The following is a 144,179-nucleotide window of genomic DNA, read 5'->3' as shown; positions in this document are numbered from 1 at the left end:
AAGCTTTCAAACATGCTTCATTCAAATGTGAAACACTGATGTAATTTTGCATGCTTAGATCATCCTTCAAGCCCAGTCATTCTGAAACCCTTTCAGAGAAACCGTAAAACTGCTCCTTTGATCAGGCAGTAGTATCGAGGCACAGTTGTAGGACAGGAAACAAAGAATAGTGTATCTAATTCAAACTACTGGGGAAATTTAGGTCAGCAGAATCTAATGACCCAAAGTGAAACCTGGCTAGGACGCTGGGGTTATCACCCTTTGCTTGCAAAGAGTGCTACAAGATCTCAGCCTCAGGGTATAAATTTCTTTGGAGAAGGATTAGCTGAACATTAGAAACAACAGTTACACAGGTCAAAAAGTCATCCTTTGAAACAACTGGACATTAATCAGTGGTGGGATGCAACCCCATCTCCCTATGGAATTATGTTCCACTCACATTCATTGCAAACGCTTCCAGCAGAATTCCAAGAATAACAGTCAGGAACTAAGCAGGAAGTTCAGTTTCTGGCTTATGCAGTTACTGTCCCCAAAGCTTATGGGCGAATCATACCTTGCCTACACGTTTTAGAATGTTTTAATTGTAATTGAATTTTATTGGTTTTTAAACTGGAAGTGTAAACTTCTGAACTGACTGTTAGCCACCCTGAGTCTGCTTGCGGAGAGGGCGGGATAGAAATTTAAGGTAAATAAATAAAATAAATAAATACATGTCTGTCCTTTTGATGGGTTAGCTCATGGGTCCCCAAGCTTTTAAATTCTGTAAGCACCTTTGAAATTCTGACACAGCATGGTGGGCACAGCCACAAAAGGGCTGCCACAGTAGGAGGAGCCAGCCACAAAATGGCTACCTCAACTTAACCTTCAGTCACGCAGTTAAGATCCTTGTGTTGTGGTGGTAGCGGCTATTAAAGCAATGCTTTTCAAGATTTACCCAGTCAATCAAATCTCTAATAGTCAATTAGAGACCTTGCTGGGCAAAAGTTCCACCTGGCCCCACTCACATTCTAAAAACACTTGGCAGGCACCAGGAAAGCTACTGGAGGGCACCATGGCACCCAAGGGTACCCACATTAGGAACTCCTGGGGAGGAGGAAGAGGAAGAAGAAGATGATGATATTGGATTTATATCCCGCCCTCCACTCCGAAGAGTCTCAGAGCGGCTCACAATCTCCTTTCCCTTCCTCCCCCACAACAGACACCCTGTGAGGTGGGTGGGGCTGGAGAGGGCTCTCACAGCAGCTGCCCTTTCAAGGACAACCCCTGCCAGAGCTATGGCTGACCCAAGGCCATGCCAGCAGGTGCAAGTGGAGGAGTGGGGAATCCAACCCGGTTCTCCCAGATAAGAGACCGCACACTTAATCACTACACCAAACTGGCTCTTCTTTAGCTGCCTTAACCACTACACCAAACTTAACCACTACACCAAACTGGCTCTCCGTTAGCTGCCTTTCCGCATTATACTAATTGTTTTGATTGGCTATGTTGCCCTTTCTTAGCTTTTAGAGTTATAGACAGTAGCTACAAAAATTCAGCACCACTATGATTATCGCCAATTGCGGGGCTAAGGGAATATTGCTTTGGAAGGTTATGGTTTAGGTTCTTCAAAGCACCCCGCTATGCTCCTGTTCTATTCCTCAATAAAGATTTTTGCTGTGTTTATGTTCCCATTCATTATTACTGAGCATTGATTTTGTTCACAGAAAACATGGGTGTGAGAGAACTATATGTGGTATGGACATTGGGTTGCCAATCCCCAGGTGAGGGCAGGGGATCCCCCGGTTTGGAGGCCCTCCTTCCGCTTCAGGGTCATCATAAAGCGGGGGGGAGGGGAGGGAAATGTCTGCTGGGAACTCTGTTATTCCCTATGGAGATTTATTCCCATAGAAAATCATGGAGAATTGATCCGCGGGTATCTGGGGCTCTGTTTTTTGAGGTAGAGGCACCAAATTTTCAGTACAGCATCTAGTGCCTCTCCCCAAAATATCCCCCAAGTTTCAAAACGATTGGACCAGGGGGTCCAATTCTATGAGCCCCAAAAGAAGGTGCCCCTATCCTTCATTGTATCAGGAGGTAGCAAAGCAACGACTTGTTTCAAGCCTTCTGATTGGCCATGATGGTTTGTTCAGCATATGCACCATCTAATGCTGGAACACTGGCATGTGATTTTTTTTTTTTAAAGGAATCACCACCCACTTTGCCATTTGGGGCAGGGGAACTGGGGAATAGAACAGACATTTCAGACTGCCACAATTATCACAATAACCACATGGAAAATGGTTATTGGGAAATCTTGGAAAGTAGCGCCTGGGAAAAGTCCGGGGAAAATGTCCCAGAACTGAAATGTCTACCAAAGAAAATTTTAAAGTAATAGTGTCCTGAAACACACACATATAATAAAATTATCTGTACATACATATCTATTTCTGCAGGGGTCTATGGTGGAGCCAGGGCTAAAGGTAAAATTGTAACAATTGAACAACTGAGAATTTCCCCATTCTAATGTTAGGGGAAATGGTAGTTTGCCACCTGGGGTGGGCTATATCACCTACACTATGGGAAATTTTTCATTTAAATCAGCAGAGATGAGCAGAAAACTTATGTTGTTTGAAGGCCTGTAATACATCAACCCTGAAGGAGTTAATTAGGTCTGGCTCAGACCATTACTTGGATGAATGTCTTCACAGAACACCATATATTTATTAATTTCATGGTGATGGGAAACAAACTATCCATTTTTATTGTAGTGCATGTTGTTATTTTAATACCATATTTTGGCTTTAGGATTATCAACTCTGGATTGGGAAATTCCAGGAGTTTTGTGGTTGGAGCCTGGGGAGGGTGAAATTTGGGGAGTGGAAGGAAGGAAGGAAGGAACTCAGCAGGGATGTGATACGATAAGAGTCCACCCTCCAAAGCTGCCATTTCCTCAAAGGAAAGAGACCTCTGTTGTCTGGAAATCAGTTGTAAATCCAGAACACCCCCCCCCCCCGGAGGTTGGCAATTCTAGGTGGGCTCCCAATGTTGCCTCCTATTTAGTAACAAAGCATACAATTATAAATATCCACTAAAAGAAACACCGGACACAATACCCTAAATATTTAAAATTAGATACAGTGATGTGACTTACTGAACTGCAGTCTTAATACAACCAAACCTATTTATCAAGTACATATTCCTTTTTCATATTAAAAAAAAATCACTGGGATTTCTGGGGGAGGGAAGGAAACACACCTGAAAAGTCAAGTAATGCCATCCTTAAGGATTCCAGCTCTTGGTTAGGAAATTCCTAGAGATTTGGGAGTGGTGCCAGAGGAGGATGGGGTCTGGGGAAGAAAGGCACCTCAGTGGGTTCTAATACCCTCTAAAACAGCCATTTTCTCCAGGATACTTGATCTCTGTTGTCTGGAGATCTCCAGGAAGTCTCCAGGGGCCATTTGGAAGCTGGCAACCCTAAATTTGGAGGGGGGGGTTGTTTGTATTTACTATCAGCAAACTGAATCTCTTAACCTCAAAAAAACCCATTATCTTCATTAATTGATTAATACATATGCAGACCAAACCTAAGCAAGTCACAGAGAAGATCGCTCTGAATAGTGGTACTTGTTCCCCAATAAACAAGTTAGGGTTGAATTTGCAGCCCAACAGCGCAATCCAAAACAGAGTTGCTCCCTTCTAAATCCACTGAAGTCAGTGCTCCTAGAACAATGTCAGCACTATATAATTTATTTCCCTCTCTCTCCCGGTACCTAATACTAATACCTAATAAACCCCAATGGAAGCTTTGAGTCGTGGTGAATAATTATAGTTGCCAGCTCTGGCTTGAAAAGTACTCGGAGATTGTGCTAGAGGAGCCTGGAGAGCACAGGGTTTGGGGAGGAACCTTAAAGGTAAAGATAATCCCCTGTGCAAGCACCAGTCGTTTTCGACTCTGGGGTTGCTTTCACCGCAGACTTTTTTGCCATTGCCTTCCCCAGTCAGGCTACAATGCCATAGGGTTGCCAATCCCCAGGTGGGGGCCGGGATTCCCCGGTTTGGAGGCCCTCCCCCCACTTCAGGGTCGTCAGAAAACGGGGGGGGGAGGGAAATGTCTGCTGGGAACTCTATTATTCCCTATGGAGATTTATTCCCATAAGAAACAATGGAGAATTGATCCGTGGGTATCTGGGGCTCTGGGAGAGCTGTTTTTTGGGGTAGAGGCACCAAATTTTTAGTATAGCATCTAGTGCCTCTCCCCAAAATACCCCCCAAGTTTCAACACGATTGGACCAGGGGGTCCAATTCTATGAGCCCCAAAAGAAGGTGCCCCTATCCTTCACTATTTCCTATGGAGGAAAGGAATTGAAAAGATGTGCTGTCCCTTTAAATGTGATGGCCAGAACTCCCTTTGGAGTTCAATTATGCTTGTCACAGCCTTGATCTTGGCTCCACCCCTAATGTCTCCTGGCTCCACCCCCAAAGTCCCCAGATATTTCTTGAATTGGACTTGGCAACCCTACTATGCCAGAGTCCACTTAATGTACTATTAATAGTAATAATACATTAGAATCCAATGTAAGCGTTGTACGTCGGTTAATGATAGAAATACCTCATATAAAACAAGTATACAATTATATAAAGAACAACAAAACAGAAAATAACACATTCAAGCACGCGCCGAGGCGCTTTGTTATGACGTCACGCCGTCACACCGGAAGCGATTCTCTTCTCCTCCTTCCGCACGTGGGAGCGGCCATGGCTCCGAGCCGCTCTCGCCAGACGGGCTCCCACAAGGCTCATTCTCTGGCCCGCCAGTGGAAGACGAAGCGGCGGCGTCGCGACCTGGACCAGATCCATCAAGACCTGCTGCCGGAGAAGGCGGCGAAACTGCTGCGCCAAGAGCCGGACCCGGACTTGCCCGGAAGCGCGCAGCACTATTGCCTTCACTGCGCGTGCGTAAAGAGGATGGGTTGCTGATGGGTGCCCTTTCTGCGTGTCCTTGTCGCGTTGAGCTCTCCCTTTTGCCCTGTTAGGGCGAGGCGCCGCGTGCATGCAGTTCAGCGCTGGCTTTGGCTCGATTCACGTTTGCTGCAGGCGTTTGTGGCAGTCTGTGTCCACGCGCATGGTTTAATAATATTTATCTGAACAAATAAAGGGGTCTTATAGTGCCAGTCTTAATAAATTCTGTGTATCTACCTAACAATAAGAACATGGCCATATTTGGACTGTGTTAGCTGCCCAGAATCCTTTGCAGTAGCCAGATATCTTCTGGGTATCTACCTAACAATAAGAACATGGGCATATTTGGACTGTGTTAGCTGCCCAGATTCCTTTGCAGCAGCCAGATATCTTCTGTGTATCTACCTAACAATAAGAACATGGGCGTATTGTCACAATGGAGATCTGGCTGTAATGTATTTTGCCAGCTGGAAGTGAAGATATTCCAGAAGCCCGTATTAACGAGAGATGTGTGTAACCTGCTATCAGTTGTCAAAAACTGTAATACCCAATCCCAGTCTACATAAGCTGCAAGGATGACAGAGCACTGTCTCAGCTCCAGCCTTAATTGCAGCATAATTTCTATGAACTACAGATGCATTCCCAAATTTGCCGAACTAGGGGAGGTAATATTTATCTAAATAAATAATATTTATCTAAACAAATAAAGGGGGTCTTATAGTGCCAGTCTTAAAGGCCCTTTCCTGGGAGTTAGTTAGCCCGACTGAGTAACATTTTCAGTAGACTTGTTTAGGATTGCTCCCATTGTGTGTTGATTGCTACAAAAGTCATCCTGAGTTAGTTTCATGGACTTTGTGAGAATTCAGTCAGACCTTATACTGAGTCAGGCTCGTGGCACTTTCGAGGTCTGTATTGTCTGCTCGGATTGCCAGCGGTTCTTCAGGGTTTTAGGCCTTTCAAAGCCTCTTCTGTCTAATGCTTTTAACTGGAGGTGCCGGAGACTGAACCTGGCATGGTCTGCATTCAAAGCAGATGTTCTGTCGTGGAGCCGTGGTTCCTCTCTGTAGGAAATCTCACACGAACCTGTCTTGTACTGAATCAGTGTTATCAGTTAGGACTGGCAGAATCTCAGGCAGAGATCCTTCACATCACCTACTACTGGATTCTTTTAACGGGAGATGCTGAATCCTGAGATTTTTACATGCAAAGCAGATACTCTGTTATGAACTATTACGTCTCCCCATACGTGTGTGGGATATCTGTTGCTGTATTATCTGGTTTGGACTGTGTTAGCTGCCCAGATTCCTTTGCAGTAGCCAGATATCTTCTGTACATCTACCTAACAATAAGAACATGGGCATATTTGGACTGTGTTAAGCTGCCCAGATTCCTTTGTAGTAGCCAGATATCTTCTGTGTATCTACCTAACAATAAGAACATGGGCATATTTGGACTGTGTTAGCTGCCCAGATTCCATTGTAGTAGCCAGATATCTCCTGTGTATCTACCTAACAATAAGAACATGGGCATATTTGGACTGTGTTAGCTGCCCAGATTCATTTGCAGTAGCCAGATATCTTCTGTACATCTACCTTACAATAAGAACATGGGCATATTTGGACTGTGTTAGCTGCCCAGATTCCATTGTAGTAGCCAGATATCTTCTGTGTATCTACCTAACAATAAGAACATGGGCATATTTGGACTGTGTTAGCTGCCCAGATTCCATTGTAGTAGCCAGATATCTTCTGTGTATCTACCTAACAATAAGAACATGGGCGTATTGTCACAATGGAGATCTGGCTGTAATGTATTTTGCCAGCTGGAAGTGAAGATATTCCAAAAGCCCGTATTAACGAGAGATGTGTGTAACCTGCTATCAGTTGTCAAAAACTGTAATACCCAATCCCAGTCTACATAAGCTGCAAGGATGACAGAGCACTGTCTCAGCTCCAGCCTTAATTGCAGCATAATTTCTATGAACCACAGATGCATTCCCAAGTTTGCCAAACTAGGGGAGGTAATATTTATCTAAATAAATAATATTTATCTAAACAACTAAAGGGGTCTTATAGTGTCAGTCTTAAAGGCCCTTTCCTGGGAGTTAGGCCAACTGAATAACATTTTCAGTAGACTTGTTTAGGATTGCTCCCATTGTGTGTGGATTGCTACAAAAGTCATCCTGAGTTAGACTCAGATCTCAGTTATTTGCTTTTGCACAGGTCTCTGCCTCCCACTACCATCCTTTCTTGTTTAGAAATTATCTTCAAGCTTTAGCTCAATCAGTCCCAAGTATCAGAGATCTCCTGTTCAAAGGTTGATTTTTTTCCAGGATATATATATTCTTATTTATCTTTGAATTTATTTCATTAGATATTTATGCCCTTCTTTTCTCCCCAAGTACCCAGCTTGCTGGGGGGGGGGGGGAAGTGTAGCCTGACTGGGGAAGGCAATGGCAAACCACCCCGTAAAAAAGTCTGCCGTGAAAACATTGTGAAAGCAACGTCACCCCAGAGTTGGAAACGACTGGTGCTTGCACAGGGAACCTTTCCTTTCCCTTTCTCCCCAAGAGGACCTAAAATTGTTTACAACATCAGCTCTGCCTCCTCTCTTCTCTTTTATACTCATAAGAACCAACCTATGTGATAGGTTAGGCAGAGAGATAGTGACTGTCCCAAGGACACCCAGTCGATATCTGTGGCAGATTGCATATTTGAACCTGAGTCTCCCAGATCCTAGTCCAACACTGAAATCATGATACAATGCTGGCTATATCTCTGCACTTGACTAAACAGAATTAACCCTTTTAAGAACATTTAAGGGTCGGTGGCTCAGTGGTAGAGCATCTGCTTGGGAAGCAGAAGGTCCCAGGTTCAATCCCTGGCATCTCCAAAAAAGGGTCCATGCAAATAGCTGTGAAAAACCTCAGCTTGAGACCCTGGAGAGCCGCTGCCAGTCTGAGAAGACAATACTGACTTTGATGGACTGAGGGTCTGATTCAGTATAAGGCAGCTTCATATGTTCAATATGTTCAATTTCTTCAACTGATTTACAAGGAAGAGTGTACCTCTGCTTAGGATCGGACTGTGAGTCTACCAATGAAGATCAGTGTGCAGGGCCTTGCCACTCAGCTTCGCTTAGAAAGAGGCTGTGGGATCCTGACTGATGTCTCTCCTTCCTGCAGTGAAGTCCCCCTTCCTGACTTAACTGAGGTTGAGAGAGATCCTTTTCAAGTATTTGTTTCAGATCCTGGCAGACAAGTTTGGATTAACAGGAGACTTTAGCATTAGAATTTGGTACCAAGGCAATCCAGTTTGGAGAGCCAGTTTGGTGTAGTGGTTAAGTGTGTGGACTCTTATCTGGGAGAACCGGGTTTGATTCCCCACTCCTCCACTTGCACCTGCTGGCATGGCCTTGGAATTGCCATAGTTCTGGCAGAGGTTGTCCTTGAAAGGGCAGCTGCTGTGAGAGCCCTCTCAGCCCCACCCACCTCACAGGGTGTCTGTTGTGGGGGGAGAAGACATGGGAGATTGTAAGCCGCTCTGAGTCTCTCAGAGAGAAGGGCGGGGTATAAATCTGCAATTTTTCTTTTTCCTTACTGACTCTCAGTCTCCTAATCATAGCAGTGGGATTGAGGCTCTTTTATCTGCACATGCCCTGCCAGCACGTACTTTGTTTGAGTTGTTGTGAGGTGAACTTACTGCTCAGTCTGTGGTGTTTGATCTGGAATGGCTGTCTTCACACATGTACTTCTTTGCATTAATCACAGTGAGCATGGAACACATGAACAAAGCATGTCCAGACTACAAGGGTAAACTTGGAATTTTCAGATCAGCGCCTGCCAGTTCAAAACTTTCTCTCTTTTTCTTTCTCTTCTCACAGGCGATACTTTGTTGATCTGAAAAGCATGAAGGATCACTTCAAATCTAAGGTCCACAAAAGAAGGTACTATTAATTCTTTGTATGGTTGAGCATGGTCACTGAGATCATCCCTTTAGGAAATCATGATTGTCTGTGCATTTGAAATGGAAATGAGGACATGGTCATAAGAACATAAGAGAAGCCATGTTGGATCACGCCAACGGCCCATCCAGTCCAGCACTCTGTGTCACACAGTGGCAAAAAAAATTATATATACACACACACTATGGCTAATAGCCACTGATGGACCTGTGTTCCATATTTTTATCTAAACCCCTCTTGAAGGTGGCCATGCTTGTGGCCGCCACCACCTCCTGTGGCAGTGAATTCCACATGTTAATCACCCTTTGGGTGAAGAAGTACTTCCTTTTATCCGTTTTAACCTGTCTGCTCAGCAATTTCATCGAATGCCCACGAGTTCTTGTATTGTGAGAAAGGGAGAAAAGTACTTCTTTCTCTACTTTCTCCATCCCATGCATTATCTTGTAAACCTCTATCATGTCACCCCGCAGTCGACGTTTCTCCAAGCTACAGAGTCCCAAGCATTTCAACCTTTCTTCATAGGGAAAGTGCTCCAGCCCCTTAATCATTCTAGTTGCCCTTTTCTGGACTTTCTCATCTTTTCTAGTGGGCCAGGGGATGGGGGTGTCCCAGGTTTTTACAAGGCACCCACTTTTGGAAGGTGGTTTCAGAACCCACCTGTTTGAGACTCACCCACTATGCATCTCCAATCTTCTGGGAGGTCCCAGCTCACCATTTGTGGATTATGAATAGCTTCCTTTATAGAACAAAGTAGGAGTCCAGCAGCACCTTTAAGACGAACAAAGTTTTATTCAGAATGTAAGCTTTCGTATGCAGGCATACTTCTTCAGACAATGGAACGGGGTACAGTGAACAGAGCTACATATAGCTGGTGGACAGTGGTTAAGAATGCAAAGTGGCATAAAGTTAGAATCCAATGGCAAAATAGTGAAATTAACAAATTGAAAGAACATTTGGTCTGGATAGCATTTGCATGGGGAACCAATAAAACAGTAATATGCTTTATAAACTTCCTTTATAATAAGCGGAGAAAATTATACAAGTATGAAAACAGTACCTTAGAGACTAAACCATATTTTTTCCTTTTTAATCCATCATAAGCTTCTATGAGTGAATAACAGAAAATAGGGAAGTTGTCACAAAGAGAGGCCAGGACTCCCCTTCCCTCCCATTGATTTTAGGCTTTAATATAAGTGGATCAGCCTAATGGATGGATTCTTCATGCATCTGATTAAGTGAGCTTTAATTCACCAAAGCTTATGCTGCAATAAAATGTAGTTTAGTTCCTATGGTGGCACTGAACCCCTGCTTTATTTTGCGGCTATCTGGAACTGTACAAATATTACTTGCACAAACCAGTTGTTAGAAGAACCCTATAGGGTAAACCATAGTCCCATTATAAAGGGAATGTAAAGCCACTCATGACTTGGTCCATGGGGGTCGCAAAGAGTCAGACTTGACTGTGCGACTGAACAACAACAACAAAAGCCACTCAAGAATTTTATGGCTGAGGTGAGATTTGAACAGAGGAGTTTGGAGTGGGCTGAAGCTAAATCCTACGAAGACAGAGGTCCTTTGCTTGGGTCGCCGCGGCCCGGGGGGGGGGGATCCCCCTGCCAGCTTTTGACGGTGCGCCGCTGATGGCGGCGGACAGAGTCAGGAGCTTGGGGGTGCTATTGGAGCCTTCCTTAAAGATGGAGGCTCAGATAGCAGCCGCTGCCAAGTCCGCATTTTTTCATCTTAGGCGGGCAAGGCAGCTGGCCCCCTTCCTGGAGCGCGACGACCTAGCAACAGTGATCCATGCTACGGTCACCTCGAGGTTGGACTACTGCAATGCCCTCTACATGGGGCTGCCCCTGTCCCGGACTCGAAAGCTGCAGCTGGTGCAGAATGCCGCGGCCCGGCTGTTATTGGGTCTCCCAAAGTGGGGACACGTTCGGCCGGGTCTTCGGACTCTGCACTGGCTTCCAGTGATGTATCGAGTCCGGTACAAGGTGCTGGTTATCACCTTTAAAGCCCTATATGGCCTGGGACCTGCCTACCTGAAGGACCGTCTCTCCCCATACGTTCCCCAGAGAGCACTGAGGTCGGGAACACAAAATCTCCTCTCTATCCCCGGGCCAAAAGAAGCCCGCCTGAAAGTCACTCGAGATAGGGCTTTCTCCGTTATGGCCCCCACTTGGTGGAATCAGCTGCCGGAAGAGGTGAGGGCCCTGCGGGACTTGGCTCAATTCCGCAGGGCCTGTAAGACGACCCTCTTCCGGCTAGCTTACACCTAGCCGGGATGGAACCTGACGTAACTGGCCTGCCATCTGTTTATATAAAATGACATGTTATTGGTTTTAAGCTGCATTGTTTTTATGAATTGAAATGTATTGGTTTTAATGTTTAAATGTGTAGTATTTAATTGTTTATATTTAAATTGTTAAATTGTTAACTGTTGGAAGCCGCCCTGAGCCACTCGTGGGAAGGGCGGGATACAAATCCCGAATAAATAAAATAAATAAATAAATAAATAAATAAATATCCGCCTCAAACCACAAGAGGGCATCAGCTTGGACATCTGCTTAAAGACTGTCCGTCTTGTCTCTGGCAGTGCCAAGCTGCGGCTCTTTTAGCTTGGGCAGAATCCAATTTAGCCTCCCCTTACCTGTTTCTTTGTTACTCAGCCCAGACCTCCTAATCTTACCTGTTGTAAATAACCATTCTTCTTAAGAGCTCTTACTTGTCTGCATCTCTTACCACATGGTTGGTGTCATGACTTAGGGCGTTTTCGCACAGGGCTTACCCCGGAGCGACGTCCCTCTTCACCGCGCAGCGTCTGCGCGGATTTCGCACCAACTGCTCCGCAGAACCCAGAAGAGCCGCAAAGTCCCGCGGCTTTTGCGTCGCAAATGTAAGCCACCAAAAACCAGTTTACATTTGCGACGCAAAAGCCGCGGGACTTTGCGGCTCTTCCGGGTTCTGCGGAGCAGCTGGTGAGAGATCCGCGCAGACGCTGCGCGGTGAAGAGGGACGTCGCTCCGGGGTAAACCCTGTGCGAAAACGCCCTTAGTTACAGGATCCTACAGACATTGCGGTGAGACCTAGTATGGTGCCTACCAATGTGTTTCATGATGCCCACTTATTTATTTGGACATTTTTTTTAATGCTACATAATAATAATAATTTATTTTTGTATCCCGCCCTCCCCCGCCAAAGGCGGGCTCAGGGCGGCTCACAGACATGGAATTCCATGATTCAAGTAAAACAATGTAAACAACAATTTAAATATAAACAATTACATAATAAATTATTTAAAATAGCTAAAATAGATAAGATAGGTGCTATAAATTACTATAAGTCATAATATCCACAAGATGGTTAAATGGCTAAACGTCAGATTAGTCAGGTTCTGTCTCAAAGGCAAGCTGGAAAAGAAATGTTTTGCAAGCCCTGAGGAATTGGTTCAGGTCCTGCAGGGCTCGTACCATCTCTGGAAGATGATTCCACCATCGAGGGGCCATTACTGAGAAGGCTTGCTCCCTGGTTGTCTTCAATCTAGCCTCTCTTGGCCCAGGGATTGTTAGAAGATTTTGAGAGCTAGATCTCAGTGCTCTCTGGGGAACATATGGGGAGAGGCGGTCCCTTAGGTAGGCAGGTCCTCGGCCATATACATCTCCACGGAGCCTGCCCAGCTTACGAAACATAACAACAACATTCAATGTTCAAAAGTTATTAATTAAAACCTGGCATAAAAAAACAGACCACCGAGCAACTTGAAATATTGGTTTCAGACTAAAAGATCACACCCTTAATTAAAAGCCCGGGTGAACAGAAATGTTTTGACCTGGCTTATGCTGAGTCTTGTGGATAAAGTCAAAAAGTTCTTGAATGGAGCAAGGGGGGGAAACACTCCTCTGTTGTTGGAAATGGACTCCAAACAGCATCTCACAAAGAGTCAGTCCCAGTTTTTCTTTGATTGTTTGGAGCAGGGGCTGCTTCAGAAGGCATCCCCGGTTCATCTGCAGAGGGCGTCCATTCAGAAATATCCGCCTCTGTTGTAGGAGGACCCATGGCCCCTTTCAGTGTTTTGTGGAACCTCCAACGCTTTGTTAATGGCTTTGCCTCCTATGGTAGCGGCAGCTGCCCTTTCTCAGAATTCCAGAAGTGCCTTCAAAGCGTTTTCCAAGGGACTCACAAACAGGTGACAATTACAAGCTCTTACATGCAGCTTCTCTTTTTATTTCTGCGTTAAGTGCTGACCTCCCTATTTGTGCATTTAGATGCCATGACAAGTGATAGTCAATGTTCCCTCTAAGCTGCAGAGGCTTGCGAGCAAAAATTGTGCTTTGTGAGCTACTGCATCAAGGAGTGTGCTCTGGGGCCATCCTTCCTGAGCTAAGACAAAAATGTGTGAGCCGGAGGCTAAAAATCTGTGAGCTAACTCAGCTTAGAGGGAACACTGGTGATAGTTAATGCTAGCAAGACATGGAAAGGGAGGTTATATGTAAGGGAGCCTGTGGTTCGTTTCCTGTCCTCCAAATCTGGATTGAGAAACTGAGTGGAGTGGTATAACGCAAAAGTCACAGCAGAGGTGGGGTTGTGTGACATATTCTTCAGGATAACCTCTCCTGGTATAGCCGGGTTCCCGGCCCAAGTGACATCCAGTTGTCTTTGAGCAGGGCCTTTTTCTGCCCTGCCCCCAACTTGGTGGAACTCTCTGCCAAATTCCGCTCAAGCCTTGCAGGATTTACTATCTTTCTGCAGGGCCTGTAAGGCAGAGATGTTCTTCGAGGCATTTGATTGAGGGCAGCAATGGTTCAACTTGGCACTCCCACTTCCAAACACCCCCCCCCCCCCCCCGCATGATATAGCAGCACCACTGGGGCTTAGATAGGGTCATGAGGTGGTGGCAGGTTTTTAACGCCATCTGCTTTTTAGGGAATTCAGTGTTTGACTGTCTTATGCTGGTTTAAACTGTTTTCTGTGTGCATTTTGATGTAACCCCCCCCCCCCAAGCTTGGTCACTGGGAAGGGTGGTCAAAAACGTTGTTACTGCGACTAATAATAATAATTATAATAAATGTTTAAGTAGCTCAATAGCTTTGACAGAGCTGACCGGGCTCTCTTCTTTACCTAGGCTGAAGCAACTGAGTGAGGAGCCATACACCCAGGAGGAAGCTGAGAGAGCTGCAGGAATGGGATGCTATATCCCTCCCAAAACAATTGACGTTCACACGCAGCCCCTCGATGAGGTAGAGGAATCCAGCTGAGGACGATAGTGGCATTAGCAGGACCAAATGAGTCTTGCCCACTTGGAGATCCTTCCGATAACTTAAAGGCAACGGGAGTGTTCGTGGCAATGGAAGCAAGGAGAGAGAGGATAGTGGCATTGAGACGTAAACTCCAGCAAAGAGGAGAGCTGCATCTCCTGTGGGAAAGACCGCAATTGGCTGGCAGTGCTCAGAGTTCAACAGGGGGTCTGAGAAAGGGCAAGCCAGTGCCCTACACTCTAAGGAACCTTATTATGTCACTAATTGCTTACAAAATTGGCTGTTACGAGTGGGCAACTGTGGATTTTCCTTTTAATAAAAGAGCCGTCGGTTGGTTGAACTTGGGCTTTGCTGATTTGATTGAGTGCGCTAAAGGACTCTTCCCAGGGTGAGAAAGTGAGTGGGTAACGCCATGCACACCCATCCTCTGTTTGGAATGGGTTTCTTAGCAGTAATTGTCCTAGTTGTGTGCTCAGAATAGCAAGTACTTGTTAAAACCCCCCACTTTATCCAATAAGCTTGCATGTTAAAAAATTACAGGGTGGGGGACTTCTAATAATCTCTAATAACTTTGATTGTGTGCCTACAGAGTGGGGTAAATTATGTGCATTAAACAAACTTCTGTTTGTGCCCCAAACCAGTCAGCTGAATTGGAGGGTGGGGACAAAGAGACTACCAAAGACATGTCATTTTTTGGGTGTAATTCCTTTCCATTTTGAGACTGAAATGTGGACTAATTTTCAGTTCACTAGGTCACATGGAAACACCCAACAATTACAATACACCTGTAAATCAGCCAGTTGGCCACTTTCAGTTAGATGGTGTCTCTTACTTGCCTGTTGAATGGGACAACTGTTGGGATAACATGGACTAACACGAATGGCACACTGGGAATGGAACACATTCTTTGATTGTGCTGGCCATATGTATCCCTCCATTTGGCTGTGAATGTCTGCTGAACAAAGCACATTGCTGCAATGATTCAGCAGAGGCTAAGTCTCTTCACAAAGGCCTTTGGAAGAAGGTAGATTAACAGCCCACTCCTGATCGTGGTTACTCGGAAGTAAATTCCAGTAATAATCAGCTTGGCTTCCTCCAACGTAAGTATGCATAGAATCATATTTTTTGTTTTGTCAAAGAGCCTAAAATTCTACTTGGCCAAGGAGTATGCCTCTGATCATGTTATCTGTTGCATGCCTCTAAACAGTCCCTTGTGCCTTAACTGTCTGTCATGGATATGGATAGTTTTCTTTCAAAGGGGAAGTGCAATTGCTGCTAATATGCACTCACATGAACTTTCTAGTGTCCAAAGAGTGAGAGCCCCCGGCTCTGAATGCAGGGGAGATTTGCCGTGTTGTACTGTCCCATTCTTCTTTTAAGAGCTGAACACAGATCATTTCAGGGGGAGGGTCAAATTTTACAGCCAAAGACTTTGCAATGCAGTAATTCCATACTAAATTGGGTCTATTCATAGCCCCTTTGTCTTACGCCAGTTTATATGCAGAATGGGTTCCCTTCGTTCTTTCTTGCTGCTGTTCTGCTTTCTAAAAATCTTGGGCACAATTGCCCAAAATCTAGCCTTTCTAAGTAGAAAAGTATTTAAACAGGGCTGTGAGATTCAGCTGATTTTAAACTCTCTTAACTTCAAAAGTGACTGAAATAGTTAAGAACATAAGAACATAAGAGGAGCCATGTTGGATCAGGCCAACGGCCCATCAAGTCCAACACTCTGTGTCACATAAGAACATAAGAGGAGCCATGTTGGATCAGGCCAACGGCCCATCAAGTCCAACACTCTGTGTCACACAGTGGCAAAAAATGTTATATACACACATACACTGTGTTAAGGCAACAATTTTTTTCTAAAGTAATGCAATGTCAGCAAACTTTCATTTTTTTATAAATAAGCACTGGCAAAAATGGAAGAAGTTTCATCAGAGACAAGGCAGGTTCTCTGCCATTCGGGTGAGAAAGCTTAAACTGAGATGAGCTTTTTTGCAACGTGAATAGATACTATTGGGGAAATTGTTTCTCTGCAGCACTGCTTATCCACAGGGAAATTTGTGCAGAGAAATTGATTAAAATACACAAATGAATTAATTTGAAAATCGTTTGAAGCAGCTCCACTGGGAAACGACGCTACCTGTGGCTGTGCCCCTCTCCCCACCCCCAAGGTATGTTGCAGAATCTTTCAATGACTGATCAGATGGTAGCCTCGATTCTGTAAGTGGTATTCATTTCGGTTTGCTCCTGGGGAATTGCAACATTCGACGTTTTTAATCTTCCTGGGTGACTTGTAGAAAACAGCCGAACAGTGACACAGGCATAGGTTTTTAAATCAGATTTATTCTATGCAATGCAACACAGTTCATTTTACCATTACTGGCATGAGTTGGGGTGAGAAGGATGGATGTTTGCCACTGGCACCTTGAACGTATGAAGCTGCCTTCTACTGAATCAGACCCTCGGTCCATCAAAGTCAGTATTGTCTTCTCAGACTGGCAGCGGCTCTCCAGGGTCTCAAGCTGAGGTTTTTCACACCTATTTGCCTGGACCCTTTTTTGGAGATGCCGGGGATTGAACCTGGGGCCTTCTGCTTCCCAAGCAGATGCTCTACCACTGAGCCACCGTCCCTCCCCAAACATATGAAGCTGCCTTCTACTGAATCAGACCCTCGGTCCATCAAAGTCAGTATTGTCTTCTCAGACTGGCAGCAGCTCTCCAGGGTCTCAAGCTGAGGTTTTTCACACCTATCTGCCTGGACCCTTTTAGTTGGAGATGCCAGGGATTGAACCTGGGGCCTTCTGCTTCCCAAGCAGATGCTCTACCACTGAGCCACTCCCTCACCTTCTTTAGCAGGTCTTTTTGCTTTGCAGGAGCCTCATCTGCCTCGGCTTTGGAGGTGAACTTCCTTTGAAGCCTTGACGAAATTGACTTAAAGCCCCTTAAAGAGGTTTTATTAACTTGCCTCCCCCCCCCCCACCTTAAGAGGATCATTCCATTCTTGCACTCTTTCCAACCACTAACCCATTTTTAAAATGGAACCAGCGTCATTTTTTTTTAAAAAAAACCCCTCCTTGCCTTTCTAATCGCAAGCTTAAAAGCAATGATTTAGGTCACAGCTGTCTTGCCACATGTGCCGTTATATAACATAGTCAGCGTCTTCCTTCCAGCCTCCCAGAATCCACTGCTTTTGGCTGAGCGGGAGGGAGGCGATGGTGAATAGACTCAGCCATCTGTAATAAAACCAATTACTATTGAGGCAGCACATTTTTGGCAGTCTTCCCTCACCCCATCTTCCGATTACCGCCCATATCTTATAAAAATGGACAGGAAAGAGATGGGCAAGGCTGTCTGAAACCCCTTCTCTTTGGGAGCCCTTTAAGGCAGTGACCTAAAGAAGATTGTGTGTAATTACTATGTTTAGATGCTCAGAGGGCCCTTGTGTGCTGTCTAGGAAGGTTCTGCCTCCACACATGGAGCAACCAGTTCATTCCCCGCTGGCTGAATTATTTTCCATTTACCTGTTCAATCCTGATCTCATAAAAGCACCGCTGAAGCCCTCTATCAAAACTCATTCTCTGTCCCTCCTTGTAAGGCGGAAATACCTTTGGGCATTTTTATTTTTTGAGCTCTGGGCTGATGGATACGAACCGGGCAGGGTCAGCTCTGTGAATGAATTTGCAAAAGATTACCAGCTTGCCTTCCTCCTCCTCCCCCTTGTGCATGTGGGTATCTCTTCCACATTGACCCGAAAAATGTTGTGTATCCACTTGCAGCATACAAAAAAGCTGCTCTACCCAGTCACCCATAGGGGATTCTTACCTGCCCAAGACAGGGTTACAAGGCAAACTGAAGTCCGTTCCTGTACTCTCTTCCTCTGAAGCCAGACTAGGGAGAGGTCGAGGAGGAGGTGTGAAACCCTGCAACTAGTGATCCTCATTGTACTACAGTGAAAGATGTCAGAAAAATGAATAGATTTATCCTTTCAGTGAAGACCTGGGAGAGGAGAGGGAGGCTGGCGCTGGAAGGGGAAGCCTGTGACCTGGTACAGAACAAGAAAGGACCACGGGAATCCCAGTGCGAGCCACCCAAACAAGCGCATGCTAAGTATACACAATGAGCATCTCCTGAACCCCACAGTGAATGTCAGGAGTCCCACCCTCGCCTCTCATCTGTCTGCCCTGTTGCCACCACCTTTGCCCCTGATGGCTCCTTGGAAGATGAGCGTCATGGCTCTGAAGGTGGTTTAACCTCTTCGCTCATTTGCCGGACACTGTAGTAGGACAGACTTAATCCCATAATGGCCAACAGCAGTGCCAGATGATTCACCAGCCGATCTTGAGGTTCTGATTTGGATCCACTGGCCAATTGCATCTGTGAAGTGGGAAAGGAAGGCAAATCCTTAGAACAGTGATCCCCAGGTCTTGCTCCCACCGGTGTGCGTCCTGGCTCCTGCTTTCCCCCCAAAGCAAACCACCAGTCCTAGGTTTATCCACCTGACTGGGGTAGAAAGCACTTCAGACGACACCACAGAGTATCACTTTTTATCAGCAGGGAGCCCCCATTCAGAAAGGACGATGCTTACTTAGAATCTCCCAATATTCCATGATTGACAAAAGCCCCTGTACAGCCATTTTGTGGTGAAGTGTGCGGACTCTTATCTGGGAGAACCGGGTTTGATTCCCCACTCCTCCACTTGCACCTGCTGGCATGGCCTTGGGTCAGCCAGAGCTCTGGCAGAGGTTGTCCTTGAAAGGGCAGCTGCTGGGAGAGCCCTCTCCAGCCCCACCCACCTCACAGGGTGTCTGTTGTGGGGGAGGAAGGGAAAGGAGATTGTGAGCCGCTCTGAGACTCTTCGGAGTGGAGGGCGGGATATAAATCCAATATCTTCATCTACCTCACAGGGTGTCTGTTGTGGGGGAGGAAGGGAAAGGAGATTGTGAGCCGCTCTGAGACTCTTTGGAGTGGAGGGCCGGATATAAATCCAATATCTTCATCTACCTCACAGGGTGTCTGTTGTGGAGGAGGAAGGGAAAGGAGATTGTGAGCCGCTCTGAGACTCTTCGGAGTGGAGGGCGGGATATAAATCCCATATCTTCATCTACCTCACAGGGTGTCTGTTGTGGGGGAGGAAGGTAAAGGAGATCGTGAGCCGCTCTGAGACTCTTCGGAGTGGAGGGCGGGATATAAATCCAATATCTTCATCTACCTCACAGGGTGTCTGTTGTGGGGGAGGAAGGTAAAGGAGATTGTGAACCACTTTGAGACTCTTCGGAGTGGAGGGCGGGATATAAATCCAATATCTTCATCTACCTCACAGGGTGTCTGTTGTGGAGGAGGAAGGGAAAGGAGATTGTGAGCCTCTCTGAGACTCTTCGGAGTGGAGGGCGGGATATAAATCCAATATCTTCATCTACCTCACAGGGTGTCTGTTGTGGGGGAGGAAGGTAAAGGAGATTGTGAACCGCTCTGAGACTCTTCGGAGTGGAGGGCGGGATATAAATCCAATATCTTCATCTACCTCACAGGGTGTCTGTTGTGGAGGAGGAAGGGAAAGGAGATTGTGAGCCGCTCTGAGACTCTTCGGAGTGGAGGGCGGGATATAAATCCAATATCTTCTTCTTCTTCATGCAGCAGCTTTGAGAGCAGCAGATACATTTGTTGTGATAAAGGATTGATTTTAATAAGACTGGACTGGAGTAACTACACAGGATTGCACAGCGACACCCTTTTAGTTCCACCGGAATTGATGGGCTTAGAATGGTTTACTCTGTTTAGAATTATACTGTAAATCTGCTGCTCTATTCACTAACACAAAATTTGTGTTAGTTTTTCGTTTTTTCCAGCTAGGCCGTAACAGCTCCTAAGATTATCTATTGTAATGGGGAAAGCAGGATGGTGGAGTGGATGCAGCTAGAGAATAAGAACGGAGAATTCTGTATTCAAATCCCCCCATAGGCTATGAAAATCACTGGGTGGTCTTGGGGAGGTTACTTTCAGACAAGCCTACTTCATAGAGGAGTTGACAGTAAAACAACTCCTGGGCAATGCCAATGTGATCCATATTGTTCAAGGCAAATAATTCCAGTGCCTAATTAACTCGAGATATATGTCAAGCACAAAAGATTGCCTTTCTACTTCCAAAAATGTATTGACAATTGCCAGAGAACAATGGACATAAGAAATTCCTTGATGACAACCAGATCTTTCTTGTTCTACCTAAACTCTTCTCTTCAGGTCCTTGCTGGCCCAGGAACTGAAATAATCCCTTAGGAGAAAAGGAGGCACCCTGTGTTTACTCTGTATTTCAGCTGTCAAACAAGCTAAGTGCCACACCTTGTGTCACACTGTTTAAAGTAATAAACATTGCCTGTGTGGAGGGTGGGAACACAGCTGCAGAATCTTCTGCATTCCTAGGCTTCTGCACACCCTTGCTTGGCATCCCAGCCAGTGGGAGAAATGCATAGTTCTTTTAGAATGTTCAACGTGCCATGAATAATGGCAGCATTCTTTACAACAGCCCTGTAAGGTAGGGCAATATCTTTCCATTTGGGTAGAAGGCTGACATAGCAGCTGTTAAAGCCATGGCTGTGGGGTTTGGGGCAGGGGCTTCCTGGTGTGCAGATAAGTGCCCCCCCCCCACTTTCAGCTTCCAGTTTCTCAGTTCAGATTTATTTCTAGGTTCAAATGTGAATCTACACAGCTGTAAGAGACTAGGGAAGTGTTACATGTGGTGGAATGATGACAAATGCTTTGAAGAAGAAGATGATGATGATATTGGATTTATATCCTGCCCTCCACTCCAAAGAGTCTCAGAGCGGCTCACAATCTCCTTTCCCTTTCTCCCCCACAACAGAGGTGGGTGGGGCTGGAGAGGGCTCTCCCAGCAGCTGCCCTTTCAAGGACAACTTCTGCCAGAGCTCTGGCTGACCCAAGGCCATGCTAGCAGGTGCAAGTGGAGGAGTGGGGAATCAAACCCGGTTCTCCCAGAGAAGAGTCCGCACACTTAACTACTACACCAAACTGGCTCTCCTGAGAACAGGAGACCTGGAATTCCATACTGAGCTAATTCCAAATTATGCAACAGAAATGAATTTGGAAAACTGGATTCTGTTGCCTTCTAATTATTCTAGATAAAGTGGAGGGGAGGGAGTTACAGTGAACAATTGGGGGGAGGTGTTTAAGACACAGGGTAAGGAGAGAAGCCAGAGAAGGGAAAGCTCAATCGAAGTCATGTCTCCCTGCCACAAGCAGTCACACAAGGGATGCCAGCCCTGCCAGTAGGCAAACTCGACGACTGCCTAGGGCACCATCCTTCTGGGGGTGAGGAACTGGGTGCCTCCCATTCGACCAGGTGACATTATCAGTGAGGGGGGGGGGGCACCAGAAGTTAGCCAGACAGTCCAGGGCTGGCCTTGCCTAGGAGGGTAAGAAAGCCTGGATGTAGACTCTCGTTCAGACTTCTACCCCTACCATTTATGTCTTCATAAGCTACTATAAAGAAAGGGGCCTAATCAGTCCCAAAGGAAGCAGTTTTAGGTGCCATGGATTTCACTGGGAAAGTTAACTACAAATAGGGTTGCCAATCCCCAGGTGGGGGCAGGGGATTCCCCGGTTTGGAGACCCTCCCCCCCCACTTCAGAAAGCAGGGGGAGGGAAGGGAAATGTCTGCTGGGAACTCTGTTATTCCCTATGGAGATTTATTCCCATAGAAAATCATGGAGAACTGATCCGCGGGTATCTGGGGCTCTGGGGGGGCTGTTTTTTGAGGTAGAGGCACCAAATTTTCAATATAGCATCTAGTGCCTCTCCCTAAAATACCCCCAAAGTTTCAAAACGATTGGACCAGGGGGTCCAATTCTATGAGCCCCAAAAGAAGGTGCCCCTATCCTTCCTTATTTCCTATGGAAGGAAGGCATTGAAAAGGTGTGCCGTCCCTTTCAATGTGATGGCCAGAACTCCCTTTGGAGTTCAATTATGCTTGTCACAGCCTTGATCTTGGCTCCACCCCTAATGTCTCCTGGCTCCACCCCCAAAGTCCCCAGATATTTCTAAATTCCCAGCAGACATTTCCCTCCCCTCCCCCCGCTTTCTGACGACCCTGAAGCGGGGGGAGGGCTTCCAAATCGGTGGATCCCCTGCCTGCCCCCACCTGGGGATTGGCAACCCTAAAGGAAAGAAGTGTGCTGGCGTTAGCTCGAAATGTGTAGGAATGCTCAAACATTCACCACAGTCAAGATGTATCTGGTCCCCACCCACATGAGATTTAAACTTCTAGAGATGGGGGGGCTCAGAAACGACATCCCATACCTTCTTCCCAAAAGCAACAGGAATAGTGATTCACACCAGGGACCACTGAGGGGACATGGGACTGGCAGGCGACTGGTGCCGAGATGTCTCTGTCTGGGTGCCCTGGTTTCCAGCCTGTGTACATGAGGACTTCAATATCACAGTGGAAACAAATCAGCATCTTTTCACGTGGCTTTCTATGCTGTGCCCTTTTCTCGCTACACAGCACTGGGACTGCAGTGCCAGACAGCTCGCTGCATACTCTATCAGGACACGTGGACAAGCTGGCTGGTGCTGTGCATGACCCCCGACCCCCCCCCCCCCCAATGTTGTTTGCAAAGTTAAGGAGACAGACAAGCAGTAGGGGTCTTATGTTTAAATGGGTGGGAAAGACAACAATTTGCCCGGTGACATTAGAATGAGGCCAGTTTCTTAACTGGGGCATGGGGGGGGGGGGTAGTAATGCAAGAGTCATTCTTCTTCCCCTATTTGGTGGCTATCTGATTCCCTGCAAAAATAGCTGTAAAGAAAGGGGAGAAATGGCTCTAGAGAGGGAGGATATTAATTCTTCCCCTCTGCTGCCTTCCCATTCAAATAACAGTCCTCCTGCTTCTTCAAGCATCGGTAGCAGTGGAAAAAACAAGCCAGCCTCCCTTCAGGCTTGTGGGAAATTATTCATTTCCTCTCCCACTAATACATCTTACTACACCATCTCCCAGAAGCAGCCCTACAACAAGGCAGTTCCCCAGAGTTGCCCATTTGGGGAGTGCCAGAAGGGACATTGGAATGGAAACCAGACACATCGGTTCATGGGAATTCGATTCCTCAGGAAGTTGGCTTATGCAGATTCCAATTTAGGGTCGCCAACTCTGGCTTGGGGAATTCCTGGAAATTTGGAGGCAGTGCCTTGAGAGAACAGGTGGTGGAAAGAAGGAGCTCAGCAGGGATATGATGTAGGGTTGCCAATCCCCAGGTGGGGGCAGGGGATCCCCCGGTTTGGAGGCCCTCCCCCCGCTTCAAGGTCATCAGAAAGCGGGGGGAAGGGAGGGAAATGTCTGCTGGGAACTCTGTTATTCCCTCTAGAAGCTCTAGATTCCATGCATTGCAGTCTGGCTTGGTCAGGAAAGCCTCTCACATTTCATTTGATGGTGGAGTGGATTTTGAATTTTCCACTCAAATTATTTTGGCTGGCCTTGCTCTTTGCATTGAAAAATTACGTCCATAATATTCTGCTAAAACAACGATTTTTTCTTTATTTACATTATAGTCCACCTTTCTCACTTGGACTCAGGGTGGATTCCATGGAATAAAAAATCAGTATGGAACTTTCAAAAGACAACGCAATAGACGTTTGACTTGTAAAGATCTGGATAATGCTTTTATAGACCGCTGGTTTTATTTTTATCTTGTTTTATCAATTGTGGTTTTAACTGTACTTGTAAATGTTTTAAATTGAACTATGTGAATTATTGTGTTGTGAGCCGCCCTGAGACACTTCGGTGAGAAGGGCGGGATATAAGTCCATTAAATAAATAAATAAATAACATATCAGATGTGAAACACTGCATAACATCGACGTGACACATTAAATGAAAGCCAAAATTATGTAGCAGGAGCCTACTTACAGCAACAAACAGTACAGACCTTTTTCTTTTCTTTTTTTGCCATACACAGTACTGGCAAACATAACAGTTTGGATACAGGATGAAAAGGTTTATGGGGCAGAGAGGGGAAATACACCTATTTCTTGTTCAACTTGATTCCCAAACTATTAATGAAGCACTGTTCTGTTTAAAAAGCTCACTGCTTATTTTCTGCCATGGGATCCAATGGTGTGATTAGGTCACAACGGTTAATAATATGTTGCACCATTCTGTGAGTGAGTCCAAGCCGAGGAGGGGGTTCCATGCATCCTACACTCCTTTCTCTCACAACCAAAATAAAAGCTTTTGTTGCAAATCTATGGTCGGATCCTGTGAGCCCATTCAACTGGTGGCAGCATCAAGAAGTCTTGCTCCAGCGGAACACAACTCTTGCTTCAGAGAAAGTCTCTGCGTTGGCAGAATGCATTAATAGCATCCAGAGCATTTTGCCATTACATATGACCCGTGCACTGTAGTCTTTGGTTCTGTCTTTAAGCTTCTGTTTGGAATCCTATGGCTTGACCAGATGGGTCGGGGCAGAGGACTGGGGATAAGTAAGCAGTGCAAACAATCCCTGGCTGATTGAGGCATGGTCGGTTGTGTCTGAGCCCCGTCAAGGGAATTGTGATCATGATAAATGCTCAGTACAGGCATGCCAACTGTAGTAGTGAAGAATTACATAGCTCTGCAGCTTGGTGTGACCAAGAAATTTGGCAACAGACATGATTATGTACATGTTCTAGGAACATGCTTCCTGCAACACAATACCCACTACTGAATACACCGCTTCGAATATGACATAAAGCAAGATTGCAGACTCCAGAACATATAAAGCATAATTGACCAGACAGGACCTCTTGGCCAGTCATATGCCCAACAGGGAAGGAAATATTCCTCTTACCTGCAGCAGGCGGAAGTACCCTGGAGTTAAACGCTTGAGACGGAAGATCATAGCACAGAATAGGAGAGCTGGAGAAGGTTTTCCTTGCCTTTTCCCCTTGTTCGGTCACTTTCCTCGGTACTTTATCCAGTTCTTAAGGCTGATTCAGGCTGTGAGGAGGAGGAGATGGCTGAAACACAGCGGCAGAAGATAACAACCAACAGCCCCTGTTCTCGGGCAATGAGAGTATCTCTGGACTTTGAGAAATTATTAATCCTTTTTGTGGAATGCACCCCACCCGATACCAGACCACAACTTTATGCGTTATTATTCTGGAATCAAATGGATGCAACTGATATTTCAGTTGCAACTCTCCATGTTGCAAAATAGCATTGACTTGGAGGACAATGCTCGCTCTAGCAGCATGCCTTGCTAAATCTGCCATTACTCTTTTCCATCTTGTGCATTCCACCCTCCTCTCCTCACCTTCCATTCACTTATTCCCCCAGGTGCTAGGTGGGTGAACAGAAGCACCCATCGTACTCACCAGATTCCGCACGTTGGTCCTCATGCGCGCATTCCAGCAAGACTGCCCAGTGATTGCTATGGCGCTCCTAAATATTGCCTTCCTCCCAGCCCAGTTGAATGACGATCCTCAGCACAGCCAGCCTCGGGAGCAGCTGTCACAAGAGATCAGGGCTCGCTGCTCTGCAGACCGCACACGAAACATGCGCTGGGAGGAAGTGGTGGTTGGGGGTGGCGGGTTTTTTTGTGTTTTTCTTCTCGAGGGGAAGAAATAGTTGGTCCATTTGGTGTGGTATACACCATCCCACCAGTTTCCTCTGAAAGACAAGCTGAGATTTTCAAGCCGACTTCCATGTGGAATTATACAACGACGGCATGTTCGGCAGGATAGCACCCAAACCAGATGTGTTGTAGGCCAGGGATGCAAAGATCAGTAAATGTGAAGTCAGGAAATTACATTCATTTATAGATTTCAGGAATTGTAAAAACATATCGTAAGTAAATAAGGAGTGCTGCAGCTTCTTGATGCTTTCCTTCACTATGGTAAAAGAATAAGCAAGACTTTGAGGTGCTCAGGTCTCTTTATAAGACAGAAATGCACGGTCCATATTTTTCGACATAGACCAGCTGGGAACATTTTCTTTACACAGGCGTCTTTAGTAATTGTGATGACTTCTACAGCTGTATCGATGGCTTACTGTGGTATTTATAATTGCACTACTGAATTCTCCTTGTTTCATTCTGCTGACTGATTATAATGGATGTGGTTTTGATACTGTGTTTTTATTCTAACGCTAATAGCTGCTTTGAATGTATTTTGCGACAGGCATTTTTGAGCTGCATTGTCCGAGTAAAAAAAATAATAATGCATAGATTTCCCCAACTGCAAGTGTCTACCTCCCAATCTTGTGTGAAGTTCTCAAACAGAGTTCAGCCTGTGGTTGCCAGGTCCCCCCTGGCCACTGTCGGGGATGGAGGAATTAGAATTTCCAGATCCAGGTTGGGAAATTCCTGGAGATTAGGAAATGGAGCCTGGGGAAGACAGAGACCTCAGTGGGATATGATGCCATAGAGCCCAAAATATCCATTTTCTCCAGAGGAACTGATTTCTGTAGGCTGGAGATGAGCTGTACTTACAGGGGATCCCTGGGTCTCACCTGGAGGCTGGCATCCCTGGAGCCTTTCACCTGCTATGAGATTTTGAGGTTGGAAGACTCACAAGGAACAGCCCTGCTGGAGTACACTGTAGAGAAACAACAGCAGTATGCTGTATTAAAGTTTCCCCTAGAGGTATTCAAAAGTTCTATATGAAAAGTTCTAAATAACAGTTCTATATGAAAAGGCACTATTTAGGAGTAAGATTTGGTAAAGCTTTGAGGTAAAAGTGATCAGCATTTGCCTCCAGAAGGGCTTTTTGAAGCTGTCAAGTAGGTAAGTCTCTGTAAGCAATCTGAAGCTGCTTCGCAGGGTCCAGCATCCTGTTTCGTAGTCAACCAGATGCTCCTCAAAGGCCCATAACCATGACCTGGTCACTCAATCCTCCACTGTCATACTCCAGCAACTCATATTCAAAGGTACTCCATCTCTGAACATGCAGGTTCCATACGATTTAGCCACCCTAATAGCTACTGCTAGAACTATTTTCCATGGATTTGTCTAATCCTTGTTTTCAACTATCAAACTAGTAAGCACTGGGGAATTCCACATAACAAAGAATTTGTGAGATCGAAAACACCTTCCTCTCGATCCAGGGGGATCACAAAAAAAGTGGTTGAAAGATGGTTTCACATTAAAGAGAAGAGAAATCCTCAGGCATAGATGTTCATGATGTTTAAACGTAATTTTATCTATTTGTATAGTTAAACTTGAATTATGTTGTTAGCCGCCCTGAGCCTGCTCCGGCGGGGAGGGCGGGATACAAATAAAATTTTGTTGTTGTTGTTGTTGTTGTTGTGATGTTCCACTCCTGTTGGTGTTCCTTCTTCTGTACAATACTGAAGATCCTAAATGCTTCCTCAGAGCCCATTCATTCCAAAGAGCAAGCGGGGGGGCGGGGGTGGGGTGGTATCAGCAGCAAGCCCCTTTAGTTCCTGATAAGCCCAGAAAATTTTAAATCACATCAGTCCAACTTTCCAGTCCTGCTGCAGATTACTTTAGAAGCAGCACCACTCACCAAGCGCAGTCTCAAGAAAATGATCTTGAATAGAGTCGCTGGGAAGCAACACTCAGAGTAGCCTGCCTCCAAACAGGGGACAGGGAAGAAATTCCTTCAGAGAAATTGGTCGAACCAGCCTCAGGAATCTAGAATTGGTTTTTCTCTTCCATTTAGCTCTTCTCATTCTCACAAGTGAAGAGAAATCCAGAGGAGCTTTACAGGATTTAACTTCCCTTTGGGTGAGAGGGGAAAACAGTGGGACTTTTGGTGTCAAAGTCATCATTTAGTTGGTGAACAAGAGCCTAACTCAGACAGTAAAGTCTTCAGCAGAACCCCAGAGAAAGTGTGAGAGATGCGGAACCCACACATCGTTATTACTATTATTATTATTTTTACCACAGTTGTGTTACAGCTTTGCTTGTATCTGGATTTTTCTGTACAGACGACAGTCCAGTTTCAAAGGAGGATATACAATGATACAGCATTATCAAAGAATACACAGGTGCAACATGAGAGAGACCCTTGCAACCTTCGGCTATTTGGTACTGAAAAGTGTCATCAAGTTGCAGCTGACTTATGACAACCCTGTAGGGTTTGCAAGGCAAGAAGAAGAAGAAGAAGATATTGGATTTATATCCCGCCCTCCACTCCGAAGAGTCTCAGAGTGGCTCACAATCTCCTTTACCTTCCCCCCCACAACAGACACCCTGTGAGGTAGATGAAGATATTGGATTTATATCCTGCCCTCCACTCCGAAGAGTCTCAGAGCGGCTCACAATCTCCTTTACCTTCCTCCCCCACAACAGACACCCTGTGAGGTAGATGAAGATATTGGATTTATATCCCGCCCTCCACTCCAAAGAGTCTCAGAGCGGCTCACAATCTCCTTTCCCTTCCTCCCCCACAACAGACACCCTGTGAGGTAGATGAAGATATTGGATTTATATCCCGCCCTCCACTCCGAAGAGTCTCAGAGCAGCTCACAATCTCCTTTACCTTCCCCCCCCCAAAAGACACCCTGTGAGGTAGATGAAGATATTGGAATTATATCCCGCCCTCCACTCCGAAGAGTCTCAAAACGGCTCACAATCTCTTTTCCCTTCCTCCCCCACAACAGACACCCTGTGAGGTAGATGAAGATATTGGATTTATATCCTGCTCTCCACTCCGAAGAGTCTCAGAGCGGCTCACAATCTCCTTTATCTCCCTCCCTGCCAACAGACACCCTGTGAGGTGGGTGGGGCTGGAGAGGGCTCTCCCAGCAGCTGCCCTTTCAAGGACAACCTCTGCCAGAGCTATGGCTGACCCAAGGCCATTCCAGCAGGTGCAAGTGGAGGAGTGGGGAATCAAACCCGGTTCTCCCAGATAAGAGTCCGCACACTTAACCACTACACCAAACTAGCAAGAGATGTTCAGAGGTGGTTTTCCATTGCCTGCCTCCATGTAGTGACCCTGGACATCCTTGGTGGTCTTCCATCCAAGCAGGTACCAGGGCTGACCCTGCTAAGCTTCTGAGATCTGCCGAGATGAGGCTAGCTTGGGCCACAGACTCTTAATCTTTGCCTAATTCAAAACTCTGTCACTGTGAAAGGGGCAAACTGATGAGAGAACCCACTTACCTGGGACCTGGAAGGTACACAGTCTAAGGTAAACTCCAGAGGTTTTGCTGGAAGCAAAAAAGGTGGACAAGCAGCTCTGAGAAGCCTGCTCTGGGAAAGCAGGGCATGCTCAGGTGGAGACTGTGTGGGCTTACGACCCTGGGCAATGATTAGCAGTGGGTGGAGCAGCAGGCCAGCTAAGCCTAGGTGCTTGCTAAGGCAAGCCTTAGAAGAAGCAGGCAGACTCTTGTTGGGGGAGTGGGGTGCTGATGGAGTAGCATGAGAAGTTAGGGAAAATGAGGCAGAAAGGGTGTTATTAGCCACCTCCTTGTCCAACTGTATAAAAACCAGAATAAACACCTCATGAAGAGTCTAGCATGGCCCTGGAGAAAACAAGACCACTGGACCCTAGATCTTTACCTATGTAGCTACAGGCCACAGTGGGTTGCCCATGGGACACCCCATTCTGTCACAGTATTGAAGATACTGAGGACATTTATAGAAAACTGCAAGAGGACAGCAGCAACTGGAGGGGTCAGAACTCCGAGCCCTGAAGCATATGCTTTGGGGAAGCACCTCCAACCTGGGTTTGGGGAAGACCTCCATCCTGGGGTGCCCTGGCAGAGAGAAGAAGAAGATATTGGATTTATATCCCGCCCTCCACTCCGAAGAGTCTCAGAGCGGCTCACAATCTCCTTTCCCTTCCTCCCCCACAACAGACACCCTGTGAGGTGGGTGGGGCTGTAGAGGGCTCTCACAGCAGCTGCCCTTTCAAGGACAACCTCTGCCAGAGCTATGGCTGACCCAAGGCCATTCCAGCAGGTGCAGATGGAGGAGTGGGGAATCAAACCTGGTTCTCCCAGATAAGAGTCCGCACACTTAACCACTACACCAAACTGGCTCTAAGCTTGCCAAAGGTCAGCTTCGAGGGTGAATGAGGGGATTGGGGGAGGGGGGGGAGCCAAACAAACTGCTGCCAAAGACTGACTCAGGAATCCCGGATGTCAACCCCGGATGGCTGGGCTTGGTATGCTGCAGCTGTGGGCAGTGGGGGCATATTTGTTGTGACTGCTTGCAAATGCTCTTCTGTTAGCAAAGATTTCAGGTTTTCACGGCGGGCATCATCATTAGGGTTTGTAGAATCTTTCGGGCTCAAGTGCCATGTTCTACTGGAGAAAGTTTTTCTTCCAGACGTTTTGTTCTCTTCTGTTACTCAGGCAGGGGCAACAGCCCAGGTGAAGAAAACAAACTGGAGCATGATAATGTGAGAACAGTCGTGGATACTGGCAGTGGGCAGATGACCATTAGAAAATCCTCATGGATGCAGGTCTGAGTGCAGTGTGCATGTAGGGCTATGCACGAATACCTCACAAGGTGGGTGACAGTGGAGGTGGAAGGATACAAGTAAAGGCTGGAGTTGGTGGTGAGTCTCCTGGTCTAAACTACCTTGCCGTTGTGAACCATGCAGTGGTTCCAGAGGACAAAAGACCCCAATTACTAGCTCACCCACTAGTACCTGCCTCTACAGCCTTATTTGTTTCAGGTGGAGCACAAGGAAAGGCAGAGCCCCTCTTAATGCTGACTTCTTTTCACAACAGGAGAAGGGAACATTTCCAGGTGCTGTTGCAGCCCTGGCAGCTGATCTGGGAGGGAGGGAGGGGTCCAAGATGCACAGACTAAGGAACCCACAGAGTTGCTGCTGGAAGCAAAAGAGTAGCCAAGAGCTCTGGGAAAACAGGGCATGCTAAGGTGGAGATGGTGTGGACTAATGACCCCTGGGCCAGGACAAGCCAGCCATGATTAGCAGCAGGTCAACTAAGCCTAAGTGATTATTATAAGCAGCAGGCAGATGCTTGTTGGGGAGTGATGATGGAATGGCACTCCAAGCCAAGCAAGCCAGCAGCTTGGAAAATGCATTTAAAGTTGCTTTCTTTTAACCTCTCCCTCTATTCCCCTGCCCCATCTTCCTTCCTTCCTTCCTTCCTTCCTGCGGCTTTCAAACATCTAACTTTTATTCTATGTGGCTCTTACGTTAAGCAAGTTTGGTCACCTGACACAGAGTTTTGTCCAAAAAGCAGAGCATCACCCCCAAGATCATTGACATGCTGATGTCACTTCCAAGTCCCTGTCCGCTCTAGGAACACCCCTCAGATCCCACTGCCAGCACGATGAAGGGACCTGGCAACCTTATTCTGAAAACTACCCTTCGGGTAGGACTAGAATGACGGCAAAATAGTGCCTCCTAATCCCAATCCAGAAAACTGGTACAGAAGAATACTATGAATGATGGTACCGAAAGCCACTGAGGGGCCCAGGAAAATCCACAGAACCATGCTCCCCCTGGAAATAATTCACTCACTTTGCTCAGGAATGAAACATCTGAAATTGGTCAACCATTATGTAAGTAAGTAAGTAAGTAAATTTATTTTTGTATCCCGCCCTCCCCCGCCAAAGGCAGGCTCAGGGCGGCTCACAGACATGGAACAACCATGATTTCAATAAGATACAATCAATACAATAAGACAAATTAAAATACAATTAAGTTACAGTTATAAATTAGGTTAAAATTAGATAAAACAGCTGTTATATGTTAATAATTAAGGTGCTACAATTCACAGTCATATATAAGATGGCTAGAAGTCAGTTTAGCCGGGTTCTATCTTGAAAGCGAGCTGAAAGAGGGTGGTTTTGCAAGCCCTGCGGAACTGATTCAGGTCCTGCAGGGCTCGCACCACCTCTGGAAGTTGATTCCACCATTGGGGGGCCATTGCTGAGAAGGCTTGCTCCCTCGTTGTTTTTCAATCTAGCCTCTCTTGGCCCCAGGATTTTTAAAAGGTTTTGGGAACTAGATCTCAGTGCTCTCTGGGGAACATATGGGGAGAGGCGGTCCCTAAGGTAGGCAGGTCCTCGGCCATATAGGAGGTCTTCAAGGTAGGCTTGTTTAGTAGAGGCTGTACCACAGCCTGGGGCGACCAGTCCCTCTCTCAAGCAGGTATTAACTACCTCTCAGACCTAGTCACTCACACATCCCCTGCAGATTTAGGCAGCCTGGAGGGGGGTCATAACAGCAAACGGTAGGTCTGAAACCTCCATGGATCCTGTCCACATCCTCAGACTGAATAAACTGAAGTCTTTCAAACAACTGAACAGGTCAAAGTCCAGTGGCACCTTTAAGACCAACACAATTTTATTCAAAGTATAAGCTTTTGTGTGCTCACACACTTCTTCAGATACACTGAAATGGAAGTTACCAGTCCATATATGTAGGAAGAGGGTGAGCAGCAAATTAGTATACTGCATAATAAAGGTGTTTTAACAGATGCAAGGACAAAACTGGAATAACAAGCTTAGTTTATATAGTCACCATTTGTGTGGGTTTAATTCCGGGGGGGGGGGGCGGAAACATAGTGAAGGAAATAAATATATCAAAATTGGAGATTGATGGGCAACTGAGACCCTGCCTTTACGCTCCATCTATCACCTCTCAAGTGTGGAGGCAACAGTACAGTACCTTCTTTAAGGTGGTGCAATTGGCTGTGCAGTATATCTCCTCTATCTCCAGACCAAGGAAATACATTCCGATCTACCATTCCAAAGTACATTACAGTCTACTATTCATTACATTACAATCTACTGTTCCAGTCTTCTGTTCCAAATAAGAAATAAAATAAGAAATAAAATGGATGTATAACCCTACCGGAGGACTGGTGAGAATACTCATGTAAGGGCTGAAAGACGTTAGCATATGTAGTGAGATAAGAAACTAAATATCCCTGTGAAGTCCTGGGGATTCCATTGTTCTGATTGTTGTGTTGTTGTTCAGTCGCACAGTCAAGTCCGACTCTTTGCGACCCCATGGACAAAGTCACGCAGGCCCTCCTGTCTTCCACCATCCTCAAAAGTCTGCTCAAATTCATGTTTGTTACATCAGTAACACTGTCCAGCCATCTCATCTTTTGCCGTCCCCTTCTTCTATTTGCCTTCTGTCTTTCCCAGCATCAGGATCTTCTCTAGTGAGTGCTCCCTTCTCATTTGGTGGCCAAAGTATTTGAGCTTCAGCTTCAGCCTCTGACCTTCCAGGGAACAGTCTGGGTTGATTTCCCTGAGGACTGACTGATTGGATCTTCTTGCAGTCCAAGGGACTCTAAAGAGTCTTCTCCAGCACCACATCTCAAAAACATCTATTCTTCTGTGTTTGGCCTTCCTTATGGTCCAGCTCTCACAGCCATACATTACTACTGGGAATGCCATCACTCTGACTATACGGACTTTTGTTGGCAGGGCGATGTCTCTACTTTTTATTATACTGCCCAGGTTCGCCATAGCTGTCCTCCCAAGGAGCAAACGTCTTTTAATTTCATGGCTACAGTCACCAACTGCAGTGACCTTGGATCCCAGAAATGTGAAATCTGTCACTACTTCTATGTCTTCCCCTTCTATTTGCCAAGGTGTGATGGGGCTAGATGCCATGATCTTAGGGGTTTTTTTTATGTTGAGTATCAAGCCTACTTTTGTGCTCTCCTCTTTCACCCTCAACAAGAGGTTCTTTAGGTCCTCCTCACTTTCTGCCATTAGTGTCATCTGCATATCTGAGGTTGTTGATGTTTCCCCCAGCAATCTTAATTCCGTCTTGTGCTTCATCCAGGCCAGCATTCGCATGATGTACTCTGCATATAAATTAAATAACCAGGATGACAATATACATCCTTGTCGAACTCCTTTTCCTATTCTAAACGGTTAAACCAATCAGTTGTTCCATATCCCGTTTTGACAGTTGCTTCTTGACCCTTATACAGGTTTCTCAGGAGACATGTGAGGTGGTCTGGAACTCCCATCTTTTTAAGGACTTGCCACAGTTTGTTGTGATCCACACAATCAAAGGCTTTAGCATAGTCAATGAAGCAGAAATAGACGTTTTTCTGATACTCCCGTGCTTTCTTCATAATTCATCAAATGTTGACAATTTGATCTCTAGTTCCTCTACCTCTCCGAAACCCAGCTTGAACTTTTGGTAGTTCCCGATCGACATACTGCTGAAGCCTAGCTTGTAAGATCTTTAACATGACCTTGCTGGCATGTGAAATGAGTACAATGGTGGGATAGTTTGAACATTCTGGCATTACCCTTCTTTGGGATTGGAATATAAATTTTCAAATCCTGTGGCCACCATTATGTTTTCCAAATTTGTTGACATAATGTGTGCATCACTTTAACAGCATCATCTTTTAGGACTTTGAATAGCTCAACTGGGATATCATCATCTCTGCTCGCTTTGTTGTTAGTAATGCTTTCTAAAGTCCATTTGACTTCACACTCCAGGATGTCTGGCTCAAGGTCATAATTTCACTGTCATGGTTGTCTGGGACATTGAGATCCTTCTTGTATAATTCTTCTATTCTTGCCACCACTTCCTGATCTCTTCTGCTTCTGTTAGGTCCCTACCATTTTTGTCCTTTATCATGGCCGTCTTTGCACAAAACATTCCCTTGATTTCTCCAATTTTCTTGAAGAGATCTCTTGTCCTTCCCCTTCTATTATTTCCCTCTATTGTTTTGCATTGCTCCTTCAGGAAGGCCTCCTTATCTCTCCTTGCTGTTCTCTGGAAATCTGCATTCAGTTAGGTGAATTTTTCCTTTTCACCTTTGCCTTTCGTTTTCCTTTTCTCAGCTATTTGTAAAACCTCATCAGACAGCCACTTTGCTTTCTTGCATTTCTTTTACTTTGGGATGGTGCTGATTGCTGGCTTCTGTAAAATGTCACGAACCTCCGTCCATAGTTCTTCCAGCACTCTGTCTATCAACTTTAGTTCCTTAAACCTATTCTTCACCTCCACTGTATATTCATAAGGGATGTGATCAAGGTCAAACCTGAATGGCCTAATGGTTTCCTCAGTTTTCTTTAGTTTAAGCCTGAATTTTGCAATGAGTAGCTCATGATCTGAGCCGCAGTCAGCTCCAGGTCTTGTTTTTGCTGACTGTAAGGAGCTTCTCCATCTTTGACTGCAGAGTATATAATCAATCTGATTTCTTTGTTGCCCATCAGGTGATGTCCACGTGTAGAGTAATCTTTTAGGTTGTTGGAAGAGGCTGTTCGCTATGACCAGTTTGTTCTCCTGGCAAAACTCTATTAGCCTTTGCCCGGCTTCATTTTGTTCTCCAAGGCCAAACTTGTCAGTTGTTCCGGTTACCTTTTGACTTCCTACTTTGGCATTCCAATCCCCTATGATGAGGAGGACATCTTTTTTTGGAGTTAATTCTAGAAGGTGTTGTAGATCTTCATAGAACTGATCCACTTCAGCTTCTTCTGCATCAGTGGTTGGGGCATAGACTTGGATTACTGTGATATTGAATGGTTTGCCTTGGATACGGACTGAGATCATTTTGTCATTTTTGAGATTGTATCCCGTTACTTCCTTCCTCACTCTCTTGTTAACTATAAAGGCCACACCATTTCTTCTACGGAACTCTTGACCACAATAATAGATGTAGTGATCTTCTGAGTTAAATTCACCCATTCGGTGATTTTAGTTCACTGATTCCCAAGATGTCGATGTTCATTCTTGCCATCTCTTGTTTGACCACATCTAGCTTACCTTGATTCATAGATCTTACATTCCACGTTCCAATGCAGTATTGTTCTTTGCAGCATTGGACTGTTCTTTCACCATCAGACACATCCACAGCTGAGCATCCTTTCAGCTTTGGCCCAGACGCTTCACTCTTTCTGTGGTTACTGAACGCTCTTCCCCAGTAGCATATTGGGCACCTTCTGACCTGAGGGGTTCATCTTCCAGCGCCATATCTTTTAGCCTTTTGTTACTGTACAAGGACTCCTTGAAGAAATCCCTTGGCACCTGTCGCATCAACCATCACCAGTGGTCTGACCTAGCCTCAGATCGCAAAGCATGGAGGCACACCATCCACCAGGCTGTCTCTTCCTTTGAGAACGCACGCATAGCTGGTCTTGAGGACAAAAGGAGATTGAGGAAGAATCGCACTGCTACAGCACCAACCCCAAATCAGACTTTTCCTGCAGCCACTGTGGCCGGATCTGCCTGTCCCGCATTGGTCTTGTCAGCCACCAGTGAGCCTCCAGCAGACGTGGACTACTGCACCCTTCTTAAATCTTCGTTCGCGAAGTCAAGCCGAGAGAGAGACTGTTCATGGGGTTTTCTTGGCAAGGATACTGGAGTGGTTTGCCATTTCCTTCTCCAGTGGATCACATTTTGTCTGGGTTCTCAGCTGTGGCCTGTCCATCTTGGGTGGCCCTGCATGGCATAGCCCACAGTTTCATTGAACTGCGCAAGCCCTCTCACCACGACAAGGCAGCAATCTATGAGAGGATTGTTGTAATAACTTGTAACAGCAATTTCACTTTCAAGTCTGTTCCTGAAGTTCCTTTGCAATAAAACAGCTACTTTGAGGTCACCGATTGTATGTCATAGAAGGCTGAAGTATTCTCCTGCAGGTTTATCAGTCTTATGATTCTTGATGTCAGATTTGTGTCCATTTATCCTTGATGTAAAGTTTGTCCTATTTGCCCTGTTTAGAGAACCAAAGGACATTGTTGGCATTTATTGGCATATACGATGTTAGAAGATGAACAGGTGAATGATCCTGAGATGGTGTAATTTATGTTGTTAGGTCCTGTGATCACATTGTCTGAGTGCATGTGGCAGCAGTTGGCATCTGAGTTTATTGTAAGCTCTGGTACCATTGCCATGTTGAAATTACATACTGTATTATTTTGGTTGAGGAGCTGTTTAAGATTTGGGAGCTGTCTGTGTGCAATAAATCTCTGCCCCCTAAGGTTGCCAATCCCCAGGTGGGGGCAGGGGATCCCCCGGTTTGGAGACCCTCCCCCCGCTTCAGGGTCCTCAGAAAGCAGGGGGAGGGGAGGGAAATGTCTGCTGGGAACTCTATTATTCCCTATAGAGATTTATTCCCATAGAAAATCATGGAGAATTGATCTGCGGGTATTTGGGGCTCTTGGGGGGGCTGTTTTTTGGGGTAGGGGCACCAAATTTTCAGTACAGCATCTAGCACCTCTCCCCAAAATACCCCCCAAGTTTTAAAAAGATTGGACCAGGGGGTCCGATTTTATGAGCCCCAAAAGAAGGTGCCCCTATCCTTCATTATTTCCTATGGAAGGAAGGCATTGAAAAGGTGTGCCGTCCCTTTAAATGTGACGGCCAGAACTCCCTTTGGAGTTCAATGATGCTTGTCACAGCCTTGATCTTGGCTCCACCCCTAACATATCCTGGCTCCACCCCCAAAGTCTCCTGGCTCCACCCCCAAAGTCCCCAGATATTTCTTGAATTGGACTTGGCAACCCTACTGCCCCCCCCCCCCCTCCAGTGCTTGTGAAAAATATCACTATTCAGTAGAGGTGTAAGTCACTGAGGATGTGTTGAACTGTTTTGAGTTGAGAGCTGTCTGTGACTACAAGTGGTATTCTGTTATTGTCTCTTTTGGGCCTTTGTCTTATTTGTCTTTGTTAATTTGTTTCTCGACTTGGATATTTTAGTTTCAAAACATTCTACTAGACAGGCTGGCACCTTGACACCATTTGACTAGGCTTCCCAATACCCAGGTCCAAGCAGGGGGTCTCTCAGTTTTACAGGTTTCCCCCCACCCCCAGCCAGCTGGCTGGCGGGGAAGCCCCACCCCCAGAGTCACCATGTACCTCTAGAGGTCCGGCAGGTTTAGAAACCTGAAAACAGGTCCGTTTTTAAAATGTGTGCCTTTAACGTTGAGCAGGAAACAGGACGCGCTTCATGGGGAAGGGTCAGCAGCAGTTTCATCATAGCACAGACCTTCCTTTTGTTTTGCTTTCGTTTTCAGAGCAAGTAAAGTTGTGGAGGAACCAGACCCAGTTAAGTGTGTGTGGGGGGGGGGGAAGGGATTCCCTGGTTTGGAAGCCCTCCCCCCGCTTTAGAAAGTGGGGGGGAGAGGGAAATGTCTACTGGGCACACTATTATTCCCTGTGGAGAACGATTCCCATAGGGAATAATGGGGAATTGATCCACGGGTATCTGGAGCTCTGGGGGGGGGCTATTTTTTGAGGTAGAGGCACCAAATTTTCAATATTGCATCTAGTGCCTCTCCCCAAAATACCCCCCAAGCTTCAAAACGATTGGACCAGGGGGTCCAATTCTATGAGCCCCAAATATGGTGCCCCTATCCTTCATTATTTCTAACAGAGGGAAGGCATTGAAAAGGTGTGCAGTCCCTTACAATGTGATGGCCAGAGCTCCCTTTGGAGTTCAATTGTACTTGTTCCAACCTTGCTCATGACTCCACCCCCAATGTCTCCTGGCCCCACCCCCAAAGTCTCCTGGCTCCATCCCCAAAGTCCTGTTATTTCTTGAACTGAACTTGGCAACCCTACATTTGGCCCTGTCACTGCGGATGTGGAATCCAAACTGGAATAGATGAGAGAGATTTTAACTGCCAAGTGCTCAGCAAAACAGTCACAGCAGGCTGCAAAGAAATCCACCTCCTCCTGCAGGCCAGAACCTCTGACCAGCCGGTATAGTTCTGCTAGCCAACACTGTGCAAATGCAAATGCGGTGGGGAAGGGTTGTTCCTGTGCCACCATCAGTGCTATGGAGTATATTTTAAAATAATCTTTCACCCATGTCTCACTGGATTTATCTTCAGTCTTTCTCCACTGTTGCTGTAGCCATTTCCCTTGCCTTTTCATTGCCCACAGCAATGGGGCCCTAACACTTGAGAGAAGAAGATAGAAGATATTGGATTTATATCCCGCCCTCCACTCCGAAGAGTCTCAGAGCGGCTCACAATCTCCTTTCCCTTCCTCCCCCACAACAGACACCCTGTGAGGTAGATGAAGATATTGGATTTATAGCCCGCCCTCCACTATGAAGAGTCTCAGAGCGGCTCACAATCTCCTTTACCTTCCTCCCCCACAACAGACACCCTGTGAGGTAGATGAAGATATTGGATTTATATCCCGCCCTCCACTCCGAAGAGTCTCAGAGTGGCTCACAATCTCCTTTACCTTCCTCCCCCACAACAGACACTCTGTGAGGTAGATGGAGATATTGGATTTATATCCCGCCCTCCACTCCGAAGAGTCTCAGAGCGGCTCACAATCTCCTTTACCTTCCTCCCCCACAACAGACACCCTGTGAGGTAGATGGAGATATTGGATTTATATCCCGCCCTCCACTCCGAAGAGTCTCAGAGCGGCTCACAATCTCCTTTACCTTCCTCCCCCACAACAGACACCCTGTGAGGTAGATGGAGATATTGGATTTATATCCCGCCCTCCACTCCGAAGAGTCTCAGAGCGGCTCACAATCTCCTTTACCTTCCTCCCCCACAACAGACACCCTGTGAGGTAGATGGAGATATTGGATTTATATCCCGCCCTCCACTCCGAAGAGTCTCAGAGCGGCTCACAATCTCCTTTACCTTCCTCCCCCACAACAGACACCCTGTGAGGTAGATGGAGATATTGGATTTATATCCCGCCCTCCACTCCGAAGAGTCTCAGAGCGGCTCACAATCTCCTTTACCTTCCTCCCCCACAACAGACACCCTGTGAGGTAGATGGAGATATTGGATTTATATCCCGCCCTCCACTCCGAAGAGTCTCAGAGCGGCTCACAATCTCCTTTACCTTCCTCCCCCACAACAGACACCCTGTGAGGTAGATGGAGATATTGGATTTATATCCCGCCCTCCACTCCGAAGAGTCTCAGAGCGGCTCACAATCTCCTTTACCTTCCTCCCCCACAACAGACACCCTGTGAGGTAGATGAAGATATTGGATTTATATCCCGCCCTCCACTCCGAAGAGTCTCAGAGCGGCTCACAATCTCCTTTACCTTCCTCCCCCACAACAGACACCCTGTGAGGTAGATGAAGATATTGGATTTATATCCCGCCCTCCACTCCGAAGAGTCTCAGAGCGGCTCACAGTCTCCTTTCCCTTCCTCCCCCACAACAGACACCCTGTGAGGTAGATGAAGATACTGGATTTATATCCCGCCCTCCACTCCGAAGAGTCTCAGAGCGGCTCACAATCTCCTTTACCTTCCTCCCTCACAACAGACACCCTGTGAGGTGGGTGGGGCTGGAGAGGGCTCTCCCAGCAGCTGCCCTTTCAAGGACAACCTCTGCCAGAGCTATGGCTGACCCAAGGCCATTCCAGCAGGTGCAAGTGGAGGAGGGGGGAATCAAACCCGGTTCTCCCAGATAAGAGTCCGCACACTTAACCACTACACCAAACCGGCTCTGATAGACACCTGATAGAACTGCCCGCTCCAGGTTGTGAAATTCCTGGAGATTTGCCGGTAGAGCCTAGTAAGGGAAGGGTTTGGGGAAGGGAAGGACTTCAGTGGGGTTTAATGCCAAAAAGACCACCCCCAAAGCAGCCGTTTTCTCCAAGGGAACTGATTTTTGTGGTTTGGAGATGAACGGTAATTAGGGCTGCCAGGTCTGGAGAATTTGGAGGCTGAGCCTGAAGAGGGCAGGGTTTGTGGAGGAGAGGGACTTCAACGGGGTATAATGCCCTACAGTTCAGCTTCCAAAGCAGCCATTTCCTCCAGATGAACTGATCTCCCTTGCCTGAACACCAGTTGTGATCCCAGGAGATCTCCAGCCGCTACCTGGAGATTGCCAAGCTCAGTTGTAATTCCAGGAGATCTCCAGCCGCTACCTGGATGTTGGCAATCCTAGCATATGGGAGTGATGATGTCAACTGCCCAGGTCATTTCCTCACTCCAGAGTAGGGTTGCCAATCCCCAGGTGGGGGCAGGGGATCCCCTGGTTTGGAGGCCCTCCTTCCGCTTCAGGGTCATCAGAAAGCGGGGGGGAGGGGAGGGAAATGTCTTCTGGGAACTCTATTATTCCCTCTAGAGATTTATTCCCATAGAAAATCACGGAGAATTGATCCACAGGTATTTGGGGTTCTGGGCGGGCTGTTTTTTGGGGTAGAGGCACCAAATTTTCAGTATAGCATCTAGTGCCTCTCCCCAAAATACCCTCCAAGTTTCAAAAAGATTGGACCAGGGGGTCCAATTCCATGAGCCCCAAAAGAAGGTGCCCCTATCCTTCATTATTTCCTACGGAAGGAAGGCATTGAAAAGGTGTGCCGTCCCTTTAAATGTGATGGCCGGAACTCCCTTGGAGTTCATTTATGCTTGTCACACCCTTGCTCCTGGCTCCGCCCCTAATGTCTCCTGGCTCCACCCCCAAAGTCCCCAGAAATTTCTTGAATTGGACTTGGCAACCCTACTCCAGAGGCCAACCAGGACATCAACAGGAGCGTCAGCCATATCAACAGGAAAATCCCTTAAACCTGAGCAAATAGAGCTGCCCATGTCATCCGTTCCTCCATCCTCAAGTTGCATTCCTCCTGCCCAGACAGGATTGCCAGCCCCCTGCTGGAGGCTGGAAATCCCTTGCCCCTGCCCCATTGCCCGTCAGTTGGTTGGCAGGGGAACTTACCGGAAGCAGGAGAGAGGCCCAGGCTATGTTGCCAGAGAAGTGGCAATGTCACTTCCGGCGTGTACTGGAATTCGACGTCATGTCAGCCATGTCACAGTGGCACTCTGGTATTTGGTCAAAAACTCTATAGTAGAAGTCACTTTTACCATAGAGTTTTTGCCCAGGTACCAGAAGTGACATCACCATGGGGCCAGCAACATAGCCTGGGCTCCTCCCACTCCTGATAAGTTCCCCCACATCTGCCACCAGTTGCCTGGAGGGATCTGGAATCCCTGCGCCCAGAACAAAATACCAGATCAAGAGTGTGACTTGAATATATGTAGGGCCAGTTATTACCTGAGGTAAGCCCACAGTTGTCATGGAAGGTATGAAATTCCAGGCTACTGCTGACAAGACAGCCTCAGCTTGAGTACTGAAGTCCCCCATGATAGCCAAGCTTGGGGTCCTCAACGCCATCCCCAAGACCATCTCTGTCAACTCTGAGATAGACAGGAATGAGGAGAAATGGCTCGCCCAGGTTTGAGCATGCTCCAGGAGGGACAGAAAGCTGAGAATAGCTGAGAGTGCCACTTAAAGGGACAGCAGAAGAGAATTCAGTCTGCTCAAACCACTGAGAGCTTAGGGAATCCTGGAGGGGGAGATTCAGTGGGAATGAGTGGGATTCTCAAATTGCTTCCCCCTACACCAGTTTGGTGTAGTGGTTAAGTCCACGGACTCTTATCTGGGAGAACCGGGTTTGATTCCCCACTCCTCCACTTGCAGCTGCTGGAATGGCCTTGGGTCAGCCATAGCTTTCGCAGAGGTTGTCCTTGAAAGGGCAGCTGCTGTGAAAGCTCTCTCAGCCCCACCCACCTCACATTTGTGGGGGGAGGGGAGGTAAAGGAGATTGTGACCGCTCTAAGATTCAGAGTGTAGGGCAGGATATAAATCCATTATCTTCTTCTTCTTCTTCTCCCACAGTTCCTCACAGGCCCCTAACTATTTTTTTCTTATTTTAAAAATGCTTATTTATTATTATTTGGTGCAGTGGTTAGCGTTTCAGACTAAGATCTGTGAGACCCAGGTTTGAATCCCACACTCTGCCATGGAAGGTCGCTGGGTGACCTTGGGCCACTCACACACTCACAACCTAACCCATCACATATGGTTGTTGTGAGGATAAAATGGAGGAGAATGCTGTAAGTAGCGCTGGGTCTCATTGGGGAGAAAGAAGGAAAACAAATGAAGTAAATAAGTATACAGACCATTGGCATACTTTAGCAGCTACTATGGTCCCCTCTAGTGGCCATTACTGGTAAAGTTCCTTTTCTTAGCCTATAACAGAGAATAATACATTGGTTAATTGACAATTTAAAGAGCCCCGTGGCGCAGAGTGTTAAAGCTGCAGTACTGCTCAGGATGTGAGTTCGATCCCCAGTGGAAGCTGGGTTTTCAGGTAGCCGGCTCGAGGTTGACTCAGCCTTCCATCCTCCCGAGGTCATCTAAGGATGGTTTCTTCAAGAGAGATATAACTGTAGCTGCCTTGAGACCCTATGGATAAACCCGTCACCAGGGACAAGTTGACAATATTAATCAATGGGCCCCATATCCTCTCATTGCCTGCCTTAATCAGCCACAAGGGGCACGAGTTAAGGAAGGACTTGGGGGGCCTGATAGCACTCAGAACTCTATCAACATCGGCAGAAGAAAGCATGTTGAAAGTCTCAAGGACTGAATCCAAAGACAGCCAAGGGGCCTCCAGTTCACTCCAGTTTAAAATTGGCTGGCAGGTCGTGGCAGAGCGACAGAATGACAGGGGTTTATCCAAAGGGTCTCAAGGAAGCTACAGTTATACCTCTCTTGAAGAAACCATCCTTAGTTCCTGCCAATGACAACAGGAACAAAATTAGTCTTGGCAACTGCAAACATGGATTTTCCAACACTACATCAAGTTATGAATCCTGCCAGGATAGGCCATAGATATATTTGGTTGGCAGATTCTGCTGTGACAGATAAAACCAAAATGACTGTGCATGAACAGATTCAACAGCAACGAAAATCAATAAACGCAATATTTATGAAAATATAAAAGGCTGTGATATTTAATTCATGTACATAAATTTCTTAGAAATTAATAATGGAAAAGATTGTGATAAGAGAAAATCTGTGTTTTACTGGAAATATCTCAAATATACATGTCCACAGAATGTAGCATTCAACAACTATTGTTGCTAATTAATTAAATAATACTTTAAAATCATTTAAGAATTGATATGGTCTAATTAAGAAGAATGTAGCATAATGTTAAGGTTATATATTTACTATTTGAATCTTATAAAACCACTAGTTTTAATTTAATACAGCATTTTAAATAAACAGGGGTATAGTGTACGGAAATACAAATTTTGTGATATCCAATGATAATAGAAAAAAGTAGAGAATCAATATTCTTGAATATGTTTATATTTGACATATATGCTTTATATATTATCTATACCTTTGAAAGTCCTTGATAACTCGGAATGTAAAATCTTTCTCAATTCCCCATTCCCTTTCTTTTTTTCTGTACCCCTTTTTTCTTTAATTTTTTTTTAATTAAGTTGAAAAAGAAATGGGAGGCTTTGAATTTGTGTTCCCTCAACGTGAATTTGTGTTCACTCAAAAACAGGTTCGCACACCATTTCACTTGTCTTACCAACAGCCTGCTTCTGGAACTCCAGGCATCCCCAAAGAACTCCAGGCATCCCCACCCCACCCAAAAGGCTTCCTCGCAGAACTCCTGGATGGGGAAACCTCGTCCCCTCCCCCGTGTGCAGCAACAGCTGGCTGGGGGAGGGGGGAAGCCCACATGCTGTGGATGCTCTCCAGACTTTGATGAGTGCCTTCCATGATAACCAAGAGGGCCAGCGTATGTTACCAGCTCAGCAACCAGGGCTGTGAAAATTGGATGAGAGCACTGAATGCTTGATCTTAGAAACTCTCCCTAACACCCCCACCTAAGGTTGCCAAGTCCAATTCAAGAAATATCTGGGGACTTTGGGGGTGGAGCCAGGAGACATTGGGGGCGGAGCCAAAAGCAAGGGTGTGACAAGCGTAATTGAACTGCAAGGGAGTTCTGGCCATCACATTTAAAGGGACTGCACATCTTTTGAAATGCCTTCCTTCCATAGGAAATAATGAAGGATAGGGGCACCTTCTTTTGGGGCTCATAGAATTGGACCCCCTGGTCCAATCTTTTTGAAACTTGGCAGGTATTTTGGGGAGAGGCACCAGATGCTACACTGAAAATTTGGTGCCTCTATCTAAAAAAAAACAGCCCCCACCAGAGCCCCCGATACCCGCGGATCAATTCCCTGTGGGAATCGTTCATGGAGGTGCATGATGGCTGAGGGGGTGGGGCTTTCCCCGCTGGCCAGCTGGCTGGGGGAGGGGGGAAGCCTGTAAAACCAGGAGATCCCCCTCTGGGACCTGGGGATTGGGAAGTCTACCCCCACCCCACCGCACCCAAAAGGCTTCCTCGCAGAACTCTTGGATGGGGACACCTCCCCCCCTCCCCTGCGTGCAGCAACAGCTGCCTTGACAAAGCGGGGGAGGGGAGAAGAACAGAGCCAGTTTTGCCTTTTGCAGGGAGGGGGCGTTCCTGCAAACTGACTCTCTGTCAGGGCCCAGTCAATGGCCCTGGGCATCAAACACCTATGAGAAGAACAAAAATAGCTAGAAAAAAGGGCAGGTGGAGGTGGGGGAAGAGGAGGCAAACCTTGTGATGAAAAGGCCTCTTTTGCCCTCCTTTGGCCTGCATTTGCAGGTGCCTCGGAAGGGAATCCCTTCCCGTTGCCCTAGGGGACTGGTCTGCAGGGCTGGATTAACAATTAGGCGAAGCAGGCACTGGCCTATGAGCCCCCACACCTTTAGGGGCCCCGGGCTAGCTCCCCCCCCCATTTCCCCCCTGCTTGCTGCCTTCCCATCCTCCACACGCAGCCAGCAACTGAGCTGCTCTTTGCCCAACTTGCCTAGTGCAGCTGCGTCATTGCCAAGTTTGCCTCTCTCTGCCTCCCCGCCACAATTTTGTCAAAGGGACTTCTGGGAAAGTGCCTGCAGCCTGCACAGGGGGCTACAGGTGGTGGGGCAGGCACTCCAACTTTGAGATAATTTGCAAGGGGGCCCCTGAGATTTTGACTGCCTAGGGGCCTCTATAGGGTTTAATCCGGCACTGCTGGTCCATGGGGTGCCCCTGGCTGGGACTGAGGCTTCCCTGCAGGGCTTGAGAGGGTGAGTTTGGGGGTTTCCAGCAGCAGCTCTCCCCCCCACCAAAGCATCCTGGAAAGGTTCTCCCAAAGACAAGGGAAATCGCTCATGGAAAATGGTAAGGAAGCAGAGGGCCGCAGCAGAGCAGATTTACATGCACCTGCCCATTTCCCGAATGAAAATGTTCCTCATCTTCCCCCACCCATCTTACTTGCGAGGGAGGGAATGGCAGAAATTCTCCAATTTCCCCAAAGAAGCTGAGTCAAAACAAGAAGTTCCAGTTTGGATGCGGGTCCGCTTCTCTGCCTTGCCCCTTGTTCCCTGCAAACCCAGATCTGGAGGCTAATTCCAGATCCACAGGAGACGGCAGAACAGGCTGTGCCACTGCAGACACTGACCAATTTCGCACTAGACCTTTAATCCTGGTTTAGCCGTGTCCCCAAATATTCTCAGCCATGTGCAAGCACCAGTCATTTTCGACTCTGGGGTTGCTTTCACAATGTTTTCACGGCAGACTTTTTTTACGGGGTGGTTTGCCATTGCCTTCCCCAGTCAGGCTACAATGCCATAGGGTTGCCAATCCCCAGGTGGGGGCAGGGGATTCCCCGGTTTGGAGACCCTCCCCCCCCGCTTCAGGGTCGTCAGAAAGCGGGGGGAGGGGAGGGAAATGTCTGCTGGGAACTCTATTATTCCCTATGGAGATTTATTCCCATAGAAAATCATGGAGAATTGATCCGCGGGTATCTGGGGCTCTGGGGGGGGCTGTTGTTTTGGGTAGAGGCACAAAATTTTCAGTATAGCATCTAGTGCCTCTCCCCAAAATACCTCCCAAGTTTCAAAAAGATTGGACCAGGGGGCCCAATTCTATGAGCCCCAAAAGAAGGTGCCCCTATCCTTCATTATTTCCTATGGGAGGAAGGCATTGAAAAGGTGTGCCGTCCCTTTAAATGTGATGGCCAGAACTCCATTGCAGTTCAATGATGCTTGTCACAGCCTTGATCTTGGCTCCACCCCTAAGGTCTCCTGGTTCCACCCCCAAAGTCTCCTGGCTCCGTCCCCAAAGTCCCCAGATATTTCTTGAATTGGACTTGGCAACCCTACATGCAGCTCACTGGGTGACCTCGGAGCAATCGCTCTTTCTCTCAGAGGCACCCAACAAAATTTGTTGAGAATTAACTGCAGGCTGATGGCCACCAGCACAGATAGCCTTCCAAGGGGACTAGACAGATTTATGGAGGAGGGGTCCATCCATCAGTAGCTACTACGGTAGACTCAGGGACTGAAGGGAGCCCCCATTTCCAAAGGCGGCAGACCTCTGAACATCAGTGCTAGGAGGTAGAAGCAGGGGAGAGCCTCAGTCTCTGTGCTCAGCTTGATTGTCTCTCCAGGACAACCGGTCGGCCACTACGTGAAACAGTATGCTATCTACTGTAGACTGACCACAGGTCTTACCCAGCAGGCTTTTCTTATGTTCTTAAGAGTGGGCAGATACATAAAGGAAGAAAACATGCCGCATGACTTTACTGTAACCAGATATGCTCATACTTCTGTTCCTTTTAATGATTTGCCACTGGGAAGGGGGCGAGACAGAAATTTTAGCTCAATAACATCACATGGCAATTGCTTATATCTCTCTCTCTCTCTCTCGGCTTGGCTTCACGAACGAAGATTTAAGAAGGGTGCAATAGTCCACGTCTGCTGCAGGCTCGCTGGTGGCTGACAAGACCAATGCGGGACAGGCAGGTCCGGCCACAGTGGCTGCAGGGAAAAGTCTGATTTGGGGTTGGTGCTGTAGCAGTGCGATTCTTCCTCAATCTCCTTTTGTCCTCAAGACCAGCTATGCGTGCGTTCTCAAAGGAAGAGACAGCCTGGTGGACGGTGTGCCTCCATGCTTTGCGATCTGAGGCTAGGTCAGACCACTGGTGATGGTTGATGCGACAGGTGCCAAGGGATTTCTTCAAGGAGTCCTTGTACCTCTTCTTTGGTGCCCCTCTATTTCGATGGCCGGTGGAGAGTTCGCCATACAGGGCAATCTTGGGAAGGCGGTGGTTTTCCATCCTAGAAATATGACCTGCCCAGCGCAGCTGCGTCTTCAGCAGCAGTGCCTCGATGCTGGTAACCTCCGCCCGCTTGAGGACTTCAGTGTTGGTCACAAAGTCACTCCAGTGGATGTTGAGGATGGTGCGAAGGCAGCGCTGATGAAAGTGCTCGAGGAGTCGCAGGTGATGACGGTATAAAACCCACGATTTGGAGCCGTAGATGAGGGTTGTCATCACAACCGCTTTGTAAACATTGATCTTTGTGCCTTTTTTCAGATGCTTGTTGCTCCACACTCTTTTGTGCAGTCGGCCAAATGCACGGTTTGCCTTTGCCAGCCTGTTGTCAATCTCCTTGTCGATCTTGGCATCTGAGGAGATGATGCACCCCAGGTAGCTGAACTGCTGGACTGTCTTCAGAACTGATTCACCCACAGTGATGCAGGGAGGGTGATAATCTTCCTGGGGTGCAGGCTGGTGGAGAACTTCTGTCTTCTTCAGACTAACTTCTAGGCCGAATAGCTTGGCAGCCTCTGCAAAGCAGGACGTCATATGCTGCAGAGCTGATACCGAGTGGGAGACGAGTGCAGCATCATCAGCAAACAGTAGCTCTCGGATGAGTTTTTCCATTGTCTTGGAGTGGGCCTTTAGTCGCCTCAGGTTGAACAGGCTGCCATCGGTGCGATAGCGGATGTAGACACCATCGTCATCATCTAGATCTACTGCGGCTCTTTGAAGCATCATGCTAAAGAAGATCGTAAAGAGAGTTGGCGCGAGAACGCAGCCTTGCTTTACACCTGTGCCTATTGGGAAGGGCTCCGAGAGGTCGTTGCAGTGTCTGACTTGGCCTCGCTGGTCTTCGTGTAGCTGGATGATCATGCTGAGGAACCTTGGGGGACATCCTAAACGTTCCAAGATTTGCCACAGGCCTTTCCTGCTAACGGTATCGAAAGCTTTGGTAAGGTCGACAAAAGTCACATACAGAGCCTTGTTCTGTTCCCTGCATTTCTCTTGGAGCTGCCTGAGAACAAATACCATGTCGGTGGTGCTCCTGTTAGCTCTGAAGCCGCACTGGCTCTCTGGGAGGAGTTATTCTGCAATGGTGGGCACCAGTCTGTTCAGGAGTATTCTGGCAAGGATTTTGCCTGCGATGGAGAGCAGGGTTATCCCCCGGTAGTTGGAGCAGTCTGACTTTTCCCCTTTGTTCTTGTATAGGGTGATGATGATTGCATCGCAAAAGTCCTGTGGTAATTTGCCTTGTTCCCAGCAGGTGACAAGTACTTTGTGAAGTGAGCTATGTAGTACTGTGCCCCCATGCTTCCAGATCTCTGGTGGAATTCCATCAACTCCTGCTGCCTTGCCACTTTTCAGTTGCTTGATGGCTTTAACAGTCTCTTCTAGGGTGGGGATCTCATCCAACTCTGTTTTCACTGGTTGAAGTGGGGTGAGGTGGATTGCTGAATCTTGAATTACGCGGTTGGCACTGAAGAGAACCTGAAAATACTCTGACCACCGGTTCAGTATGGATGTCTTGTCTGTGAGGAGCACTTGGCCGTCTGCACTACACAAGGGACTCTGAGCCTGATATGATGGACCATATACTGCCTTCAGGGCTTCGTAGAACCCTCTTAAATCACCAGTGTCTGCACACAGCTGGGTTCTCTCTGCAAGCTTGGTCCACCACTCGTTCTGAATGTCTCAAAGCTTGCGCTGGAGATTGCTACATGCAGCGCGAAAGGTTGCTTTTTTCCCAGGACAGGAGGGCTGAGCAAGATGTGCTTGGTAGGCAGATCTCTTTTTCGCCAGTAAATCTTGGATCTCTTGATTGTTCTCATCAAACCAGTCCGTGTTTTTCCTTGTGGAGAACCCGAGGACTTCTTCAGAGATCTGCAGGACGGTAGTTTTCAGGTGTTCCCAGAGTGCTTCTGGAGAAGGGTCTGTGGGGCAACTGGGGTCCTCAATTCTTGACTGGAGTTTTGCCTGGAAGGCAGCTTTAACTTCGGCTGACTGGAGACTGCCAACCTGAAACTTCCTTCGAGGGATACCTCCTCTCCTGGGTGTGGATTTAAAGTGAAGACGGAGATTGCAGCGTACAAGACGATGATCCGTATGACATTCTGCACTGGGCATTACTCGGGTGTGTAAGACATCTCGAAGGTCTCTCTGGCGCACCAGAATGTAGTCGATAAGGTGCCAGTGCTTGGACCGTGGGTGCATCCAGGTTGTCTTCAGACTGTTCTTCTGCTGGAAGATAGTGTTGGTGAGGGTGAGCTGGTGCTCCATGCAGAATCCTAGCAGGAGGCGCCCGTTGTCATTGCAGTTGCCAATGCCGTGTTTGCCAAGTACTCCTTTCCAGGCTTCCGAGTCTTTACCTACTCTGGCATTGAAGTCGCCAAGGATGATCACCTTGTCCTCTGTAGGGGTCTTCCATACGAGGTTGTGTAGATCAGCATAGAACTTGTTCTTTTCTGCAGGATCTGCTTGAAGGGTTGGGGCATACACACTGAAGAGTGTTGCATGCTGCTTGTTTTGAAGTGGGAGGCGCATGGACATGATGTGATCTGAGTGACCTGTTGGCAGGTTTTCGAGTTTGGAGGCAATGGAGTTCCTGACCATGAAGCCAACGCCAGAAAGGCGGCTCTCAGCCTTTGACTTACCTGACCAGTAGAGGGTATAGCCAGCACCATGTTCTTGAAGACTACCTTCCTCAGGGAAACGGACCTCACTGAGAGCCGCTATGTCGATATTCAACCTGAGAAGTTCGTGGGCAACTAGAGCAGAGCGTCATTGAGGGCGACCACTGTCTACTGTGTCAAGCATGGTTCTGATGTTCCAACACGCAAGCTTTAGTCTTTGCACACTTTGTGAGGCAGGTGCATGCCTTTTCTTTGTTGTTATTTTTTGACCGCAAGTAAGGATGCTCGTTGACCGCGGCTAGCCAACTGGGGGGGAGGAGACGAGCTTTGTTTAGGCCACCTTTTCTAGGCCCCTCTCCGTGTGGAGCAAGCAGTGCTGTCCCTAGATAAGGCTGCTTGGTCATTCAGGGTGCTGCCGAAAAATGCTTTCGTCTTATATACAACAAGAATTAAAAACAACAGCAAAGAAGAATTTTGCTACATCTACTATGCATTCTTTACACAAGACACTCTCAGAAACAATCTTAATTTCGAAGGAGGAGGAGATTAGATTTATACTCCACCCTTCTCTCAGAGTCTCAGAGCGGTGGTTTACAATCTCCTTACCTTCCTCTCCCCACAACAGACACCCTGTGAGGTAGGCAGGTCTGAGAGAGCTCTGAGAGAACTGCGCTTGAGACTCAGTTTGGTGTAGTGGTTAAGAGCATCTGGGAGAACCGAGTTTTATTCTCCATGTGAAGGAGTGGAGAATAAAACTCAGTTCTCCCAGGTTAGAGTTCATGCTCTTAACCACTACACCAAACTGGGTCTCTTTATGGGTATTAGAAGTGGCAGAATATTTTAACAACCATTTCACAATAAATTTCTCCCTGGCAACAGCGTGTTTGGAACAAGAAAACACGCAATAATGAATCAACCATTTACAAGGCATAATCACAAAAACGTTCCAAAGGAATCCCAGCAAGACACCCCTTCACCTTTGCTGTACGTAGCACATTACAGCATGCAAGCATAGATGACACTCTTGATTTGTCAACATATAACGATAACTATAAGATGGCAATTCAAATTCAGCTAAGCCTTTGACTCCCAGACAGAGTGCAAACATTTCTGTCCAGCTTCTTGAATTAATAGTTTCCAGTCTTGTTTAAAAGGCTTCTTAATAATTCACACTCTTTCCTTTTCCACCAAAGAGGTCAAAGACCCCATAAGAACAGCTGTGCATTTTTTAAACTATTATTTATTCTACCGGGACTGACAGGGCTCTCAAGCTGCCAATTTTATAGTAGCATAAGCTTTTGAGAAACACAGCTCTCTTCGTCAGATGCAGACATCTCCTCTGAGCCAGTTTGGTGTAGTGGTTAAGTGTGTGGACTCTTCTCTGGGAGAACCGGGTTTGATTCCCCACTCCTCCACTTGGACCTGCTGGAATGGCCTTGGGTCAGCCATAGCTCTGGCAGAAGTTGTCCTTGAAAGGGCAGCTGCTGGGAGAGCCCTCCCCAGCCCCACCCACCTCACAGGGTGTCTGTTGTGGGGGAGGAAGGTAAAGGAGATTATGAGCCGCTCTGAGACTCTTCGGAGTGGAGGGCAAGATATAAATCCAATATCTTCATCTACCTCACAGGGTGTCTGTTGTGCGGGAGGAAGGTAAAGGAGATTGTGAGCCGCTCTGAGACTCTTCGGAGTGGAGGGCGGGATATAAATCCAATATCTTCTTCTTCTTCTTCTTCTTCTTCTTCTCTGGATTTATAAAATATAGCAATTGTTCCCTTTCTCCTTTTCCAGTGATTTCCCAGCTCAGGGCTTGTTTTGAGCAGGAACCCACAGGAACACAGTTCCGGCTGGCTCGGCATCAGGGGTGTGTGGCTTAATATGCAAATGAGTTCCTAAAAAAATGCCCTGAGCCCAAGTAAGAAGTACGTGTCATTTTTATATTACATGAATTAATGTGAAAAGAGAATCAGAATAGGCAAAAAGGAGCTTTACTTTGCAATCAAATCCAATATTATTTTTCCACTTAGCCTTTTAATTCTTCGTCATAAAATCTTAACATAATGTTGTATTAAATGCTGATGTTAAGCACAGATCAATTTTTCAGATAGCCATACCCATGATGAGAACAGAAGAAAATGTAAGCAACAGATTTAAAAAGCTGTGTGCTGTTTTATACAAAGCTTTCATATACTGAGTCCAACCATTGGTGTGCAAAGGGCAATCTAAAGCAGATCTCCAGTGGTCTCCGGTAGAGGTGTTTTGCATCACCATACTACCAGTTAATTGATGCCATGTATCAACTCAGGGACCTTCTGCATGCAAAGCAGATTCTATTTCATGGAGCCACAGCAATGTAAGAGGTACTGTAGGACTATGACATATCACACGTACATGCGATGAGGTTAGTGTCCATTCACAACAGCAGTTATTATCAATAACAACCATCCTAGTACTACTATTCTAAGTTAATTGCTGTAGTGAGGGGGGGGAACCCTGCTTTTGGGTAAAGCCTCAGTTAACATAGTCAGATGTACCGGCAAATTCTAAATCGGTAACGTCATGCCAGAATCTCCCTTTGTAAATTTATGCTGCTAAAATGGAATAAATGTTAGCTCAGCAGCAGCCTCTCTGAAATGTTCTGTTTCCAAAATTCTCTTGTGTAGAAAGTGACTTGTTTGCCCTCTGCTGAAAGTGAAAGGGCATACTGGCGGGTGATGACATATTTCACATTTGGAGGACAAGCAGAGGAACGACTCCTTAATGGCATTTTTTTCTTTTAATCTCTTTTTTTGATTTCTCAACATGATATCAGCATATAGAGCAGGGGTGTCAAACAGGGCCGTGTTGGGCCAGGCTGGGCCATGTGTGTACCTATTTAAGATTAGGTAGAAGAGATATAAACTTTTTAAAGGACATAGGCTAACGGTTTTTTTTTTAAAAAAAAAGCTTAACATAAAACATGCTTAAAACATTAGCACTTGTTTGTCTTAAAGGTGCGTTCTTTGTATTTCTCCCATGGGATCCAGGGAACTGGGCAAAGGAAAGCCTGGCTCTTTAAAGGTGCTTTCTTTACATTCCTCCCATGGGATCCAGGGAACTGGGCAAAGGAAATTCTGGCTCTTTCCCTCCCTCCCCAGGGGACCAGGAGGGGGAGAAGCCTCAACCAATGGAGAAAATCATGGTTTTGCTCTGTAGCTCCTGTGCAATGGAGCAAGCCTTGCAAAGCAAGCTGAGGTGAAAAAGGAAATAAGAGAGAGGGAGAAGGAAGCAGAAAAGAGCCAGTTGCTTGGGGGCCTGATTCAGCCCCAGGGCAGCATGTTTGACACCCCTGATTTATACAACAATAAAATAATAAATAAATGCATGAGAAAGTAGGTACTTTTCTTACTTTTTCATACTTAATGGTACGACTGGTTTCATTATGTCCTGCAACAGCACTGATCGCTCAAGTCAATACGCGCACAGAGTAGGCAATGCACACTGGTAGAACAGCTGCCTCTTTTATAGGCTTATATTTATGGAGGACAGGAAAAAAGTGAGAGACCTTCAACCAGTCAGGGGTTGGCTGGCCCTTAAGTCACTGGGAAAGTTTTTGGAGACCACAAGCAACCAGGGCCCAGCAGAGCCAAGGGGTTCCTTCAGTGCTAGCTGTACTGCAGGGGCCCACGGAGCTTGGGTCAGGGCTTCCCAGCAAGGATCATAAGCCGAGAGACCCCATTAGCACCACCAAAGCTGCTTGGCTTGGCTTGGCCCAGGACTGTTCCAAGATCCCAGCCTGTGCTTCTTCAAAGGTGAAGTACCTTTGAAGGCAAATCAGTTGGGGAATATTTCAGTAGCTTGCAGTTTACCGTCTCACTAGAGAACTGAGATCGGGCTCTCAAAATCTGCTTGCTATCCGCGGGCCAAAGGAGGCCCGTCTGAAATCCACCAGGGACAGGGCCTTTTCCGTATCGGCTCCTTGCTGGTGGAACCAGCTGCCGGAAGAGGTGAGGGCCCTGCGGGACCTTGGCCAGCCCTCTTCCGGCTGGCCTATAATTAACTGGGATTAGAAATTCTATAGAAGGTTCAGTGTAGTATTTTGATAGATCGCTGCTTAAATGTTTTATTATTTTACTGTTTTAACTTTTGTAATTGATGTATTTTAAATTTAAAATTCTATGTTAGATTTTATATGTTGTGAGCCACCCTGAGCCACTTCGGTGGGAAGGGCGGGATATAAATTGAAATAAACTTAAACTTAGCCTTTGAGGGAGCAGTTAAGAGCATCACCAGTTAAAATGATCAGTAAGAGGCGAAAGACCTCAGCATTTATTTATTTATTATTTACTTATTCGATTTATATCCCGCCTTCCCCACTGAGGCGGGCTCAGGGCGGCTTACAACATAAAATTCAAAACAATAAGGTTAATAAATATAAAAATACATTGAATAATTTACAGCAGTTAAAACAAGAAAACGATCTAATAGTGCGGTGCTATTCTACAACCTTCCCTCGCAGTTTTTAGGTACCACTCAGTTATATGCCAACTGGAAGAGAACTGTCTTACAGGCCTTGTGGAACTGCCCATGGGAGCTGCTGCCAGTCAGAGGTGACAGGAAAGAGCCAACAGACTAAGCTCTGTCTCAGTAGACAGCAGCTTAATATGTACATGTGTGGAGAACCGTTAGTGTGCCAAACTGTCTTATACAACAGGGATAAATCCTACACGCACATCACGCCTCAAAGTCATGAAACGGGCTACAAATACATATATATTTTTAAGAAGACAGCAAAGTTGCAAAATAAAAGGCAATGGGACTGATTTCTCTGTAGTTTCCTTGCCTCAGTCTCCTGGCAGTGGCCAGCCGCCCTCCAAACCTTTTCAGTGTGTTTTTTTTTTGTTTAATGGCAAATTAATATTGTTTCATGGATATAATTCACATTATAACAATCTGTGAATCAGTTTCTCAGCTTTCATTTAAAAAAAAAAGTCTCTAGTTTCTTTCCTTGCAGAGATACAAAAAGGAAGGGTTCAAATAAAAGAGGTTAGAAACCTACTTTTTAAGCCTTGTTAGAACAACTACAACCAAGAAGCCCTCCATGATAGCAGTTGTGGTGGTATGGCTTCTGCAGAGACAGGGAAAATGGAAAATATGGGTGAGACTGGGAAAATCAAAACTTTCCTTCCCACACTGCAAGCATCCTTCACAGCAAAGCAGGTTTGGAAAGACCGGAGGGAAGCCAAAGGAAACACTGTGGAGGTGCATGAATGTTGTGGGGCAGTGATGGGGGGACCCTCTCCCTAATACCACCAGAAGGTGGAAAATGAAGTTAAATCACAACAGACTTATGGCGACCCCTTGGGGTTTTTAAGGCAAGAAAAGTTCAGAGGTGGCTTGCCATTGCCTGCCTATGTATGGTAAACCTAGACCTCGTTGGTGGTCACCAACCCAAATACCAGCCAGGGCCAACCATTTTAGCTTCTGAGATCAGACCAGATCAGGCTAGCCTAGGTTATCCAGGTCCGGACTACAACATCTAGTTCTCCCCACGCAAATAACCCCTGTAAGGCGTTGATCCTACATTTATTTCAATAGGAATCAGGCAAGAAGTCCTTTTCTCCCTTTCTCACAATACAAGAACTTGTGGGCATTCAATGAAATTGCTGAGCAGTCGGGTTACAATGGATAAAAGGAGGTACTTCTTCACCCAAAGGGTGATTAACACATGGAATTCACTGCCACAGGAGGTGGTGGCGGCTACAGGCATAGCCAGCTTCAAGAGAGGGTTAGATAAAAATATGGAGCAGAGGTCCATCAGTGGCTATTAGCCACAGTGTGTGTGTGTGTGTGTATAAATTGTTGGCCACTGTGTGATACAGAGTGTTGGACTGGATGGGCCGTTGGCCTGATCCAACATGGCTTCTCTTATGTTCTTATTTCAGGTCAGAGAACTGATTAGGTGGGCAAATGGGCCATACCACTCGAGCCAGCAGAGAAGGATTTGTCTTTGCTAATGCTCTTCCTCTACATGAAAAGCTCCCTGCACCTAGAAAACTAACACAGAGCTAGACTACGACCTTTCAATAGGATGGATTCATTTTTTAAAATCGTTGTTGGAAAGATTTTTTTTTTTTACTGGGTGGGTAACATGTTAAACGTGGGATTCCGCCAGGCTACTCCCTGAAGCCGTAGAACTCATCCCACAACTTGGGGAAATTTACCACCTCTCTTCTGCTAAGCGTAGAGACCAAACGGGATTCCCAGGGAAATCGCTGCTCGCTAGGGTTGCCAATCCCCAGGTGGGGGCAGGGGATCCCCCGGTTTGGAGGCCCTCCCCCTGCTTCAGGGTCGTCAGAAAGCGGGGGGGGGGGGGGAGGGGAGGGAAATGTCTGCTGGGAACTCTGTTATTCCCTATGGAGATTTATTCCCATAGAAATTCATGGAGAATTGATCCGCGGGTATCTGGGGCTCTGTTTTTTGAGGTAGAGGCACCAAATTTTCAGTACAGCATCTAGTGCCTCTCCCCAAAATATCCCCCAAGTTTCAAAACGATTGGACCAGGGGGTCCAATTCTATGAGCCCCCAAAGAAAGTGCCCCTATCCTTCATTATTTCCTATGGAAGGAAGGCACTGAAAAGGTGTGCCGTCCCTTTCAATGCGATGGCCAGAACTCCCTTTGGACTTCAATGATGCTTATGATCACAGCCTTGATCTTGGCTCCACCCCTAATGTCTCCTGGCTCCACCCCCAAAGTCTCCTGGCTCCACCCCCAAAGTCCCCAGCTATTTCTTAAATTGGACTTGGCAACCCTACTGCTCGCCTTTCGCCCTCCAAGCTGAGTTTGCTAGACGGCGGCCGCGCCTTTCAGGAAGTCGGGCGAGGCGGCGAGATGGAGTTGCGTGGTATCCCGTTGAAGCAGAGCTTAGAAAGCAAAGCTGGGGCGGCCCGGAGAAAGACAAAGAGCCATTGAAGGCGGCACTTATCCCCGGGAGAGCCCTGCTGCGGGGTGAGCGGGTCGCTTTTGGGGAACACCAGCCTTTGGGGGAGGGAGGGCGGGCTTCGGCGCTGAGTGACAAGAGGGCGGACGAACCAAGAGGCTTGCAGGGAGTTACCTGCGGGGAAGTTACGGGCGTGGTTTGAGTTTCACCTGTGATTGCTTTAGAAGAGGAATCTATTCGGAAGAGAGGAGTGGCCGAGCGGGAGCGAAGAGGATTTGGGTCATGGAGCCCATCTCGACGTGGACTCCTAAGATAGTGGTGGCTTGGTTGACAGGTGAGTTTGGGGGTGGCTTGGTTGACAGGTGAGTGGGTTTGAGGTCTCTGCCTCTGGGTGGGGGGGGGGGGTCGTCATGCTTCCGATCCAAGGCTCTGGAAAGAGCTAGCAGGCGCGACTGACGCTCTGAGCCATATTTGAAAAGGCAAGTCAAACAGAAAAAAAAGGAAAGTTTGCCTTGCTTTGTGTTCAGGAAGGAATGCATTCTTGGGCTGGGTAGGGAGGCACGACTGAGGTTCAGAGCCATATTTGAAAAGGCAAGAACATAAGAACATAAGAGAAGCCCTGTTGGATCAGGCCAATGGCCCATCCAGTCCAACACTCTGTGTCACACAGTGGCCAAGAAAAAATTATATACACACACACACACATATACACACTGTGGCTAATAGCCACTGATGGACCTCTGCTCCATATTTTTATCTAACCCCCTCTTGAAGGTGGCTATGCTTGTGGCCACCACCACCTCCTGTGGCAGTGAATTCCAAGTAAAACAGAAAAAGGAAAGTTTGCCTTGCTTTGTGTTCAGGAAGGAATGCATTCATGGGGCTTGCGTCTGGGCCAATGGGGTGGGACGCCGAGCCACTCCTTTCAACAAAGTTGTGTTGCCACAACACACCTGAGCTTTCTGAGCGTGGGATGTGACGGGTCACTTCATTGGAGAGAGGGAAAGCGTGACGGAGCCAGGAATGAATTTTGTGGCAGAGGAGTTTAGTAGTCTAATTGTTGCAGACAGTGGTGCCGTGAAATTGCACGCTGGTAAGAGAAGAGGTTAGGATTGCAAACTGTGTTGTCAGGAAAGTTAAAGCAAGTTCCCAAGATGTACGCCTGATTTATTAAAATAATGATTTAGGTTGCTTTTCAGTTAATTGTAAGTTTAATTATTGAACGGTAACAATCTGCTTGTGGAAAACTCTTCCAAGTACATAAATCATGTTTAAAAGTTTGCTGTAGTTAGCAAAGCACCCCCCCCCCTCCAAGGTGGCCTTTAATGCTGAAATCTCAGGCTCTAAAGTGTTGCCCAGTTAGATGCCTGTGCAAAATTCAGTGTCTACCTTAGAAAGGGAGGAAGAGTGGTTTGTGCTTGTACTTTGTGTTCATAGTTAAGGAAATGTACAACTTCAGGTTTTGAAAGTGTACCTGTGGAAAAACTTTATTCCACAGGTAGAATAACAGCATCAACATCAGAGGTGCGCTTTTGGATTGGACCAGTGGACCTTGAGTCCAGCACCCTAGTTCACACAGGATTCAGCACACAGGGAATAGAGTCTAAGGACTACCCTGATGCCGCTCACTAGCACTGAAGTTTCTGGATGTTGGGATTCCCATTAGTTACCTTGACTGAAGTTTCTGGATGTTGGGATTCCCATTAGTTACCTTGACTAATAGCCATTGATGGACCAAGAATTGGTCTGATCTCCTATTTAAAGCCATCTTTGCATGGCAGAAGTCTGTGTATTGATAACCTTTTCTTACAAATGCTCTCCTGCTTGTTTATTTTTTTAATTCAGGGAAGACCCTACCTGATGGTAGAAAGTGCTGCTGGCATGGTCAATGTATGGCCACCCCATAAGATTTTCTTTTTTGTGTGTAAAACAATTGTTATTATTCTGTACCATATTATATTAATGTTCAACTATTATTAAAAATTTGATACCAATACATCACATCACATTTTTCACCTCCCTCCCCCCTTTTTCGTGACCTCCACGGGTGCATTTCACTTAAAGTACTAAAAAGAAATAAAAGGTAGTTTTAGCATTTTAAGAATCTTCATAAAAAATCTTATAACTATAGTAAAATAAAAATAAGGAAAAAAACATTTACTATGATTATCATCTATCTTCATTATAATCCTTTAGTCTTCAGTCATCATAAAAATAAGATTAAAGAAATATATATCCCCATAGTCTCATTTTAACTATAATCCTTATCAAAATAGGTAGAAAAAAAAGAAAGAGTATAATCCCATAGTCACATTTTTAACTATAGTCCATTTACTATTCCCTTAGCATTCAACTATTGTCAAAAATTACCAAATGTCCTTTTCACCTTCCATTGTTTTCCAACATATTTCTGAAATTTTCCTCACTCATTTTTAAACTTTTCTATATCACGTTCTTTTAAGATTCTTGTAAACTTGCCCATTTCACTCCAATGCATAATTTTCATAATCCAGTCCCACTTTTCTGGTATTTTGTCTTGCTTCCACATTTGCGCATATAATGTCCGTGCAGCTGAAAGCATGTACCAAAGTATCGTTCTATCTTGTTTCAGAAAATTTTCCATTTGTAATCCCAACAAAAAGATTTCTGGTGCCTTCTTTATGTTGTAACCCAAAATATTTGAAATCTCTTGCTGAATCATTTGCCAAAATTGCTTTGCTATTTCACAAGTCCACCACATGTGGTAGAAAGATCCTTCATGTTTTTTACATTTCCAACATCTATCCGACACCTGATTGTTCATTTTCGACAGTTTCTTAGGTGTCATGTACCACCTATAAAGCATTTTAAAACAGTTTTCTTTAATATTATTACATGTCGATATCTTCATAGAGTTCTTCCATAAGTACTCCCATTGTTCCATCTGTATTTCTTTATATTTATCGCCCATTTTATCATTTGAGATTTAACTACTTCATCTTCTGTAGAACATTTCAATAGTAACTGATAAATTCTTGAAATCAATTTTTCATTATCACCAAACAGCATTCTCTCTGTTTGTTCTTGTCTTACTCCATCATTTCTAATATCCTTTTCAAGCAAACTTTTAATTTGTTGCAATTGAAACCAATTATACTTGTATTCCAATTCTTCTGCCGATTTTAATTCCACCTTACCGCCGTGTATTTTTAACAATTGTTTATATGATAACCATTTCTCTTCATTAATATCTGAGTATAACTTTATTACTTCTGTTGGCCCACTCCAAAGCGGTTTCCTCTCATCCCCATATCTCTTGTATTTTGACCAAGTTTTTAACAAATTACTTCTTATATAATGATGTAAGAAAAAGCCATCCATCTTACTTTTCCCATAACACAGATATGCATGCCAACCAAAAACATTTCCATGGCCTTCTAATGTTAGTAATTTTCTATTTAATAACGTCATCCATTCCTTGATCCACACCAAGCAAACTGCATCATGGTATAACTTTAAATCCGGCAACTGGAAGCCTCCCCTCTCTTTTGCATCGGTCAAAATTTTCATTTTAATTCTTGGTTTCTTGCCAGCCCCTATAAATTCTGAACGTTTCCTTTGCCATCTATTAAATTGTTTATCGGCCTTCACTATTGGAATTGTTTGAAACAAGAACGTAATTCTTGGTAACATGTTCATTTTAATTGCCGAAATTCTGCCCAGTATAGACAAGTTCAACTTATTCCAGGATCGCCACCCCATAAGATTTTCAAGGCAAGAGTTGTTCAAAGGTGGTTTGCCAATGCCGGCCTCTGCATAGCAACCTTGGATTTCCTTGGTGGCATTCCATCAAAATACTACCAAGGCTGACCCAATGTAACGTCCAATATATAACAAGATTGGGCTAGCCTAGGCTATGCAAATCAGGATGGTCCTGCCTGCTGTATTCATTTGCTCTGCAATGTCATACTGATGTAAAAAGTCAAGAAACTAATTGTTATTTTAATAAACACTAGATATATATTAATTTCAAATTGTTAGTAAGATCTTTTAGGACATTTTGGTAGTTCTAGTGCAGGTAGGGTTGCCAAGTCCAATTAAAGAAAAATCTGGGGACTTTGGGGGCGGAGCCAGGAGACTTTGGGGGTGGAGCCAGGAGACATTAGGGGTAGAGCCAGGAACAAGGATGTGACAAGCATAATTGAACTCCAAGGGAGTTCTGGCCATCACATTTAAAGGGACAGCTCACCTTTTTAAATGCCTTTCTTCCATAGGAAATAATTAAGGATAGGGGCACCATCTTTGGGGCTCATAGAATTGGACCCTCTGGTCCAATCGTTTTGAAACTTGGGGGGTATTTTGGGGAGAGGCACTAGATGCTATACTAAAAATTTGGTGCCTCTACCTCAAAAAATAGCCCCCCCAGAGCCCTCAATACCCACGGATCAATTCCCTATTATTCCCTATAGGAATTGTTCTCCATAGGGAATAATAGAGTGCCTAGTAGACATTTCCCTCCCCCCCACACTTTCTAAAGGGGGGGGAGGGCCTCCATACCAGGGAATCCCCCCTCCCTGCCCCCTCCCTCTCTCACACACACAAATACTTACCAGATCTTCTTCCGGAGAACTCTTGCTGTGAAAACGAAAGCAAAGAAAGGGAGGGGCCATTCTCCGAAGCCCTTCCTGTTTCCTCCTTCCTGCCCAGCCTTAAAGGGGCAGACGTTTCACACACTGCTCAGGAGCTCTACACCAACATGAACCCTACAGGTATGTTCTCCCCCCCCCCCTGCACCCCTCCACCCCCCCGCTTCCTGATTTCTGGAGACCGGGGGATGAAGCTGCGAACCCAGAAGTCTCCCAGCAAAGTGGGGGGGGTTGGGAAGCCTAAGTGCAGGGGTGGTCAAATTCGCTTAATATAAGAGCCACGTAGAATAAATGTTGGACATTTGAGAGCCGTGAGACATGAACATGAGATGTTTGAGAGCTTTGAGGAAGCAAGGAAGAAGGGGGGGGAGTGATAGGTGGAAAGAAAGCAACTTTAAATGCGTTCTCCAAACCTCTGGCTGGCTTGGAGAAGTGATTGAAAGAGAGAAATGCCAACAGGGCAATGGGGGCTTTGAGAGCCACACAATATGTATGAAAGAGCCATATACGGCTCCCGAGCCACAGTTTGGCCACTCCTGCTCTTGTGTTTGCAATAAATGGTGTCTTACTGCTTCTATCTGTATATACCTTCAGGTTCAGTTGAGACCAGATGCATTCATCCACAGAAATGGGATCCTCTTAACTAAGCTGACAAAAAAATTAACAATGTACCCCTGAAAGATTCAGTGATTTATGTAGGGGAAACTAGGACTGTGTCTGGTCAATAGGCCAACTGCAAATGATGGACCAACAGCTTACATTTTTATATTGTTGTTTGCTGCCAGTACTGCTGAATGTGTAGAAAATGAATTTCTTGTGTGAAGTGGTTTGTATAGTAATGGCATCAGGGAAGAGAGGAGGAGAATGTTTCTTGCAGAAGTGAAGCTTGTAGTTCCTTTATTTTAGTACAATTTTATTTCAGCCTCCTCCAAGAACTTCAGAGCAGTTTCTTTCATCCATCTATCCTTACAGCAACAATCCTTCAAGGTAGGTTAGCCAAAGAAAGAGAGAGACTGGTCCAAAGTCACCCAAAACAAAACAGAAATCTAGTGGCATCTTAGAAGTGAACTCTGACTCATGAAAGTTGTTACTGGAATACAGGTTGTTAGTCTTCAAGTGCCATTAGGTTTTGTTTTGCTTTGCCGCAGTGTACTAACAGAACTTCCCCTCTGAAGTTACCAGTTGTCCAGCCAGCTTCATGGTACCTGGGTCTTCCAGATCCTACTCTGCCTCTCATTATACCGCACTGGTTCCCTTTACCATGGATAGGGTACTGCACGCATGCTTTCAGCCAGGCACAGTCTTCACCCAGACTTCCAGCCCTGTCATTTTGGATATTTTTCTTCTTGGCATCTTTCACCCAGGCAGATTTCTGCCCCAGTTTGTTGTCCCTTGGTGCCCTATCATTTCCAGTTTCCAGCTTGTTTTTCTGTGTAGTTCACCACAAGGCCCTATCCTTAACGTCTAAAAGAAGAGCAATCTGATGCCTTTCCCCCTTCCCTTACAATTTAGGCTTGGATCCAGCATTGCAAGATTACCCATTGGAGATGTGGAACTTGAATGGAAAGCAGCTTCTTCGCCTGTCCTATCGGGACTTGGAGGATTTGGGCATGAGTTGCATTGGTCATCAGGAACTGCTTCTGGAAGCCGTGGAACAGCTCTGTGTGTTGGTGAGTGCGCAGCCTTAAACCCTGAGATCTTTGTCTGATGCTGTGTTCCACTTAGGCTTCCCAATCCCCAGGTCCCAGAGGGGGATCCCCCGGTTTTACAGGCTTCCCCCCTCCCCCAGCCAGCTGGCCGGCGGGGGAAGCCCCACCCCCACAGCCATCATGCACCTCCATGAACGATTCCCATAGGGAATGATGGGGAATTGATCTGCGGGTATCAGAGGCTCGGGGGGAGGGCTGTTTTTTGAGATAGAGTCACCAAATTTTCAGTACAGCATCTAGTGCCTCTCCCCAAAATACCTCCCAAGTTTCAAAAAGATTGGACCAGGGGGTCCAATTCTATGAGCCCCAAAAGAAGGTGCCCCTATCCTTCATTATTTCCTATGGAAGGAAGGCATTTAAAAAGATGTGCAGTCCCTTTAAATGCGATGGCCAGAACTCCCTTTGGAGTTCAATGATGCTTGTCACACCCTTGCTCTTGGCTCCGCCCCATTGTCTCCTGGCCCCACCCCCCAAAGTCTCCTGGCTCCACCCCCAAAGTCCCCAGATATTTCTTGAACGGGACTTGACAACCCTAGAGCCCCAAAAGAATGAAAGGCATTAAAAAGGTGTGCAGTCCCTTTAAATGTAATGACCAGAACTCCCTTCGGAGTTCAATGATGCTTGTCACACCCTTGCTCTTGGCTCCACCCCCAATGTCTCCTGGCTCCACCCCCCAACGTCTCCTGGCTCCACCCCCAAAGTCCCCAGATATTTCTTGAATGGGACTTGACAACCCTAGAGCCCCAAAAGAATGAAAGGCATTAAAAAGGTGTGCAGTCCCTTTAAATGTAATGACCAGAACTCCCTTTGGAGTTCAGTGATGCTTGTCACACCCTTGCTCTTGGCTCCGCCCCAATGCCTCCTGGCCCCACCCCCCAAAGTCTCCTGGCTCCACCCCCAAAGTCCCCAGATATTTCTTGCACGGGACTTGGCAACCCTAGAGCCCCAAAAGAATGAAAGGCATTAAAAAGGTGTGCAGTCCCTTTAAATGTAATGACCAGAACTCCCTTCGGAGTTCAATGATGCTTGTCACACCCTTGCTCTTGGCTCCGCCCCAATGCCTCCTGGCTCCACCCCCCAAAGTCTCCTGGCTCCACCCCCAAAGTCCCCAGATATTTCTTGAATGGGACTTGGCAACTCTAGTTCCGCTGGCAAGCAGTGTTTGAGAGTTTCATGTGTACATTATGCATCTATAGGCTGAGCTTCCCTTGACTAGAAGCACCAGCCTCCCTCATGTTGGGTACGATTGCCTTCGTTTTAGTAGAAGCCTTGCCTGGAGTGAACCAAGTGTGGGTAGAGCTGTTCCCTCCCCCCACTTTTGCTGTTGGATCAACCCCCCGTAGTGCAGAAGTGTAGCAGAGGAATTTTTTTCCTGGTATGGGAAGAGTTTTCTCAAGCTTTGTTTTAGTGTGTTGCAAAGGAACAAAGGCAAAAAAAAAAAAATAAGCCTCCAAATAAATCTTCCTTGATGGCTTCTTGTGTCAGAACCTGATTTGGAGAAAAAAAAGGGCTTTAAAGCAAAGCAAGGTGTCACGGGCTGGGGCCAGGTCAGGCGAAGTCCAGGGGCAGTCCAAGGTCTGTAGCTGGTAAGCAAGGAGGGTCCAAAGCACCAAAACCGAATCACAGTCCAGGTATCACAGGTCAGAGGTTCAGAAGCTGAAGTCAGGAGGTCCAGAAGTCAATGCCAAAGTCAGGGGGTCCAGAAGCCAAAGTCAGAAGCCGCCGTGGCTGCTAGGACGTCAGGTAAGTGACTAGTTGCTTCCACAAAGCCTCCTCCCAAAGCCCACAGTTATATAGCCCTCTGCTGTCTGCTGCTCATTTGGGCTAATTGCTGGCTCAGAGAGGCGGCCAGGATCCTGCTGAGACTCAAACATCCTCACTCCTAGAAGGGCCAGAATCCTTCTAAAACTCAGGGCTCAGGGAGCATCTTGCTCGTGAGCGTGCCGCCCTCCTCCGATCCCTGAAGTCCTGACGAAGGCGGTCACGCACACGAGCCACCCGAGAGGGCGAGGCAGGGGGGCTTGGATCTACTCCCGCAGAAGGCAGGGGCACTGGTGCAGGTGGCAGGGGCACAGTTTCTTCTGCAGGGTCCCCAGCACCCATGACACAAGGTAAGGCAAAAGGGAAGAGGGTTATATGTATTTATTTTTATTTATGGTATTTCTTAGCTGCATCTCTAATAATGATTGAATGGATAACAACTAAGTATAACTTTCAATAATTTTTTAAAAAATTATTTACGTCATTTATAGTCCGTCTTTCTTAAACAAAACCTGAGAAAAACCAATGGGAATAGTATGCCAAAAAAACAATGCAATAGAGTTTAGACTACAGAAATAAAAAAACAGAGCTGAAACTCAACAAGTATATGCATTAACGGAAATAGCGACAGACAGCATATTCTAGGCATAGTAGCGCAGTTCACGGTCCCTATCCTTTGACCACAGCATCTTGAAACGTTTCATTGTAGTATAGCCCTGTTAGCAGCAAAAAAAATAGCACCATAAAGCCTGTATTCAGCTGGTAGTAATTAATAACAGAACCTATTGAGGAAAAGCAGCCATTAAGGTTAATATGAATGCAGACAAGCAAAGAACAAAGCATGGTCAACAGAATGCCTGGGAAAAGAGAGAGGTTTCCTCCTGGTGCCTAAAACTTTAAAAAGCTAATGCCAGGTGAGTTGCTATGGGGAATGCTTCCCCCCTCCCTTCACAATTTAGGCTTGGATCCAGCATTGTAAGACCACCCATTGGAGATATGGAACTTGAATGGAAAGTACCTGTCCACAGAGAAGGCTGGGTCACTACAGAACCTGGAAAATTCAGGAAAAGGTAACTGAAATGCTTAGTTCCATTGATGGGCAGGTATCAATAATTGGTTGCTTCTGCAGCAATTCAGTGAGAAAGCATCTGTTTTGTGTGCAGAAGGTCCTGGGTTCACACACGCACACACAAACACACACACACACACCAGCATCAGACTAACTTTAGATCCTGGAGAGCTACTGCCATTCAAACTAGACATGGCTGATCTTGATAGACTGATGACTAGGGATAAGGCTGGCTCAAGCATTCCAAAAGGGCTTTTATAACTTCTCAGCATGCCAGAGTGGTAGTCCGCCCTTGCTACAGCATCATGGCGTGTACTGATTTGCCATGGTCATTGGGAGCATGCAGTGGCTCTTGTTTTCCTCTAAGTTTAAGCCCAGCCACTTCAACTTTCTCCTCTCCCTAGAACTATGAGCTGGAGACGTCCAACTTGCGAACACTCACTGAGAAGCTGCAAGGGGTCGTTCAGACCATCTGGGCTTTCATCCTGAGCCATAGGAAAGTGAGTACCTACAATGGGGATGCAGTGGAGAAGCCCTCTTTGGCGCTGCTGGCCTGTGTTGTGGAGCTGATCGGTGCAGCGAAGGGCCTGTTCTTGTGGCTCAACAGGTAAGGGGTGTATTTCTTACTGTCCTTTGCCAACTCTAAACCTATGGGAGTTGAAGGGGAGTCAGACTGTACTTTTAGGTAATGGGAGAGACTGAAGGGGGGGGAGTGAGGGAAGACAGGAAGAGGGAGGGCTGGATGAGAGCCTTGAATTACGTGAAAGGACATCATGGGGTGGTATGTATGGCCCAGAACCAACTGTGGCTTGGTATCAACCTGATAACCTCAAATATCAACTCAAATATCAACCTGATAACCTAACCCAATCTTGTCAGAGCTTGGAAGCTAAGTAGGATTGATCACTGTTAGTATCTGGGTGGGAGACCACCAAGGAAGACTGGGACTGCTATGCAGAAGAAGGCAATAACAAACCAACTCTGCTCATTTCTTGCCTTGCAAGCCCCATGGTCTTGGGGTTGTCATAAATCCATTGCAGCTTGATAGCATATTGTTACTCTTTTTTTTAGAAAGAAAATAAAAGCTATTGGAGGGATAGGTGGAATGCTAGAATAATCAGTATGTGAAAGGAATGACAAGTGGTGGTTCTGATGGTACTAAAGGGTTTTTGGGAGATACTTTACACTTCAGAAAGGTTAATGACAGATGTAAAACAGTTGCCAGGAATCCAGGTGTGAAACCTGTGCAGATTTATGCCAGTGCACTAAAACAATTGTGTGGAGTGCTCTAGTATGTGTTTATGACTTACTGGGATAACCTTGTGTGTGCACCTTCCTACTAGAGGACTAGCAATGACCAGTATTTGGACTTTGGTGACATGTCAAATATCAGTAATGTTAAGTTGTATAGAACAAAGCTTGTGTCAAGCATTGATATTTCGCAATAATCAAGCGTTTGTTCTTTAATCAAAGACTTGCCTTATTGTAAAACTCCATAGCTTGCTCCAAGAACGGGTTCCTTGGAAGTAATGGCATACATAGTACTGAATAGTATCTTATAGGCAAACTTCAAAAGGCAGGGTTACAGATAACTTCAAAAGAATAACATAAAGATGCAAATTGAGTTGAAGGTTCAAAGGCTACTCACTAGTATCTCTTTTATGACTAAGAAATGTTAGCTAACAACATCATCTCCATTTCTCACACATTCTCTGCGAGTTGATAAGGCATGGCTGTGTGAATCTGGGGGAGAGGCATTCTACACCATTAATACAAAGTTACACTAAACATCCTGGGTACAGATGGATTTATTATGCATCAAAGGGGGGGAAAGGAGAGGAGGGGGGAAGAAGAAGAAAGAGGAAAAGACAAAGGGGATGCTCTGCTTTAACTCTGGCCTGTTTACTCAGTTCAGTAATTAGAAATAGTATGCTTAACAGCTTGAGTCCAGTGGCATCTTTAAGACCAACAAAGTTTAATTCTGAGCATAAGCTTGCAGACATCACATGAACCACTTCTAAATTAGACTAGCGATGATTAGCATGATTGTTTGAACAGAAGCCACTCTAACAATGAGTAAATTGGATCCATTGAACCAGAACCATAAACCATGGTTTGAATGATTACTGTCTTCATTTATAGCCTGCCTTTATTATTGAGGCTCAAGGAGATGACAAAATATGATAATAAAATCAAAGGCAAAGCTCTCTAATGAACAAATCTATGCAGTGGAGTTAGAGCTGAAGAACTGCAAGCAAAAAAAAAAAAAAACAGTCTAAGGCTATCCTTGACTGAAATAGGTCTGAGAAGGTTATTACAGCATCTAACGACATACTGTAATGAGGGACGGTGGCTCAGTGGTAGAGCATCTGCTTGGGAAGCAGAAGGTCCCAGGTTCAATCCCTGGCATCTCCAAAAAAGGGTCCTGGCAAATAGGTGTGAAAAACCTCAGCTTGAGATCCTGGAGAGCCGCTGCCAGTCTGAGAAGACAATACTGACTTTGAGGGACCAAAGGTCTGATTCAGTATAAGCTTCATATGTTCATATAAGATCAACCATGCAAAGACTAATGTCATGGTCTTTAGAAAGAAGCCCAAAATCTCCTGCTGGAGTATAGCGGGCAATCCAGTCAACCGATGCAGTTCCATTAAAGGAGACCCTGAATTGAAATGCCCCCCTGGCATCAGTAAAATCCTTAGCACTGAGGATTGTTGGGTCAGTTCTCCACTTTTTCCATACAAAGGGTGGATGCTTGATAGATCCAGCACTAAAATTATTTAAAAGCAAGGTTCTACCACATCTTTTGTATGGTGTCGAAATAGGAGGGTGAAATGAGAATGCTTTATCCCGTCTGGAGGTAATCCAGAATCAATTCCAAAGATGAATTCTTGCTCTCCCTAGGGGCTCTCCTGCTGCCTTGATGAGGGCTGAAACAGGACTCCCTGCCATAAGAGCACGGGTACACCTAGCTATAATAAAACATTGGGGGGGAGTAAATCCTCTCATCATACTTCCCTTAATTACCATTCATTTAATTTTCTACTATCCAAAGATCACAGGCGTTCAACAACATTATCCAAAGTTATTCCATCCCTGATGTTCTCCTAGGGGCCCAAAATGACAATTCTCAATTTAGAGATTGGATATTTTTTTCAGATGCGTTGCTAGATCGCTCTCTAATCCTAAAATCTAAAGTAGCCCCCTGGTTCAGACTAATCAAAATCTGATCATCTGAGATCCCCATACCTGGTTAATATCTCCAGATTTAACATCAGAACATCCTTCACAGCTCTCTGCTTTCAGACTATGCAAACAACTCTGAACTGGTCGATATTCCCACATCCCAACAGAACAATGTTTTGGCATTTGTGGGTCACCTATGATAGAGGACCTCCCCCATTATATTCTATTCTGTCCACTCTACAATGCCCCCAGAATTAAATTTCTGTCTGAAGTACTAACCTCCTTAAAAGCACATTCAAAAACTGAAAATATTATATTTCTGTTATCTGATAATGATGCTCATGTGTCCTATAGAGTCTCTCTGTTTGCCCTTGCAGCTAAGAAGATAAGAGCAAGAGTAGTTTCAAATGCTGTAACTTCTTGAGGTTGGCCTTCCTGGGGAATTTTAAGGTGTTAATTTGAAACTTTGCTGTTCGGGTTCTATTTTGTTTTGTAATGGTCAATGGCTATATACAATAAATTCTTGGCTGACTGACTGACAGTCTAAGGCAGCAAAACAGTCATTGTAGACAAAAAGCAGTCTATGGCAACAGAACTATCTAAAGTTTGACATATCATACTGAAGAGACGGTAGAAGACATTGAATTACAGTAAAAAGGGAGAGATAAATTAACCTCAATAAGTCTTAACTTCAGTTTTGTACAATGTGAGAATGAAGACATACTGGCTTGATCTTTTTCATGGTCTCTGTGCAATTCCACACTTGGGTTCAGAGTCCTGCTCAAATCCAACCTCTTAGAACAACGTCAGCGGTTTTTTGGTGGGCTTTCTTCAGTTCTGGGGAGCAGGCAGCTACTGAGCATGCCTGGAACTGAGCTCTGCCCTCACTCAGTTTCTCTTTTAGTGCCGCCCTGATTGGACCTCATTATGCTCTCCCGCTTCTCACCTCAGCATTTTTCCTCAACGTTACTCATTCCATTCTTCAAATTTCTTTGTTTTTTTCTTCAGTTCTTCATCTTTCTTCTGGGAAAAAAAGGACCCTTGTGAGGGACTGTTGAACTTTTTCTTTCCTCCCCCCCCCCACCCCAACCGTGGCAGAGCAAAAGGGAAAGACTACCTTTTTAAAAAGGTGTGTGCGGTGTCGCGCCAAACTGCCCTCCATAGCCAGCCATGCTTATTGTCTTCTTTGTTTGGGTGAGGGCCACAAAGTAGATTCTTGCGCTCACTACAGGGGCTTTGGGGAAAAAAAACAAGGGAAAATTGGGCTGCTCGCTTTTGAAGTTACCTGCTTGAATCTTCCCCCATGCCCCATTCTGAGGCTTCAAGAACCTCGCCACCTTCCCCCCACCACCACACACACAGCGGGAGGAACAGTGGCTCAGTGGTAGAGCATCTGCTTGGGAAGCAGAAGGTCCCAGGTTCAATCCCTGGCATCTCCAAAAAAGGGTCCAGGCAAATAGGTGTGAAAAACCTCAGCTTGAGACCCTGGAGAGCTGCTGCCAGTCTGAGAAGACAATACTGACTTTGATGGACCAAGGGTCTGTCAGAACTGGCAGAACTTCAAGAAAAGCCCCAGACTTAGTTGCAAGTATAGGCATTTATTAGAGAACTCCAGAGCTTGAGGTGCAGAATAACACTGATAACAACAGCCAGTATTCGATACACTTTATGTGATTCTGTTGACAACAATAAAACGATCGTTCACACGGGTGGAGACAACAGTCTGTTTCTCAGGGTTTGTTATCAGGCAGGGAGGATGGAATCCCGCTGGGAAAGTGCGGGCCGGCCTGGCTTCAAAGGCCATCTGCAGATGTTGACCCTGGGCTATCTGTTACACTTCAGTGATCACAGTTTGTTTGAAATGCACAGGCACACACAACATGGGGACTGGTTAGTGTCTTGGGCGAGCTGCTTGGGTTAGTATTTGTTTTCAATATGGAGTCGGTTAGGCTAACAGCGTATAGGAAAGTTACAAGTTCTGACAGGGTCTGATTCAGTGTAAGGCAGCTTCATATATTAATATATTCACAGCACGGAGACTCAGCCTCATCAGCAGCTTCTCACAAAAAGCTGCATAAGACCGACATAAAAGACAAGCACCAAACCACCATGCTGTCAAGCTGTTCCTATTACATACCTGTTGATGGACTTGCTGGTGGGAGTGGAGCTTTCGCCTCAGTTCTAGGCATGTTCCGTAGCTGCCTGCTCCCCAGAACTGAGAAGAAAACCCGCCAAAAAAAACACTGACACTGCTCTTGGAGTCTCCGAGGTTGGATTTGAGCAGGGCTCTGAACCCAGCTGTGTGACTGGCTGCACAGGTGACCGCTTGAAGATCTCTCAATTACAGGTAAGCAACCTGTTTTCCCTTGCATTGCTCTCCCTGCCTGCAGAAAAAAGCTAGCTAAAGGATCTGACTGATGGTTTGCAAGCTGAATCTTGGCTTTGCAAGCTGAATCTTGGCTTTGCACACTAACTAAAAAATAAAACAGGGTTTTGATTATTAGGGTTTGTAGAATCTTTCGGGCTCAAGTGCCGTGTTCTACTGGAGAAAGTTTTTCTTCCAGACGTTTCGTTTTCAGCTGCGGAGAACATCCTCAGTGGCGTTGCAGCCGGAGCAGGCGCTCTGACCTTCTTCGCTGCTGTGCATTGAGTGAGTCAATGCACAGCAGCCAATAAGCTTACTCAATGCACAGCTCACTCAATGCACAGCAGCCAAGAAGCTCACTCAATGCACAGCTCACTCAATGCACAGCAGCCAAGAAGCTCACTCAATGCACAGCAGCCAAGAAGGTCAGAGCGCCTGCTCCGGCTGCAACGCCACTGAGGATGTTCTCCGCAGCTGAGAACGAAACGTCTGGAAGAAAAACTTTCTCCAGTAGAACATGGCACTTGAGCCCGAAAGATTCTACAAACCCTAATGATGATGCCAGCTGTGAAGACCTGAAATCTTTGATAAGGGTTTTGATTGAAGGCTGAATGAACTAAGCGATTGGATAAGCATGCAGAAAAGCCCTTCAAGTAGTGATTAGAATGTTGAACTAGGATCTTGTAGACCCAGATTTGAATCCTTGCTCTTTCATGGAAGCTGGCTGGGTTACCTTGGGTCAGTCACACGCTCTCCACCTAACCTGCCTCACAGGGTTGTTATAAAGATACATCGGAGGAGGGAGAATGTTGTAAGCCACTTTGGATCACCATTGGGTACTGGTCTGCAAATTTTGAATTGCTGCCGGTGAACTCTTTTTCAATATAAAATTGTGTATAATAATCCTGATATGGGAACACAGGTACCTTGACAGGAAAGAAGGAGTCTGTTCTTGAAATGAAATCTAATTTTTGTCGCCCAAAGCAAGTAACAAGTACATCATGTGGTTGTTAGGCAACCCACAGTTTCCTCTCTCACCCTTCCTAGTGAAAGAATGTTGAAACAGAAATGGGGGTGTTGGAGAGGGGAGCTCACAACAGCCCTAAACTGGCATATAGCTTGGCCTGTCCAATGGCCAGGCAAAGTTCTGGGGCTCTGAAAACTTGTTTAGAGTGAGCGAGTTTTCCCTTGACGCTGGGAAATTCTGATATGCAGAGGAGAAGAAATCTTTTTTAACAACATTTTTTTCCTATTCTGTGCAGCCACTGAGGCTTTTAATACAAAGGCACTTCTACAAATTTTATTTTAACTCAATGTATAACTTAATGAATTTTGTTGTGAGCCGCCTTGAGCCTGCTCCGGCGGGGAGGGCGGGATATAAATAAAACGTGTAAATGTGTGTGTAAATTCTATACCCGGAGTGTCGAACTCATTTATTATGTGGGCTGGATCTGATATAAGTGAGACCTTGTTAGGCCGGGCCATGTCAGGTTGGGCCAAGCCATGTAATTACACTGGAAAGTCGTATGGTGCTGCCATGTGTATACCTATTTAAGATTAGGTAGCAGAGGTATAAACTTTGTGACAAACACAAATATATATTTTTAAAAACCTTAAAACATGCTTAAAACATTAGCACTTGTTGGTATTAAATGTGCTTTCTTTGTATCTCTGCCATGGGATCCAGGCAACTGGACAAAGTTCCACTCTTTCTGTATCTGTCAAATAGATTAATTACCATCTTGTATTGCTGAAACTATAGTAAGAATGGGATTTGCTCAATGCTCACTGGAATTTGGGCTTGGCTTTGTGCTTTTAGTTTGAGATTGAAGTCCATTTCTTCAGTATCAAACTCCTGTGGAGGTCTTTTACATCTTCTGAGGGAAGATACTTAACAGAAGTGCCTGAGTGAAGTTAGTGGATAGCAAATCTGGTTAGTCAGGGGTGTGGCCTAATATGCTAATGAGTTCCTGCTGGGCTTTTTCTACAAAAAAAGTTCTGATCCTTAGCATCTCCCCTCCTCCCTGCAAGTCTCCCTCCATATTTAAAATATCTTACTGTTCCTAACAACTGCTGTGCATTTGTGCTCGTTAGACCGCATGCTTTGCCTACAGCCACATTGAAGGGGCAATCTGCAAATACTTCATTCTCTAGATGCCTGTGGCATGACGGAAACCATTGATCACATTTTGTATTTCTGTGACCAATGGTCTTCATTGTGAGAACTTCAGATTTCCCCCAGTTTGATCAAGTGCCAACTTGTTGAACCTCGGGTACGTTCCTTTTTGTTGACTGATGTAGGTCCAGCAATTATGTGATCTGTGGCCAAATTCCGGTCTATTATAACATTTTTGAGACTCTTTTGCTAAGTATTCATGTGACAATTCTGCAATTTTACTAGTGGCATAATTTTCTTCTGTCATCATTCTGTAATTGTTATTGATATTTGTACTGCAATGTTATTTATGGCTCAGGATTTCTGGTCAAAGGATCCTGTTGCTAATAAAATAATAGCAAAGAGCAGCTACTAGGCTAACTGTGCTGCTTTGATGTAGTGGTTGGACTAGGATCTAGGAGAGCCAGATTTGAATCTCTGCTCTGCCATGCAACTCTTTTGTGCCATGGTGATCTTGGACCAGTCATTCTCCCTCACCTAGCCTACCTCACAGGGTAGCTGCTGTGAACTACTTTGCGTCTCCATTGGGGAGAGATGCCTTGGGTTTCTCCATTGGGGAGAACAGCATGGTATTCATATCTAAGTAGTAAAGTAAGTAAGTTTATTTTTATATCCCGCCTTCCTCTGCCAAGGCAGGCTCAGGGCGGCTCACAGACATGGAAACCATGATTTAGATAAAATACAATGTAAACAAGAATTTTAAAATACAATTCAATTACATAAATTAATTAAAATAGATAAAACAAGTACTATAAGGTGCTATAGGTCACAATCATACATAAGATGGCTAGATGGTTACAGGTCAGTTCCAATTTCAATTTAGCCAGGTTCTATCTTAAAAGCAAGCTGGAAGAGAAAAGTTTTGCAAGCCCTGCGGAATTGATTCAGGTCCCGCAGGGCTCGCATCGTCTCTGGAAGTTGATTCCACCATCGAGGGGCCATTGCTGAAAAAGCTTGCTCCCTAGTTGTCTTCAGTTTAGCTTCTCTTGGCCCAGGGATTTTTAAAAGATTTTGAGAGCTAGATCTCAGTGCTCTCTGGGGGACATATGGGGAGAGGCGGTCCCTAAGGTAGGCAGGTCCTCGGCCATATAGGGCTTTAAAGGTAATAACCAGCACCTTATAGCGAACACGGTACATAACCGGCAGCCAGTGCAGGTCCCGCAGCCCAGGCTGCACGTGTTCCCACCGGGGTAGTCCCACCAGCAGCCTGGCCGCCGCATTCTGCACTACCTGGAGTTTCCGTGTTCGGTATAAGGGCAGCCCCATGTAAATAAGTAAAGCTGCAATCACGCACGCTAAATGACACACTTTCAATCCACTTTTGGTGTACTTTCCAACTGGATTTTACAGTGTGAACTGGCAAAATCCAGCTGTAAAGTACACTGAAAATGGATTGAAAGTGCATCATTTAGTGTGTGATCAGCACCCTAAGTGTCAGGACAACTGGAATCAGTTCTTGTGAGGCTCCTTGACACTCACTGATTTAGATTATGTGCCATCACCATGTTTTGGACTTGGCTTCTCTCTGTTGCACACACTTGTGCATAGGGTGGACCAATGAGGTGTGGTAGTTAGAATATCAAAATAAGGCTGGGAGGACATGGTTGCCTTCAAATCATTGCTGAGCCATGAGATTTACTGGTGTTTTTGTGCCAGTATCCTCTTTCATCCTACGATTTCATAAGGTGGTTGTTAGAATAAATGAGAACAACCATGCACGCTGCCACTGAACTTCATGTTGAAAGGATGAGATAAGAGACTTTCGATTTTGAGTCATGGAGGATTAAGGTGCTTCTCAGTAGAGGATCAGACCAGAGCCTCTGTTCTGGGCAGAGAAGGCGATCCTAACTCCTTCTTCTCCCAGGCAGGGAGAAGCCCAAGACATGCATGTTAAATTCTGAGGGGATTTACTTTGGCTGACAAGGAATTCCAGTGGGGTTCCTTTTTGGCTTTGAAGGGTCCCCAGAGAAGGATTGCATTTCAATGTCTACAGAGGACTTCTGAGGTCATTAAATTGACTTAAATTCACGAGGATTCAAAGCTTCTTTGAAGCTTCTGAATAATGTCTACTTTTGAAGAGAATGGTGTTTAAAAGGATCGCAATTCTAAAGGTAAAAGATCTTTATCTATCACTCTGGGACTAACATAAGACTTATTTGAGATAAAGATAAAGGTCTGGATCCAACTATGTTATGTTAAAGTAAGGAAGATAAAGGAGGGGGTAAATTTGGGACTAATGAACTTGGAGAAATAAGGTTAAAAGAAGGAAAACAACTGTTGTTTTGAATACCTGTGGTCGGTCTCAACAACCCCCTCCAAAAACAGATCTGCTGACTTGTGGGATGTCACAGGAAATGACGTTATAGAACTAACGCGAGATTTCTCAACCATCGAAAACGAGACTTCGTGGCAAGAAAGGAAGGAAGTGGCCATTAAGAGAAGGGAAAACTGCAAGCCTCCTAGCCCTCTCTGGGACAATAAATCATAGAGAAGTACTGGCGGCCATTAAAAGGTCAAAAGTTTAAAAATTTTTAAAAAGTAAACGGGACTTTAAAAAATAGTGGAGCTGGCAGATATCATCATTAAAAGGTGAGATCTATTGGACTATATGTTTTGATTCAATTTTGGAGCACCCCAGGAGAAAAAGGGAAAAAAAATTAAAAGGAAAACAGAAAAACTGCGGACGCCATTTTGAAGAAAATAAAACTTAAAAAAAATAATATCTCGACTTAGGAGCCTCTGAGAATGGCGATTTTAGGCTCATCTAAAAAGGCATGCCTTAATCTATAAGACTGTGATATTGAAAATTAATTTGATGAGGTCAACTTCTGAGCCTATTTCAGCAATGGGCAGACAGTGATGTCTGTGAATAAATCAGGAGCAAAGCAGTTTCGTACGAGGGCTAGGACACTTAAAGAAGCAAAAATGTCTAAATGGCAGGAGGCAATAGAGGCCATGGAGGCAAGATTGGTAAAAGTAATAAAGGATTCAATAACAGAGAGTAAGAAAGAATTTTAAAAAGTCATTGAATCCAGTGCAGAGGTGATTAAAAAAGAAAATGAAGATCTCAGAAAGACTCCCAAGCAGCGTTAAAGAAAGTGCAGGAGGTTGAAGAAAAGGTGAAAGACCAAGACTCAAGAATTGACACACTGGATACCACTATAAAAAAATGCAGGAGAAAGCAGTGCTACAAGACTGTAAACTAATGGAAAATCAGATTTGTTTGAGAGGGGTGCCTGAATCTATTGAGACTGATTTAAGGACATACATAATAAAAATCATTGCTGAGTTTTTGGGGGATGACCCTGATGAAACTAGTTATTTTTATGGCTATATTTACAGGGTTAATTCAGAGTATGCCAGAAAAAACAAACTACCAAGAGATGTGGTTGTAAGATTTGTGACAAGAGATATGGTGGGAAAGATTCTAAGTAAACAATTTGAAAATGCATTGGAGGTGGATGGCGGTAGTGTAAGAATCATGAAAGAATTGCCGTGGAACGTTATAAATGACAGAAGATTATACAAAAAACTGACTGAAAAGCTGAGAGAAAATGAAATGAGATACAGATGGATACTTCTAGAGGGTTTAAGTTTTGAACATAAAGGAAAGAGATTTACAATTACAAGCACCCAAGAAATGACAAAGTTTTTGGATGAACATAAGGAGTTTGGGGGTACAGACTAAAAATAGGAAATCATGATGGATTACAAATTAATATCTTGGAATGTAAATGGACTTAATTCACTACAAAAAAGAAAGGCAACGTTTCATTGGATTGGGAAACAAAAATGTAATATAATTTGCCTACAAGAAGTACACATTAAAAAAATGGATTATAAATTTTTATGGAATAAACAGCTGGGTGTGGAATTCTGTTCATTGGCTAAGGAGAAAAAAGGGGAGTTTTTTTCTGTGTTAAACTAGAATTGGACCAAAAAATGATTTTTAAGGATGATGATGGCAGATATATTGTGGTGGAAGTGACGTTGAACTATAAAAGAACTTTGTTATTGGGATTGTATGCCCCAAATGGAGCAAAAGACTCTTTCTTTAAAGGCATTATGCAACAATTAGACCAAGTGACGTATGAGCAAATTATGCTAATGGGGGATTTTAATGGAACAGTTAAAAACATTTTGGACAGATCTGGGAAAAAAAATAATGAAGGAAAATTACCAAAGTCATTTTTTGAGTTAGTAGAACAAGAAAGTCTGGAAGATATATGGAGGGAATTTAACCCTAAAGAATGTGATTCTACTTTCTTTTCAGCAAGGCATAATTCTTTCTCAAGAATTGATATGTTATGGAGTACAAAAAATCTTGGACATAAACGAAAAAAATAGCGATTCTTCCTAAAGTAGGAACAGATCACAATCTATTAATGTGGTCTACAAAATCCGTGAAAAAGACTCTAAGATGGCGGATAAATGAAGATTTGCTACAGAAAAAGAAAGTAGTGGTGTCTCTGGAAAAGGAGACCAAGTCTTTCTTTCAAATAAATGAAAAAGAGGACATTCAATTTCAAACTGTGTGGCATGCATAGCGGTAATGAGGGGTATTTTAATTACATTGAACAATAAAGATAAAAGAGCCAAAGACAAGCTAATGGTGGATATTCAGAAAGAGACTGTAAAAAAGGAGCAGGAGCTTAAAAAGAGACCTGGGAAAAAGAAAATTATAAGGGAGATTACAATATTACAAAGTCAGTTGAGACATTTGTTAAACAAAGAAGTGGAATGGAATTTAAAAAGACTTCAACAGAAATCTTTTGAAGGAGTGAATAAACCTGGAAAATATTTGGCCTGGCAAATGAAGAAAAAAAGGGAGAATAAAATTATTAACAAAATAGTATCGGGAGGTAAGGATATTGTTGTCCAGGAAGGAATTAAAAGAGAATTTTACAAATATTACGCCAAGTTGTTTAAAGGTCAAAAGATAGACAAAGGAAAAATTTAAGTATATTTACAGAAAATCAAAGTAAACCCCTTAACAGAAAATATGGAGAAGGTATTAAATCACCCAATTGAAAGAGAAGTAGAGGTGGCAATTCAATGAAATTAGGGAAAGCACCCAGTCCAGATGGTTTTACGGCATTTTATGAAGTGCTTGTGGAGGCACTATCACCAAAACGTCAGAAATTGGTGGATATTATAAGAACAGATGGGAAAATACCTAACACATGGAAAGAAGCAGTAATTTTGTTGATACCGAAAGAAGACAGAGATGCCACAAACGTAATAAACTATAGACCAATTTCACTACTTAACAGTGACTATAAAATATATGCTAGAATTTTAGCAGAACGCCTTAAACAGCATTTGAACAATGTTGTTAAAGAAGAGCAATCAGGATTTCTTCCCAAGAGGCAAATTAGAGATAACATCAGAACAGTGGTAGATATTATTGAATATTATGAGGAACACCCGGAAAAAGAAGTAGCATTATTTTTTGCAGATGCAGAGAAAGCATTTGATAATGTTCAATGGGATTTTATGTGATGGAAAAAATGAGACTGGGAGAAGATTTTATAAGAATGGTGAAGATGATATATACTGAACAACAAGCAAGACTCTGTATAAATGCAGACTTGATGGAAAAGATGACAATTAGTAAAGGAACAAGACAAGGTTGCCCTCTATCTCCATTGGTATTTATAATGACTTTAGAGGTTTTGCTTATGCAAATTCAAGAAGATAAGGCGATAAAGGGTTTGAAACTGAGAGGTTTTTCTTATAAATACAGAGCGTTTGCAGATGATGTAATGTTTATAAATGAAAATTCTGCTCAAGTAACACCATTGCTGCTTCGTAAGATACAAGAGTATGGAGAACTGGCAGGTTTTTACATAAACAAAGAAAAATTGAAAATATTATGTAAAAATATGTCAAAAGAGTAAACAGAAAGAACTACAAAATTTAACAGAATGTGAAGTTACTTCTAAAGTAAAATATTTAGGTGTGGAAATCACAACAAAAAATATTGATTTGTACAAAATAATTATGAGAAGTTTTGGCGTAAGATTGATGGAGATTTGATAAAATGAAACAAGTTGAATTTGTCTTTACCGGGCAGAATATCCGCAATTAAAATGAATGTCTTACCAAGAATTATGTTCCTGTTTCAAACAATTCCAATAATGAAAGATAATAAACAATTTAGCAGATGGCAAAGGAAAATCTCAGAATTTGTATAGGTTGGAAAAAAACCAAGAATTAAAATGAAAATTTTGATTGATGCAAAAGAAAGGGTTGGTTTCCAACTACCTGATTTAAAGCTGTATCATGATGCAGCATGCCTGCTGTAGATTAAGGAATGGATGACGTTATTAAATAGAAAACTACTAGTACTAGGTGGTCATGGAAATGTTTTTGGTTGGCATGCATATATGTGTTATGCGAAAAGTAAGATGGATGAAAGGCATTTAAAAAGGCGTGCTGTCCCTTTAAATGTGATGGCCAGAACTCCCTTGGAGTTCAATTATGCTTGTCACATCCTTGTTCCTGGCTCCACCCCCAAAGTCTCCTGGCTCCGCCCCCAAAGTCCTCAGATTTTTCTTTAATTGGACTTGGCAACCCTACAATGAAGAGAAATGGCTATCATACAAACAATTGTTAAAAATACATGGAGGGAAGGTGGAATTAAAATCAGCTGAAGAATTCCAATATAAATATAACTGGTTTCAATTGCAACTGATTAAGAGTCTGCTTGAACAGGACATTAAAAATGATGGAATAAGACAAGAACAAACAGAAATGGAGAGAATGCTGTTTGGTGATAACGAAAAATTGATTTCAAGAATTTATAAACTATTGTTGAAATGGTCTACAGAAGATGAAGTAGTCAAATCTCAAATGATAAAATGGGCAATAAATATAAACAAGGAAATACAGAAGGAGTCATGGGAGTACTTATGGAAGAACTCTATGAAGATATCGACATGTTATAACATTAAAGAAAACTGTTTCAAAATGTTATATAGGTGGTATATGACACCTAAGAAACTGGCAAAAATGAATAATCAGGTGTTGGACAGATGATGGAAATGTAAAAAACATGAAGGATCTTTCTACCATGTGTGGTGGAGTTGTGAAAAGGCAAAACAATTTTGGCAAATGATTCAGCAAGAGATCTCAAAAATTTTGGGTTATAATATTAAGAAGGCACCAGACATCTTTTTGTTGGGATTACAAATGGAAAAATTTCCAAAACAAGATAGAACGACAATTTGGTACATGCTTTCAGCTGCAAGGACACTATATGCGCAGATGTGGAAGGAGGATAAAATACCAGAAAAGTGGGACTGGATTTTAAAAGTTATGCATTGGAGTGAAATGGACAAGCTTACAAGAATCTTAAAAGAAAATTATCTAGAGAAGTTTAAAAATGAATGGAGAAATTTTCAAATATATGTTGAAAAACAATGGAAGGTCAAAGGATACTTGGCGATTTTTGACAATAGTTGAACTTTGGAGGAGGTATACATAGACTATAGTAAAAAAGCGGGAATATGGGAATATACTTTCTCTTTCATTTTCTTTTGATAAGGACTAACGGATTATAATGAAGATGGATTATAATTATAACATATCGTTTTTTCTTTCCTTTTTATCTTCTTGTTGTAAGATTTTTTTTAATGAAGATTCTTTATTTGAAAAAATTACCTTTTAAGCAATTTACTTAAAATGCATGGTCGGAGGTCATAAAAAGGGGGGGAGGGAGGAGAAAAATGTAATGTTTTTGTATGAACTTTTAATAATAGATGATGAGTATTATTGCAATATCTTACAGAATAATAAAAATTGTTTTTTTAAAAAAGAAAGGATGAGATAAGAGAGGGTGTGTATGCATGCACTCATGCACACCTACCATACGTAGTTAGGGGCAAGCTAGATGTGACTGTGGCAATTCTGGGTTCTTGAAAGTACAGCTTGTACAGGGGTAGCTTGGTATAATGGCTAGAGACTTTAGGTAGGACCTTAGAGATCAGGTTCAAATCTTCATAGCCTCAAAACTCATCAGATGATCTTGGACCAGTTGCGTGCTTCTTAGATTTTAACCTGTCCCACAGGATTGTTCTTAGAATCAACTGGAGCTGGTGGGAGACAACTTAAACCATCCTGAATTCCTTGTAGAAGGATGGGATTAAAAATAATGTATGATTGGGACTTTGTAAACACTGGTAGCTCTTTGGAAGGCTGGTTGATTTGCCTGTTTTGTGTGAGCATAGGTATATTCAAGTAATGTGCTATTGCTGCATTTTGTGAGGTAGCAGTTTCTTAATATAATGAGAGTGTTGGCCTTATAATCTGATGGTGACTTCAAACAGGGATTTTCTTTAGAGATCCTGCTGGATTAACTTGAATTCAAGCATTACTCTATTTCCATTTAAGTTAAGATGTTGACTGTATACTTGGTGGCATTCTGCTTTATTGTTGCCCATTTAACTATAGCATGCTAGTAACTCTGCTAGTCAAAAGCATCTCTGTGAAAGGATTCTCTGCAATGGAAGTGGTTTTTGTTTTTATATAAATATGAAAGAAGCGTCAAATAGAGACTATAAAAAGAAAGAAATCCATATGTTTGTAATTACAATCAAAGGAGAAAACAAAGAAAAATTGTTTCGAACATATTCCAGTTATCCATAGACTGTATATGAAAAAAGAAAAATCCACAATTGTGATAAGTTAAAGTGAATTCTCAACCAAACTTCAAATGATATTACTTAAATGATGATTTCATAATACTGAATACTTAATAGTAACATAAGTCATACTCTATATAATGCCCTGCAATGGAAGATACTGATTTATTCTTGCAGGTACCTTTTCTCCCACCTGAATGATTATTCAGCCAGCCGAGACATCATCTGGCTCTGTGGAGATCTAGCAGAGATCATTCAGAAGGTGAGCTACAAGGAGTTGTTCAGAGGGGAAGCCTGTCCTGCTAATCTCTCCACTGTGTTTCAGTGCTCTAGCTATTTGGAGGATTTTAGTTGTCTCTCTGGTTTTAAGAAATGGCTGTCAGCAGGAGAATTCTAGTAGACTTTTATGGCAAACTGCGGATCCTCTCTAAATTCACAGGATTTCCTTTAACGTAATGAGGAGATTAACATAATGTTCATGGAGTGGAATCCTGCCACTTTCCATTTCCAGGGTGTCATTGGGTTCTTGGGAACAGTGAACTCTGATACCCAGAGTATACTGTGCCTTTTCTGGTTTTTTGCAGTCCTGGAGTTAACCCTAGTTTGCAGAAACATGTATCTTATTCCTAAATGTGTACTGACCCCTTGAGGATTTTTTCATCTACATGAGTGGACTGCTTTTGGAATTAATTATGGTGATAGGCCCACCATCCTGGAGTACTAGCAAAATCCAGCCCACTCAAACCCTCATGGTGTGATAGTGTTGGTGTAACACTGAATAGTGGTATTAATAGTAGGCACTTCCACATATCTGTAGGAATTGTGCCATCTGTGGAACACACTGGCGTTGAAATGTTGCTTTATTCACTACTGAAGACATCTTTTTTGTTTAATGGAAACTGTAAATCAGCTTAAACTTAAAATGTGGTTAGGAGGCACTTCCTATCTCCAATCTATGACCACAGTTATTTTCCATGAGCAGGCAAGCATAGAAATCTTAAACTGCATTCAAGCGTTGTAATTTTGGTCATCTGACCTTTCACACTGGGAGAGCAAGTTACACCTGATCCTCTCAATATAGGGTTGACAATCCCCAGGTGGGGGCAGGGGATCCCCTGGTTTGGAGGCCCTCCCCCCGCTTCAGGGTCGTCAGAAAGCTGGGGGAGGGGAGGGAAATGTCTTCTGGGAACTCTATTATTCCCTGTGGAGATTTATTCCCATAGAAAATCACGGAGAATTGATCCGCGGGTATCCGGGGCTCTGGAGGGGCTGTTTTTTGGGGTAGATGCACCAAATTTTCAGTACAGCATCTAGTGCCTCTCCCCAAAATACCCCCCCAAGTTTCAAAAAGATTGGACCAGGGGGCTCAATTCTATGAGCCCCAAAAGAAGGTATCCCTACCCATTATTTCCTATGGAAGGAAGGCATTGAAAAGGTGTGCTGTCCCTTTCAATGTGATGGCCAGAACTCCCTTTGGAGTTCAATTATGCTTGTCACAGCCTTGATCTTGGCTCCACCCCTAATGTCTCCTGGCTCCACCCCCAAAGTCCCCAGATATTTCTTGAATTGGACTTGGCAACCCTATCTCAATACATATGGAAACCCTTCTGTGTGGCTAGGCCATTTTCCCAGCTTTTGTATGCATGAACATGTCCCTACAATGTTGGCTCATATTGTGTACATCAAAGCAGATAAACATGTGCATTGGTCAGCTTACATAAAATGTCAGCCACGTGTGTTGAGAGTGTTTGGGTGCTGTGCTCTTCCAGTGAGTGAGATAGACGTGCCAAAGAACTTTAGAAGATATTTGAGTTTGCTGAGGCCCTTGAGATTTCAGCCTGCTGCTCTGAGAGTGCCCCCCAGCCAAGCTTCTCAGGTTCTGGGGACCTGGTTGCCCATTTCACATCTGTCCTGTTGCTCCGTGTTGATTGACAAGACAAGCGAGATCAGATTCTGAACTCAAATGAACTGAGGGAAATGGCAGCTGACCAGGGAGGGGAGGGAATGAGAGGGAGGTAAACAGAAGTGGGAAGGGAGAGTAAGCCAGATTTCTCTTATAGAAAGAATCCTATGAGTCACACTTTGGGGTCAGGGCTGAGTGCGTAGGATTTGGAGGGAATCTCCATTTTAAGTCAGATGCAGCTCGGCAAAAGAAGGGACAGAAACAGTGAGTCTGCTCAGAAGAGTGTCTCTTTTTTTTCCCAGCTCGGGTTGTCAGTTGCCTCTGGGTGAAATGTTCTGTCTGTCTCATGTGCGTGTGTGTGTGCGTCCCCTGTTCTCCAAAGGTGGAATCTGCAGAGCGAACGACGAGGGCTTGATAATAAATAACCCTGTTGAAAAGCCATGGGAGGGAATTCAGGGGAAAGAATGTTGGGGATCACAGTATGAAGGAAAAAGCCAGCTTAAGTGTTTCGTGTTGCAGAAATGGCAGTGAGTGATAGGTTTGTCTTTGCAAAGGACGGTGGACGGAAATTCGAGTATTCTTTTTTGAGTTGGGTGGCGTAGTGGTTAAAGGAGTGAGCTGTGAATCAAGACATTCATCTCAGTCACAAGTTCACTAGGTAGCCTGGGGCAAACCACATTCAGCTTCAGCCCCTGGCCTACCTTGCAGAACTGTTTTCAGGTTGGTTATATCTAATTCATTTGTCTTGTAAATTGCTTAAAATGGCAAAAGCGGAATTATTCTTGACTAGGGTTGCCAACTCCAATTCAAGAAATATCTGGGAACTTTGGGGGTGGAGCCAGGAGCAAGGGTATGACAAGCAGAACTGAACTCCAAATGGAGTTCTGGCCATCACATTTAAAGGGACAGCACACCTTTTCAATGCCTTCCTTCCATAGGAAATAATGAAGGACAGGGGCACCTTCTTTTGGGGCTCATAGAATTGGACCCCCTGGTCCAATCGTTTTGAAACTTGGAGAGTATTTTGAGGAGAGGCACTAGATGCTATACTGAAAATTTGGTGCCTCTACCCCAAAAAACAGCTCCCCCGGAACCCCAGATACCCGCGGATCAATTCTCCATGATTTTCTATGGGAATAAATCTCCATAGGGAATAATAGTTCCCAGCAGACATTTCCCTCCCCCCCCCCCCCCCACTTTCTGACGACCCTGAAGCGGGGGGAGGGCCTCCAAACCGGGGGATCCCCTGCCCCCACCTGGGGATTGGCAACCCTATTCTTGACCATTAGTGCAAGTAGAAATGTTAGCAGCATGAAGCATACTGGGTTGGATCTGGACTAAATTTTCCAGAGGCAGACTAGAACTTTCCTGTCTACTCTTCTCACTATAACCCATGAAATATGCTTTGGGGGAATAAGGGCCCCATGAAATGATGTGGGGCTGCTGTGGAAAGAGGGAAGTGGTGAAAATAGCCCATTTTGTCTGAATCCAGCCCAGTGTTTTTCATTTTAATAAGAGTCTTCCTCCCCCCCCCCACCCTCCCCAGCACCTTTCTTCTGAATTAAATCCAGGTCCTTGATTGAAAGGAGAACACGGATCTGCAGAACATGGAAGGGCAGCCTGTTCCCACAAGATGTTCTATAGCAAGCAGAGCTTATCTCTGCTCTTCTATATACATTCTTACAGCACCATCTAAATTAGTGGGCTTAGAAGGGAGTAATTTTGTTTAGGATTGTGCTGTTACTTTACTTTCTGAAACATTTATACCCTGCTTTCTCCCCAAAGAGCTTACAACAATAGAAAATATACATATAGTTTAAATAGCTAGGCATAGGTTGTTCCAATGGGAAAGCCAGCCATGAGCTGTTATGTCCTCCTGCCGGCCAGTCACTCCTAGAATGGGAAATGTGTCTAGGGATGGGCTTTGAAGAACAACTTCTCTGCCTCCTCGTGGCTCTACATTTTAAGGTTTAACACCATTCCCTGCAGATTTGAAGAAGGGAGCTAAACCTTTAGACCACACCCCAAGGTCTTTCAGTCTTCCTCAGCTGGTGTTTGGGTGAAACAGATTGGCATGCAATCCGCAGAGCATTACATCATTACATTTTGTGGGAACTTGGTTGTTTTGCTAACAGAAGCAAGCCTCCCACTGTTTGTGGATTTTTATCCTGTGTGATGATTCTGGGAATGGATCACCAATGATGCTTGGTGTGAAGCCTTTTTGGACATATGGACATATGAAGCTGCCTTATACTGAATCAGACCTTCGGTCCATAAAGTCAGTCTTATCTACTCAGACTGGCAGCGGCTCTCCAGGGTCTCAAGCGGAGGTTTTTCACACCTACTTGCCTGGACCCTTTTTTGGAGATGCTGGGGATTGAACCTGGGACCTTCTGCTTCCCAAGCAGATGCTCTACCACTGAGCCACCGTCCCTCCCCTAAGGGAGGGATCCTGTGACTTAGTGACAGAGTATCTGCTTTGCATACAGAAGGTGTCAGGTTCAATCCCTTTTATCTCCTGCTAAGTGGATCAGAAAGTAGGCGATGGGAAAAGACCTGTCCCTGAGGCCCTGGAGAGCCGATGCCAGTCAGAGTAGACAGTACTGATCCTAATGGACCAAAGTTCTGATTCAGTATAAGTAAGCTTCATATGTACAAAGGTCAAGCATAGTGTAAATGGCTGCATAATTTTATAACTCTGGGGCTACCAAAGAATTGTCCCACTTAAAATCAGTCAGCTTTGTTTTCCTCATTTTTGCAGGAATGCACAGTCTCTGAAAGAGAAGACCGGATATTACTGATAGTAAGTATTGCATTCTGTGGATTTCATGCAGAAATGAGAAGTGCTTAGTTTGGGTGGGACACATGTTGTGTCCCTTGAGCTGTTCTTCTGCCATTTTGGGTAGAAATCCCTTCTGCCTGTCTTGGGAGTTCTCAGGCACGTGCGTGTCAAGAATTTAAACTAAACTGTATTGAGTCTTCCCAGCTGTTTGTTAACAGGTTTCTTCAGTGTCCATTGTTTTAATTTTCAGCAGCTTCGCTATGTAAATAAGCAAGAATCTTGATGCACCCTTTAATTTTGGGCTAGAGACCACTTCCTCAGATGTATGAAGTTGATCCTGAATTTGCAGATATATAGTTATGGAGAGAAAGCAATGTAAATAGCAAGAATTAAAGGGCCTTGCAACGGCAAGCTGCAGAATGTTTCATTATTATGTTGAATTTGGATATTATCAAGACAATTCTAGTTACTGTTTTTAATAGCAAGCACTGGTGAAATGCACAGTGCCATCCTAAGCAGATCAACTTCAATAGATTTGGAAGGGTAAAACTTTTAGGATTGCTCTGACAATTCCACCTTTTGCTTATATAATTACTGCGTAACACTGGATTTGAAATGCCTGGTAATTATTTGAGCCTCGGGGAATGTATATCCCTTGATGAATTCTAGTTCAGTAGTTTCATGCTTCAGTCTCTGAAGTTCTTTTGTTGAAAAACAGTGATTCCTAATTTAAAAACTGGCCATCACAGCAGAGAGTCAGTCTTATAAATGTCAAAATCCTGTTCCGTTTGTCTTGTCTCCCTTAACTGTTTGTTCAGTTTTCGTCATAAGAGCAGTCTCTGCATTCATAAAGAACAATCTTTTTCTCTATGCGTCCTACAGGGCAAGCACATATCGGGGATCTGTGAGCACATCTTGAGTTACAGTCCAGCCAACCTTCTGAATCAAACTGCTGTCTTGGAGACGGTGACACTTGAACAAGCAGATCCAGAAGACAGCTTGGTGAGTCTGGCTGTCTTCCCAGGATCACGTCCCAATAGCAGGCCTACCTGTCCACCCCGTTGTGCTGCATCTGTCTGTGTGCCTAGGGTATTGTAGTGGCTGGACTCTTGGCTAAGGAGCTTATAGGGTGATTTTGGACCAGTTGTTTTCTCATGAGAGGGACGGTGGCTCAGTGGTAGAGCATCTGCTTGGTAAGCCGAAGGTCCCAGGTTGAATCCCTGGCATCTCCAAAAAAGGGTCCAGGCAAAGAGGTGTGGAAAACCTCAGCTTGAGACCCTGGAGAGCCGCTGCCAGTCTGAGGAGACAATACTGACTTTGATGGACCGAGGGTCTGATTCAGTAGAAGGCAGCTTCATATGTAGGAGGGATGGTGGCTCAGTGGTAGAGCATCTGCTTGGTAAGCAGAAGGTCCCAGGTTCAATCCCTGGCATCTCCAAAAAAAGGGTCCAGGCAAAGAGGTGTGAAAAATCTCAGCTTGAGACCCTGGCGAACCGCTGCCAGTCTGAGTAGACAGTACTGACTTTGATGGACCAAAGGTCTGATTCAGTAGAAGGCAGCTTCATATGTAGGAGGGATGGTGGCTCAGTGGTAGAGCATCTGCTTGGTAAGCAGAAGGTCCCAGGTTCAATCCCTGGCATCTCCAAAAAAAGGGTCCAGGCAAAGAGGTGTGAAAAACCTCAGCCTGAGACCCTGGAGAGCCGCTGCCAGTCTGAGAAGACAATACTGACTTTGATGGACCGAGGGTCTGATTCAGTAGAAGGCAGCTTCATATGTCCATATATATGTCCATGAGCCTTGCCAGGTGATTATGGACAAGGTACACAGCTCGGGCTCCTGGGAGGAAGGGTGGGATAATATAGATGTGTGGAGAGAGAAATGCTGATACAACAAAATTGTAGGTCAGCAAAGGGGGAACATGGTTGAAGTTTATAAAGTTATGCATGGGGCAGAGGCAGTAGACAGAGAACTTTTTCTCCCTCTTCCCAAATACTAGGCCATCCAGGGAAGATGATGGGAAGTAGATTCAGGATGGACAAAAGAAAATACTACTTTACTCAACAAACAATTAAAATGTGGAATTTGCTGTCGGAGGATGCACTGATGACCATAGGCACAGACAGCTTTTAAAGGGGATTAAACAGATGCATGGAGGACAGGCCTGTCAGTGGATACTATCCACATGCAGAAGCAGTAAACATCTAAATCCCAGTGCCAGGAGGCAATATCTGAGGAAGACTTCATCCTCTATGTCCTGGCGTTGGCTCTCCAGAGGAACTGTGTGAGACAGAATGCTGGTCTAATCCAGCAGGTCTCTTCTTAAGTTCGTAATATGATGTCGATATTTAACATTCAGTACACTGATTTTAGTAGGAACCCCATTGTAAGGTAGGTCTATATAAAATGGGAGGAGGGAATAGTGACTTCCCTAAAGATTGTTGCTCAGCTGAGATTTGAACTAGAAACTTTACTGTTAGCCAGTAGGTAGCCTTAGCCAAATTCATTTGCATTCAGCCCTAGTCCTTTAACCACAAAATGGGGATAATACTAAATATAAAGCATTCAAATGAGTTTATGACAGAAGTAAGATCTGAATCAGGAACTTCTTGGTCTGCACCCCATTCTCTTAACTATGATTTATGCTTAAACTGTGTGTACTGTACTGGCTGAATAACTTTGTGATTTATTTAGGCTTCCCAACCCTCCCGCCCGGCGGGAGACCCCAGGATTTCCAGCCTCTTCCCCCGCTCCCCAAAAATCCAGAAGCGGGGGGAGGGGGGGAAACGGCGCCAAGGAGCATGGCGAGCCGCCCCATCCCGGAGCAGGCGACGCCGCCGCGCCGCTGCCACCCCCTCCCCACCCACCGCAGCTGCTCCTCCGAGATGGGCCCAGGCTGAGCCCATCTTGGAGGAGCAGCCACGGCGAGTGGAGAAGAGGCGGCAGCTGCGCAGCAGCATCGCCCGCCCCGCCTCCGAGGCAAAACCAGAGAAGGGGAGGGCGGAGGCAGGCCAGGAGCATGGCGAGCCGCGAATCCGGGCCCTTCTAGGACCCGGACTCGCGGCTCGCCACGCCCCCGGCCCGCCTCCACCTCCCCCCCCTCCGATTCCACCGCAGCTGCTCCTCCAAGATGGGCCCAGCCTGAGCCCATCTCGGAGGAGCAGCCACGGCGAGCGGAGAAGAGGCGGCAGCTGCGCAGCGGCGTCGCCCGCTCCGAGACGGGGCGGCTCGCCACACTCCCCGGCGCCGTTTCCCCCCCTCCCACCTAGCTCCACCCCAGTGTCTCCTGGCTCCACCCCCAAAGTCTCCTGGCTCCACCCCCAAAGTCCCCAGATATTTCTGGGATTGGACTTGGCAACCCTAGATTTATTCCACTTCTGCAGTCTGGAAGCCACCTTGCTGGATGCCAGATTTGAAGTTCTGGTCCTTCTAATACAGAGCCTACAGACTTGAACTGTGCTCTGTGTTGATAACTGCGTCTCCTGAATCTTCTTTTCTCAGGGCATCGAGATCAAATCCTCTTCCACCTGTCTCCATTTCATATCAGGGACTGCTCCAGAGGTGAGTCAGGAGAGGGACTACTGAGGTAGGATCTTATTTCTGGCTTTGGCTTTTCCAGTCAGACGTACTCCCCTCGTGAGGAAGGTAATATTAACTCATGTCTTAAAATAGACCCTTTCCTTCCCTCTTTCCCTTTCCCTGCTCCCATGACTTCAGGTATCCAAAACAACCTTGGGAAGGAGAGTTGGTATTATTTCTTCCTCAAAGTGTACCCAGCCCACTCAAGTCCCCCCCCCCCCACCCCACTTCCTTAGTATTCCTACCAGAGGCTCTGCGTCACACTAAGCTCTACCAGAACATTTTCAAGCTCCTCTCTGCACTTGGTTCCCTTCTCATTCCCTTGCATCAGTCATGGAGCTAAAAATTACTGAAAAGGTCAGAGCCTGAAGTTAATAGTTAATCCCCCTTCTCAGCACCCCCCCCCCCCTGTTCTCTAGTCTTGACTTTCACTCTCTTAAAAGAGAGTGCCCACCATTTCTTCCTTCCCGCAAGGAAAACTTTAATTGTGATGTTTTGGCATTTTCTTCTCTTCCCACCCTCCTTTCCAGTCTCCGGTTGAGCACTACAACAGAGTCCTCCCAGGGGATGAGATAATCCAAGTCAATGACCAAGTGGTGGTAAGTCTGGGCCTCTTTCCTACTTGGCTTTGATGGCTAATGCATCTGGCAGGATGAATTGCCGTGCTAAATCAGTTGTAAAATAATCTCTTCTGAGCTGAAATTGGAAGTTTTTTGCACAAGGCTACCTCCCCACAGAGGTTGCATGTTGGTTGCCGGTCTTTCTGTGCCCGAGGGAGAAGTTCACAGTTTTCAATGGATGCACATATAATCCATTCACAGTTATGTGCTTGCTTTTTCTTTATATGTGCACTGAGTAATTCTTATGTAACGTTGCAGTCTACTCAGGTGCAACCCCCACATTTATCAAGGTCCTCATCTTCGGTTATCATTTGTAAAGTGAATTGTGCATTGACTGTCTTTTCCAAACAGATGTATGTCCATGCATTCACCGTAATATGTCAACCGGGGCTAGAGTTGGCTTATTTGGGGAGCTAGTTCCTAGGTTTGCGGTTCCCGTATGGTGATCCGTTCTTGCTGCTTCAGGTTGAGATGCTGCCAACATAAGCAAGGATGGCTTTGTTTATATATAGCTTATAACAGATCATAGAGGTCATAGATCCTTGACAGGATGCTGGAATAATTTTAGTTGGGAGCTCTAAGAGGACAACCGGTACCTCTTTTCAGGGGAGGTCTGCTTCTGGTCTTGTAGATCCGTCTCTTTACCTTACCACATGGGCACTGTAATTGTAGGAATAGGTGATATAAACTGCTATAACTTCTTCATGCTTCTGTCCCTGTCAGAAGGACTGGGAGCAGTGTGTCTGTATCGTAAGGCTTGTCAGTTCGCAGTAGCGTAAAATAAGGAGAGCCCTGCTGGATCTGACCAGTGGCCCCTCAAGTCCATCGTCACACATATACTCTGGTTTCTCTTCAGATCGCATGTCCATCATCACATAGCAGCCAACTGGTTGCCTTGTAGGGCCATCAAATGGGGCATAGAGGCTGAAGCCTCCCTGATGTTGTGCTTAGGTTCTGGGTGTTAGCTGGAAGTATGTAGGTATGGTGAGTGGTCAGGTTGGTTTCTGGAATACAGTGGTGTGTTCATGCCCATGGCATAGTTGCACAGTATTGTCCAGAAAACAAACTGAACCTGGATCAGGTTGGTGGTAGGGTGGAAATGGCAGAAGTCCCATAGAGGATTTCTTTTCTCTGGATTGAGTTTCCATTGGTTTACCTCAAGAAAGTGGGGTGCTTGGGGACAGACACTAAGGACTAGTGTTTTAGTATACTGTACCTCCAAAGCCCTACCTGATGCAGAGTAGTTACCTGGGAGATGCAAGGTGTCGCCTAATCAGGACTTGCTGTGGGGAAAGTCTCAAAGCTCAAGAGCTAGATGTGCCAATGTTTCATCAGGTTAATGTTTCCAATGGCTTGTCTTGATGCAGAATGGTGTTTATAGATGCCACACCTGTGGTGGCCAGAATGGTGATTTGTAGAAGTCTGCAAAGAGAGAGTGAACTACCATTACTAGATCTTGCATGTGAACTGTGATGGCACAAGGCCTTTCGTATGTTACTCTTTTGCTGTCATATCGTTGTGACTAAAAGGCCAACGCCATGCTGGGAATTATTAGGAAGGGAATTGAAAACAAATCAGCCAGTATCATAATGCCCCTATATAAATCGATGGTGCAGTCTCATTTGGAGTACTGTGTGCAGTTCTGGTCGCCGCACCTCAAAAAGGATATTATAGCATTGGAGAAAGTCCAGAGAAGGGCAACTAGAATGATTAAAGGGCTGGAGCACTTTCCCTATGAAGAAAGGTTGAAACCCTTGGGGCTCTTTAGCTTGGAGAAACGTCGACTGTGGGGTGACATGATAGAGGTTTACAAGATAATGCATGGGATGGAGAAAGTAGAGAAAGAAATACTTTTCTCCCTTTCTCACAATACAAGAACTCGTGGGCATTCGATGAAATTGCTGAGCAGACAGGTTAAAACGGATAAAAGGAAGTACTTCTTCACCCAAAGGGTGATTAACATGTGGAATTCACTGCCACAGGAGGTGGTGGCGGCCACAAGCATGGCCACCTTCAAGAGAGGGTTAGATAAAAATATGGAGCAGAGGTCCATCAGTGGCTATTAATATATATATATATACACACACACACACACACACACACACACACACATATTTGGCCGCTGTGTGACACAGAGTGTTGGACTGGATGGGCCACTGGCCTGATCCAACAGGGCTTCTCTTATGTTCTTATGTGATGCAGAGTGTTGGACTGGATGGGCCACTGGCCTGATCTAACATGGCTTCTCTTATGTTCTTATGTTCTTATCTGTTCCTCATGTCAGTACTAGAGCTATGCTGTTGACCCCCACTTAGAGCTTGAGGCTGCCTAGTAGTGAATGCAGTAACTTGGCTGCCTAGGCAGAAGTATTGCAAAGAAGGGGCCCTAAGGCTATCTCAGAAGTGGGTGTGGGAGATAGAATCATGCCAAAAAGTCAGAAACTAAGTTCATGTAACTTGACTCAAGATATAAATTTAAGTGGCTGGTAACATTGACCTGTACACATCCTATCACTCTACTCAGCAAAGTTTGGAGCCTTCTGCCAATGGAAGAGCTTCTGAAATTGGAGGAAGACTCCTAATGTTGCTGTGTGGAATGGTAGGATATGGGCCACTGAATATCCAGATAACATTATGGCTACTGGCCAGAACACTGGCTGGTGGGAGGAGGTTTATTTCCTAGAGAGAGACTGGGCAGAATGCTCCATCCATGCAGTCTTTAATATCCCCAAGGAGAATGGCTTGATGAAAACTGTTCTTAAAAATGGAAACTCAGATTTCCGGCAGGGACTGGCTCCCCATAGGGTTGTGTTCCGCTTTGAAGAAAATCAATAGGAAAAAATTCTTGCAACTACAAAACTATTCCACTGAATAAACAATTCTCAACAATATGTGTGTGAATTACATATAATTAATTATAGTGCAAGATCCAAGTGAAAGATGTACAAAACGTAGTTAGGAACAGTCTATAATTTCTCACATTCTTGTGCCAAAGCCTTATGAAGGGACTGGATTCCAAACTCCATACCACTAGAAAATCCTCAACTTTTTCTGTTTGGAATTTTTACCAGTACTCTTGTCACTTCCAAAGGCTTTGGCACAAGAACGTGAAAAATTATAGATTGTTCCTAGACATGAGTTTTTGTGTACCTTTCATTAGATTGGGATGTTGCACTATATATAATAAGTAATTCACACACATATTGTTGAGAATTGTTTATTCGGTAGAATAGTGCAGTAGTCACAGGATCTTTTTCCTGTTGGTTTTCTGTCTTGAGCAGCAGACCAGAAAAGCTGTAATATGTGCAGAAAGCCAGTTTCTCTTGATTGTGCAGGTGGGTTGGACTCGGATGAATCTGGTGAAGAAGCTGCTTGAGACACCAAGTCGAGTGACTTTGGTGCTGAAGAAAACCCCACTCAGTCTCTCCATTCCCAGTTACCCTGGGTCTCCTCAGAAGCAGGTAAGCCAGCTCTGCAATGCTCTGGATTGTTACCTTTATGCTTTTTGTCCTGTTCTTTCTCCATGGAGCTCAGAGCAATGAATGTGGCTTCCACCCTCCCATTTTATGCTCACAAAAACCCTTTTCAGATTGACAGAAAATGACTGACCCAAATTCACCCAGTGAATTTTGCAGCAGAATTGAAATTTGAACATACACTGTCCAGGCCTAACCACAGTTTGAGGGCCTCTTTTACAAAGGGAGGCAGAAACAATGCTTATTTTTGGACTCTGGCAGTTCTGTATTAAACAAGCCCCACATGCGGAAACCAAGCTCTAGCCTCCTATTATGGAAAACTTGTGGGGATGCTGTAGCATCCTGGATTTGATGTGGCTTTGTACGTATAGCCTCCTGTTAGATGAAATGCTTGCTATGCTGAAAGAAACAGCATTAGGTATATATGCTTGTCGTTCAAGAATGCCTTCTAGCCTATCCAACTTTGCTCAACGGCTGTTCTTTATTTGGAAAACGTCTGTGCCGCCTCTCCAGAGAACCTACTCAAGGCAGTTTGCAAAGTAAAGCATTACAAGTATATAATACCATGAAATTTCATAAGCTGTTAAAAACCCAGGCAAGCATAAAAATAGCATACAGCACTTTGCAATTTTAAGAGAATCTTGTAAAACATATCTCGGGCTAGTAGACTGAAAAAAACTTTAAAAGATCAATGTCTTTATTAAAGCCAAAACTAAAAATGTTTTGGTTTGCCACCAAACAGAGAGTAGGATAGGTATCCAGGCAAGCCTCAAGGGGAAACAGCATTCTGCAGAGGAGGTACCAGCACTGAAGAAGCCTTGTCTCTGGTTGCTGTCTGCTGCACTTTTGAAGGCTGAGGTACAGAGAACAGAGTTTGAGAGGAGAATTTTGACTGGCAGGCTGGGCAATATGGGAGGAGGCAGTCCTTCTAGGGGGGCAAGGCAGTTGGCCCCTTTCCTGGAAAACGGTGATCTGGCAACAGTGATCCATGCAACGGTCACCTCAAGGTTGGATTACTGTGATGCCCTCTACATGGGGCTGCCCCTGTGCCAAACCCGGAAGTTGCAGCTACTGCAGAACGCCGCCGCCCGGTTGTTATTAGGGCTCCCTAGATGGGAGCACATTCAGCCAGGGCTTCGGGGACTGCACTGGCTGCCGATAATATACCGAGTTCGGTACAAGGTGCTGGTTATTACCTTTAAAGCCCTATATGGCCTAGGACCTGCCTCCCTTAGGGACCATCTCTCCCCACATGTTCCCCAGAGAGTACTGAGATCGGGTTCTCAGAATCCCCTTACAATCCCCGGGCCAAAGGAGGCCCGTCTGAAGTCAACTAGGGACAGGGCTTTTTCGATCACAGCCCCTTGCTGGTGGAACCAACTGCCAGAGGAGGTGAGGGCCCTGCGGAACCTTGGGCAGTTCCACAGGGCCTGTAAGACAGTCCTCTTCCGATTGGCATACAACTGACCGGTATCTGTATATCTGAATACCTGAATATCTGAATTTTACGGAAGACTGTAGCATAGCATGCTGACGGTTGTGTTTATTTTATTGTGTAAATTATTAATGTTTTTTAAATTTTGTTTTTATTGTTAGAATTTTGTGTTGTGAGCCGCCCTGAGCCCGCTTCGGTGGGGTAGGGCGGGATATAAGTTGAAATAAATAAATAAAATTCTAGGACCTCAGTTTTAGAACCTGCCCAATCTACTAGTCCCATTTTTATTTCTCTGCTCCCCCCCCCACCATCACTTCAGGAGCTCATAATGGTATGTGTGACAGAACGTGTCTGTTTTGGCCAGCAGGCCCCATTCTACCCTGCCCTCCTAAGGGGTTCCCAACTCCCTGCAGGGGCTTTTCTTTTTACCCTCCAGTAGCTGCCATCACCACCTGATCAATATAGAGATTTCTCACTAAGGGGATCAGGACCCTCAGGTTCTCTTCCCAGCTCAGAGGCCTTGCCTCTATGTCCCCTGCTGCCCCGGCACCTGGCTATCACGGGGACGGTCTACTGCTGTGTGCACCCCAGGGGGAATAGCTGGTTGCCAACTGCTTGCTTTCCTCTTCTTGGGTCTCCCTTTTAAAATAGCATGCTCAAAATAGTGGGGGTCTCAGTGATACAGAGAGCCACTCCTCACATCAACAGTTTAAAATATTTATTAAAAAGGGAAATGCTTACAAGCATAGTTTTAGCACCACACCAGACTGAGGCAAAAATAGAACAAGAGAAGTTGGTAAAATGCAGATCCTCCAGTCCTCAGCTATACGTGCCCTAAGGGATGGGGAAATAGGACAGGCTCTTTAATTTAGTTTTTCTAATTCTCTAAAGATGTGCCGTTAACTTAAAGTTTGGTCCTAGCTCTTTAGGCCAGTCTCATGGTCCAAAATGGCTACCTGCTCCCCACCTCTAATAAGAGATCTGCTCAGTGCCCAAATGAAAAGAAGCCAACTTCATCTAGCAAGGGAGTCTTATTAACCCTATGTCTCCTCCCACTTGACCCCGGGTCAGGTCAAGCTTCTTTTCTTGTTGTCTCCAGGAAGAAGCCTATCTAGCATTTTATACCTCCCACCCACTGCTCTCTGCCTGCCAGAGGGGAGAAAGGGGGAAAGCTTATCTTTCCATTGTCTTTCTTGCTGGAGTCATTAGCATTTGTAAAGAGGTGAGCTGATCTGCCAGTGAATGAACTTCCTCCTCGCACTAGAGAGGGGAAAACTGGTAAAACAAACAAGGAAGGCTTTTGCTGCTTGCGAGCCCCCCAGTAGAGCGTGCATTTTCCCACAGTATGCAAGGGCAAATCCCACTTCATCCTCATAGCTATCCTGTGAGGTTGATTCAGTGAGTTATGCGGCTTAGTGGGGATTTGAACCCTGGTCTCCCCAGCCCAGCCTTGTTGCATTTGCCCACAAAAATGTTTTGTGTCAGCATGGTAAGGTGCTCACTGTGGATGCAGGTATGTTCCTCTTTATAATACACAAGACATGTTTGGGTCTTTGTTTTTTTTAAAGGGGAGAGCTACATCTAGGGTTGCCAAGTCCAAAAATCTGGGGACTTTGGGGGTGGAGCCAGGAGACATTGGGGGTGGAGCCAGGAACAAGGGTGTGACAAGCATAATTGAACTCCAAGGGAGTTCTGGCCATCTCATTTAATGGGACAGCACACCTTTTTAAATGCCTTTCTTCCATAGGAAATAATGAAGGATAGGGGCACCATCTTTTGGGGCTCATAGAATTGGGCCCCCTAGTCCAATCGTTTTGAAACTTGGGGGGTATTTTGGGGAGAGGCACTAGATGCAATACTGAAAATTTGGTGCCTCTACCTCAAAAAATAGCCCCCCCAGAGCCCCCAATACCCGCGGATAAATTTCCCATTATTCCCTATGGGAATCATTCTCCATAGGGAATAATAGAGTACCCAGTAGACATTTCCCTCCCCCCCCCACGCTTTCTAAAGCGGGGGGGGGGGGAAGGGCCTCCAAATCAGGGAATCCCCTGCCCCCTCCCTCTCTCACACACATAAATACTTACTAGTTCCTGCAGAACTTTACTTGCTGTGAAAACGAAAGCAAAAGAAAGGGAGGGGCCGTTCTCCATCGAAACTGTTACTGACCCTTTCCCATGAAGCCCTTCCTGTTTCCTGCTCAGCCTTAAAGGCACACATTTTGCAAACGGATCAGTTTGCAGGTTTCTAAACCTGCAGGAGCTCTACGACTACATGATGGCTGTGGGGGCGGGGCTTCCCCCACTGGCCAGCTGGCTGGGAGCGGGGAGAAGCCTGTCAAAATGGGGGATCCCCCGCTGGGACCTGGGGATTGGGAAGCCTAGCTACATCTGAAGCATTTGTGTGTCCTTCACAGTCTACAGCACAGTTGCCCTTTACTTCCTTTTCCCTATTTTTCCCCCTCATTAAACTGTGATTGGTCTTCTGCTCCCAGGCCTGGTCATACCACTGGGTAGACTGAGTTGGCCACCTCAAGCAGCAAATTCCGTAGCTTCAGATAGGGTTTTTTTTTTTTTGAGGGGGGGGAGTTGGTTAAACAGGCAGGACATCTAGTTTATACACACACACACACACACAGGGCTTTGTTTCTAGAAAAAGCCCAGCAGGAACTCATTTGCATATTAGGCCACACTCCCTGATGTCACTGTTGTTTCTTGTGCGTTTTTTGTAGGAAATGCCCAGCAGAAACTCATTTGCATAGTAGGCCACACAGCCTGACACCAAGCCAGCCAGAACTGTGTTTCTGTGCGTTCCTGCTCAAAAAAAAAGCCCTGGATTTATACATGTAGTGAGTAGAGCATCAAAATAGGACCTGGCAGATGTCGATTTGAATCCCTGCTCTGCCCTGAATCTTGCCATGGAATCTTGGGCCAGGCATTTAGAGGCAGCCTAACCTACTTCACAGAGTTGTTGTGAGGGTAAAATGGAGAATGTTGTAAGCCAGTTTGCGATCCCACTGCGGAGAAAAATGGGAAATAAACCTTTGCTTTATCCTTGCTGAGCTGATGTGCTGACATCTGGAACATTAAATTTTGGGGAACGCCAAACAGCTTCCAACAAAAGTAAATCAGTACATTTGTGTGTCCCAGAAACTGATTTTCAGTTCCTCTTGTGATCTTATCTTTAGATTCACTAATCTCACTTTGCCACTTCCTTGCTTTCTGGACTCTTCCCCTTCAATACCACTTCTGACTCAACTGAAAGCTGATGGCGTCATCCCCGCCACTTACCTGTGAGGTAATGGACACTCTGCTTTGTCTGTTTGCTTTGCAGCCAGAAGACTGCTTTTCAGATGCTGCAGAATCCCTAAGCTCAAGGAGTGACGAGTCTCCAAACAGTTCTGCTTCCCTCTCTTCCAGGTGGGCAGCCCCCTGTGTTTGCTGGCTTTTCTGCTTCCGGAGTCCCAGGGATGGTGATGTTTAAGGTCTTTACTATGGGGAATTTTATGTTCTGCTCTTCAGTAAAAATCGGAGGGATAGTGCAGGCTTGCAACTAGAGCTTTGTTTTGATCAGGAGTGGCATCAAGGCGGAATCAGGTTGGTTTTTGGTTGGCTGGGGCATACCCCAGGGAAAGAAGGAAGGTGAGCTCGAACGTAACATCTTATATGGGGGGTAGGAGGTGGAACTGAACATTTGCAATGTGGTTTTCTTATCCTTTGTGTTGACTTCTGGGGCTGCAATTTTAAGGGGGAAACTGATATGGGAGAAGGGGATCATTTTAACCTTTGCATTTCCTGCTGCTTTCCATCCCAAAATTGCTACCCTCCTCTGCAGCTTTTAGCCTGTGGAGTAAAACTTGACAAGTTATTCAGCCCTTAGATTTCCCCTCCCCTTGAGCACAAATTATTTGATTAAGATTCTCTGTGTTTAATCTATTTGTCTTTTTTTGAATTCCAGCACTTACGAGAGTCTCAATATTCATTCTAATAGTTATCATAAAGCTTATAGAATGCTATCCCAGTTGCTCTAGCCAGACTGCTGCTTATGGCAATCAATCTTGGAGTTTGTTGTACTCATTGTGAACTACCACGTTAAAAAAAAAAACAGCAAAAACCCTAAGGCCTCCACAAAGAGACACACTTTGGAAGGCATCGTAACTTCGATTTGGTTCCTTTTTCCTTCTGCTGCAGTTGCACCAAATGCCATAGCTTGGGAGAGTTTTATGCAGCTATATTTCAGGATTGTCGCTTCATCAGGAGCATGTATCAGAATACTTAAATGCACTGGGGAAGCGGTTGCTGATGTCATGCTCTGCTCATACTTTCAGTTGGAGCGAGACTGCAAAGGGTGATGTTGCAACTTGCCCAGAGATGGGACGTCCTCTCTGACTCAGTAAGAAAAGCAGTATCTCTTGGAAAGATCAGGGACCTCTTGCTCAAATGAGAGAATAATCTCACTGAAGTTTCCCAAGAATAACCTTTTCCTTCTTAGGAGCCATTATCTCATCCAAGTGAGCAGAGTTTTGCTGCTGCTGGAAAAGAAAATCCAGAATTATTTCTTCTTTGTGTTTAATACTTGGCTATTTAAAAAAAAAAAATTGAAAAGAGCTAGGATAAAAGCTGTGATAGAATTCCTTTTCTGATGAGATGGCTCAGGTCTGGGACCAGCTGGTGATCCAGCAGTTTTAGGCACAAACTGGAGAAGGGCAAAATGGCAGCCGATTTTGGTCACAGCCTATCTAGAAGGCATCTGCTGTCTGAATTGGCCCTGATTTGGAAAAGAACCTTTTCTTTATACTTGCTGAGCAGATGTGCTGACATCTGGAACATTAAATTTTGGGGAAAACCAAACGGCTTCCAACAAAGATAACAAGTTGAAGGTTGAGGGTTTGTTGGTTTGTTTTTCTCTCCCCACCCTCCAGAAGCATGGCTGCTGAACTGGAAGAGAGGGGTTTGGCATTAGAAATCCCAGCTGCAGAACAGGATAGAATGGCTTTGAGTCATGTAGCTGAAGAGGAACTCCTTGGTACAGGTAAGGGTTTGGGAGCTGGATCTCTCCATTGGAGAACAGCAAGTCATTGCAGCATGTCAAGTACGACTCTGCTGTTGTCCTAGTTCTGGCAGGGCATGGAAGACTTTTTGCTGATCATTATTATGAAATGGTTTGTGTCTCTCTGACTTGGCTGTGGCTTCTCATCTGCCAGTGTTCACATGAAGAGATGGGTATGGAAAATGCCATGCACATAGGCTGAATTCAGATCTCCCAGTCAAACAAGGTTTATAAATTGTGGTTTATTTGCACCCCAGTTTTTTGTAATGTTACAACAGAAGCAGTGTGACATACTGCAGGGGAGGGACGGTGGCTCAGTGGTAGAGCATCTGCTTGGGAAGCAGAAGGTCCCAGGTTCAATCCCTGGCATCTCCAAAAAAGGATCCAGGCAAATAGGTGTGAAAAACCTCAGCTTGAGACCCTGGAGAGCAGCTGCCAGTCTGAGTAGACAATACTGACTTTGATGGACCGAGAGTCTGATTCAGTATAAGGCAGCTTCATATGATATATGATATGAGTGATACCAAATCAGGCTTGTAATCTGAGGTCTTCAGCAGCTTGTTAATCTTTTGTATTTACCATGGACTCTTGAGATGTCTGTATATGCAAACCAGAGTTTGCTGATTAGCACCGCCCTCTGTGATTTCCTGGCCCGAGTGACAGTGCTGTATGAAAATGGCCTCCTAGGTGGCGGGAATCAAACAAACGGAATGTGATGCACAGTTGCGATTCGTTTCTTAGGCCTATTGCATCGGTCAGTATTTATAGCTTAAACTGTTGTTTAAACAAACTATAGTTTATTGTGATATTTGAAATCATATACTGCACAAATCTTGTTTCAGCTCCTTGCATTGTTTATACATTTGCACTTTGGGCGCACAGCTTAAAGCCAGATGTTTTTTTGATTGCTTTTGTGTTTTGACTGATGGAATGCTGATTTCAACTCCACACCCCAGGAGCATCCGTTGATCCTGCACTGGAAGACCAGAGTCTTGGGGCAGACTCCAAGGAATACAACAAAACCCCAGATGCTGCCACTCTTACCAAACCCAGTACTCTGGACCTCGCATCTCTGGACTCTGCAAGCCCTGGGAACGGATTTATCAGAGGAAGTCCAGGTCTGGGATCAGCTGATTCTTCCAGACAGGTGAGAGCTGAAGAATTACATTAAGATTTACATGTCAACTTTCAGCTAAGGATTTGATGTATTTATTTAAAACATATATTAGTTGCCTATCTTGCGGGACACAGGGCAGCTAACCATGTAAATAAAATAACCGTTATATTTAAAAACAGAAAACCCCAATTCAAAATCATGAGGAGGACTGCTAATAAATAAATAAAAATAATTAATTAATTTTAATTAATTAGGACTGCACTTGACTATCTTCAGCTGCCTCATTAATACCCGAAGCAAGGGGGTGAGGTGCACCTCCTTGGGTAGGTTGTTGCTTAGTTGTGGGTCTGCCACTGAAAAGGCCCCCTCTTGTGTACCTACCAAATGAATTTCTTTGGTTGATGGGATAGTCAGGAGGCCTTTTCCCTGTGGTTTTAATTCCTGGATAATAACATATGGGGGAAGACGGTCTTTTTGATATCTTGGTCCCAAGCCTTGTGGGGCTTTAAAAGACAAAACCAACACCTGCATCGGGAATGGATCAGAAGCCAGTGTAATTGCTGTAGTATTGGGGTCAGATGCTCTTGGTAGCTGGGCCAAACTGGCAGACTAGCCCCAGCATTCTGCACTACCTGCAGATTCCAGACGCTCTTCAAAGGTAACACCAGGTAGAGTGCACTGCATTGCACTTGTGCATTCTAGATGTAACAAAGACATGGATCACTGTGGCTGGCTCTTACTGAACCAGAACCTTCTCTTGGATCCCACATCTGTGCAGTGTGCAAGATGGGTCTGGGGTACCTACCCTGTGCAAGATGGAAACAGTCACACGTGAGTTGTAGGTTCTCTTCTATTCCTGTATTGTTTGGTGCCCAATTTGAATTGGGACCATATATGGAGAAGGGGGCTTCATCCTTCACCCTTGCAACATTCTCCCACTATGGAACAGTTGTGGGGAGGTTGCTATTTGGAAACCTCATGTATTTCACTACCTCTTCTATTTTTGCCTTTACTGGGGAAGGCAACGGCAAACCACCCCGTAAAAAGCCTGCTAAGAAAACGTCATGATGTGACATTACCCCATGGGTTGATAATGACTTGGTGCTTGCACAGGGGACTACCTTTAGCTTTTACCTTACTTCTACGCTAGCACTCGGAATTATGTTCTTATTGTTGTGAATTAATTTTGATTATTTATGTCTGCTTTACCATCTTGGCGTCCTTCCTGGCGCCAAAGCTTTTTCTGGCTTTTGGGGATGGGTATTTCCCCCCTCCCAATTCTTCCATCTGTCTTTCCTTCAGTTTCTCAGTCTGTTGCCCCCTCTGCTCTTTCTCCCCCTTCAGCCTTCTCAGGCTTCTTTTCCATCCTCAGCCCATTTCCTCTGTGCATTTTTTATTTCAGTCAAGTGAACTATATCTCCTTCTCTCGCAGAAACTGGACTGTGCAGCTGACTTTTTTAGGCCACTGTATCACTTTACCTGTGAGTCTCAGAAGCATCCCTATAAGAATGACAAAGTGGACTGAATTACACATTACATTTTTTAATGAGCCAAGTCTGGGTTCCCTGTATAGCTCCAAAATGGGGAAAATAACTCACCCCCCCTTCCAGCTTAGGAGAACTCAATGGGGGGGCGGGTGGAAGGCAGCAGCTTCTTCACCCTCTGTGCCACCATCTTGAGCTGAATCAGGCCCCTGTGCTCCTTTAAAAAGCAACTTCCTTCAGCGGCCATGTGACCGCATGGAGGGCAAGTTGCATCCAGGGAGAGTGTACTGTGGCCCACTGTAGATAGTATTTAAAATCAACCACATAATAACTAAATACCACACCATACCATACCAAACCTTTAATGGCATAATAGATTCAAACAAAAATACACAGAATATAAAAATATAAACATTGGAGATAAAATCAAAATGAAACCGAGCTTACAGATGCATTCAAACATGGTCAGAATTAAATTTAAGGATGTCAGCCAGAAATTTTGCCACAGCCTCACTAACCACCCCCTCAGTATCACTCAATAAATAATAACAGGGTGGCAGGATAGACAAATCTGGGGGGAAAAGAAAGCTTGCCAAATAAATCTTTACGGAGGTTATGGTAAAAAGAACAATCAAGCAATATATGCTGGATTGAGTCAGGAGTATTCGCTCCACAGGAGCAAAGTCTGTCGGCTAAAGGGACTCGCTGATATCTCCCTTGTAAAACTTTGGAGGGAAACGCATTTAATCTAGCCAACATAAATGCCCTGCGATGACTTGGACTGGTTAAGTCTTATAGATAATTGGGCATTTTGCCACAGAAAGCATAGAGACCTAAGAAAGCTGGAGAGCAAATATAAGGGTCTGTTGGCTGTAATTTCGTTTCCTCCGATTCCCACAGTCTCAATTTAATACATCTGAAGATATATGACTCATCAGAGGTAGAAAAATCATCTTCCTCTAACCCCAATTGATTGAGTTTGGACAGAATCACTGCTGTCCAGGATGAAATATATGGGTCTCTTTTCATACAATCAAGAAGGCTGTTAGGATCTGTTCTACAGTGAATTTTGAGCCAGAATTTAAACACTGCAACCCAGGCTTTTGTCTCCACCAAAGACTGACCCACTTCAGAGCAAAGAGCAAAGTAGGACACACATTTTGGCAAACCAAGAATTTGTCTAAAGAATGAGGCTTGAATGCCCTCCACATTCCTGGTAAAAGCTGGGATCCATATAGGGATACCATAGAGAATTTGGGCAAGCGTTTTGGCTTTGAAATATAATATATAATATAACTAAATATAATTGTTTTTGATTACCCACAACTGATCTCATTGGTGTGTCTTAAAGCAAAGGTCCCCAACATGATACCCACAGGCACCATGACACCCTCCAGCCCTTTCCTGGTGCCTGCTAGGTGTTTATAGAAACTATGTTGGGCCAGGAGGGGCTCATGCCCATGGGGGCTTCTGATCGCACAGCCAAACAGTTCTCCAGCGGCCAAACTGGAACAGCGTTGTTTTGACAGTATCTATTACAACAATGTTGGTTGTATTCTCTTTCTCGCTCCTTTCTCAGTGCATTCTTTAAAAATAGCTCCTCTTCTCCCCTATACTTGGGATCCCTGTGTGTTTATGTATCGCTCCACCTCCCATGGCAGCCGTTTTGTGGTTATGCCCACCACCACCCTGTGTCAGAATTTCAAAGGTGCCCATAGGCTCAAAAAAGTTGGGCATCCCCGTCCTAAAGAATGGAGAAAGTAGAGAAAGAAGTACTTTTCTCCCTTTCTCACAATACAAGAACTCGTGGGCATTCGATGAAATTGCTGAGCAGACAGGTTAAAACGGATGAAAGGAAGTCCTTCTTCACCCAAAGGGTGATTAACATGCAGAATTCACTGCCACAGGAGGTGGCGGCGGCCACTAGCATAGCCACCTTCAAGAGGGGGTTAGATAAAAATATGGAGCAGAGGTCCATCAGTGGCTATTAGCCACAGTGTGTGTATATATAATTTTTTTTTGCCACTGTGTGGCACAGAGTGTTGGACTGGATGAGCCATTGGCCTGATCTAACATGGCTTCTCTTATGTTCTTAATGATGATATGGGGAGGGGTGCTTTGTAGCCTCTCCCAGTGGGATTTTTCCATGGGTTCTTGTTTTGTCGAGTGAAATTGAACTACTTGCTCCGAGACTTAATTACTACTTGAGTTAACCTCTAATCCTGTGCTTCTTTGTTCTTGACCCAATACCTTCAGGGCAGCATTGAATATCGGCGGAAGCAAAAGGGTAAGTGGGATGTTGTTTGCTCTTTACTTTTTTGGGGGGTGGGGTTGAAAGGCACTTTTCTTTTAAAAAAAGTGTGCTTATTGAAGAATGAAAATCTGGTCAAGGAGCTTGACAAATGTGCTTATTCATCTGAGGCTACACGTCTTACCTGTTTATTTTGGATCAGGAATGGCTACTCGTCTGAGTCGACGGCGGATCTCCTGCCAGGATCTGGGGCAAGTGGACTGCGATGGTTGGCTTCTGAAGAAGAAAGACCACGTGGGCTTCATGGCCCAGAAGTGGAAGCGGTTCTGGTTTGTGCTGAAAGGACAAGCCCTCTATTGGTACAGCAACCCCAACGTGAGTTGCCGAGGACTACGCAGGAGCCGGTGTTATGCTCGTGCAAACGTTGGTAGAGTTTTCATGGCTGATCAGGCAATTCTTGTCAGGCTGCCTTGGGTGGAGTCAGACTTTTGATCTATCGGGGTCAATGTTGTTTGTTCTGACCAGCAGTGGCTCCCCATGGTCTCGGGCAGAATTTTTTTCACATCGCCTGTTATCTGATCTGTTTTAAGAGGAGGAGTCGGGTTGAATGTGGGAACTTCTGCATGCCAAGCAGGTGCTCTGCCAATGAACCACAGCTCCTCACTAAGATGGGTACATGGTAGCCTCTTGGCCTCTCTGGTCCTAATCCCAATCCCTACACCACAATGGCCTTGCTTGAACTTAAATGTTGTTTTACCAGGATACTATTTTTGTTGGCAGTAGAGAGCAATTCTGCTGAATAAACATATCTATTGTCTGCCTCTCCCTACCCTATGTTTTGTTGCTACCGAGAAGATCTGGGGTGGTGTGCAAGTCTCCATTGCAAAGAACAGAAAACAGGGCAGAATTTTGGGCCAGCTTATAACATCTCGGGGATTTCTGCAGCTGCTTTCTGTCTAGTCCTAGTTGTAGAGACTTGGCAGCTTTCCAGAGCGTCCCAGTACAACCGGCACCGATCTGAGCTGATCTGTGTGTGAAATGCTGCTGTTTTTTTCCCCCTCCTCCCGTTCTCATCCCCCTCCCACCCTAGGATGAGAAGGCCGTAGGCCTGATCAATGTGTCAACCTACAAACTGGAAAGCACCAAAGAGCAGAAAAAGAAATAGTGAGTATTGCTTGGGATTGCGGGGTAGAGTTCAAGATTTTGGTTAGAGTGGCTGTCCCGGGAGAATGAATACATGGGGTTTGCTCATGAGAAGGAGAGTGGCTAGAGTAGTATGGCGAAATGGTTCATTTTACGCTAGGATCTGGAGGTCCCAGCTTTGAATCCCTCCACTGTGCCATAAAAGCTCACTGGGTGACCTTGAGCCAGTCACACACTCTCAGCCAGTTTGGTATAGTGGTTAAGTGTGCGGACTCTTATCTGGGAGAACTGGGTTTGATTCCCCACTCCTCCACTTGCACCTGCTAGCATGGCCTTGGGTCAGCCATAGCTCTGGCAGAAGTTGTCCTTGAAAGGGCAGCTGCTGGGAGAGCCCTCTCCAGCCCCACCCACCTCACAGGGTGTCTGTTGTGGGGGAGGAAGGGAAAGGAGATTGTGAACTGCTCTGAGACTCTTCGGAGTGGAGGGCGGGATATAAATCCAGTATCTTCATCTACCTCACAGGGTGTCTGTTGTGGGCGGGGGGGAGGTAAAGGAGATTGTGAGCCGCTCTGAGACTCGTCAGAGTGGAGGGCGGGATCTAAATCCAGTATCTTCATCTACCTCACAGGGTGTCTGTTGTGGGGGAGGAAGGGAAAGGAGATTGTGAGCCGCTCTGAGACTCTTCGGAGTGGAGGGCGGGATATAAATCCAATATCTTCATCTACCTCACAGGGTGTCTGTTGTGGGGGAGGAAGGGAAAGGAGATTGTGAGCCGCTCTGAGACTCTTCGGAGTGGAGGGCGGGATATAAATCCAATATCTTCTTCTTCTTCATCATCTTCTTCTTCATCTTCTTCTTCATCTTCTTCTTCTTCTTCTTTCTCATGGATAAAATGTAGGGATAAAACGGAGAAGGGAAAACGATGTTGTAAGCTGCCTTGAGTCCCCATCGGTGGAGAAAAGCGGGGTATAAATACATAATGTGGGGTATTTGTATCTAGGTATGTCCATAATTCAGCTTCCAAATGCCATTGATGAGGCGCTCAGAAAGAGGGCTAGAGGGTTTCTGGTTCCTAGGTTAGCTGCCTCACCCATTTTTGAGCCCTTGGCAACAACTGTAGGCAAATGGATTTCTAGCCAGACTTTGTAAAGCCTCCTAACAGCAAAGGATCCTGGGAAGCCTCTCACTTTTCTTTTTCTTTTCCAGTGTTTTCCAGCTCACGCACGAGACGTACAAGCCCTTCATTTTTGCAGCAGAGACACTGTCCGACCTAAGCATGTAAGTATTTATAGAGAACCAGCTCAAGTAGTCTTGGTTCCATCCTACAAAGCTACCTTGCCCTGCATGTTCCCATATGGCTATTTCTTTCTTCCTAGCAAGCTCTGCTTCCTGTACACTCTCTGTCCTAAATGGTCTGCACTCAGGCTTTTTCAGTGGCTTCTCAAGCTTGTGGAACAGCCTTGTAGAAGGAATCAGGGCAGCTTTGATCCTCCTGGCTTTCTGGCAAGACTGCAAAACAGAATTATTTTGTAGAACTTTGCCCAAAGACTGGGCAAAGAGGGAATACCCTGAAAGTGGGACATATAAGGTGATTTTAGATTGGTGCTTATTTGTTTTCTCCATCTAATTGTTCTTACATTGTTGTTTCCTGCCTGGGGTCTTGGGTTGTTTGGGAGCAAGGCAGGCCCCTAAATATTTTGAAACAGATAAATGAAGTCAGTGTGTACAAAGATGGTGTTGCATTCCTTAGCAAAAGTCACCTGATTTCCTAAAGATGGAACTTCGCTGGGCAGAACAGCACATTCCAATTGCTGTCATCATGCCTAATCACAGTTCCAGTGGTGTTACCTGTGCCTCTTGGCAAAGGGAAGCTAGGTACCCGTATGTTGTGCCTGGGTCCCAATCTTGTGAAGAACCGCTGGGATTACCCTCATCTCTCATTTGTGTTTTGTAAACTATATTTGGTGTTGGATTTTATGCGGTAAAAGAGAAGGGAGGATATTTGCAGAAGAGCTGACGAAATCAAGGGAGTATCTGTTATCAGCAGTTTGTGTACATTACTATCAAATTCCTTGATGCAGCAAAAGCAGTTCTCATGCAAATTCCAAAAGATTATGTTTGGGGGATATGAAGCAATGCAGGCGTAGATAGAGAGGAAAAACTGTAGAAAAGGGAGGATCGAGGTTGGGTCTTGCTTTCACTGTTCCAGTCTACAAAGTGAAAACGTTGAGAGTGAATTAAAGCCTGAAATCCTAGGTAACCTAAAATGTTCTGGGTTTCTTTTTTTCCCCCAGGTGGGTTAGTCATTTGATCACATCGATGATGAAGTATCTGCCAGTCTCTAAACCTGGTCCACATAATCAAGAAGGTCGGCTTTTTTGAAGGCATATATTTCATTGAGCCAAGCATTGCATGCCTTGTTGCTACAACATGATTGAGACCTGATTCACACAAGCAGGAAACTAAAGAGAGCCAGTTTGGTGTAGTGGTTAAGTGTGTGGACTCTTATCTGGGAGAACCGGGTTTGATTCCCCACTCCTCCACTCGCACCTGCTGGAATGGCCTTGGGTCAGCCATAGCCCTGGCAGAGGTTGTCCTTGAAAGGGCAGCTGCTGTGAGAGCCCTCTCCAGCCCCACCCACCTCACAGGGTGTTTGTTGTGGGGGAGGAATGTAGAGGAGATTGTGAGCCGCTCTGAGACTCTTCGGAGTGGAGGGTGGGATATAAATCCAATATCTTCATCTACCTCACAGGGTGTCTGTTGTGGGGGAGGAATGTAAAGGAGATTGTGAGCCGCTCTGAGACTCTTCAGAGTGGAGGGCGGGATATAAATCCAATATCTTCATCTACCTCACAGGGTGTCTGTTGTGGGGGAGGAAGGTAAAGGAGATTGTGAGCCGCTCTGAGACTCTTCAGAGTGGAGGGCGGGATATAAATCCAATATCTTCATGTACCTCACAGGGTGTCTGTTGTGGGGGAGGAAGGGAAAGGAGATTGTGAGCCGCTCTGAGGCTCTTCGGAGTGGAGGGCGGGATATAAATCCAATATCTTCATCTACCTCACAGGGTGTCTGTTGTGGGGGAGGAAGGTAAAGGAGATTGTGAGCTGCTCTGAGACTCTTCGGAGTGGAGGGCGGGATATAAATCCAATATCTTCATCTACCTCACAGGGTGTCTGTTGTGGGGGAGGAAGGGAAAGGAGATTGTGAGCCGCTCTGAGACTCTTCAGAGTGGAGGGCGGGATATAAATCCAATATCTTCATGTACCTCACAGGGTGTCTGTTGTGGGGGAGGAAGGGAAAGGAGATTTTGAGCCGCTCTGAGACTCTTCAGAGTGGAGGGCGGGATATAAATCCAATATCTTCATCAACCTCACAGGGTGTCTGTTGTGGGGAAGGAAGGTAAAGGAGATTGTGAGCCGCTCTGAGACTCTTCGGAGTGGAGGGCTGGATATAAATCCAATATCATCATCATCAAAGAGGGCTAGAATGCTGAGTGGGTGAAGGGTTGTATTTTGGAGTGCTCCTCCCCATTAAAAATTCTCTGAAGACAAAGCACCAGCACAGCAAGCTGATTCTACCCTTCTCTCCTTGCAATGGAGTATTCAAAGCTGAAGGCTGATGTGGTATAGTCCATTCTGCTGCCTTAGGTCTTTGCCATTTTATTAGCACATCGGTCTTCACAGTGTTTTAACCAGGCCTAGAGGCATCACTCCCATCTTGCCCAGCAGTCTGGATCTGGAGTTTAATTTAAAGCAGCAATACAGGATCTAGCAGGATTTCTGTGTTTGCATTTTTTTTTCCATTTACAAATCAGCCACGTTTAGGATTGACTGTCTTTTTTTGTAAAATAAAACAAACCTAAGTTCCTGTGACCCTAACCTTTTCATCTTACAATAACATTTAAGCTGTTGATGGTTGGCTGTGAACATATGAAGCTGCCTTCTACTGAATCAGACCCTCGGTCCATCAAAGTCAGTTTTGTCTTCTCAGACTGGCAGCGGCTCTCCAGGGTCTCAAGCTGAGGTTTTTCACACCGATTTGCCTGGACCCTTTTTTGGAGATGCCAGGGATTGAACCTGGGACCTTCTGCTTCCCAAGCAGATGCTCTACCACTGAGCCACCATCCCTCCTACATATGAAGCTGCCTTATAGTGAATCAGACCCTCGGTCCATCAAAGTCAGTATTGTCTTCTCAGACTGGCAGCGGCTCTCCAGGGTCTCAAGCTGAGGTTTTTCACACCTCTTTGCCTGGACCCTTTTTTGGAGATGCCAGGGATTGAACCTGGGACCTTCTGCTTCCCAAGCAGATGCTCTACCGTTGAGCCACCCTCCCTCCTACATATGAAGCTGCCTTATAGTGAATCAGACCCTCGGTCCATCAAAGTCAGTATTGTCTTCTCAGACTGGCAGCGGCTCTCCAGGGTTTCAAGCTGAGGTTTTTCACACCTATTTGCATGGACCCTTTTTTGGAGATGCCGGGGATTGAACCTGGGACCTTCTGCTTCCCAAGCAGATGCTCTACCACTGAGCCACCATCCCTCCCCAAACATATGAAGCTGCCTTATACTGAATCAGACCTTTGATCCATCAAAGTCAGTATTGTCTTTTCAGACTGGCAGCGGCTCTCCAGGGTCTCAAGCTGAGGTTTTTCACACCTTTTTACCTGGCCCTTTTTTGGAGATGCCGGGGATTGAACCTGGGACCTTCTGCTTACTAAGCAGATGCTCTGCCACTGAGCCACCGTCCCTCCCTACATGTTGTCAGTAGGATAAACTAACTCCTAGTGATCTTTTTTCCATAGCAAGGGGACGTAATGCCTGCTTCACAAATACTTGCCTGGCAAAATCTGTTAATACCTCAACTTTCATTCCTAAACAAAAGTTTCTAGGGCATTCCACTGCATTAAAAACACTTGGATCTCTCATAATATATCCACAGGTGGAGGGGGTATGTGATTTTTGCCAATTCTTCCCTGCCACTTGCAAACCTCTGTTTTCCCCCAAGCTAATCCCGGGGTCACCTGTTCTCCAGGAACAGCATTTGGGACTGCACTGGAAGGTGCAAGAAAGCAGTGTTTCATAGATGGAATATCTGTGATATGCAAGCCACGTGATTGTTTAAGATCACAGATAGAAATTTAGAGCAACACTTCAGTTTTAGTTCTCATGATTGTGACTTTGGGACGCAGCGAAGCGTAGCATCAGAAGTTACTGTTGCTATGGAAGGAGTAAAGAAAATGTACCTTCCTCTCCCATTAGAGTTTATAGTGGTCAGGGGATGATGAAAAGTGGTTGGAATGTGAGGTAACGATAACATTCCTGCTCAGGATCTTCCACTGAGAATTTGCTTCCGTGCTCCTTTTCCACCAGATTGCTACAGCGAGACAGAAGCAGAAGACCCTGAGGATGACTCGCCAAGACCTAACTTTGATGAGGTGAGTGTCTTGTTGATGGACACCTGGCCTTCATCAGCAGAGTTATTGGGTGAAGGGAGTGTGATTAGCTTTTCTTTTATAAGCAAGCGTGTTGAACGATCTGACCCCCATTGCCTAGATTTATAAAACGATGCCTAATTTTGGGAATGGAGGGTAGAGAGAATTTTCCTGTAATACTTGGAAGTCGGGATTACTGGACAACATCGGTTGGCAGTTGATTTAGGACAGACAAAAGGAAGAATTACTTCACCGAGAAATTCTTAATTTATAGAATTTTTGTCATAAGATGCAGTAACAAGCACTCGTTTGGGTAGCTATAAAGGGGGGATTCGGGGATTCATATGCATTTTGTGGAGGACCAATCTGTTGTTTGCAATCAGGGAGGGACGGTGGCTCAGTGGTAGAGCGTCTGCTTGGGAAGCAGAAGGTCCCAGGTTGAATCCCTGGCATCTCCAAAAAAGGGTCCAGGCAAATAGGTGTGAAAAACCTCAGCTTGAGACCCTGGAGAGCCACTGCCAGTCTGAGAAGACAATACTGACTTTGATGGACCCAAGGTCTGATTCAGTATAAGGCAGCTTCATATGTTTATATGTTTGGGGAGGGATGGTGGCTCAGTGGTAGAGCATCTGCTTGGGAAGCAGAAGGTCCCAGGTTCAATCCCCGGCATCTCCAACTAAAAAGGGTCCAGGCAAATAGGTGTGAAAAACCTCAGCTTGAGACCCTGGAGAGCCGCTGCCAGTCTGAGTAGACAATACTGACTTTGATGGACCGAGGGTCTGATTCAGCATAAGGCAGCTTCATATGTTCATATGCTGGCTGGATGAAACCTCCATGACCAGAGGCAGTGTACCTCCGAATGCCAATTGCTGGGGTGCTGCAGCAGGAGATCTTGGTGCTGCTTTCTGGACTTCCTACTAGGGGAACCAGTCATTGTGACAAATAAGATGGGCTTTTGGTCTGATCCAGCAAGAGTCTCCTTGTACAACCCTAAAAGCTTAATTTTTCCCAGCAGCCCAAACGGAGGGATTTGGAACGAGACCAACTGCTAACAGGGAGTAACGAAACCCCAAGTGGAAGTCCCCTCAACAGCCCACTCTCAAGGCAAAGAGCAGATAGGAGTCCGACACCCTCTCCCACAGGTGAGTTCCATCCCTCTTTCTTCCACGGGTAACAAGGTTTTTTTAAAAAGCTCAAATGCTGAGGATTATCAAGGGCTAACCACAGTCACTCCTTAGTATTCATCTGATTGTAGAACATGGTGACTCACCTCGTGGCAGCTAACTCCCCCTTTAGGTTCTAAGGCTTTTCCACAATTATGCAAGACTGTTTCAAGGACTGAGTCTCTTTATATTATTCGTATTGCATACAGTATATTACATAATGCATAGATACATTTATTCAGGGGTCGTTTTGCAGGGAAAAAAAGGCGGTGGAGCTCATCCAGGGATTGTTATGCAGCTGCTGTCAGAACTTGAAGAACTTCAAACGAGGCCCAGTACTTCGTTACAAAGTATAGGTGTTTATTGAGAACTAAGTTCATGAAGGCACAGATTAACTCTGATAACGGGTTTAGCATTGGTTACAATTTTATGCGGTTGTTACAGAAACAATCAAGTTGGTTCTCACACTTCCAGAGACACTGGTCTGTTCCCAGAGTCTGTTATCAGCAGAGGGAGGAAGGAGTCCTGCTGCGATGTCCTGGGCGGTTGCCTTCAAAGGACACCTGCAGGCTATTCCCAGGGGCTATCTGTCATTCCTCCGGCGGTTACAGTTTGTTTGAAATGCAAAGCACTTTGACTAGAGGCCTAGCTATGAGTCTACAGGGTTAGTATTGGCACACAAGATGGAGTCAGTTAGGCTAACATTGCTAAGCTTAGCAAGCAGGAAAAGTACAAGTTCTGACAGCTGCATCTACTATTCAGTGGACAAGGTGGGAAGGAGGAGGTGGAACTGTCAGAAAGGTTCAGGAGCTGTGCTCCTGTGAGCGCCCGCTGAATCTAAGGCCTGCATTTATGACAATTAATGAAAATAAAAGATTATGTTGGAGCCCTAATGTTTTCAAAGATTTCAGGTTTTCACAGCTGGCAAAATCATTAGGGTTTGTAGAATCTTTCGGGCTCAAGTGCCGTGTTCTCCTGGAGAAAGTTTTTCTTCCAGACGTTTCGTTCTCAGCTGCGGAGAACATCCTCAGTGGCGTTGCAGCCGGAGCAGGCGCTCTGACCTTCTTGGCTGCTGTGCATTGAGTGAGGCCACAAACCAATTGCCCTCTCAACACACCCCCTCCAGCCTAGAAATAGCAGCTCTCCAGCAGCCCTGGCCTCACTCAATGCACAGCAGCCAAGATGGTCAGAGCGCCTGCTCCGGCTGCAACGCCACTGAGGATGTTCTCCGCAGCTGAGAACGAAACGTCTGGAAGAAAAACTTTCTCCAGTAGAACATGGCACTTGAGCCCGAAAGATTCTACAAACCCTAACCCTAATGTTTTCATTCTAATTCATTAAAAAGATTGCCCAAATTCTTAGGATTCTGTATAGCAGGGTTTCCCAAACTTTTTCCCCCTATGGTCTGGGCAGAGGATGCTCAGGGAGCGATACTGAGACTGCGCGCTGGCCAGGAGCTTTCCCTGCCCTCTCTGATGTTATCGAATTTCAGAGAGGGATGGGGGAGAGCTTCTGGCTAGTGCGCAGTCTCTGTAGCACTCTCTTAGCGTTCTCCACCTGGAGGACGCTCAGAGAGTGATACAGTCGGCGGCAGCCACATGGGGAGCAGGGGCTGGAGCGCAGTGCTGCAAAGATAAATAGAGGTGGGAGGGGGCTGTCAGGCCACCCCTGGCGACCTGGTATTGAGGCTTATGAACATATGAAGCTGCCTTCTACTGAATCAGACCCTTGGTCCATCAAAGTCAGTATTGTCTTCTCAGACTGGCAGCAGCTCTCCAGGGTCTCAAGCTGAGGTTTTTCACACCTATTTGCCTGGACCCTTTTTTTGGAGATGCCAGGGATTGAACCTGGGACCTTCTGCTTCCCAAGCAGATGCTCTACCACTGAGCCACCATCCCTCCTACATGTGAAGCTGCCTTCTACTGAATCAGACCCTCAGTCCATCAAAGTCAGTCTTGTCTACTCAGACTGGCAGCGGCTCTCCAGGGTCTCAAGCTGAGGTTTTTCACACCTATTTGCCTGGACCCTTTTTAGTTGGAGATGCCAGGGATTGAACCTGGGACCTTCTGCTTCCCAAGCAGATGCTCTGCCACTGAGCCACAGCCCCGTTCATGGCTCTCCAGGGTCTCAAGCTGAGGTTTTTCACACCTATTTGCCTGGACCCTTTTTTTGGAGATGCCGGGGATTGAACCTGGGACCTTCTGCTTCCCAAGCAGTTGCTGTACCACTGAGCCACTGTCCCTCCCATGCTCTCCAGGGTCTCAAGCTGAGGTTTTTCACACCTATTTGCCTGGACCCTTTTTTTTGGAGATGCCGGGGATTGAACCTGGGACCTTCTGCTTCCCAAGCAGATGCTCTACCACTGAGCCACTGTCCCTCCTACATATGAAGCTGCCTTCTACTGAATCAGACCCTCAGTCCATCAAAGTCAGGCTTGTCTACTCAGACTGGCAGCGGCTTTCCAGGGTCTCAAGCTGAGGTTATCACACCTATTTGCCTGGACCCTCTTTTGGAGATGCCGGGGATTGAACCTGGGACCTTCTGCTTACCAAGCAGATGCTCTACCCACTGAGCCACCGTCCCTCCCACCGTCCCTCCCAAGGGCTTGCGTGGCCCAGTATCGGGTTGCAACCATGTAAATGGGAAACGCTGCTGTAGAATCGACAGGATTTTAAACTGGAGGCAAAATGTGTGCTGTGTGACAGTTTCTTGCTGCTCGAACACCGTTTTCCCACCCTTTCTGAAGCCGTGGCCCTGCTCCCACGCACCCTTTCGCTGATGACTTCCAATTTGTCTCCGCAGACCCTGCTGGAGAAGAGCTTGAGTCCTTGATCAAGTGTTTGAAGCAAGGGGGTGTCTCTCTCATTGGCAAGCAGCAAACATTCACCCGTGAGCAGTACCGGAAATCTTTCATCAAACGTAACAAGAACCCGGAGATAAATGAGAAGGTGCATCTCATCCGGACCCTTCAAAGTACTCTCAAGGCAGGTGGAGCATAACTTAGATTGGGAAGCCCCCTCTGTTTTTAGTGCAGGGGACAGATTTCTTTTTTCCCAACTCTGTTCTAAAATACAAGATGCAGAATGGTGTAGTGACTAGCATTGGACCAGGCTGGAAGACCCAGGCTCAAATCCGTACTAGGTTCTAAGAAAATTCTAGGCAGTTTCTATTACAGCACTTTAAGAAAAAAAACTGTATCAAGGCCAAAAGTTAAGATCACACAGGTTTGTGGCCTTCAGGATTCATCGTGTGTTACCTGTAAACAGGGCTTTTTTGGAGCAGGAACGCAGTTCTGACTGGCTTGGCACCAGAGGGTGTGGCCTAATATGCATATGAGTTCCTGCTGGGCTTTTCCCACAAAAAAAACCACTGTGTGGAACAATGGCAATGTCAGGAGTGTAACCTAATATGCAAATGAGTTCATGCTGGGGGTTTTCTACAAAAAAAAAGCCCAGCCTGTGAACCAGTTAGGTACCACTGAGGCTTTCTGTTTGAGCTTTTGCTTGTGGCTCAGCATTTTTTGTGGCAGAAGAAGAAGATGATGAAGAAGATGATATTGGATTTATATCCCGCCCTCCACTCAAAGAGTCTCAGAGGGGCTCACAATCTCCTTTCCCTTCCTCCTCCACAACAGACATCCTGTGAGGTAGATGGAGATATTGGATTTATATCCCGCCCTCCACTCCGAAGAGTCTCAGAGCGGCTCACAATCTCCTTTCCCCTTCCTCCCCCACAACAGACACCCTGTGAGGTAGATGAAGATATTGGATTTATATCCCGCCCTCCATTCCGAAGAGTCTCAGAGGGGCTCACAATCTCCTTTACCTTCCTCCCCCACAACAGACAACCTGTGAGGCAGATGAAGATATTGGATTTATATCCTGCCCTCCACTCCGAAGAGTCTCAGAGCAGCTCACAATCTCCTTTACCTTCCTCCCCCACAACAGTCACCCTGTGAGGTGGGTGGGGCTGGAGAGGGCTTTCACAGCAGCTGCCCTTTCAAGGACAACCTCTGCCAGAGCTATGGCGGACCCAAGGCCATGCTAGCAGGTGCAAGTGGAGGAGTGGGGAATCAAACCCGGTTCTCCCAGATAAGAGTCCGCACACTTAACCACTACACCAAACTAGCTCTTGAAACTAGCAACTAGAAAAGGGTTGGCATTTGGCAATAACCACACACTTCAAATTTGGATTCAATATTTCTCCATTGTGAATCTGCACGCATGTCTTTCTCTGGATCCTTTGTACTTTCGGGACAACCTGAGGCATGTCAAACAGGGTGAACTATACTGTAGGAGAATTTAATACAAGATGGTCTGTTTGGGGTATTAAGACCAATTCCCCACTAGCCTTGTCCCGGTCTCACACTCCTCTTCTCCACGGGGCTTCCTTCCAATTTCACACAAGCTGCCAAGCAAGAGCCTCTAAAAACCAGTTCCTGCTTCCTGCGCAAAAGAGGTGGAGCTAGTTGCAAACCCGGAGCAGCTTGTGCGAAATAAGGAAGCCCCATGGAGAAGAGGAGCGTGAGACCATGACAAGGCTAGCGGGAATCGGTCTGAGTTATGGGGTACCCACTGAAGAGCATCGAAGTGTCAATTGTTTCGTTCAGGATCAAGTTTTTGTCATCCTGGGGAGCACCATTGTGGAGTTTCTGCTCAAGGTCTTGAGAAAATAGAAGGTCTCTGCGAAAATAGAATGTGCGCTATGTCCTTCAGTCATGAGTCTTGAGTCATAATTAATAGCAGTGTGCTTTGGTTCAATTAAATACCTTCAGCTGTCCTAAGGAAAGTAGCGTGACTTTAAATCTCAGTACCATCCAAAGCTCTCTGTCAAAAGAAGTAACAACTGGGATTCATTCATGTTTTATTACAAAGGCTCTAAAACACCTTATGGCAAATCGGTGGTGGAGGGCAGGACGGTTTTGTATCTTGAAGGAGGCCACTTGGATGTAATAAAAGCCTTGGAAATGTCTGCCTTGACTCATCTAGGTTTCAGTGGCTTTTTAAGAAGCAACCAGTACATTCAAGAGATAATGCTCTCTTGCTTTCTTTCTTAGGCAAAAAACTACTGAACTCCAACTACTCAATGCTCTCCTGGATGACTCTGAACTGACCTCTGAGAAATTCAGGCACTGGAAAGTACAAAATCAGGAACTACTTCAGGAAATGCAGTCATGGTGGGCTCCAGTGGTCAGGCATGAAAGCAGTGCCAGAACAGACAGAGTCTCTGCTATCAGCTCAGAAGATGCCATGGTGACTCCATAAACTCTTATTGTCAGGACAGTTATATTTTGTGGGATAAAGAATCCTTCCCCACAAAGCTCCAGAGGGATCTTCTCAGTTTGCAGTAAGAGCGGAATGTCAAATAACCCACTTTAGAGCTGAGAGGAAGAAGATTTTTATTCACTGTCATGGATATCTTGGGTTTTTTAAACAGAAGGGACGTCGTGATGGTGTGAGGGGAAAAGTGGGTGGAAAGAGAGTGAGAGAAGGCCGCTCTGTATGGATAAACAGGCCAGTTGAAAATGGGTAAAGTTCACGCATGAAGCTGCCTTGCACCAAGTCAGGCCTTTGCTCTGTCAAAGTCAGTATTGTCTACTCTGACTAGCAGTGGCTCTCCAGGGTCTCAAGCAGAGGTCTTTCATATCACCAGCTTCCTGCTCCTTTTAATTGGTGATACAGGGTTTTGAACCTGGGTCCTTCTACATGTAAACCAGATGCTCTGCTGCTAAGTCACAACCCCCTCAACAAAATGATTTGCAACTTGTCCCTCCCTCTTCAGAGTTCATAATTCCCCTAGAGTGCTTCAAGCTGAAACTCTTCCTTGGAAGTAAAAAAGGTAAAGGTAGTCCCCTGTGCAAGCACCAGTCGTTTCCGACTCTGGGGTGACGTTGCCTTTCACAACGTTTTTCACGGCAGACTTTTTACGGGGTGGTTTGCCATTGCCTTCCCCAGTCTTTTACAATTTTCCCCCCAGCAAGCTGGGTACTCATTTTACCGACCTCGGAAGGATGGAAGGCTGAGTCAATCTTGAGCTGGCTACCTGAGCCAGCTTCCGCTGGGATTGAACTCGGGTCGTGAGCAGAGGGCTCCGACTGCAGTACTGCAGCTTTACCACTCTGTGCCACGGGGCTCCTTGGAAGTAGCTAATGGCAAAAAAACCTAAAAGTAAACTGAAGATTAAACATTTAAGTGATGGTACTTGCTTCAAGAGGTAATTTTAGTTGAGGCAGAAGTAAAGACATAAAGTTATTACCTGGAAATTATGCTTAAGATTTATTTATTTAAAAGTTATAATGAAAGGCGTATTAAAAGCAAGCAAGTTGTGATGTGTGACGTTTTGGATCAGAAACATGCCTTTTGACTGTGGCTTTGAGCTTAGGGAGTATGCTTACTGAATTCTGTATACTGCTTCTTAATGTTGGCTTGAATTCACTTGATGAATTACTATCCAGTGGTATCTCAATGGACGAAGTGAAGGAGGACATTGCTGAATATAATATTCGGTCTTTACTGCTACCTAAAATCCTTTTTAATGCGATAGGACAAGGGAGTTAACATGGAATGTTCTTCATGTGATGCAAATGCTCTGTCACAGAGCCTGGATTCTTGACAACTGTTTGGAGTATTACAAAAACATTTGTCTATTCTTGTCTTTAAATTATTAAATGCCCCCTGGGGGAGGGAGGAACATGTCTGCTGGGCACTCCATTATACCCTATGGAGACTGGTCCCCATGGGGTATAATGGAGAATTGGTGGGTATCTGGGGCTCTGGAGGGCTTGTTTTTTGAGGTAGAGGCATCAGATTTTCAGCATAGCATCTGGTGCCTCTCCTCAAAGAAAATCCCCAAGTTTCAAAAAGATGGGACCAGAGGGTCCAATTCTGTGAGCCCCCCCAAAAAGGTGCATCTATCCTCCATTTCCAGTGGAGGGAAGGTGTTTAAAAGGAGCTCAGCCCCTTTAAATGTGATGGCTAGAACTCTCTTTGGAGTTCAGTTGTGCTTATCACAACCTTGCCCCATCCCCAGAGTTGCCAGATATTTCCTGAGTCGGACTTGGCAACCCTATAGGTAATTAAACCCTCAACAAGCGTGATCCCCGTTGTGGCAGATGCATTTCCTGGTGTCTGCTGGTCATTGTTTTCTTCTTCCCATTTTTGCTTTTCTTCCATTGCTGTGGAGCCGGAAGTGCATTGTAAGGTCCCCAAGAGGCATCATCTTTGAATCTACCAAGAGTACCGCTTCTGAAATATTTCCTCCCCCCCCCCATATGAGGATGCTTGGTATCTCCCTGAGTTTTGTAATTGCCCCTCATGGCAGCCATTTTGTGATAGGTCCTTTTTCCAATGGCAGCCATTTACAGTGGCATTCACTACCCTTTTCTCAAAATTCCAAAAGTGCCTACTCAGATTTTACACAGTTGAAGAGCCTAGTGAGTCAACAGCAAAAACAAGAGATACCCTTGGTGAAATGTAGACATTTTATTACTGCCTTTTGGCATTTTGAGGCAGAAAACAGGAAAGCACGTACGTGCTTTACCTTCTTTGATGACTCAAGAACCTGAATTGATGACCTTAAAGAAATAGCACAAATTGATGGGACAAAAACTGATACTGACTCTTGCTTTTTGGCAGTTCGATTCAATGGTTGTCTTGCTTTAATTCTGAAGTGATTTATATTTTTAAATCAACCACTTTGTTGTCAAGAAGTTGTCAAGTTGGGTGTAAATATTATTTCCTTTTTTTTTTTTGTAAGAATTACATCTTGCCTTTTCTTTGTACAAACTAGTTTACAAACTTGTGAATGTTTAAAGCAATAAAACTCATTATGAAACAAGGATGAATATTTCCCAAGTAGTAAGAAACTGATATTGAAAGGCCGGCAGTATTCTCCTCTGCTGCCGCCTGTAAGTCCATGTAGCCTAGTAAAGTGTACCTGGAAGACCGAAGTTTTGATCCCCACTATTCCATGGAACCTTGTTGAGTGAGCTAGGGCTTGTAGAATCTTTCGGGCTCAAGTGCCGTGTTCTACTGGAGAAAGTTTTCCTTCCAGACGTTTTGTTCTCAGCTGCGGAGAACATCCTCAGTGGCGTTGCAGCCGGAGCAGGCGCTCTGACCTTCTTGGCTGCTGTGCATTGAGTGGGGCCAGGGCTGCTGGAGAGCTGCTATTTCTAGGCAGGAGGGGGTGTGATGAAAGGGCAATTGGCACAAACAATGGGCACATCCACAAACCAATTGCCCTTTCATCACACCCCCTCCAGCCTAGAAATAGCAGCTCTCCAGCAGCCCTGGCCCCACTCAATGCACAGCAGCCAAGAAGGTCAGAGCGCCTGCTCCGGCTGCAACGCCACTGAGGATGTTCTCCGCAGCTGAGAACGAAACGTCTGGAAGGAAAACTTTCTCCAGTAGAACACGGCACTTGAGCCCGAAAGATTCTACAAACCCTAATGATGTTACCAGCCGTGAAAACCTGAAATCTTTGATGAGCTAGGGCTAGTCACACATTCAATTTAGCCTACCTCACAGGGTTATTGTGAAGATGGAACAGAGAATGCTGTAAGTTGCTTTGGATCACTGTCGGGGAGGGCATAAGTGAAGTAATTAAATAGTCCAGCTGTCTTGTTGTCCACTGTGGTCCCATCAACCGCCCCTATAAGCAGGAAGGCCTATGAGCAAGTTAAAGCTTATTTTCAATTATCTACCCTCTCACAATGGGCAATGAGGGAGAAAGGTGGGGTCATATAAAACACTTGTCTATATGGTCCCACTTTTCTCCTATACTCCCTATTGTAGGGGAATAGAAAAGGTATTAAGGACTATGAGATCTAAATTAGGAGATGAAGTGGGATGGAGTAAGAAAATATAGCAGGGACTCTCTGATCTTTTTAAAAAAATATTCTGGTTTTACCTGCCCTGGTTGCAAAGGTGAAAAGGCCATTGAGAAATATTTGTCTTAGGGTTTCTGGAGATTTGGGGGTGGTCCCTGAGGAGGGCAGAGTTTGAGGAAGGGAGGGTGTTCGGGGGTGATGAGAGAGTCTGCCCACCAAAGCTTCCATTTTGTTCACAAGCAGGCTGATGTCTCTCATCTTCTGTCTTCTTAACTCAGCCAATCCTTTTCCCTTTTTATTCTCCACAGAACTTATGTTGGACCAGAGTACCAAAGTTTATTCACAAATGTGTTACAATAATATAGTTACAGAAAGGTACTGTAAAGATGTCACGTTTCTCTTGTCACCAAGACGCGATTTAGAAATGTGCTGTCTGAACAGGATGACTGTAAAGGTGTATCTCAGAAACGATACCACGACAGGTCAGGGGTTAGTTTGGACTGACTGTTCAAACCAACAGTGACATTAACCTAACCCAACCTTACAGGGCTGTTGTGAGGGTAAGATGGAGGAGGATGGGAATTCACACCTGCCATCGGGAGCCCCCTAGTAGGGTTGGGCATGAACTGACTGACAAACTAAAATCCATCACAAATTCTGGCCTCTTTGGGGTTCCTGAACCAAAGCTTGTGAACTGGAGAGCCAGGATGATCTTCCACAAATGTTGGTGTAGTTCATGGTGTGGCACCTGATGGTTTGTGAAGAGCAAAAAGCAGGTGTTTCTGCTCTTCGTGAGAAATAACTAAGTGGCTGGGAGTTTCTCACTGCTCAGCTTTCAGCTCCCTGTAGCTTTTTGCCGTAGAGCTTTTGCACAAATAGCAGAGCATCGTCCTGGATGCAATGATGTCACTTTCAGGTCACCTGGGCAGTGATGTAGAAACATTGCTGTATGTCTGCTGAGCCTCCCTACTGCTCCCAGTAAGTCCCCCCCCCTCCCCTGCTGGTTGCCAGAAGGGACCTGGCAACCCTACTGGAGAAAATGGCCGCTTTGGAAAGTGAACTCTATGGCAGTCTGCCCCATTGAAGTCCCCTCTCTCCCCAAACCCCACTGTCCTCAGGCTCCATCGCTCAAATCTCCAGGTACTTCCCAATCCAGAGCCAGCAACTCTAGTCCCCTCCCTTTCATTTGTATCATCGTATGAGTGTAGGGTTGCCAAGTCCCATTCAAGAAATATCTGGGGACTTTGGGGGTGGAGCCAGGAGACATTGGGGGCGGAGCCAAGAGCAAGGGTGTGGCAAGCATAATTGAACTCCAAAGGGAGTTCTGGCCATCGCATTTAAAGGGACTGCACATCTTTTTAAATGCCTTCCTCCCACAGGAAATAATGAAGGATAGGGGCACCTTCTTTTGGGGCTCATAGAATTGGACCCCCTGGTCCAATCGTTTTGAAACTTGGGAGGTATTTTGGGGAGAGGCACTAGATGCTGTACTGAAAATTTGGTGCCTCTTATCTCAAAAAACAGTCCGCCCCAGAGCATCCGATACCCGCAGATCAATTCCCCATCATTCCCTATGGGAATTGTTCATGGAGGTGTATGATGGCTGTGGGGGTGGGGCTTCCCCCGCCGGCCAGCTGGCTGGGGGAGGGGAGAAGCCTGTAAAACCGGGGGATCCCCCGCTGGGACCTGGGGATTGGGAAGCCTATATGAGTGTGAGTGTGCAACTGAGTGGGGCTATGGACCTGCGTGACCCCATTCCTAATTGAATTGTGACCCTGTACTGGCTCTGTGAAATTCAAAATAAATGGGACAGTTAAGTTAGTAATGTTTCAACACCATTATTAGAAAAGCTGAGAATGTTCCTGTTGTGTAGGCCTCAGGGTAGAGTTGCCAAGTCCAATTTAAGAAATATCTGGGGATTTTGGGGGTGGAGCCAGGAGACTTTGGGGGTGGAGCCAGGAGACATTAGGGGTGGAGCCAAGATCAAGGCTGTGACAAGCATCATTGAACTCCAAAGGGAGTTCTGGCCATCACATTTAAAGGGACGGCACACCTTTTCAATGCCTTCTGTAACAGGGAAATAACGAGGCGCACACTTATTGAAAACGAGGTATTTTACTATTTGGCACCAATAGCAAGGTTCATTTGAGCAGCTAGGCTCCCAAAAATAATGAACCCCGCACACTTCTCAAACCATCCGTTTTAAGCAAAAGCAAGCCTGCAGCCTGGCCCCTTACACGTTATCTGATTCACTTCCCCCCTCCCCTTTCTCCCTGCTAGTTTTCCAGTGTGTCTCTGCTTATCTATTCAAATGCCCCACCTTCCTGTATGAGTCTGCTATCAGCTTTCAGCAAGATGCTCCTTCTCTGCGGGGGCCCCTGTCTGTTATCTATTTTACAACCTTGGATTCCACCCTTAGCCTGTCGGTTTTAACAGTTACAGCCGCTTCAAATATTGTATCAGACATTCTCTTCTGAAGGCACAAAAACCATATTTTCATTTATTATTATGGTAGAGGTATCCATTCATTATTCAGGGGTCTCCCCTTCACTTCCTTCCATAAGAAATAATGAAGGATAGGGGCACCTTCTTTTGGGGCTCATAGAATTGGACCCCCTGGTTCAATCGTTTTGAAACTTGGGGGATATTTTGGGGAGAGGCACTAGATGCTGTACTGAAAATTTGGTGTCTCTACCTCAAAAAAACAGCCCCCCCAGGTACCCGCGGATCAATTCTCCATGATTTTCTATGGGAATAAATCTCCATAGGGAATAACAGAGTTCCCAGCAGACATTTCCCTCCCCTCCCCCTGCTTTCTGACAACCCTGAAGCGGGGGGAGAGCCTCCAAACCAGGGAATCCCCTGCCCCTACGTGGGGATTGGCAACCCTACCTCAGAGTGAGCAGGAGAGTAGGAGGGGCTCAGTGCTGCTCTTCTCCGTTTCCCTGCTAGCAGCCTGCAGGCGTGCGGGGCCCACTAAGAATCTGCAGAACCAGGCCAGGCCTACAGCTCTAGAAACAGCTTAGTTACTATCCCTTATTCCAATAGCCATATTACCTGCCCTACAGTTACAGTTAATCAAGAGTCCTTCAGCCAAACAGAACTGGGTGTTTGTTGTTTGCTCTAGTACACTAAAGTCCCTCCCCTCCCAACATTTTTTTAACAAATTTAATAAGAACTCTGGTGAGAAGACTATATTTAATGTGTTTGCCATTCCCCCCCCCCCCACATGAAGACCCAAAGCCTTTTGTTCTTTTCTTTTCCATTTTTTTTCCTCACAACAACTCTGTGAGGTAGGTTAAGCTGAGAGTGAGTGACTGGCCCAAGATCACACAGCAGCTTCCAAGGCAGAATAGGGATTTGAACCTGTGTCTCCCAGATTCTAGTCTGACATGCTAACCATACTGGTAATCATATTCAGTGATTTTATTTAGTGCCTAGGGTTGCCAAGTCCAATTTAAGAAATACCTGGGGACTTTGGGGGTGGAGCCAGGAGTCTTTGGGGGTGGAGCCAGGAGACATTGGAGGTGGAGCCGAGAGCAAGGGTATGACAAACATAATTGAACTTCAAGAGAGTTCTGGCCATCACATTTAAAGGGACTGCACAAATTTTTAAATGCCATCCTTCCATAGGAAATAATGAAGGATAGGGGCACCTTCTTTTGGGACTCATAGAATTGGACCCCCTGGTCCAATCTTTTTGAAACTTGGGAGGTATTTTGGGGAGAGGCACTAGATGCTATACTGAAAATTTGGTGCCTCTATCTCAAAAAACAGCCCCCCCAGAGCCCCCGATACCCGCAGATCAATTCCCCATCATTCCCTATGGGAATCGTTCCTGGAGGTGCATGATGGCTGTGGGGGCGGGGCTTCCCCCGCCGGCCAGCTGGCTGGGGGAGGGGGGAAGCCTGTAGAACCGGGGGATCCCCCTCTGGGACCTGGGGACTGGGAAGCCTATTAGTGCCCTCTGTGACTCTTAAGTGTAACATGTACATTGCTCAAGCTTAAAAGAAGACTTGGATGGCAGAGGCTGTAAGCCTAAGGACATTTTCCTGGGAATACATATTACTCAATAAGATTTGACTAACATCTGAGTAGACCTGCTTAGGGGTGTTTTCTAAAACTCCAGTGGCCTAGGGTTCTGAGAGCAACTGTGTATGAGTTTGTGCTGAATAGGAGAAACTAGAAGACGACATTGGATTTATATCCCGCCCTCCACTCAAAGTCTCAGAGCAGCTCACAATCTCCGTTATCTTCCTCCCCCACAACAGACATCCTGTGAGGTGGGTGGGGCTGAGAGGACTCACAGCAGCTACCCTTTCAAGGACAACCTCTGCCAGAGCTATGGCTGACCCAAGGCCATTCCAGCAGGTGCAAGTGGAGGAGTGGGGAATCAAACCCGGTTCTCCCAGATAAGAGTCCACACACTTAACCACTACACCAAACTGGTTCTCGAGCCCTCCCATCCCCTGGGTTCTTATTCTATGCTGGGGGCATGGGCTTCAGAACTACAGCATCTTTCCCTCCCCCACTCCCAAGGCTCCAGCTTCTCACACTATACAAGCAGCAACTTTTAGCACCCTTTCTTTCTCTGAAGAGCGGTCCCGTGGTGCAGAGTGGTAAAGCAGCAGTACTGCAGTACTGTGGTCTGAACTCTCTGCTCACGGCCTGAGTTCGATTCTGGCAGAAGCTGGATTCAGGTAGCCGGCCCAAGGTCAACTCAGCCTTCCATCCTTCCGAGGTCGGTAAAAGGAGTACCCAGCTTGCTGGGGATAAATTGTAAAAGACTGGGGAAGGCAATGGCAAACCACCCCGTAAAAAGTCTGCCGTGAAAATGTTGTGAAAGCGTCACCCCAGTGTCGGAAACGACTGGTGCTTGCACAGGGGACCTTTCCTTTCCTTTCTCTGAAGACAGCATTCAAGGGATCAGATTGTCCTCTTGTTCGCTTCTGCAAGTCTCAGGAGCATGTCCCTGGCTAGCCAGAGCCTTCCCGAAAGGGGAGACGAAAGCAGACTCACACCAGCTGTTGAGAAAAAGCTGATCGAAACCTTGTGGATGAGCAAACATGGAGATTCCTTCATTTTATCTTCATTGACAGATAGTGGCTAATCCAAGGTCACCCAGAGGTTCAGGATGAGACAGGACCCAAGCCTTGGTATTTGCCCCCCTTCCTTCCTTTTTTTTTTTTTTGGTCATCATTACAGCTGACGTATGCCGACCTCTCTCCCCAAGGTTCTCAAAGTAAGAGATGGTTTTCCATTCCTGCCTCTGTATAGCAAATCCTGGTATTCCTTGGTGGTCTCCCACCCAAATTTGAATAGGGCCAACCCTGCTTACCTTCCAAGTTCTGATTAGATCAGACTAGCCTGGGCTGTCCATCTCCAGGCATTTGCCAGTACACCATGCAAATAAAACTGTGCCGTAGCTGTAGTTGTCCAGGGCCAGCTTAGTTGTTTTTCTCTCTGCCCAAAGGTTTAACCTTTATTTTGACAGCTTCTCTTTTGGTTGTGTCCGGTCAAGCCATTAAAAAAAACAGTTGCCTGTGTGCTATTTTCCCAGCCAGCAAGACCTTTACCAGCCATGTTTTGATTGCGCACCTGAAAAGCTGTTTGTTTGATGTAAAGGAAATCTGTTTTGTTTCACCTTTTTTTAAAATTCATTCCTGAGAGCATTCAAGTCTTACGATTGTGTTTATTTGGCAGGGGGGTGGTTTAAAACTCCCAGGTGGCTTGTAATCAACGCCATCTCTCTAGTGCCTTGACTTCACCCAGGAATGAGCAAGACAGAAAGAATGCTTGTGACTGAACCCAGCTCCATTCTGTTATTGTTCCAAGGCTGTAACGTTCAATATCATTCATTCCAAAGCCAACCCGTCTTACTGCTTGCTTGGAGAAAAAAGGCTCTGTACAGCTTCATATTTCTCCTTTGTTGTTTTATTGTAGAAGGCCTACAATTACAGTTTCTGGGTAGGGTTGCCAATCCCCAGGTGGGGGCAGGAGATCCCCCGGTTTGGAGGCCCTCCCCCTGCTTCAGGATCATCAGAAAACGGGGGGGGGGGGGGGGGAATGTCTGCTGGGAACTCTGTTATTCCCTATGGAGATGTATTCCCATAGAAAATCATGGAGAATTGATCCACGGGTATCTGGGGCTCTGGAGGGGCTGCTTTTTTGGGTAGAGGCACCAAATTTTCAGTATAGCATCTAGTGCCTCTCCCCAAAATACCCCCCAAGTTTCAAAAAGATTGGATCAAGGGGTCCAATTCTATGAGCCCCAAAAGAAGGTGCCCCATCCTTTATTTCCTATGGAAGGAATTGAAAAGGTGTGCCGTCCCTTTAAATGCGATGGCCAGAACTCCCTTTGGAGTTCAAGTATGCTTGTCACAGCCTTGATCTTGGCTCCACCCCCAAAGTCTCCTGGCTCCACCCCCAAAGACTCCTGGCTCCACCCCCAAAGTCCCCAGATATTTCTTGAATTGGACTTGGCAACCCTATTTCTGGGGAAAGTTACAGTTACAGTTTCTGGGGAAAGTTTGAATATGAACAACAACAAAAGAATTGTCAGGCCTTCTAATCTCTCTACAAAATTATCAGAGAATGGTCTAGCCTACATATTTTAAAAGTGAAGAGGGGAAGGAAGGGATCATGCCTGGAAGCTGCTACATGCTAGATAGATACTCTGCCACTGAGCCATAGACCCTCCCCTATTCTTTCATAATCCACATCATAGGGTACAGGTTGATTCCTTAAATGACTGCTGCTCTCTCTTTGGGAACTGGTAGCCAGACAGACCCCAGCAAAAGTCTCAGCGGCCCCTCCATTCCAACCTAAGTAGAGGCATGGTCCAAGATGGTATTTATCCTCACCTGGGACCTGCAGGTTGGTAATGTTAGCCTGGATTCTGTACGCCATGTAGGAGGTAGCAAAATGTGAGTCCAGACAGTAGGTGCAAGAGCCCAGAAACTCCTGCAAGACAGTTATTGGGATGTTCACCCCACCAATGGACCGCCAAGTTGGCAAGGTTGCAGCTCAAGAAGCCAAAACGTACAGCAATGACAGTCAGGGCCCTCATCAGCTGAATGGGCCAGGAGACAGCCATCTCCTCTGGAAGTGGTTGGCATACCTTGTCTTGTATGCTGATTACTTCCACACAGCTCTCCCAAAGGCCATCACTGAAGGAGACATCTTGAGGGCTGCCAGGTCTCTTGGAGAATTCACGCCATTGAGGTGTTACAGTCGCAGCCAGCATGAGGGCCCATCCCAGGGGAGTTACAGCCAGTCCCAGCAGCATGGTGAATGCTGTCATCACCCACAAAGAAAGGTGCAAAAGGGGTGCTTCTGTTACAGGCTCCCTCCTAATAACCAGAGCAACTTGCTTTCCCTTCTGCAAAGCTAGGACCAGTACTGGCATCCCAAGTTGTAGCTTGTTTTAATTTTGGTGTCTGTCTTGCCTGCCTGTCTGCACAGTGAGCTTTAAAAACAGAATTACAGTCAGCTTGAAAAGGGCATTTGCTTCCTAAAGGGTTAGTAGAATGGCACAAATACAGCTGGACTCCCTCCACTGAGTTATACGTTAATGCTGATGCTTATTCTATTTCTGGACTCTATCCGTGGCCAGACATAATGAATATTGGCAATCATTAATAAACATAGACAGCAGTTGAACAGAAGTGTTATGCTTTTATGTGATTTAACCTACCCTTTTGATTCAAGGCAGAGGACTGTAATCAGTATTAGCAACCAAAGGGAGGAGATTCTCTAAATGCTTAGAATTCCATTTTGATGTGACCGAGAGACTTGCTAGTACATACCGTAGTTGCTGACGTCCATGGGGGAAGGAAGAAGATTTAACTGTCCCAGTGTACGCAGTGTATGTTGTTGTCAGATTCCCCTTTCATCTACACACCCAACACTCTCAGCATGAATATATTGCTGTGTATGTAACACAGTGGAGGGACAGTGGCTCAGTGGTAGAGCATCTGCTTGGGAAGCAGAAGGTTCCAGGTTCTATCCCCGGCATCTCCAACTAAAAGGGTCCAGGCAAATAGGCGTGAAAATCCTCAGCTTGACCCTGGAGAGCCGCTGCCAGTCTGAGAAGACAATACTGACTCTGATGGACCAAGGGTCTGATTCAGTATAAGGCAGTTTCATATGTTCACCATACACAGGTCCCAGCCCCTGCAAGGCAAGCACAGACCATGGAGTCAATTGCCATGTTTCGTATCTCAAGTTGGATCTCACAGCAATGACAACTTTCCAGGAAGATTTTTGGCAGGAGAAACCAGGGAGTGCAAGTGGGCCGACAGGAGAAAAGCGACCGAGCCACACCAGGCTGGGAGACAAAGACGTCACTCCCCTGTATTGTCGTTTACTCAATAAGCAATTGCTGACTACTAACACAGTTTGGACTTTATGACCTGTGCCCCATGACAGCTGGGAACCTCTAATTCATACCTTCCCAGCGTCCCAAAACTTCTGCCAAAGGTATGACTCAGTATTATGCCTTCGGTTTTGTAACTCTGTCTTGTACTGGCCTCTAGTAATTCAAAAAATAAACGCACCGTCCCACTGCCCTTTCTAAGTAATTCAGTCAGTACATTCCCAGTTCTATAATCTCCCCCCCACACACACAATAATTCACCCAACTCCCAGATCATTACTTTATGTTCTGTTGCAATCCTTCATTCTGAAAATAGCCCATGTTATCCTATGGCTCAATAATGCTACAACTAGCCTAGCTTTAAAGCCAGTATTTTGAGTCTGATCTTGGCTACAACTTGCTGCTTACATAAGAGAAGCCATGTTAGATCAGGCCAATGGCCCATCCAGTCCAACACTCTGTGTCACACAGTGGCAAAAAAATTTTATATACACACACACACTGTGGCTAATAGCCACTGATGGACCTCTGCTCCATATTTTTATCTAAACCCCTCCTGAAGCTGGCTATGCTTGTGGCCGCCACCACCTCCTGTGGCAGTGAATTCCGCATGTTAATCACCCTTTGGGTGAAGAAGTACTTCCTTTTATCCGTTTTAACCTGTCTGCTCAGCAATTTCATCGAATGCCCACGAGTTCTTGTATTGTGAGAAAGGGAGAAAAGTACTTCTTTCTCTACTTTCTCCATCCCATGCATTATCTTGTAAACCTCTCTCATGTCACCCCGCAGTCAATGTTTCTCCAAGCTAAAGAGTCCCAAGCGTTTCAACCTTTCTTCATAGGGAAAGTGTTCCAGCCCTTTAATCATTCTAGTTGCCCTTTTCTGCTTAAGCTCCCAACACACTGGATTCCTCTTCCTTCTTCCATCTTCCATCTGGATCACTTCACAACTAGGAAAGGTATATCTTTGCTCCTCATCTTAATCTCTCCCATTTCCAACCCACACTATACTACTCAGGGCTAGCATTTTGCTTCTCTCAGCTAATTAGGGCCCCACACCTGGAAGATTGGACTCCTCTTTCCCAATGGATTCCATTTCCCCCAATTTATTGTTTCTGGGGTATTCCCAGGTCCCACCTGGAAGTGGGCAACTTTATTTCACACGTTCGCAGGGGTGTAGTAACCATATGATACAGCAACTTGTCTGAAAGCATGCTTATTTTTAATTTATATGTATTTACATTGTGCTTTTCTCCCTTAACTGGACACATCATTCTCCTTTTTCCCCATTTCATCCTCACAAAAACCACCTTGTGAGATACGTTATGCTGAGAGAGTATGAAGGTGTTGGAAGTGGAGGAATGTATGCTGTCTCCTGCCTCAGACTTCAGAGACAGCACCATTGTTGTTCAGTCGCACAGTCGAGTCTGACTCCTTGCGACCCCATGGACAAAGTCACGCCAGGCCCTCCTGTCTTCTACCATCCTCCGAAGTCTGCTCAAATTTGTGTTTGTTACATCAGTAACACTGTCCAGCCATCTCATCTTTTGCCATCCCCTTCTTCTTTTGCCTTCTGTCTTTCCCAGCATCAGGATCCTCTCCAGGGAGTGCTCCTTTCTCATTTGGTGGCCAAAATATTTGAGCTTCAGCAGCTGACCTTCCAGGGAACAGTCTGGGTTGATTTCCCTTAGGACTGACTGACTGGATCTTCTTGCAGTCCAAGGGACTCACAAGAGTCTTCGCCAGCACCACAGCTCAAAAGCATCTATTCTTCTGTGCTCGGCCTTCCTTATGGTCCAGCTCTCACAGCCATACATTACTACTGGGAATACCATCGCTTTAACTATACGGACTTTTGTTGGTAGGGCGATGTCTCTACTTTTTATTATACTGCCCAGGTTCGCCATAGCTGTCCTCCCAAGGAGCAAATGTCTTTTAATTTCATGGCTACAGTCACCATCTTGGATCCCAGAAATGTGAAGTCTGTCACTACTTCCATGTCTTCCCCTTCTATTTGCCAAGGTGTGATGGGGTCAGATGCCATGATCTTAGTTTTTTTGATGTTAAGTTTCAAGCCTGCTTTTGTGCTCTTCTATTTCACCCTCAACAAGAGGTTCTTTAGGTCCTACTCATTTTCTGCCATTAGAATAGTGTCAACTGTTTATCTGAGGTTGTTGATGTTTTTTCCGGCAATCTTAATTCCGGTTTGTGCTTCATCCAGGCCAGCATTCCACATGATGTACTCTGCATATAAATTAAATAAGCAGGGTGACAATATTCATCCTTGTCGAACTCCTTTCCCTATTCTAAACCAATCAGTTGTTCCATATCCCATTCTGAGCGTTGCTTCTTGACCCTTATACAGGTTTCTCAGGAGACATGTGAGGTGGTCTGGTACTCCCATCTCTTTAAGGACTTGCCACAGTTTGTTGTGATCCACACAATCAAAGGCTTTAGCATAGTCAATGCAGCAGAAATAGACGTTTTTCTGATACTCCGGTGCTTTCTCCATAATCCAGCGAATGTTGGCAATTCGATCTCTAGTTCCTCTACCTCTCCGAAACCCAGCTTGAACTTCTGGTAGTTCCCGATCGACATACTGCTGAAGCCTAGCTTGTAGGATCTTTAACATGACCTTGGTGGCATGTGAAATGAGTGCAATGGTGCAATAGTTTGAACATTCCTTGGCATACATTTGGATAAATGGAGGTCAGGACACACGGAGCATCCTTTCCTTCCTGCTATCTGATATTATCCCTTTAAAGTAGAGTGCTTATTTAATTTATATGCAGAGTACATCATGTGGAATGGTGGCCTGGATGAATCACAAAATGAGATTAAGATTGCTGTGGAAAACATCAACAACCTCAGATATCCAGACAATAGCACTCTAATGGCAGAAAGTGAACCTCTTGTTGAGGGTGAAAGAGGAGAGCACAAAAGTAGGCTTGAAACTCAACATCCAAAAAACTAAGATCATGGCATCTGGCCCCATTAAAAAAGGTAAAGGTAGTCCCCTGTGCAAGCACCCGTTTCCGACTCTGGGGTGACGTTGCTTTCACGTTTTTGCGGCAGACTTTTTATGGGATGGTTTGCCATTGCCTTCCCCAGTCATCGTTACTCCTTGGCAAATCGAAGAGGAAGATGTGGAAGTAGTAGACTTCACATTCCTGGGATCCAAGATCACTGCATAATGGTGTTTGTCTCTGTCTCTCTCTCACACAGAGAGAGAAAGAGAGAAAAAAGCAGAATGTGTATCCTGCATCTGTGCTAGCTAGTTGAATTAGATTCTAGCCCTCTCTCTCACCTATACTATCTAGAATTGAGTTCCTTAAATATTCTTCTTAGTTTGAAACTGACAAAAGGCTCTGGGTAACTTTGTATCTTTGCTAGCACAGACAGCAATCCAGAAGCTGCTGCTGCATGTAAGCCTAGTGCACCCTGTTACTTAATAGAGATTCCTGGCTATACGTTACCAGTGAATCTAACAGGTTAACATGGCCCAGAAAAGAGTTAAATTCACCTCCAGCAACCAAAAACAAATAGGTCAGCTCTTGTACGATTTTAAAGGAAAGGAAGAGAGATCTAGAAAAGACCATTGCCCAATTGGTGCATGTGGAAGGGAAACTACTATTAGTTATCCAGAAACCTTCTCCGAGCAGCACACTAATTTGTTCTCTCTCCCCCGCCCCCAGACTTTTTAAGAGCGGGGGAGGAGGCTGAAAATTCGGGAGTCCCCAGCCAGGGTGGGAGGGTTGGGAAGCCTATTGAACGCTACCCTCACAGTGGCTCATCCCAAAATCCATACAGGGTTTTTCTGGATCCCGTAATATGAAATCAGCAGGCCACAATGGGGGCCGGCTGTGGGGGCAGAGTTTTCTTAGGGACTCCTCCAAGATGATGGAGATGGAGGATCCTGAGTCCAGCTCCATTATGCAGGAAGCACCCTCGATTTGGACCCACCCCTTGACCTTATCGGGGGTGTCCAGCAGCAAATTCATTACCTGGACGCTGGTTGATGTGGTCATGTGAGCATCAGTCAAGTCGTGGTGAGTGGACTAGCACTAGGGTTGCCAATCCCCAGGTGAGGGCAGGGGATCCCCCGGTTTGGAGGCCCTCCCCCCGCTTCAGGGTCGTCAGAAAGCGGGGGGGGGGGGAGGGAAATGTCTGCTGGGAACTCTATTATTCCCTATGGAGATTTATTCCCATAGAAAATCATGGAGAATTGATCTGTGGGTATCCGGGGCTCTGGGGGGGCTATTTTTTGGGGTAGAGGCACCAAATTTTCAGTATAGCATCTAGTGCCTCTCCCCAAAATACCCCCAAGTTTCAAAACTATTGGACCAGGGGGTCCAATTCTATGAGCCCCAAAAGAAGGTGCCCCTATCCTTCATTATTTCCTATGGAAGGAAGGCATTGAAAAGGTGTGCCGTCCCTTTAAATGTGACGGCCAGAACTCCCTTTGGAGTTCAATGATGCTTGTCACAGCCTTGATCTTGGCTCCACCCCTAATGTCTCCTGGCTCCACCCCCAAAGTCCCCAGATATTTCTTGAATTGGACTTGGCAACCCTAGCTAGCACCTGCAGTTGGTCTTGGCCCTGTAAGCGCGCACGATGAGGCCCACTTTTCCGCAGCTCCTGCAATCAGCGTTGCGGTAGGGGCAGTCCCGTCGCTCGTGTGGGTCTCCACAGTTGGCGCACTTAGTGCTGGCGGGCCTCTCTGTAGCTCGCAGCCGGGTGGAAGATTTTGGCCCGTTTCCTGCTAGGCGGTGGAGCTGGTGTGCCTCTTTCTCCTCGTGGTCGCCCGATGCCATCTCCTCGTGGTGGATGGCTTCCACCCGAGGGCTGGAGTGAGCCTTGACGGTTCTCTCAAATGCGGTGGCTTCATTGAAGGCAAGTTGGAGGGTTAGCTCATCCTCTACGAAAAGCTTTTGCTGTAGGCTTTCGTCCCGGAGGCCCCAGACAAATCAATCCCGCAGGGTTCCTCCAGCTTGTCGAAGCTGCAGTTTCCAGCAATTTGGCGGAGAGCGGCCAGGTAGACGGCAGCTGTCTCTCCTGCCCCCTGATCCCTCTTGTGGAACAGGAATCGACGGGCGATGATGGCTGGCTGGGGTGAGAAATGCCCGGTCAGGAGTTTGACTATTTCCTCGTAAGTTTTCACGGTGACTTTCACGGGGGCAGAGAAACCTTTGGTGACCTTGAATGTGGCATCCCGCAGACACTCAGGAGCACATCTCGCTTCTGGCTGTCGTCCGTAATCACATTTGCCTATAGGTAGCAGTCGACACGCTCTGCGTATGTCTCCCACCTTTCGGGTTTGGTGGGGTCGAACTCTGCAATGTGGCCCGTCATCCCACTCGGGGTTGCCATGGTGGTGGCAGCAGGCGCTCTGGCAGCGGTGGTTACTCCAGTGGCGATGGGCACCTCTGCCCCTCTGGGCTGCATGCCTTCTTCGTTTCCAGCCAGGTTGGCAATTTCCCAACGGGGGGAACTAGCTGCCTGCGGACCTGGCTAGGATCCCATCCTCGTCGTCAGTGTAATGTACTGAGTTCCATTTAGAAGACAACATGCTTTATTGGAGAGTACATCAGAAAGAGAACATGGCGGGGCCGGGTCCCCAATTATATACATCTCCCAGAACAACCCCCGTACCTGGCCAGGTCCAATCCTGGCCAATAAAACTTCCCGCCACAGATCTTCATAGGCTGAGTGCATTTTCGTCCTTATGTCCGGCGACCTGCGGTTTCCCGCTGGTCACCTTGGCGCGCATGCACTCGCGCTGTGTTGTAAATTCAGAGACCGAATTGCAAGACACAACAGCTTGTTTAAAAGAGCACCCACTCCAAGGCTTCTGACTGGAGAGCAAGAGGGAGATCAGAAAGGTTGGTAACGCAGGGAAGCCAGAGCAATTCAGAGAGCAATTGTTGCCAAGGGAACCATACAGAAAGGAAGAGGGTAGGAGGAAACTCTTCCTATGTCTGGGAAGAAATTTGAGCTGTTTCTCTTGTGGGGGTATCTGCCATAAAACTATTGAATGCCCCAGTGCCAAATGAGAGAGGGGTCATAAAAGCAACTCAAACACCACAAAGGATTGATATAAACATCAGAATTTCACTGCGTCTTTACAGAAGGGGACTGCTAATTTTATTCTTGATTCAAGGGCGTTGATGCATTTATGCTATTCATTCATTTGAAAGAGATTCGAACTCCTTTAAATGTTTTTCTTGGAAATGGAAGGTCAGTTTCTGCATGTCTGAGAGGTGATGCTCTATTTCAGCCACTGGATGGCTCCCATGTACTTCTGAGAAATGTACTGAGCATTAAAGATTTCGCTGGCTGTCTGATCTCATTCAACTCAGGTTATCAACAAATACTGACAGCGAGAAGTGTACAGGTTCATGAAATGGACAAGTGTACATTGTTAGCACCAAGTGTAAAGGACTTTACAAAGTGGAAGAGAGTAATGCTTCAATATCAGACAGTGAAACTGGAGCCCGTGATTATTATGAAAATACAGATAAATGAATCAGGAAGCCAGTCTTACAAAGTCATGTTCTCAGGAAGCATGTGAACACCTCTGGCATAGGTGGTTGGGTCACAGAAGTTACTACTAGACTATTCTGGACATGATATTGAGTTTATAGAATGTGATATTAACCATACCTGCATTTATTGCATATAGTCAAAAGTTTAAAATAAAGCCTTCCCAAAAGAGAAAGACCAAGGAACCTCTGGAAGTGATTCATAGCAATATTTGTGGACTTCTACCTACTCCATCCATTGGAGGTTACAGATATTTTCTTTCGTCCTATATATACAAAAGCCCTTTTGTGGTGGCAAAATGGAGCACCCTGATTGGTTGGGACTGTGGTGCATCAACCTTTGGCCCATCAAACCATCAATCAGGGTCCATTACATTCCATTGGCTGAGGGTGGAAGAGGAGGGAAACAGCCATAGAAAACCTTCCCCCAATTAGCTGAGGGCTCCTGGGTATTCCTGGTGAGTGTGTAAAAGGAAGAGAAATGAGCAGAGCCCCTCTGTTTGAAGCTACTCTGCTTTCATTTTCCTTTTAGTCTTAAGAAGTTGGTTGAAAGACAACAGATGGTTCTATTCAGCAGTTCTGGTGAGTAAATTGCCCCAGTGAGATTACAAAGGTGTATGCTTGCAAACTGTTTATTTGGCTGCTGTGAGAGAGAAAATGTGTGTGTGTGTTCACTTTCATTTAGTAGAAGTGCAATCAGCTGCTGGGGGAAGAGGAAATGAAGACTGTATTCAGGGGGATGACTTTGTTGTATTTTTTTTGGGGGGGGGATGGGAAAGTCTCCTGGCTCCACCCAAAAATCCCCAGGTATTTTCTGAGTTGGACCTGGCAACCTTACAGCCAAACTTGGTTCTGTCGGTGAAAGGCTGGGGGAGGAAACCCTTTCCAAGCCTATTTTGGCCTTTGAGGGAGAACTCATTGGGGTCAGTCCTGACTAGGGCTGCCAGTTCCAGGTTGGTGGGATGTGTTGGAATCTACGGAAGCCAGACTTTGGGAGGGGAAAGGCTTCACCTAATGCCATAGAGTTCACCCCCCCCCCCAAGTAGTTATTTTCTCCAAGGGGAAAGAGATCCGTTGTCTGGAGTTCAGTTGTGATACCAGGATATCTTCAGCCTCCTCCTGAGGTTTCTTACTCTAGGCCTGGTAGCACCCTCTGGGTGACTTGATGCCACCTGACCGGCATGACTTAACTATAAGGCCTGGCTGCTTGCTCCTGTTCAGAAAATACAAAAAAGAAAACAAAACCTGTGATGTACTGGCTAACAACATTTAGTAAAACAATTTAAAAGTTTTTAAAAACACATTATAAGATTGCAAAGAAAAGTCCATCCAAATGCGCACCAAGATGTAGGCTAATTTTATTAAAGTCTTCCTCAGGAGTATTTCTATTTTCTTCAAATTATCAGCTTCTTATTACAATCCAGTGTTAATACTGGAAGCCAGCCAAGTCTTAATGTCTTCTCTAAACAGATGAAAAAGCCTTCTGAATATGGCTGGCAAAATGCTCTCTACAACCTATTTATTTTCTTCAGAATTTCACATCCTGGAATAAAACGTGATGATTATAGCAAGATACAACACAAAACAGAATGGAAATTGATAATTTTAAAAAAAAAAAATCATTTAAAAATATACATTTTACCTCTCAATCCCACTTGTGTTTATATTTATACTAGGAGAAAGCCAGTCCTAAACTGCTTCCCTAACCAGATGCAAAAGCTTTCTGAATTTGGCTGGCCAAATGATCCCTGTATTACACTTATATTAGGAGCTAGCCATTCCTGAGCCTCTTTTCTGACCAGATGCAAAGGCCTTCTGAATTTTGATGGCAATACCACTTAAGTGTTTAGTTTATGAGCAAGCCAGTCCTGAACCTCTTCTCTAACCAGATGCAAAATCCTTCTGAATTTTACTGGCAAAATGCTCTCTCCAAAAAGCTTGAAAACTAACTCTAAAAACTAAAAAAAAAAAAAAAAAACTATTCTAGGTAACTCCATGTAGATGAGTCTTGGATATCTCTTTCTACACAGTGGTATAGTAACAATGATATAGTAAAGATTAGCAAATGGTGTTCCATCGGATCCTCAGGGAAATAATAAATTTCTGGTCTGTTGCATTCCATTGGCAGAGGGTGGGAGGAGGAGGGAAACAGCCACAGAAAGCCTTCCCCCAATTGGCTGAGGGCTCCTGGGTAATCCTGGTGAGTGTGTAGAAGGAAGAGTAGCAAGCAGCCTGAGATGACTTACTCGGATTTCACTGGCAGGTAAAGGACTTTGCTGAACTAAGTGACAGACCACAGGCCACGGCTTCAGATTTCATCACAAGCAGGACTGGTGTTTTTTGTGTCCAAGGCAGAAAATCAAAGCAGACGTCTACAGTGGGCCACAGGGAAGTTCTTCTAGCCTTGCCCCATGGAAATGAACAAAAAACCCTAGGATATTTGCTTCCCCTTTCTCGTCACAGAGTTTAATACACTGTTTTGCAGAAGCAATAGATTCAGAACTCCCTAAGGGCAGAGGTCATGTCCCTCTGAAACTCAGGTGGTAGAATTCTCTGCACATTTTTTTCCCCCCCTGCAAGATGGATGCTGAGCAAAAAGCCGTTCATGCTTACAGCCCATTCCATGGATTACTTCTGCTAAATCTCCTTTAGGGGTCTGTCAGGAGGACCACAGAAACAGCGGCAAAATTTGAGGGGCACTAAACCATAGTCACTGGGTTGTGAGGACTCTGATCTAATTTTATAGTCGACAGACATGACATTTCAGCTATTTTTGAAAAAAAAATAATACTTTTACTATGCAACCCTCCTGTGACTTCTGAGTTATATTTATATGCATACTACAGCTTCACTGTCTGCTTGAAATGGACAACCAGACTGAAAAAGTTAAACCGTTGTGGTTTATGGACTATACTGTTCTATTGAGAATAAAATGAGAACAGCTACATGCCAACTTTTGCAAAGTCTGTCAAGCGCGCTTATTTCTGGACTACATTTTACTATGTAGAGAGCACGTCACCAGCTCTCCACCATTATTCACAACCCAGAGGGCACGTAGCAAAAACATTGGGCCCTGGGATGTTTATGGTATAGGCTGGCAGTTGGTACCTCAAAGCGGCCTCCCCCGGTTTCACACAAAGAAGTTCACAAAGAAGTGTGAGAATGTTTCTGTTTTTAATAGCCTAAGATGCCTTAGTAATAAATAGATAGTTGCTTAGTAATCTTTGAACCTGTGACTAAAGTATGCATCTGTAATGTAACCTTTGATGATATCCTATATAGCAACTGTGTAACTGTTGGTACTCCATTACTTCCAAGGTTTATGTCCTTGGTAAAGCTCCTGAGTTTCTTGCAATAAACATATCTTTTAATTCAAAACAAAAGGACTCTGTTATTGGGAAATATCAGCGCTTAACAAAGTCTTTGTGTATCTTGAGCAGAGACTGTGATGTTTCCACAAAGATTTTAGCAGCACTGAACCAAGAGACTACAAACATGGAAACTGTCCCCAAAGCTCTCCGGTTCTGTTAAGCAACATCCACAGGTATGCCCTTGTAGAAATTTCACTGTACCGAGCCAGAAGAGAGAACAAGATGCTGGAGTTTTTCCCGCTTGGATACCAGAACCCTATCCTGAGAATGCATAGAAAAAAACACTACCACATTCCTTGGCTGGAATAATTCACATCTCCAGTTATTTCTGCATCGTGCAGCTCTAGTAAGGAGTTGGTGGTCCAAAAGGCAAAATAGACAATTGAAGTGGATTCTGAATAGTGGTATTTTCTTGTTATGAGATACCGTATTTTTCAGACCATAAGACGCACTTCCCCCCCCCCCCCAAAAAAAGTGTGGGGGGGAAGTGTGTGCATCTTATGGTCCGAAGGTATGTACCTTGGGGGGGGGGGTGATCCGCTGCCTCTTCCTCCGATCCGGCGCTTCCCCCGCGCCTGCCTGCCTGGCTCCATCTTTTTCAGGCAAGCGCTGGGATCGCTCCACGTGGCCCCACCGCAAACCCAGCGCTTTGCAAGCGCCGGCTGCGGAGGGGGCAGTGTGCTTCCTCCTTGTCTGTCTGCCTGGCTCCACCTCTGATGCTTAAAGCAAGCGCTGGGATCGCTCCCTCCGCTCTCCGGTCCCAGCGCTTGCTTTAAACATCACAGCTGAAGCCAGGCACACAGGCAAGGAGGAAACACCTGCCCCCTCCGCAAACCCAGCGCTTCGCGAGCGCCGGCTGCGGAGAGGGCAGCTTGCTTCCTCCTTGTCTGTCTGCCTGGCTCCACCTCTGATGTTTAAAGCAAGCGCTGGAATCGGAGGGCAGAGGGAGCGATCCCAGCGCTTGCTTTATAATATAATAATAATAATTTTTTATTTCTATCCCGCCCTCCCCGCCGAAGCAGGCTCAGGGCGGCTCACAACATAAAAATACATATTACATCAGTTATAGTTATAAAAACATAGTTAAAACAATTACACATTATTAAAATTAGCATAACAATAATAATAAGGCATCAACAATAAGGCGTTATAACAGGTTATCAGTAAGTTTCAAAGAACAAAGCGTTTTCAGCAGCCTCTAGCTTTGTCACTAGTTTTGTCACTGGTTGAAGGCCATCTTGAAAAGGTGGGCCTTACAGGCCCTACGGAATCCATCTAAACATCGTAGGGCCCTCACCTCCTCAGGGAGTTGATTCCACAGTAATGGGGCGGTGATAGAGAAGGCCCGGTCCCGGGTGGCCTTCAGTCTGGCCTCCCTTGGCCCAGGGACATTCAACTGGTTTCTCCCGGATGACCTCAGTGCCCTCTGGGGCTCATACGGGGAGAGACGGTCCTTCAGGTAGGCAGGTCCTCGGCCATATAGGGCTTTAAAGGTAATAACCAGCACCTTGTAGCTTTAAAGGTAATAACCAGCACCTTTAAACATCAGAGGTGGAGCCAGGCAGACAGACAAGGAGGAAGCATGCTGCCCCCTCCGCAGCCGGCGCTTGCGAAGCACTGGGTTTGCGGTGGGGCCACATGGAGCGATCCCAGTGCTTGCCTGAAGAGCCAGGCAGGCAGGCACGGGGGAAGCGCCGGATCGGAGGCAGCGGATCGCCCCCCAGGAGGAAGGTGCGTCCTATGGTCCGGAGAGCCTTATGGACCGAAAAATACGGTAAATAGTATACCTTCCTTTGCACCTTGATATATTACTTATCTGTTAAAGGTTCTAACAAATATGTAGAAGTGGTGAAAATAATGTAATATTGAATATGTATTAATGGTGAAGCTAATGATGTAGTTGCAAAACAGATTAGCTCTGAAGTCTGACACCTAAAATGTTGGATATAATTGCAGCCCAATAGAAGTAAAAACTACTGTATTTTAGACAGTACCTTAGAACTGTAATGAAGGGAATGTAAGGGAAAATATTTTCTATTTTATACATTTTGTAATACATAATTGCACAATAAACACAATTATATGTATTAGGGCGCCATCTGCTAGTCAAGACCATACAACCTTCAAAACTTCCCTGACTGCTGAATAGAAATGGTATTTTATTTGAAGGGAATACTAGTAGCATCTATACAATGTGATGTTCTTCCACCACTCTCCCTTCCTTCTAGGCGACACTATATTTACATACAAAAGACCTGCTGGTATTCACAACCAACAAGCCTTTTCTTTTCAACTAGCATCTCTCATGCATATACTTGGAATTAAAGAATAGTCTAATCACTGTTGGAACTGGGGTGCCAGAGCAAGGAACATGAAAACATTTTGTCTTGGAGGAAGCACTCATCTTAACAGTAGAAAGCTGAGGCACAAATCTTCCAATAAGTGATAGTGTTATTTCCAAGCCCCCTTCTTATTTATTTGGGTTCTTGGTGCTACATCTTTCCTTCTGCTATCAATAGACTGAGGCAGTTATAGTGGAAAACCCAACTATATATATATTTTT

General features: G+C 45.6%; 2 protein-coding genes across 2 annotated transcripts; both read left to right on the top strand.

Annotated features, from left to right (window-relative positions):
• Positions 1 to 4,664: 4,664 nt before the first annotated feature.
• On the top strand, positions 4,665 to 14,496 carry ZNF593 (zinc finger protein 593). The gene is made up of 3 exons (XM_060257479.1): positions 4,665 to 4,931; positions 8,821 to 8,883; positions 14,024 to 14,496. The coding sequence occupies exons 1-3, from the start codon at positions 4,672 to 4,674 to the stop codon at positions 14,154 to 14,156; spliced, it is 456 nt and encodes a 151-aa protein (XP_060113462.1). The 5' UTR covers positions 4,665 to 4,671; the 3' UTR covers positions 14,157 to 14,496.
• A 43,185-nt stretch (positions 14,497 to 57,681) lies between these two features.
• CNKSR1 (connector enhancer of kinase suppressor of Ras 1) lies at positions 57,682 to 119,901 on the top strand. Its single transcript, XM_060258407.1, has 21 exons — positions 57,682 to 57,872; positions 63,676 to 63,833; positions 67,107 to 67,309; positions 83,249 to 83,333; positions 87,736 to 87,777; positions 88,639 to 88,758; positions 91,255 to 91,314; positions 91,863 to 91,931; positions 95,287 to 95,412; positions 100,196 to 100,281; positions 101,784 to 101,893; positions 102,868 to 103,058; positions 106,769 to 106,799; positions 106,966 to 107,138; positions 107,854 to 107,927; positions 109,113 to 109,184; positions 110,201 to 110,274; positions 113,276 to 113,340; positions 114,350 to 114,479; positions 117,303 to 117,486; positions 119,560 to 119,901. Exons 1-21 carry the CDS (start codon positions 57,821 to 57,823, stop codon positions 119,762 to 119,764), a joined length of 2,310 nt encoding a protein of 769 aa, XP_060114390.1. The 5' UTR covers positions 57,682 to 57,820; the 3' UTR covers positions 119,765 to 119,901.
• The last annotated feature ends 24,278 nt before the right edge of the window (positions 119,902 to 144,179 follow it).

The sequence above is a fragment of the Heteronotia binoei genome, chromosome 17 (genome assembly GCF_032191835.1).
Source record: "Heteronotia binoei isolate CCM8104 ecotype False Entrance Well chromosome 17, APGP_CSIRO_Hbin_v1, whole genome shotgun sequence".
Lineage (NCBI taxonomy): Eukaryota > Metazoa > Chordata > Lepidosauria > Squamata > Gekkonidae > Heteronotia > Heteronotia binoei.
This window is presented reverse-complemented; position numbering and strand designations above follow the sequence as displayed.

Excerpts from the sequence above, each read along its gene's own strand:
- ZNF593 (XM_060257479.1), top strand. The coding sequence starts at position 4,672 with ATGACGTCACGCCGTCACACCGGAAGCGATTCTCTTCTCCTCCTTCCG. Across the intron at positions 4,932-8,820 it reads CACTATTGCCTTCACTGCGC|GCGATACTTTGTTGATCTGA; the intron begins GTGCGTAAAGAG and ends CTCTTCTCACAG. Across the intron at positions 8,884-14,023 it reads TCTAAGGTCCACAAAAGAAG|GCTGAAGCAACTGAGTGAGG; the intron begins GTACTATTAATT and ends TTCTTTACCTAG.
- CNKSR1 (XM_060258407.1), top strand. The coding sequence starts at position 57,821 with ATGGAGCCCATCTCGACGTGGACTCCTAAGATAGTGGTGGCTTGGTTG. Across the intron at positions 106,800-106,965 it reads ATATCGGCGGAAGCAAAAGG|GAATGGCTACTCGTCTGAGT; the intron begins GTAAGTGGGATG and ends ATTTTGGATCAG. Across the intron at positions 110,275-113,275 it reads TGGTCCACATAATCAAGAAG|ATTGCTACAGCGAGACAGAA; the intron begins GTCGGCTTTTTT and ends CTTTTCCACCAG.